At 35.9% G+C, this 121,896-nt stretch overlaps 4 protein-coding genes across 6 annotated transcripts; 2 read left to right on the forward strand and 2 right to left on the reverse strand.

The window, feature by feature from the left end:
• Nucleotides 1-6,574: 6,574 nt before the first annotated feature.
• Nucleotides 6,575-56,651, forward strand: WDR17 (WD repeat domain 17). Its single transcript, XM_067297919.1, has 30 exons — nt 6,575-6,655; nt 16,985-17,113; nt 18,245-18,428; nt 20,163-20,393; nt 24,386-24,637; nt 25,324-25,446; nt 25,792-25,979; nt 27,527-27,695; nt 29,010-29,101; nt 30,230-30,312; nt 31,155-31,241; nt 33,662-33,826; nt 35,722-35,924; nt 36,057-36,206; nt 36,301-36,431; nt 38,144-38,269; nt 41,135-41,290; nt 41,557-41,621; nt 42,024-42,156; nt 43,829-43,920; nt 44,869-44,968; nt 46,118-46,257; nt 49,484-49,504; nt 50,181-50,292; nt 51,025-51,166; nt 51,258-51,360; nt 52,250-52,351; nt 54,326-54,421; nt 54,603-54,786; nt 56,476-56,651. The coding sequence occupies exons 1-30, from the start codon at nt 6,590-6,592 to the stop codon at nt 56,593-56,595; spliced, it is 3,945 nt and encodes a 1,314-aa protein (XP_067154020.1). The 5' UTR covers nt 6,575-6,589; the 3' UTR covers nt 56,596-56,651.
• A 100-nt stretch (nt 56,652-56,751) lies between these two features.
• SPATA4 (spermatogenesis associated 4) lies at nt 56,752-65,178 on the reverse strand. The gene is given in 6 exon segments (XM_067297921.1): nt 56,752-60,071; nt 60,906-61,019; nt 63,406-63,628; nt 64,045-64,161; nt 64,852-64,981; nt 65,066-65,178. Coding segments are annotated over 6 exon segments (768 nt in total). The 5' UTR covers nt 65,155-65,178; the 3' UTR covers nt 56,752-59,976.
• A 2,583-nt stretch (nt 65,179-67,761) lies between these two features.
• ASB5 (ankyrin repeat and SOCS box containing 5) lies at nt 67,762-108,045 on the reverse strand. Of its 3 annotated transcripts, none has more exons than XM_013942158.2 (9): nt 107,892-108,045; nt 97,767-98,034; nt 95,434-95,727; nt 74,352-74,431; nt 73,142-73,249; nt 71,411-71,561; nt 71,142-71,276; nt 70,072-70,263; nt 67,762-68,320 (listed from the first exon to the last, which is right to left on the reverse strand). In XM_013942158.2, exons 3-9 carry the CDS (start codon nt 95,627-95,629, stop codon nt 68,193-68,195), a joined length of 990 nt encoding a protein of 329 aa, XP_013797612.1. In that variant the 5' UTR covers nt 95,630-95,727; nt 97,767-98,034; nt 107,892-108,045; the 3' UTR covers nt 67,762-68,192. The 3 variants fall into 3 exon arrangements, with proteins under 3 accessions (XP_013797612.1, XP_067154021.1, XP_013797611.1); XM_067297920.1 differs by having other exon boundaries at nt 107,715-108,045; XM_013942157.2 differs by lacking the exon at nt 107,892-108,045 and having other exon boundaries at nt 97,767-98,507.
• A 129-nt stretch (nt 108,046-108,174) lies between these two features.
• On the forward strand, nt 108,175-116,537 carry SPCS3 (signal peptidase complex subunit 3). The gene is made up of 5 exons (XM_067297922.1): nt 108,175-108,478; nt 111,103-111,176; nt 113,889-113,965; nt 115,463-115,578; nt 116,092-116,537. The coding sequence occupies exons 1-5, from the start codon at nt 108,336-108,338 to the stop codon at nt 116,222-116,224; spliced, it is 543 nt and encodes a 180-aa protein (XP_067154023.1). The 5' UTR covers nt 108,175-108,335; the 3' UTR covers nt 116,225-116,537.
• Nucleotides 116,538-121,896: the final 5,359 nt, after the last annotated feature.

The raw sequence follows: 121,896 nt of genomic DNA on the forward strand, positions 1-121,896 counted from the left end.
CAGATAAAGGTGATTGGTGGTATTTTGTTTTTTTTTGTTTTGGGGGGGTTTTTTGAGAGTTTTTGCTTTTGCAGTTATTAGAGTTTTTAGAGCACAAGTGGCCCATGAAGTATACAAAAAGAACTGTTAAATCTGCTGCAGACTGCTCTGTAAAAATCTTAGAGCAGAAGATCTGCATGTTTTAAAATATTATGTAGGAGACAAACTTTTCAGAATTGATATGTTTTCCCAATAAAATCATCTTAATCTTGTCTCTAACTAGCTTTAGCTAGTTTTCAAAGTGGATTTTCAATTAGCATTAGCAAATCTGTGGGAGGGTACAGTTTGTACAAGATGATATACAGCTGGATGTCATCCACACTTTGGCTGTTCAACCTCTCTTGACTCACCAGATCTGTTAACAATTAAATGCAAATGATGAATAACACAGGGACTTGACTGAGCTCTGAGGGTTTTTAAATATTTCCTTGAGCTCCCTAGCTAGAAAGAATTATTTCTTTTTCATTACTTTTTTTTCATACTTTCAAGTTATGTTCCCTGTTGACTTGTTTGTTCTTCAGATACTGAAGACTTTCTTGCAAAGCAAAGGTTATGGCATATTGAGATAAAAATACAGAGAAAGTGCTTTTGTTATTTTTTTTTTTAATTTAATTTTACATTTCAAGGGCAGGTATTAAATACCAAGTATGATTATCTTAAAATCCAGTTTATCCAAGTGTAGTTTAAAAAATGATTATTAAAATCTTTGTTGTCATTCAAGACAGGGATTTGCAGCCTTATAAGCTGTTTTTTGGGGGTTTTTTTGTTTTTCGTTTTAACCTGTTAGAATGGAATGAATTGCAGTATAGATAGACATAGATAAATCCTATGGCATGATACATGTCTTTCTTGCCATGTTAACTGCTTGCTAACAGACTAAATAAACTTTTTTGAACCAAAACTGGGATACTTCAGCTTTAAGTGCATATTTGATACGTGCATAGCAGTTATGAAACTGGGACAAATATTTCAGTATAGACATAGCTTTATGAAAAAGGATATAATTTTCCTCCATAAATATGCCATGTACCCATGGTTTTTGTCTTTTTTTCTTTTTCTCCAAGAAGTTTAAAAATCTCAGACATTTTTTTCTCCAAGAAGTTTAAAAATCTCAGACATTTAACTTTCCCTTTTCTTTACTACTGTATGTATGCTTTATGGAATAAAATTGAAGCATCTGTTAAGCAGAAGTAACAGTGATACTATATGTATAAACACGCTCATTTATAGTTTTTTTTCTTCACAGATGTTTTAAAGCTATCTCCTTAAAAAGAAGAAAGAAAAACTAAAAAATTACATTGAATTTCTTTTTCAAGATCCAGTTATGGAACATCCTCAGGAAGATATATGATCAAGTTCAGTCCACTGCTATTGTTAGCAACTAGAGCCTGATCTTCTTCATTAACTGATCAAGCGCAGTCTTAAAAGTAGCTCAGTTTTTGTCCTTGTACTCTTAATGGAAGGTTGTTCTAAAGTCTCATCATGTAATGATCATGATGTTGTGCATGTGTTACTAACAGTTTATTCTGATCATAGTAAGATGGCCTGGCTATCCTGAATGTCCTGATAAATCCATACAGCTTGTTGGGAAAGAGCAAATGAGGAAAAGAATGGACAACCACTAAAGCCCTGCTTATGTATGCACTATCAATAGCTAGAGGGTGGGTGGATGTTAGTTGTAGACTGAACCCATGTGACATAGGGTCACTGAGACATAGGTCCACTATGTCATTATCATATGATTGCTTCTTGCACAGTCTTACTGTAAACATTTAGTTTAGAGTTCTGTGTCTGTTCAACAAAACAGTGTTGTACTATATTGTGTTATTCTAATTAGTAATAAATTCCAAAGTTTTCACACATTGTAATTTATTTTATTATCATTACATGTCTTATACCCTCACTGAAGAGGTTTTCAAAGCACTAATTAAATAAAACATGAGCCATCTTTAACTGTTTTCTTTACTGTAGATATTAATATAATGAATTTACATAATACCATGTTATTTAAAAAAAAATCATACTCTAAAATAACTTAAGGTGTATATACCTGTGTAGACAGCAAGGTAGTAGATTAATAATAATAAAAAAATCGGTATCAAAGTGCCCAGAAGTAAGATCAACTTTTAGATCAAATACGAATAGCAGGAAAACATTTTTTTTCCAAAGTATTGTACTTTGAAACTCTGAACTGTAACCACACAGTCATATTTTTATGCTAAAACATCACAACTCATCAACATTTCCATTTTATCCTTCTGACTGTGTTTGTTTGTATTGCCTAGTCAATCAAAATTTGGGGTTAAGTACTCAACTTCTATCTGCATTGTTGGAGATTATGACCAGCTCAGTAACTGTCATTATACTAAGATTGTTAGCACATCCTTCCATGTTATTATATAAGGCAGAATCATTAAAAGCACTTGGAGAAAAAAAATACTATTTTATTCCTACTGGATCCTATCTTAATTCTACTGGATTTCTTCAATAGGAGGAAATTTCATGGAAACTTTGTAAGTTTCTATCCTGCCTAAGATCTATATCAAGGATAATCTGAGGTTGTCATTATCAATAAAGTAATCTTTCACTTGGAATGAAATCATCTCCTTCTTGAAGCTATAGGCAGTTTCTGATTCTGAAGTCACTTGAACTGTTTAGTATTCAACATTTTTGAGAATAATTAATTTGATTTAGGGATCCAAATAAAGACTTAAGAACCTTGTATAGATGGCTGGATGTCACTTCAAATGCAGTAGTTCTGTGAATATGCAGTTTCTATTATCCTTGGCAGATGATGCTCAGAAGCTTAAGAAGAAATTATATCTGTAATCTAAAATCTCTGAGACTATAAATATTATGAACTAGTAAAAGTTAAAAAAAAAAAAAAAGTATAGCAGAGTGTAGAAAACTTTTCATTTAGTATAAACCTCCCCCCTCCTTACATGAAGGGTTCTCAAACTTTTGTTCAGCTGCTATATTCTACAGTGGTACATAGCTGCTGACACTGGGTCCAGCAGAACTGTGCTGTGCTACCTGCATGTGCATCCCCTAGAGGAGCTGCCTGTGTGGATAGGTGGAAATGTCTTCTATAAATAACATTGCCTCCTCTGTGACCCTTTGAGCTGAGAAACTACCTGCTCCATCCTTCTCCTTTGTCTGCCTAGTTTGAGCTCTTCCTCCTGAAACAGCCAGCCTCCCTGGATCCCTGTAACTCATGGTCTCTCAGCTTTGAGATCCACTGTTTCTACAATCTCTGTGGCCCTCAGTGCTTCAGTTTAGGCTCACTCAGTGTCCAGACATCTTTGCTGATGTAGTCCCTGTCTTCACAGTCTCACTTCAGGAACCGTCTTTGTTCTGTTTTTGTCTTCCTTCCCCACTCTAACTCACTTGGAGTTGTGAAGTTTATCAGACAAAGCAAATCATGGTTTGAAAACAGGAAAAGTAGTCTTCTAGAAGACTACTTTCTGTCCCTGTCATGACAGGATACAGGTTTTCACTGTGTTGTTGGGGTGCAGACTTGGTAAGCAGAGGAAGAAGTTGTCAGAACCCACAGCTAGTTGTAATGTTGAATGTTGTTACATTCTCAAAGGTAATATTGGCAGCAAAAGCTACTTCCCAGTTCTGAGTGTTATACTGCGAGAATGTAGAATTGGCCATATGGGTTCTGTCTGACTTGACGTGGCTTCAACGGTGTTGCTGCTCTGTGTCTTCCACTCCACCAGTGCACAGGCTCTAATTGGCCTGACCAGCCTGTAACTCTCTTTCTGCAGTTTTCCTGTGTAACCTCTTTCCTTCTTGTGCTAGTGGGTTAGCTGTCTGTGTTCAAGGCCAGCTCTGCAGCTGTGTAACCTTTGATCAGACTCTGTCAAAACAGCTAAGCTGGGAGAAAGAGCTATGAGAAGCTTTGTCTGGGGCTTTCACCCGTGCACCCTCTGCCCATCAGCTCTAGAGCTGCATTGAAGCTCAGGCTTCAAGGCCCTACTTCTAGTGGAACCTCTTTCTCTAAGTCCTGACTGAGGGATGAGGAATAAATACTGTATCATTACATGGGGGGGAAAAAAAACGTCCACAATCCTGTGTTTGCCAGATACATCTATGGAATGGTAGAAGTCAACTTGCCTCCAAGCGCACTGACTCATTCACAGCCCTGAGGCGCAACTTAGTAAGCGTGGCAGTGAGGCCCGCTGAAGGAGGTAGCAATCAGTCTAGACAACACACTGGAATACATTCTGGTGTGACCACAGGTGCTGGAGGTGCCAAGCATTGTGAAATCATCCGGAACAGTATTAGATCTAAAATGTATTTTTGGTATGCTTTTAGTTGGCTTGTTTTACGTATCTCACCTGGCTTATGAAATGCATGTCGCGATGTAAAAAAGTTAATGTACAGACAGTGCTCCACAAGATAATAAAAAATACAATCTTGGATTTTGCTAAGATATGTTCCTTTGTTCATGTTCCCTTAGCAGCTTTATATTACAGTATTCATAGCTATTACAATTTACCCCCAAATGATGAGTTGTTAATATTTGTGAGGTGCTAAATAATAACAGACTCTTTTTGATTTGTATCATACACTGGTACTATTACTCTTTATTTCATGTCTTTACATGATATTAATTATTGCATATGCATAATAACTTTAGTTTCTGAAGTGCAGTACTTTGTCAGAATTGCTCCTTCTAGGAGTTGAGTCTTGACCCTGAGAAGTGTAAAATGATTCCATCACTCACAGATAAGAGAGTACCTAGCTCCCAAGGGAAAGCTATAAAATGTCTGCAAACATGGACGTTATCACTGTGTTAATATTAACTCGAGTTAAACAGTTATTTCGCCATTAAATTAATATGATCTGTTTTATTGTTTTACTCCTTTGGGGATATTACCAATATATTTATCAAGCAATCTACTTCAAAGTCTCTTTTAAGATGTCTCTTTTGGTCAAATTTATTAAAATACATTATTAACATTCAATGCTTTATAAAAACCTCAGTTTTTCAATTTGCTATTTCATAACTTTTACATCATAGCACTTTTTGTTGCTCTTAAAAGAGAGAACAAGGAACACGTAATAGATGTACCAAATGGATTTTAGGTTAAATGTATACTAAAATATTTAAGTAATGTTTAATAAGATTAACCTTAATTACAAAAATTTAATGGTTAGAATACTCCAAGACTTTTCATATTTTTGTTGCAATATTTAATGTCTGGAGTTTCATTCATCCTACACTGCACTACTAATATTGATACAGAAATAGTTTTGTCAGCAGTTGGAGATGCATGAATGAATAGGCAATAGCAGTAAGTAATGTTGGCCACTAACTTGAAGTTAGTATCTGGTCTTTCTGGCTGTTCTTTTCTTTTGCTTTGTTTATTTGTTGATTGAGCAATTGACTTCACAGTCCAGCTTTTGCATTTATTGTATTACTAATTTTGGGAAACATCTCCTTAATCCAGTCCCAAAAGGCATAGGCTGTTTGGGTTCTAGATCTCCCAAGAAATGGAGGGGGGAGGAATGCTTAGCTCACCAGCACCTCTCTTGAGGATTTGGAAGTTATCGTGACCACAGAGTCCGGAAGATTTGTATGCTGGTTCTGAAACAGGCACAGCTGATGCAGTGCACTGTTGCAGTACTGAATTGGGGTATGAGCAATACAGCTGTGTTTTTCCCTCTTTTACTTTATTGTCATTAGTAAAATGCACTGTGAAGTCGGTTGACATGAAACTTGAGAGCATACCAAAACCTGCTAATTAGCTACAGAAGGAATAAATACAGTCAGATAGTGAAACTATGCTGAGGGAGAGTAAAGAAGCAGAAGCATTCTGATGAATTAGTGAAATCAGTCTTTCTAAAGCTCTCGCCCAAGGCTGGTGGCTGTAGGTGAGCCTTTCAGGCGCTACTGGCTGCGAACAATGGAGATGCAGATCTCTTAAAATACCAAAACATGATCAGAACATTTGTTGTTTCTGTTGTTAAACATAAGATGTGTGGCAGCTGCAATAATTTTGGTCCCTCCTCCTGTAACATTATTTGTGCCACTTGAAACCACACCCCGCATAACCAAAACATAGCAAACCCCGTGATTCTGAAGGTATTTTACATTTCAATGTTTGCTTTTATGCACCGAACCACATTTCTTACAGGCAGTGCATTAACAAAAAGAAGATCATTTTTAGAAGATAGATAAGAGTGACTCAAACAGCACCTCATTTTCAGAGCTCAGAAGCACCGTAAAATTCAGCTTGAAGCACTAACCTGCTTTAATTTAAAAATACTGGAATATATCTATAACTGTTTTGTGCATAGTTCAGTGTTCATTTCTGTTTTCTAATTCAGAATCCAATATATAGATATCATTTCAATTGTTGAAAGTATTTCAGATTAAATATTTATGACTTTATAGCTTATTAATGTAGAATTATATCACAGAGCTCTGATCTGATCTCTGGGTAGCTTGGTTTAGTTTTGAGTAAATTTTAGCACAGAATTCATTGTCCTTACATGTGTTCAGATTTAGTGTTTTTTAATTTCAACTGTGCCTTCTACCATGGCTTGGATGACTTATATTTCCCACTGGTTTGATGAAGATGATTGGTATGAAGGACAACAAAGAGTAAGAACTGTTTAATATTTTCTGTTTTACCTCCTTTATATTTTTCTTCTTTATACTGCTCTTTATTGTGCTACTAGTACTAAAAATAAATATCCATGGTGTGGTATTAAGAAGGGATATTTAGTAGATTTAATGAAATTTTAAATAATAGAAAAGCACATCTAAAATGAATTTTTTGAAGACTAATGTGGATAATTCAATAAAGGATATTGGAACTTCAGTGGCCACCTAGCTGCATTTTTAGATTGCATAGTTTAATGAGTAGGAATTATTTAATATATAACAAAATAGAAATCAAGCATTTAATTTTATAGTATATAGAGAAATTAATATACTGCCCATGGATTAAATGAAAATAATTGTAGGCAGTAATTTATTAAAACCAAAAAATATATAAGAAATATTAAATTCACCTAGGGTCATTTCCAAGTTGTATACTGGACATTTGTATATTTTTTATGGGACTAGTAACATTTTTTTCCAAAGAAGAAGAGTGGTTACTATAGCAACCTTTGCACAATGTCTTGGATTTTTTTTTTTTTTTTTTTTTTAATAACTGCATGCCTTGGGCAAGCTTGATCTATGGCTGTTTTCATAGATTTGGGGTGGGAAGTGAATATAAGTCACATTTCTTTCACTGTATCAAGCTCCCTTGTGTAACTGTATTTGTGTTTTTTGTTTTTTTTTTTCTATTTGTAGTTTTGATATTATGTTCTCAGATACTAAGTCAGAATGCAGGAGATGCTACTGAAAAATAGGGACCAGCAGCTTTTTTATTGCATTATTGTATGTTACTTGATAATGCCACTTATTTGCTCATATATATTAAAAACTAGCAAATTTTAATACTTTTCCATTTCCATCTGGATGCCTCAGATATGGAATAATTTTTTAATAGCTGCTCATCAGGGACTCAGTTTTGAGATGTGTCAAGAGGTAACTTTATCTGAAATCAAAAATGTTTTCATGGCAATCTGCCTGCAAAGCAATCTTTTGGTGATTGTAGTAGCTATGGATTGGAAGACCAGAACTAAATTCCTAGGAAGGGTCTCAGGTGCTTTATACTGGGATCAGGTATGATTTTACATATTCCTTCGTATTACGTACAGTATCTGAAAACAGGAGTTCTGGTTCTATATGACTAAGCAGTAGTTGACAGATCAGAGTTTTATTACCATTGATATGTGTGATGTCCGGTTGATTATGTATGTAGTTTAACATTCCTGGCGATGTGCAGAAATAGTAGCATTTCTCCTTAATCTGTTTCAGACCTAAGTATTGCTCTTTTGATTATCTTGTTAAAGTTGCTCATTAAAATATATATTAATTAGATTTCACAAGTAGCGTAGTCAGGACAGTCCAGCACTCTCCTTTGTAAGACTTCCCCATTCATAATTTTGTAGTGTTAAATTGTTGGCCTTAATTTTTCCAAGCTAGGTATCTATCTTGGATTAATGTGTTTGTTTTTAATTTCAGATAAAAGTGATTATTTCTTCTCTAAAATTCTTCATTCATGGCCTTGAGAAGCTTCTCTGTGTTGTGGGTGAGGAATATGACATTCTGAAGAAAGTAATTTAAAAAAAAAAAGTAATCATATCCTTAGAGATGATTTCATAGATACTCAAAGTGGCTGAATTAAAATTGCATGCACCAACTTATTTTTAGCACTTTCTAATTTCTGAGTGCTTGGCCTTGAAATTAACATTCTGTGACTGTAGATTATCTAATAGATATGATTATATTCTTCTGGAATGAAATATTAAGAGAAACATTCAATTAAAATTGTGTTTCAACATTTTCTTTATTTACTAGATATCCCGGGACCCATATAAGCAGAGAAGGGCAAAAATATCAGCTTGCAGGAGGATAGTTTTGACTACAATTACAAATTTGACTACAATTACAAAATAAGGAATTAGGGGAGCAGGTGAATGGAAGAATTTCTTGTTTGCTGAGCTGGTGCAATAGGACATTTAATATTTTTCTGTCTCTCGTCTTCTTTCCAACCCACCTGCTTTGCCAGTGTTTTCCAAGAAATGAGTGACCTTTGAGAGGAGGCTCAGTTCGTTGATTTTCAAACAGGTCTTCTAAGTTCTTTGGCTCATCTTGGTGGGAGTACCATAAAATCCAGTGTTATGGGGCAAACTATAGTCTCAGGCTGTGGTTTCAAACGTGAAGTTTTTCCAAACTTCAACCAAAGCTCCACGGTGTTTTTAGGACTTCTTCCCTTACAATGTCAGAGTAGTTGTAGTTAATTCTAGTACTACTTTGCCTCAGGATTTATTGTGAAGGTTTAAAATGGCCATGAAAACTGGTTGAACACTGTTGTTCTTTAAAATGATCTTTTAAATAATAGTGTTCTTTTTCTGGTCAGCTTATAGAGGACTGAATGCACTCATTTTGAACATGTTAGGTAATCAGAAGTTACGAAATTTCATCTGCAAATGCTGACTGTAAGAGTGCTAGCCTAGGCTCCTGATATTTTTGAAGAATCTTGCTGAAATTCATAGCATTGTTCAAAATAATCAGATTCTTAAGAAATTATAATTGATGGATTGGATATTGCCATCTATTTCTTTGTTTCTAACCTTTCTTTTCCTATGGATCTAATAAAATCCATGACATCTGATTTTTGACAATATTCATATTGTCAAATCTTTCATAGCGTAACATTTCTTCTCAGCTTCTGGTATGCTTAATTTTAGCATATCAGAGATTTAGCATGTCTTGAGATTCCCAAAATTCCTAAATTAATAGATTTAAATTCATTTTAATGCAAGGAATATGAGATGTGAAATTGTGAGTACTCACCTGTATAAGTCAGTATTTTTTTATACCAATATTTCCTACTTTACAAGCATAGAATAGAACTTAGAAAACGTATAAGCTTCTTATTAAATAAGAAGTTCAAGAATGATCTTTCCAGAATCACTAAATTTCTTGAAGTTTCATTGCTCTGTTTGGTCTTAGAAGATTTAACTTGTCTATTGCCATTTAAGTTGCGTGTATACCGGAATATTTCTTATTATCCTTTATTTGATGGGTCCAAACAGAATAATAGTCAGGATTTAATTTCTTAACATAGCTATCATGTGCTTGGTGTTTTCCAACCTCTTTGGAAGAGGGCTGATACTAATTATGCTGCCACTTTTACATGAGACGTAGTGCTACTGAGGCTAGCACAGTGTCTGCTGGGTCTTGCAGAGACCCAGGGATTTCTTGGTAGGTTTGAAGATGTCAATGTTTCTAACAAGGTAGATTCTTTGTCCATTCTCTGGTGCTGTGCATTGGTCCACTAGAATGGGGTAATGAGCGTATACGTATGGTTCACAGGTTACATTTTCATCTCCAGTGGATTTTTCCACAAGGATGGGAATGTGCCCAGTGTCTTTATGAAGGCATCACTTTTTATATTGCTAAACTAGGTATTTAATTATTTGATTACCATTGAAAAAAATAATAGTACCTGGGGCAATAGTCTTTATATGTCAAATATATAGGAGTGACAGCAAGCACTCCATGTAAGAAAACATACAAACGTAATTGAAAGATAGTCACAGGAGAATCAATAGAAACAGGGGACACGAACAATTTTACTGCATAGAGCTGTTCAGAAATGAGGGTTTTGTATATACAGGATATTAACATAAGAATACTGCATGTTCACTTTTGTGTGCACACCATATCGCAGATGTATTCGTATGGACAGGACATACATGAAATGGACCACAGTCACTAACTATATGAGCATGCATTACTGGTTATGCTTGCTAGTTACAAATTTGTGTATATTTATATGCTATGCAAACACATTTCCTTATAATTAAAGGGTGCTAAGTGATGGATTTAAAGAGCTATTATTCTGTGAATATTGGTGTAATACAATCAAGAATGCAGCAAACAATGAAATACACTGAGTAGCTGAAGCAGAGAAAAAGGAGTTAGGTTAAAATTAAAATGGTGTCTGTTAAAAGAGCTGCAGTTGCCAGGCTACTGACACTGCTGTTTGGTGTGTGGTGCGACACGATGCTCAGGCTTTTCTCCTGCATCCTTTAGTAACTCTGCATTATTCTGTGAACATCAAGGTTTAGTTCCTTCATCTGTCAAGTAAAGTGATCTCATTCTACAATCAGAACAAGACTCATTTTTGGGAGCAGCAAGGTTTTGGAATGAACATGGACATTCTTAAGTGGTTCACAAAAAATGATACCTATGCAAAGGTAGGGATTATTAGGCATTTATGTTTAAGTTATTGATATATAGCCATATCTATGTATTCAGTCCATTCAGTTGTTATTTTTAAATAATGTTAACTCTGTGGTATGCAGAATTTCAATTTAATTTATTTTTTCTATATTTAGCAGCAAGGAAGGACTTAGAATATTGCTGCTCATACCAATTGAAAAGAGAGAGGTTTTTGTTTTCCTCCCTCTTCCCCTCATCTCCTTGGAAACTGCAGGCATCCTTTGATAGCTTTCCCAATGTGGTATGCATTTTACATTTTGATATGCACAATTTTTTTGGTGTGTATTTAAAAGTCCAATATAATTACTCATACATCTCTTATTTTTGAAATAAAATGCTTTCTTATTTTAAACAAAAGATGACTGAAAATCACCATTGTTAAAAATGCAACATGTGACAAGTCATATATATATATATATATTTATATTGCTTTCCTAATTTCCTGCCATTTTGCTCAGGCTGTTTGGATGAATGCTGCTTTCTCACTTATACTGTGAGCATGTTCAGCTGAAACCTATAATGTCTGAAGAAATCTGCAGGAAATTGCTTTGATGCATGATGCTCACAAGAGAGAAAACAGTCAGTATGCCACACAATTGTAATATCTTCTCCTAGATAGTACACTGAATTTCAAATAAAATACTTTCCTCTTATTAATTGCAATGTATTTTTGATAAAATAGAGTACATAATTCATTGTAAGGAGCAGGAACTATTACCAAGTTTAAATCAGCACAGTGATTAGTAAATGAAGTTTAAAGTGCTTTCTATAATACAGCTCAGAGAAAATGTTACATATGTAACATAAATTTTTTACATATACTTAAAAATAGAAAAAATTATGTTGGGAACTGAAGTTTAAAATAATGCTTCTTAAGCTTCAATTATTAACTCGGTGAAATAAAAAAAAATCACAAAACAGCATTTTTCATCTAAATGTTGGTCTTATTTAGAACACATTTTCATTTGGATATCAGACCTTAAGAAAATTGCTAAATTATCAAAAATGGTTATTTTAAATTAATCTTGTGGATGAGGCTTCTGTTAGTGAATTTCTTCAAATAATATATATTAAAGTTACCTTTTGCCTTTAATATAAATGTAGAATGAAGAGAAGGCACAGCCAAATGTGCTCTTCTATTTGAAATACAGTAGTTAATACAATGTATCCGGTAATGCTTACACACACACATTTTGAACAAGGCTGAAATAATTTTATAGCCAGTTGAATGACAATGATTTTTGGTCATCTTTAATCTGGCCTGAATTCTAGTCAGTGACACATGCATTTGGAAACTATTAAAATATACCGGTGTCCTGTTAACCTGAGAAAAATACATACAAGGCTCTTCATTGTTAATCAGCTGCTTGGAAAACATGGAAATAGTAGCGCTGACAGTGGAACCATCTCCAAGCCCAAAGTGCTGTTTTGTTTTAAGGGATCTTGGTAACTATAAGCCCAACGTAGAGGATCTCTCTCTTTTTGTTCTAGATTGCAGCGTTTAGGTTTGGAATCCTTCTTATCCTTATTTTCCGATAGTCTAGATTTCATGTAGTCAGAAATAACTTCTTTCTCTCACAAGAAGGTGAAAAGGAGGATCTACTGAATTTGCTAACTGGGTTTTTTTACACTGATTTGTACAAACTGAGATAAGTGTACTGTTACTCTGAAATAAATATTTGTGGACTCTTACAGTCTAAAGTGTTGTTAACTTTCGATCGATCTTACATAAAGTAAACCCACAAGCTAAACCTATAATAATCTAATATTCTATATCCAATTATCTTCTATTTAGCCATGGTTTTTTTCGGTGTTCCTTTATCTGTGTGCTGCTTGTGTAGCCATACCTACTGTTTTAACTGTTCAACCATCATTTTCCCTGGAATCAAGAGCACAAACCAAGAGTTTTGGTTTCAGATATTATTCTTTATTTTAGTAAATTGTTATGTAATTAGCTGAATGGCTTTAACTTCAGAAAAAAAGTGGTTACTAATGCTGTCAGTTATGTTTTCATCGAGATTGGAAAAAGTCTCTGTTGTAGTTCCGAATGCCCAAAATTTTAGTATTTCTGGATATATGTGACTGGTACTTTAATTGCATAAAAAATTGTCCTCTGGAATTTGTAGTTTTACTAAACAGTTAAAGAACATTAAGTTGAAAAATCAGGTGCTTTGAGACTATTTTGTGTCATTTTGTTATGATGATGATACTTTAAATAATAAGATGGATTTCTTTTTCCTTGGTGACTTATGTCTATAACATGAGATGGATTGCAAATGAACTGCAGGGTAATGGAGTTTATAGACATGTTCTCTCTAGAATCTCTGTTTGCTGCAGAAGTTAGAAGAATGAATACTGTTGGCAAAGAGAAAGGAAGTCTAATTGCCAAAGTGCTAGTCTGTAAGAGAGCTGTATCTTGTAACGTTTTTCTGTAAATTTGTGTTCTGTTGTCAGGCAGACTCCTTTATTAGAATTTTGAAAGGTTAAATATGGGTGTCTCCTTTTCTGAAGACACTTTGAACTTAATTATTCAGAACCTTTAAGCACTCTAACTACAGTTAGTCATATCTTTGACTTTATCAAGCCTGATCATTCAATCTGATCCTGATCTTATTCTAAATAAGCACCCCAAATAAGTTTTTTTTTAATTTTTTTCTTTCTAAGTTTCCTAACTGAAATTGGAAGAATTATAGTCTCACAAAGATAGCTTCATATATTAACTCATTGATATTTATCTGCCAAGTAGATACCATAAGAAGCTGAGAAAATGGAAGATACAGTTGATCATCCAGCTTCATTTTTATCCTTCATATATATGCATTAGAGAGAAACTTTGTTAATATTGTATGCTTTTGTCAACCAGTAGGTTCCTTTGGGGTCTGTGGGTTGCTGTTATAATACTTGCACAAAATTCTTATAGATACAATTTTTTTCCAATTTTCCATTCTATTGCTAGTGTCTTCAGAAAGGTATTTCCCCTTCCATACAATTGATATTAGTCAAATATCTGGAAACAATATTTTATCTTCCTTAAAACTGTTACACAGCAATGCATCACATAACCAGCTGTTGCTCTTCATCAGTTTTGTTTTGAAGGACAGTTGATCCTGCAAAATACTTGATCGCTTTTGAAGACTCTCTTGCTCTCTCGCTCTCTCTCTGTTTATATCTTTATTTATTCAAAGTTCCCTCTCCTTTGTAGGGCTTGAAAAATTTACTTGACGTTTGGTAAATCAAATGTAACCCTCCTACTCTTTCATGGTCATTTGCTGAGCACTAGCTGCAGCTCCTTGAGCTAAAGATCCCAATCCTCCTTACTCAGTTTAATGTTTTTCTGTGTAATATTCTTCAGTCCATTAATCTACCCACCATATAGATCTGTCCTTAAATGAGACATTCTATAGCATAGTGGGAAGAGTAAATTTCCTTGTCTGGGCCTTACCTTAACACATGCTGAAGCAGACAGTAGTATATTGAAACTTAGCAGAATTGGTCTTCACCCATCTATACAAGAAGGATCTCTTCTGCAGAAACTCTCACTGACGCAAGTACAATTATTTTCATGTATTAGGATTCAGCTGCCATCCCAGCAGAAGTCATATGTTTGAAGAGGTTTCAACTATGGGTAATTTAAACATCCTGTGTATGGGTAGTACTTTCTGTTATGCTCACAGGGTCTGGTTTGGATTAATATAAGTTCTATGCAGAAATGAATTCTTTCTGCAGCCATGTGGAGCCTGCTGTGCCATTTGGGCCACTGCATAGTCGCAGGCTGTGATCCATCTAGACATCCTTGTGAATCTTGGTGGTTGCAGATGGTTGGCCATTGCAGCCTTCTAGTTAAGGTAAAGAAACAATTGTTTCTGCAGGTCAATGGAACTGGCATTGCATCAGTTGACAACTGGGTTGCACCTGGGAGGTTTGTATCATATGCAGACTTGTTTTTAAGTGAAATCAGAGATTCTGTAGAAGTTGACAGCCCTACTTGCCTGCTCTGAATAAATTCAACAAAGCTCATTGAGCGTCTTTTTTAAATCCCTCTTATATTCCCTATATTAATTCACTTTAACAGTTTATGTGCAAAAACAGCATTAAAATTGTGTTAATATGGCATATAAATAGCAATTATATTTTAATGAAATGAGAGTATCTCCTTAGTTATGTATCTTGATTTTTTTGTATTTGAAGTTTTGATTTTATTCTTAGCATGTAGCTATGTTTAATAATACTCAATTTGATTCTTAAACTAATTCCTGTTACTTTCATATGTCCAAAAAAACTTTGAAATTTGTGTGTCATAATGAGCATTTACTCTGAATTCCAAGTTTGATATGATCTGCAAATGCAATTATGGTTAAATTTGTGCCAGAAAATAGTTCTGTAAGAAACAACCTTACAGCATTTCTAAAATCCATAAAAAAATCTTAGGCTGGACTAGTATTAGATTACTAGTACTTCTCGCTTCCTTCACTGCTTAGATAGGCATATGGAGTTGTTCTTTGTGCCATTACTACTGTTAACCAGCCATTACTACTGCTTAGTAGACATCTCTCTTCTTACACATCTGAATCGCTTACCAATTTGCTTTAAAAAGCCCCTGTTGTTTTTTTAAGCAAAGTAATTAATGAAGTCTTAATAAAAAGTGCCTGTTGATAGGGGACTACTTGACTAAATGTATTGTGCACTGAGTTGAAAGTACATGTGTTCATATCAATTTCTCATATTTCATCTTAGTAGTATTTAATATAAGTTACGCATTTGTGTTAGTGAAAAAAATGTTTGGTATGAAGGTAGTGCTGCACTTCATTAATAATCTGTATCTTCCCGTGAGAGTCACATTGAGGTGCCTTGTAACATAAAATTGAGAAGAACAGCACAATGAAGAAAGTAATTTGTGGAGAGGAGTAAACTTTGAAGTGGCCTGCTCTTGTAGTTGTAAGTCTAGCAAAGGAGCTGTGTGAATGTGTGCGATCTTGGTCATGCTGTAGTACGTAAATGGATCATAGAAAAATGCCAGGCTCATGTGCTCTAGCTAGTAGCATTTTAACACTATTGGGGATTAAATATTGGGCTAGCTGGAGAATTGGTCTGACCCAGCAGAACATTTCTTGTGTTCTTATGTTAAAGTAAGTTATTGCCTCATTCTGAGCAGAGCTAGTAGTTTGAGAAACAATAGTACAAAATGGATCTAATTTTTTATTTTTTTCCTGGTATTTCATCTACCCTCTTATTCCTTCAAGGACCTTTTTCTGTTGAAGCTTTTAAATTCCCTACAAATGATCATTTCCCTCACATCCAGTAAAGAATTAACAGTTTAGACTTACAATAATGGTCAAATAGTGTTTCAGCAGTTTGGTGCAGATTTTTAATGCTGTTTAGCAGAGCTGGTCTGGAGGAGACTCTTGTTTCAAACACCAAAGGCATAGTTTACTATAGAGTAATGTAAGAGCTTCGCTTTTTATTTTCCACAGTTCACTTCAACTTTTTTACTAGACAGTGTTAAGTATTACAAAAATTTAGAAAGCTTCTCCAAAAGAGAGAATGCTAAGTCATCCATAGTTGTTCTAAGCTAGTGGTTTGAAGACATTTTGTTGACAAGTTGCTTAATATGCTTCTGTGTAAAGTATGTTAGCACATGGAGTATTTTGTCCAGCTGTCTTTGTGGGGAATGAAGAGAAGAAGGGAGCAGAGAGGGCATTACACTTAAATTTAGAAAGTATTGACCATGACTGCAGAAGAAAATGAGAATAATGAACAATTTCAACTAGTAAATCAAGAAGTATTCAGGATTTTCAGGTGCCCTCTCCCACTTTTTTTTTTTTGGTCATTAATTCATTCTTGTGAATGATATTAAAATCCCTTTCTTGTGTAGCACTGGAGCCTGTGAACATCTGCTTGGCTTTATTGCTGATAGGTTCATTTGTACCTCATAAAACACAAGACTGTTGTTCAAACATAAAGCCTATATTTTATATTTTTAAGGTACATATGTAAAAGGTTTGTGAACAAAATAGATTTTGGGTTTTGTTTTGTTTTTTAATGTTCTGTCTTCATATTGTAGTTTAATGAATTTCTGTTTTACAGGCAAAAATGTCACAGGTTAAACAAGTGGGCCTTTTAGCTGCTGGATGTCAGCCATGGAACAAAGATGTGTGTGCAGCTAGTGGAGACAGATTTGCCTACTGTGCTACCCTTGCTATTTATATTTATCAGGTAACATTATTTTATTTCACAGACGAGTTGCATTTTACATTGTTGTCTATCTCACTTTCAATCCTTTCAGTAAATGTTTCTGCAATAATTCTGAAAGTATGTTTGCTACTGAGAAGCTGTCTATGTAAAATTTGATCTTCCGTTCAAGGCATCTCTTCCAAATTATTTTTCCTGCTTGTTACAATTAGTACACAAAACCAATGTGAACATTATATTTGAAACTGTCTGTTTTCAGAATTGTTCATGAAAGACAGGCTATCAATACAGCAAGCACTCAGGAAGAATGTAGTCATAGAAGAGCAGATTGTGAGAGAGTAATGAAGCAAGTCGATGATTTCAGTTAAAGTTATAGTGTAAAAGTAGTCTTCTGAAATAGTTCTAATCCACTGTGGGGAGCTTGGGACAGGGATTTTCAGAGCTGTGGATTCAGTGGCCCATCATTCTTTGACTGGAACAAGTTACTCCTCTTGTTGCACAGCAGTGTGTCTTTTGAAGTGCCCAGTTACTATACATCAACTTGTAACAAAAAAAAAAAAAAAAGAAAGAAGGAAATGCCATCACATTGAGAATTTTGATGAGGGAGGATGTCAGGAAGTAGTGGGTAGGCTTATCTTAACTGCATCAGTTACAATGCTAGCGAGAGTAAAAGAATCAAAATTTACTGTGTCAGATTGTGAGGTTTTTATTTCTTTATAAACCAGCTTAAGTGATTTAAGAAATGAGAAGGAATTTCAAATTCATTTTCATATTCTATACTATTTAATCCTTTGTAGTTTCATAATGATTGTTACCATAAATCATTATGCCATATGCCCTTACCATAAATGAAGCATTTTAGAATCCTGATATGAAAATTGTGTTTGAGTGCAATTATTAATCGAGTATAATACTTTTTAAGTGAAAAGAGGAGAGAATATGATAATATTGGTTGTGCTGATTGAATATTTGACAACTTTTCTGTGCAGGTCAAATACGTAAGAATGACAAGCGCTGAGAATTGTTAAATGCAGTATAAATTTGTCTGTAAGCCTAAGTACAATACTGTTATTTGAACTGGTCTCCAAACCAACAATGTTTAAAGTGATTTTATGACATACTTATTTCTAAAATCAATTTGTACTTTTTGTTTAGCTGGATCACCGATACAATGAATTCAAACTCCAGGCAATTATGTCTGAGCATAAGAAGACAATCACAGCCATATCTTGGTGTCCCCACAACCCAGACATGTTTGCAAGTGCCAGTGCAGATAGTTTAGTAATTGTTTGGAATGTGGCTGAACACAAAGTCATCGCCAAGCTGGACAATACAAAAGGTATTTCAGACATGGACATCTATTTGTTACAGCTCTTTCATCTGCAGTTACCAAAAACAGTTGATATACAGTAAACTGTAAGCGATTCATAGGCTAGTGGTTTATCAGGTAAATAGCACAATATTCGTGTGGTCAGATTTTAGAAAGTAATGTTAATGTATTTGAGTAGATTGCGCTGAATTATCTAGAAATTGGTGAAGAAAGAGTTTATTCTTTTAAGTACTTAACCAATTCAAGAATTTGCCATTATTTATTTGACATTGATATCTTTTTGAGCAGAAAAACCATCATCATACAAAAGGATAAATAATTAAGATTTAAGCCTTGTATTTTTTCATGCTAACTTTACAGAAGTGAACACAAATACAATATAGGCTTACAAAGTCAAGGATAAATTATCAATGAATTTGAAGAAAGGTTTTTGTATAAGTATTCTAGCATTTGATGCCTACCTGCATCTTATCTCAGGTCTTGAAACTGCTGATTGGGAGATCACAGTAGAGGATTAGGGGGTTAAAATCTGTGCCTGTCGCCTTTCCCTGCCCAGTCTTGATTCATTCCTTTCAGTCAAAACTAGTACCTGTATTTCTGTTCTTACAGGCAATCTCTTTAGCAGGTGTCCGTGATTCCTACATTTGCAAACTTAGAAAACAGGTTAGGTGCAACCTGAGGACAGTTGGTCTTTTGGGTTCTTCTGAGATGTTTTGGCACTCCCTATTTTGTTCTTTCCAGAGTGTGAAACATACCTCTGAAAATCTTGTGCATTTGCATGTCCTGCAAAAGGAATAAATAGGGGAAAACACTTTGATTATTTTACAATCTCAGTTTTGACTCAAATTATACACAAAGACTGATATTTATTTTTCAATGGCTACTTCACGTCTTAAAAAAAAAAAACAACTAGTTGAGCCTATAAATATATGTGAAAGAAATAGATTTTTCATTATTTTTTTTAATTACTTTTAGGATAGTGTGTTTAAATCTCCTATTAACAGTACTTTTTCTCTCTGACACTACCATATTAAAATTTCTAAATAAAAACAGCTGTGAATTTTCAGCTTGAGGAATTTGTCTTATGGTCACTTACTCCTTCAGTCGCACATTATTAAAATATGAGGATAATGAGTGTTGGAGGTGTTAAGGTCAAAATCTTTAAACTTGCATGCCTAAAGTTAGGCCTTAAGCAACTGAATTCAAACTGTCAGATGTCCAGAAGGAAGCTGTCAAGAGTTCTCTTTAATTACAGAGCTTTAGTTTTCTGTCATAAACTATCTTTCTGTTATGTGTATCTCTAAATTAAATTTCATTGTGTTTTGCAAAAATAGGCATTCTAAAGTTAGCGATATTTTACCATCTTGGTAGCAAATACCTTACAGTAAAAAGCATAATGATGAGTAAAATTGTGAATGAATGAGGTATTGTTTACAGGACTAGGCTTATCGTCTGTAATAGGCATGCTTGTCCTTGGCACTAACGAAGTCAAGCATAGGTATCATAAAATACAGCCCATCAAAGTATTATTAAAATGATTTGAGAAATAATTCTGCTCCTGGCATATGCATATGTGTAGTTTACTTTATGCTATAAGATATTCGCACAGTTCTCTAAGTTTCAATTTCATCATTCTTAATATAGAAAAATGATTTCTATAGCTGTGTAAGACAGATGCTGGGCTAAGCAATATTACACTGTATTTCATATCCTGGTTCTTATAAGATTATTTGTATGTTTCAGGAATTCCGGCCTCGCTTAGCTGGTGCTGGAATGTGGGTGACTCGGTTGCATTTGTGTCCCACAGAGGCCCCTTGTACATTTGGACTATCTCAGGACCTGACAGTGGGGTAACTGTACATAAGGAAGCACATAGTTTCTTGTCAGATATCTGTCTGTTTAGATGGCATCCAAAGAAAAAAGGAAAAGTAGTGTTTGGACATACTGATGGAAGTCTGTCTATTTTTCAGCCAGGTAAAAACTGATATGCTAAAATAGTCATTTGTCTCTGTATATGGGTGTAAGTCTACACTTTTTTCATTTAGGTTTTATATATATACACCCATATATAATACTTGTTCATAGTTTTCCTGCTCTTCTATATCACAAAAATGTTTGTTTAGATGGAGAGTGCAGAGCAATTTGTCTTTGTGCTTACTCCCTTTTGTGACCAATAATGCTGCAATGCTTTGGAAAGTATAATAAAGTGATTTTTAGGGAGTGATAACAGCCACAATCTTCTACTGTACTGTATTTCCCAGTAAATTTGTTCTCCTGAATGGGCTGGCTTGGATTTTGATTTTATTTGCATCTCATGTTCTACAGTCTCCTGCCTTTTTGTAAATAGGATCTTATGTCATACTTCATATTATCTTCAGGATTCTCTTATATCAAAGAGTATCTGGGCAAGAATTTCTCTTTCCGTTGTCTGTAATGCACCCAACACATTTATATGTACTTTATAAATAGTCCAGTACTGCAGTAATGAATGTGTCTTGTTGATAAGGAGCTGTTCTTTGGAGCTAAATTTGGAGCTAAAAATTAGACATTGAAAAATATATTTTATTATGTCAGTGCAATCTAAGTACCATTACTGTGATTGCGCCTTCATAAACGACTTTAGTACATGTTTTAACGTTTGGATATAATTGAAAACATAGGCTTATCCAAGTTAATTATTTTATCAGCTAAGGTTTTCTAGTTGACTTTACTATTTCTAGTCTAAATTCATCTGGTGGCTTTTCAGAAATAGCAATACTTAGAAGAAAGTGGTATTCGTAGAATGAATAAGTCCTCTATTTAAAAAAGAAAAAAAAAGAGAAAAGAAAGCAAAGACTTAGCACTATCCAATAAGGGATAGCAAGTTATTTGTTTGTATTCTGATATCAAAGTTCAGCCCTTATATGCCTCTTGTAAGATGTACTATTACTTATTTTTGGATCAGAACTTAGTTTGTCGCCAAGTGACATCAGTTTAAAAAAAAAAAGTTCTTATTACTTAATTCTATAAGATTCAGTCCTTTTGTAGTCCAAACAGTGTCCTACAAAACACCATCTTGAGCAAACCTGAACATCCACAATTCTTGTTAATTGCTTGAAAGTTCAGAAGGAAATTCGTTGAAAGCTCCAGCCTTTCTTTTTAAGTGCGAGTCACTGTGGACTAATTAGTAGACTAGGTACCTTTTCTTTTAGTATTGTTAGTACTTAGGGTTTTCTTTCTTGGCTGTACTTTGTAGTCTGGAGTTAATTAAAAGAAACTTCCATTAGTGTAATACAACATTTAGTGTAAAGAAAAAACAAACAGGGATTTAAGATGAGTGCACTATTTTTAAAGAAATACAGTGCAGTCATTTAGAGCAAAGTGGTCTGTACTAGTTTACCTTTCATTTGTTCTCAAAATAAAGACTGCTCACTTAAATGGCCTGTGAGTCATTCACATGATTCACAGTGCTGCTGTCTTCTTTTAATGGAAAATAAAGCTTAACCATTAGGGTTCCTGTAAGCTTTGCTTATGGACTATATTTTTGAAGCTGCAGTAAAACTGAATAGCTCCCAGATCTCTATACTCCCCCCTGCAGTTGACTGTGCTTTTTAAAGAACACTGCAGTGTTTGAATATGACTGGTATTGTTTACTAGTCTCTCAAGAGGACTTTTGTGTTCATTTTTCGTAAAGCTGACTGAAAATGACAATTCTGCTTTATTGTCAGTTTTGAAGTTCAAAATTTCCTTTCAGCTTTCATTTAAACAAAAATTCTGAACTGAAGCATAAGCGGGGCACATTGTAAAAGAGGGTGAAAATGCTAAAGTTTTTGCCTCATTTAAGGCAGGTACCTTTGTCCTGATGATAGTCTCACTGACACTAAGCTGACCAAACATGAGCCTGCCCCAACTAGGGAGCCACATTGGCATGTTAATATTGCATTTTTCCCAATCTCTTATACTCCTCTGTCTAGGAAGTGACTATGCAATTTATACAAAGTGTAACAGGCACTATGGGAGATACTGGGGTTCCTAGGGAATAAAGTTCGTGGACAGAGCAGTTAGACCCTGTGCTAGAATAATGCTGAGACTATCAGTCTGGCTGGCGTCTCTAAACATGCTGGCTAGAGAGCTTTTGAAGGAAGAGGTAGTCAGGGGCGGTACAGATTTTAAGAACAGGCCGTTTAGTTCTTTTGGGTGATTTCAGGAAGACATTGCCAGTAATTTCAGATCGGCTAAAATTGGTGAATAAACTGCTGGACAAAAATTCTTAGAATTGTAAACTAATTCCTTTTGCAAATCAGGGTCTTTAATTATTGCAGAATCCAAAAGTCTTTCTTTCAGGAATTATACCACACGTACGTAGTGTAGTACATAAGTAAGAAGTATGTAATAAGAGGCTACTACATATAAAAGTAAACTGAAAAAATACAATTAAATTTCAATGATTGAGAGAATGTGGAGAATTTGTGAGGGGAAGAAAAGTGAGAAATCATTCTGATATTTTGCTGAACAAGTTCTCCAAAAAAAAAAAAAGCATGATTTCCCTTTCAGACAAGGTTTGTCTGAATTATACTTAAACTAGTGTTTTCTATTTCTAGTGAGACATCAAAATTAGAAAATATTTCATTAATTTGTTTTATTAAGGCCATTTCATTTTTATTTTCAAAAAAATTTGAAATTCTTCTTTAACAATGAATAACTTCCCTTCCCCAATATTTACCTTTGAATGTTTAAATCAGATTACACCTGTCATCTGCCAAACTCTTAAGTATCCTTAAAGCTTACTCCTCATCCTTGAAAAGGAAAAAGGAAAAAATCACTTGTATTTTATACAAACATATGTGGAATGGAGAAATTAAGACATTTATATCAGTTTATGCAGCTATTAATTGTAGCAGAGTCTTAGTTGTTATTCCCTGTCTTTCTGGTAATTGTTTTATACAGTTTTATACAGTTGCCTCAGATATAATGTGCACCAATAAGCATATTTTTCAAAAAATTATAGTGAGAGTGAGTTATTTTAATATTAAGAAAGAATGTTCTCCAGTGAACAAAAATTTTTCCACAGTATGTTTAGTACTAATAGGAATAGGTTTTGTTCTACATCAATCATTAAGTGAAACAGGTAGGTCTTGGCATTTGTCATAATGTGGCAAATTAATTGTATTCTTCATTGTCAAAATTGAAAGGTAGAAAAAAGATGAATCATGGTAGATGTAAATTCATTATTTCTGCAAATGTCCAAAATTAATTTTTTTAAAGGAAAATCACAACTTCAAAAACAGGTCTCTGCAGTTATTTATTCATTTGGAGTGCACCCTGTCTTATAAAACTAAGTGCCAGCTCTCCATAAAAACACAAAAGTAGAAAATAAACATGATAAAAATTGTGGGCCATGGTAATATGGGTCATGGAGTGAAATATGTCTTCTGTTATGTAGATGTCTGATTAGATATTTAGTGGCCTATTCTGGCTTTAAAACCTATCATAATTACATGCTTAATTTTGAAAAAAAAATCTAAAATCGATTGTTCATAAATGTTTGCAAAACAAATTGTACCTTCTTTGATCATTGTGATTTTTTTTTCTCTTTTCTAGTTCATATTGCTTTTATTTTGTATTTGCTGTGTTATGCAGATTACTTACACTCAAATAACTTGTATCTTGGGCTATGCCTATACTCATGGGCCTGCATATATAATTTAATTTTTCATTAATACAAATTTGCTTTAATAAACCCAAAGCCATTTCTATTTTTTGCTGTATTAAAGTAATCTCTGCTGGAGTCAGAACTGCTTTTTCAGTCAAAGTCACCTCCATTAATTTCTCTGGGACTGCCAGCTGAACAGGCTACTAAGCATTTCGGGGAGAGATGTGAATAGTCTGCCTGCCAGAGACAAAAATGATGCTTGCAAACCTTGTAGCTACTGAAAAAATATATTTTATTTTATTTTAATATAATCTGTTTTCTTTTGTTTTTAAAGGTTCTAAAAGTCAGAAACATGTCTTAAGACCAGAGTCTCTTGAAGGGACAGATGAGGAGGATCCGGTTACAGCGCTGGAGTGGGATCCTCTGTCAACTGACTACCTTCTTGTTGCTAATTTACATAATGGTATTCGCCTAGTTGATTCTGAATCTCTGACCTGTATCACAACTTTTAATTTTCCCACTGCAGCAGCATCAGTTCAGTGTTTAGCCTGGGTTTCCAGTGCACCTGGAATGTTTATAACTGGAGGTAAGCCTTTTATTTCCTGATTTATGGAAAGGGTATGAATATAGCACTAAGTTTTCAAATTTAATCTTTCTGTATCTTAACATTTCCACCAATAAAAGCATGTATGCTTTAATTTATTGTAGGAAATAAACACAAAACTAGGGAAAATAATAGAAAATTACTCTGAGCAGTTTTGACATGTTTTTTGTTTGTTGGCTGCACAAACAAATGACTTTAAACTTTTTTTGTTTTATACTAAACAATATTTTCCTCATGCATACTTTAGCAGCATATATTAGAGTTAGTCTGAGAATAGGGACAAGCATGCATTGTACTAGTGGTTGTTACTTCTTGCTCCCTTACTTTCTGTTTCCTGCCTTTTTTTTATGAACCGTAGAGGAGATTAGAGCCCAGACTGGAGAATTAATGAATGAGGAAAGTGGGACTGTGAAAGTATTTTATAGTGAAAGAGATTCCATAGAGTTTATCTACTGAACTCTGAATAGTTAATAATTATTTGTTGTTAATAGTGATATTACCATGAAGATGTTAATGCCTGCCTGTAAAATTATTTTTAAGGTTATAAATTTAATTCATTATTATATTTTTGCTTAAATCAGTCCTTAAACTACATGCACACATGTATGGAAAAAAAGAGTGTAATAAATCCAAAAAGTTAATTAGGTTTTGTGTTTTTTAAATCTCAGATTCTCAGGTTGGTGTGTTGCGTATTTGGAATGTTTCACGTACAACACCTATAGATAATTTTAAATTGAAGAAAACTGGTTTCCATGGTTTGCATGTGCTAAGTTCTCCTCCCAAAAAAAAGCGTAAGTGTAATTTTGACCATCTTTTATACCAATGGATGCAAATTAAGAAAATATTGTTTGAGAATCTTGATATATCCAAGTCAAAATCTCTGTGATGTTCTGTCAGTTCTGTAGTCAATAATTAAACAAACTGCCCACTGGATATTTAGACAAGTGAATGTGGAGAGGATCAAGCTCATTCTAAGGGCCTTCTGTAGTAGGCCAGGCTTAATATAGGAAGTCTTCACTTCTTTGGTTTTAACCTCACTGGAGTACAAAGCAATTTCCTCATTATATTTTTTTTTTGTTAAATGAAAAAATAAAAATGATCTTAATGTGTTTATATGTTTTGCTTTTTTTATTAAGCATTTTCATCACAATCTCCTACTAAAAATCATCATACATCCTCAACAAGTGAGGCAGTTCCTCCTCCAACTTTAACCCAAAACCAAGCATTTTCTCTTCCTCCTGGTCACGCTGTCTGTTGTTTCATGGATGGTGGAGTGGGGCTTTATGACATGGGAGCCAAAAAATGGGATTTCCTTAGAGATTTGGTATGTCTCATTTCCGTCTCTAAACTCAGTAATGGTACAGTTATGTTTGGTTTATACAGCTTCTTCTAACAACAAAAAACAGAGGATAGTCTTCATAGCACTGTAAAAGGAAAGCAGTTTCTATTATTAAAAAGAGCCTAAGTTTCTAGGAACCCAAATGACAGTTCTTAATGTGTTGGAAGCAATTCCTTATTGCAAAAAAATGAATCCTGTTAGAAATATTCTGACAACTTTTTCATCCAGAAATAAAGCTTTTTTTTCTTTTTAACTGAAATTTTAATTTAATTTTTATCCCCCCCCCAAATTTTTATCTCCTCTCTCCCTCCTTTCCCCCCCCCACCAAAAAAAAATATCTAGAGGGTTTTCTATTGTCTAGAGAGAATCAGAGGGAAGATATCTTAGGTCACACAGCTTAAAATGACAAAAAGCAATAATCAGATCTTCTCTGAAGCACAAGTTCAAAACTTAGTCTATAACATATTAGGTGAGCCTCCTCTCCCCAGGCTGTACGCCCCCACTTCATTGGTTATTCTTGAGGATTTATCTCTTCTCCTCTTTCCCCATCCCTTTTTCCTTGAAAAACTTCAGTAATTTTGGAGTGTTCTAATATGTGTTTGAAGAGAGGCTGCTGGTTGCTGTTCTACTTCTATTTGTATGGATTTTGTTTCTGAAGAGCAACTGATGCTTTAAAAAAAATCCTCACTTAGACAAATACATGAAAAACGGATCTAGTTTAACGCCACAAGAGCGTGCCTTAGAAAGCAAGCAGCTGAGATGTGAAAGTTCTAAAGGATTTATTTTTTAAATTACAGTAGAGCGTAGACTGACTCTATTTAGAACATGGAAAACTAAGTGGAACATCAGAAAATTTGTTATAGAACATGAGTCATAACATTCAACATACAAAGCTTTTTTTTTTTTATAAGTCAGATGCACTTTACCTAAAGGGCAAAATTAATTCTGTTTTAAAGTTTATTTTCTTGTGTTCTTCTAGCTTAATATTTTTAAATTGTATTTTGTAGCAACTCACTGAGTCCCTGATGTTGCATCATCCTGTTGTTTAAGGACAGATTTTTTTCTGGTGTATTACAGAACTGTTGTTAACAATGATCTGAGAGAGGGAGGAGTGTTATGATCCAGGTTATTATATGCCTTTTAATTTTGACTGATTAGCCATAACATAAGGGTTTGTTAGAACTCATAACTGGTCTGATAGGTTATAATACACTATATTTTAGAGTTTGATCTAGAGTTGGACTTACGAATGAAATTAAATATAATAAAAATGTTTCTCTCTCTTTTTTTTTTTCTTAAGATCCTAAAAGTTTAAAAGACTAACCTGAGCTAGTGGAATTTAGCAATGTTAATTTATGATATTGGTCCTCAAATGGCTCAGGAGAAATGTAGATGTTATTTCTATTTGATTTTTAATTTACTAACTATTGCTAAATGGTTTTGAGCACTTTGATAATGGTGTTAGAAGGCTTTTCATACCAACTAAGACATAGGTCATGATACTAATTCCCTTTATATTTTTTTTATTTAAGGGACATGTTGAGACCATCTTTGATTGTAAATTCAAGCCTGATAACCCTGATCTTCTTGCTACAGCATCATTTGATGGCACAATAAAAGTCTGGGACATAAATACTTTAACAGCAGTTTACACATCTCCTGGTAATGAGGGGGTTATTTATTCCCTTTCTTGGGCTCCAGGTAAGAATTTTTTATTTAGGTCTAAATGTTTGAATTATCATTGGTTAACAGCAATTTGTAGTATAAAATTATTAGTTTTAGATCCTAGGATATCCTATAAGGTTTAAACATAACAAGTAATATATGTAAAAGCTGTAGAATTTACTCCTTCAGAAGTAGTTGAGGATTACCCTTGCAAGGGATAATCTATATATTCCGTAGTGAGTCGGAACAGAGAGAAGAAACTCTCTAGAGCCTTTCTACCATTACATTACCCAGATGAGGTTGTCTTTGCATGGGCGACAGCTGATTCAAGGAATTCACATTCCATATTGCACTGAAAAACTGGAACAGATGTGTAGTTCTATCTGTGATTCGAATCCTACACAAAGAAGGAATAGAAGAGCTCTGCTTTTACTTCATTAGAATAGACAGCGCTCTTTCTGCAAAGAGTCATCTTCTCAGCAAAACAGTCTCTGAAGTCAATGGGAAATTTTCTGTAAAACTGTACCTCAGCCCGGAACAGTTGGCTGAGCTTGAGAGTACCTTTCTCATAATGTTACTGTTATCGATAGTAGACTTTCTTGTTAGATTCCTCCTACCTCTGTAGATTCCCTTTTCTGCCTCTAAAGTGCAGTAGAAAATTACAGTGGAAACTTACCTTTCTGTGCTATATGGTTGTTTAGCAAAATTATAGCTGTTTCAAAATTGAGGATCTCTCTAGTGAGGAGGATCTGGTGGATTTGGATTTGGGTTTTGAATTCAATTTCAGGTTCCCCCTAAGGAGTTATACATTCATATTTCCCATCTTTTAGAAGTATTGTAATTACAAACTCAAGTACATTCTTGGTGTGCTCAGGTGCTTCAGTGATGTAAGATTTAAGAAGAAATACTCTCATATATTCTGTAGCATTCTTCCTAGTCTGTCTTAATATGCATGGAGCTTTAAAAGAAAATGCTGCAACTGCTGCTACTTTAAGCTTGAAACATTGATATAGTATACCTTTTGGGTTTCTAAGAGAGTCATATGCAAAATTAACATTTTATTCTTGTTACCTTAACTGCAAGGATTGCAATAGACATTAAGAACACTTTCTGCAACAAGTCAACATTTATATTGCCCTTGGTACTCAAAATAGGAATGTCAAAACAGATCAGGTTTTGATGAAATTGATATTTGTGACTTAGTATCAAATGCTGCAATTTGCTGCTTATGTGCCATTGCTGACTTTTGTTTATATTACATTTCTTGAATTAAAAAGTAGAAATATATTTGTCAAACAATACTGTGATCTTGTATTCATTGTGAGATCTTATAAGTGTCTTTCCCTAAAGGAGATCTGAACTGCATAGCAGGTGCAACATCCAGAAATGGTGGCTTCATCTGGGATGTCCCAAGAGGCAAAGTGATAACCCGGTTCAGTGAGGTAAGATGAGTTTACTCTTTTGGTCTACTAAATGCAAGTTACTGGTTCCCTCTAGTGCCAATAAATAAAGATGGATCAATGTTCATATGTTTTAAATAGGTGCCATAATGTAAAAATGTAGTAAGAATGCTGTGGTTGCAAAAGAAGTATTTTTCACTTCCTTGGATTGGGTTTGTGACATGAGAGTGATGAAGCATGAGATGGTCTCTGTTATCTTAAAATCAGTCCTTTACTAATACACAGCAAAAGTAAAGCTGATTCTTTCCTAAATGTGTAAAGGTACATGGACATATAGGCTTCAAAGCTGGATATCAAAATGTGAAATGGTGAAATGATGTTCTGTATTTTCAAACATAAGACCCAGACAAAATTTTCAGTCCTTGAAGTTCAGACCATAAAGCTGCATTTAGCAGCGCACTAAACAGTATGGCTCATTTAGATCCTTGCCTTGTGTTACCTGGAATCTATGCAAGCATTTAAGTTGTGAAGCAGTAGCATAATTTAGTGTTGGTAGAAGGGTTATGTAACACTATACTGCTGTATTCTGTACTATTCTGTGTATTCTCAGTGTGTAGCCCTAATGGGGGCTCTGTAGTTTAGACAGACATAATTAACTGTGGCAATTTCTGCATCAGAGGAAAAAGGATGCACTTTAAGAAGACAGGGATGGGAAAAAACTTCAAACAAACAAACAGAAACAGAAAAAACATTCAGAACTTTCTGAGTTCTAACACATCAATTAGCAATTTGCACTTGATACTTCTACTACTAAAAATCTGTTTTCCAACATTGGTACTGATACACATCCCACTTAAGTTTTCACTTACCATATAGATTGCTCACTCTTCCTTTTAACCCAATCTTGTCTCTTGGAGCCTGGAGAGTATAGCAGTTTTACTGTCCCTCTCCTTAGTCCCAGTTTTCTGGACTTTTTATCTGATATATACCCACCTATTTGGGGGACTCACTTTAATGTATTTTTATACAGTATACTTTACTGGGAGAAGTAGGGCTAAAGCCCATGGGAAATAGGGCTAAAGCCCATAAGAAAACATGATAAAACAGATAAGTCAGTAGATAAGAGGGGTGAATTATTTCTTATTGATAGGTATTTTGCATTTTTTGAAGCATGGAAAGAATGGGATCTTCTGCATTGCCTGGAGTCATAAAGATTCCAAAAGAATAGCAACCTGCAGCGGTGATGGATTTTGGTGAGTCTCAAAAAAAAAAAAGTCACTTTTGACAACACCATCAGTGATTAAATTCATGATTTTAAGAAAAAGTAAAGGGAAAAGCAGGAATTGTGTTTAAGACTCTTTAATACTGAAATTGAATGTTGATTTTTATTTAGCCAAGCATATTCTTCTAGGTTTCTTATCTGTGGACACAGAGCAATTTGTCAAAAGCTATCCAACTTTACTTGTCTTAATTTAAAGAAAAAAGTAGTTTGTTATTTCAAAGACTAGAAATGACTATTTTAGTAGAACAATATAATATTTGCCACTGTATTACTCTAGGAGTATAATAGTTTTTTGCAAAACCTGCAAATGCCCACCAAGAATAATTTTGTATATATTGTCTTCCAGTACATTTTAAAATCTCTTTGTTCATTCCTTACTTTTGCTACCCATCTTATTTCAACCCAAACCTAACAAAAAGAGTGTGAATTTTATATTCTAGAAAATAATAAATCTTTTTTTTTTTCTTTTTTTAATCCCTAAAGATCTGTTTGTATGTTAAAGACACATCCATGATTTAGATTGCGGCCTGTGAAGGATCCCTTCATGGAGGGAATTACCGCAGTGTACATCTTCACAACACTTCTGAACAAATATTTTGTGTAGTGTGAAGTCCAATTAAATGTTGTATTGAGAAATATAGAGTTGGCAAAAAAGTATACAAATAGAGGAAGAATTTGAGAATTGTTTGCATTCCTACAGCCCCTCAGTTACGGAGCTATCTGGCTTGTTTGTGTAGAATCAAGCTTGACTTTTGGATAGCCTACTCAGAATGCTAATTTTTTCCTCATAATATATACTGTAATTGGTTTCAGTATTATTCGAACCATTGATGGCAAGGTTCTTCACAAGTACAAGCATCCAGGTGCAGTTTTTGGCTGTGATTGGAGTCAAAACAACAAGTGAGTAAAAATTAATTATCCTAAATAATAATATTTAATTGATTTCGCAATAAAGTAAAACAAAGTTATTTTAGAATGTGATGTTTACTGTGATACTAGAGCACTGAAATTGTTTCTGTTTCAGAGCAGGATATGTCTGCAGCAGCTCTGTATTCCCAATAGTGTATTTCATTGCCAAGCGTGGCAATGCAGTGAGTAGGACAAGGGCTTCTTAACTTCCAGAAAGAGGTTATCTTCATACTGTGAAGGGGAAAAAAATAATTCTCTGGTTCTGTTTATATAATGGGAAAAGCTGTATAAAAAAGTTTGATGTAATCTATTTCTAAGACTTGGGAGACATATACCCTGTGCAGTGTCATATAGCTCAGGAATCCCCTAAGCTGTCTCTGAATAGCTTGCCATCCAACAGTGCACTGTATGTTATGAAGAGATACCAGCTTTGGTCCTCAAATCAATATTGTTTTGCCAGTACAGTGCTGTGCCTGAGCCAGTAGGTTTCACTCTCTCAGAAGGTAATTATTTCTAGCAAAACACAGCAATACAATGTAAGTACTGCTTCTACTTCTGGCAACCTCTTTACTATATTGTACAGCATTACATGGTAGAAACATGCTGTTAGGTTCTTCTGAGAACTAAAAGGAAAAAAGCTTAATGTAAAAATTTTAATACATTTCTAATGTATTACATTATATTATACATGTCTAATTCTTGCTTACTTTCCAATTCTGATAAATAAAAATGTTACATTTTCTATGTTACTTTGATAGTGATAAATACGCACAAGTTGGAGTAAGCAAACTTATGTCTAGCTAGTAGCATTGCAATTCTGTAAAATAAAAGGGTTAAGTACATTCCACATTTGATGTCATCAGAAGGAACCCAACATATATCTACTCATGAAGGGACTTGAAGGAACAATTACAAAAAAAAATTAAATGGTTGTAAGTTGCATAATGTTATAAATTGATTATAAGAAGAGTAAAAGAACAATACATTGCAGCATTCTTCTTGAGTAATATGGTTTAAAAACATTATATGAGAAATAGAATCTATCAAAAAAAGATTATGAAAAATTATTTAAATAATTATTGACCCAATTCTAATACTTGTGATTTGTCAAATATTTCTGACAAGAAAATAGTAAGGCTTCCCTCTTCTTGTCTGTCCCCTGAATTTTCAGAATTATTAACTTGGTTCTTGGTGAGGTTCCTTATATTTGTTTCTGGTAGTGTCTAAGAAGGTTCAACAGAGAAGTGAAAGAAACTGGCTATTTTAAATCTTTAAGGGGCTGGCCCTCCTCATTAATGCACTTCTGTTTCACTCTACCTGACTTTACATGCAGAAGTGAATTGTGGAAACCTGTGTGTTAAGTATATACTTCTAGTCTGGGGCGTTAATTTCCTTCTCCATTGTATTTTTTCTATCTGTATTTCAATAAATTATAAAATGCGTGATGCGCAATAAAGAAATTGTGTATAAAAACAAATGCAAATATCATCACAGACTTGCTATTATGTGAAGGATTAAAAAAGTATATGGAACAATTAATTTAGTATATGTTCAAGTGTGACCACAAGAACACACTTTTAAATACTTATACTAAACAGTGTGAAGTGTAATGTATATAGTTAATTGACAATATATTCTGTGGGAAAATGAGTTAAACTGTTACTTTCTTCTAAAAGGTAAAGGAACGGACTGAAATTTCAGCATATATTTTAATAATAGGAATGTATTTTTTCTAATACTCTGCAACAATGATAGCATAATATTAACAGCAGATATAATATCCATCTGACCTTCTGGGTTTAACAGAAGTATAAACTTCAAAAAATGTTTGTGGATTTTTTTAATATCAGTTTTCGCACCAAGATTTTAACCTGAGTTTGTGCCAAGGAGGAAGAATAGCAGGGGAATCTGGTATCCAAAAGCTGACTCTCAGATACTGGACATTAGAGTGATAGGAAAAGGCAGACTTTCACCACCAGGAAGGGGGATTTAGATCAGCTTGCTTTTAATGACTGCTAAACTGAAGATAGCAGGGAACTAAATACATTGTAATAGATGTTAATTTTGCAGATAATTGCTACAACATGAGAACTTTTTGTTGAAAAGAATTATACATTAATCACTCTACTAGTAATTGTGTGCTGAGTGCACTGTATATAGAAATGCTTGATCAGATTGCAGTGCAAATATTATTCCCCATTGCACATAATGGACTTTTATCAGTTTTTTCTGATCTAGGTTATTTACTTGTGTTATCAATCATTACATCATAAAGAGACAAAGGGGAAGCAAAAATAAGCTAATTTTTTAATAAATTGCAAGATATGCATCTCACTTATGTATCTAGAGTTGAAACCTAAGCGTTTTTGATGATCCCAGTGACTAATCATTTTACTATTTTTATTTTGCAGGGATATGATAGCTACCGGTTGTGAGGATAAAAATGTTCGTGTTTATTACTTAGCAACAAGCTCTGATCAGCCGCTGAAAGTTTTTACGGGGCATACTGCAAAGGTGTTTCATGTACGGTGGTCTCCTCTGAGAGAAGGAATCCTCTGCAGTGGCTCTGATGATGGGTGTGTATTCCTGAAGTATTAGAAAAACTTCAGGCCTCAAACTGGACTATTAGAGAAACTTGAAATCTTTAGTTGTACTAGTGCTGGCACTTTCAAAAGCTCTGCTGTTATTATGTCCATGAATAATATAACAGTTGAAATCTTTGCCTTGTACAGAGTCAGGCTGGAGCTTTGCTGTTAGCTTAACACTGTGTTTGGGCAGCAGGATATTTATCTAAATTTGGCACAACTGCTATATCAATGTAACTTTTCAAATGCTTTCCCAAGAGTGGAGTAAGTGACTGCTACCTGTTATTCCTGGGAATGATACAAGGATGATACTACATATTGACTTTACGTCTAAAGATGTGTTGCAAGAGTTGAAGTCTTGTTGAATGTCTTTCAAAAGTGCGACCCAGTAGATTCTGTGGAGATTTTAAATGGTTCCAGGTGCCTCTCTAGTGTCATTTTTGACAGTTTTTGAGGGACAGAGCCTCAGTCTATGGTAAGCAGGAGGAAAGAGATTTTGCTGTGATTACAAGCCACTTCCCTGCACAGTATACAAAACATTTCTGTGAAGGATCACAGGTTTGGAGAATTGGCTCCTATTGCTTTCCCCAATACCATTCATTAGAGGACTATGTTTGCAGATTTCCAGCCAAGTCTTTTCAGTTCATAGTGTGATGATTTATTAAAGAAACCAACTCTACTTTGAGAGCCCAACTTGTTGATATTTTAGTTGTAAATCCTCTGTTTCACATGAACAAGAAGTAATGAGTCCAAAATTCTGTGATACAGTTTGATTATGAGATATTCTGATTTTATATCAGTAATGGCTATGTAATAAGTTCTGATTACAGAATCATTTCCAGAATACGTTCACTTTTACTTGAAGGGAAGGGAAGCATTGAATAACTTAGTCCTGGGTTGCACAGAAAGCAAGCAGTCTTTTGGGTTTAATTTACTTTGTAACACTCCAGTTCATAGTCCAACTCACAGAACTATTTCAAATGACCTGTTCAACACCTAGGCTTATGCAGGACAAAAAAGTAGTATGTGAGGGTCACACATAAAACAATATGCACGTAAGTATACAGACCGGCCTTCTAACTTGTGGATTTTACTTTGATGGACCTTGCATCACAGATGACCTTTTTGCAGGGTTGGTGAAACAGCAATAAGTTGGCCATACGTGTCTTTTGCTGCCATGAGTGAGCTTTGATAATGTATTAGAGTTTAACCTGAATTATAATAATCTTTTCAAGGAGCTGAACTTTTTTTTACCTCCTAATTCTGTAGTCTGCTCAGTTATCTGCACCCAGTAATACCAGCTACTGAAAATAAAATGAAGTGTCAGAAACTTACTTGATTAATAGAGAACAAAAAAAATAGTGAAAAAAGGTGACATGAATTCTTCTTCATTACTTGTATAGTTGTGGTAGGAGTTTCGCAGTTTTAAGAAGATAGTGTGGCATCTACTTGTGCTGTGTGACAAATACTATGCTCAAAGGAGAGCGCTATTAAAGCCGTAGGAAAGACAGATGTCACATTTTCCTTTGTTTTTGTTTTATTTTTCTCCTTAAGAGTCCTAACAGCCAAATTTATTAAGCATCCATGTGTATGGTCAAGCTTGTTTTCCCTCACTGACATGTCAGATAATGGTGCATGTGGGATTCTGCAAGACTTGTTTGGGAATGGATTAGTTTCTTACTCTTATGAACTGACTGTGGTGTACTTTTTTACCCTACCTGAAACATAAATGGCATAGGCTCCAACTTCTTTTATTATAACCTTTATAAACAGATTACAAATAAATATTCTGATAAATTTGAAGTTTAGAATGTTGCTGAAGTAAAGATATAATCATATTTCAGTAGATTATTTGATGGATGTGGGTCTTTTGTGTCCTATTTCAGTACTGTTCGAATATGGGATTATACACAGGATGCCTGCATAAATGTTCTTAGTGGACATACAGCTCCAGTTCGGGGACTGATGTGGAATCCTGAAATTCCTTACCTACTAATATCAGGCAGTTGGGACTATACTATTCGAGTCTGGGACACAAGAGATGGAACATGTTTGGACACAGTTTATGATCATGGTGCAGATGTATATGGTAATAGTATTTTAAATATTAATATTTTATTTCTGTGCTATTAAATTGCATTTTTTAATATTTTAAATGCTTAAAGTAGTCATTAGGTGATTAGCTAAACTTGAATACATTTTTAAATGCTCTCTCTACTAGGATTAACATGTCATCCTAGTCGTCCGTTTACTATGGCATCTTGCTCTCGGGACTCTACTGTGAGACTCTGGTCATTGACACCTCTTATAAACCCTCTACAAATAAATATCTTAGCAGATAGATGTTGGGATGAGATTATTGGTAATACAGGTAAGTTAAATTGCACATACTGTTGTTTCAATTTTCTGTCTGTTACTGTACCATTTTAAAATTATTTTTATATATAAAACTTTTTGTTTATTAGATCGCGCTGTGGAATCTGATGCTCCTCCTTTGCTATGTGGTAAAGTTTCTAGGGATATTAAACAAGAGGTGGAAAAATTGTCAGGAAATCCTCGAGGAAAAAAACTAAGGTGGTTTTCAGAATGTTTTTCAGTAAGTATTCTATGATCTTAAAGGATGTTGCCAGTGTGCCTTTCTTTGTTTTCTTAAGACAGTCTCCAAAACAAAAATTTCTTCCTTGCTTCTTCACTATTACTCTCTCTTTTGCTTTACTATTTCTCTTAAAGGCGGCTCAGAAAATATGCAAAAATCGATTCTCTCCCTTAACAATTTCACATGTGAAAATGTCCATAACTGAATTGTTTGTCAGTTGTGAACACCAAATTTTCACAAGGGGAAATAGGTGGGATATTTTACTTTTCCATAGGAAAAGTTTTGATTTGATAAGAATTTTCTACTGGAGAAAATGAACAGATTTGTTTTATCAAACTACACTGGAATATTTAGTTTTAATCCATCAAAAGGAAACCTTCATTCTGGATTAAGTTTGAACCGCCCGAGCGTCTGTGTCTGCCAGCATTGCTGCATTGCCTTCTGGGAGCTGTCGGTCAGGGTTGCCCGTGCTTCAGTACTCATCTGTTGACACTGCTCCATTGCACTGTAACATTTCTTATAAATCATTCCATTCTCTGCCTGTAACTGAATTAAAATTATAAACTACTGGGTTCCTGTGAGGGCTCAGCTAAATGAGAGCTGAACTGGGGGGAGACCAAGAACAAAGATGACCCAGAGTTACAGTTTGTGTCAGGCACTGTTGTGATTTAAGTGAATACACTGATCAGCAAAGACCTAACTCATTCCAAAATACTCTTTTATTCTTCCTAGCTAAATTAAAGGTTTTGATTTAGAAACCTCTTCTTCAATTACAAATGCTGAAATATCCTGTTTTATTAAAAATACATTTTTATGGAATTCCTTATTTTACAAAAGTTGTACATTTTTAAGTCCCATGTTGATTCTAGATTAAAACTAATGTAAGAATACTAGAATATTGCAAGAATCGAAACTCTTTTGGTGAGCTATGTTCAGCACTTCTTGAGTCAAGTGACTAAAGTGCTATGCTTAAGCTGCTAGGAGTACAGTAGAGTAAAAGCTTTCAGGCACTGAAAAAAGAGGTAATAGCTTTTCCCCAGTAGGATCTTCTTCTTTTTCAGCTCAGAAATAATTAGTCTTCTATACTTGTAATCCTGCTAGTCTTTAAAAAGCTCTATTAGATCAAATGCTTTATAATTTTTCTTACTTTTTAATTAGTCATTCTCTCTAGAATTGGTTGGATGGTAACCTAGGGTTCTGGAGCTAGAGAGGGAAGGATTCAAGAATTAGACCAGTTAAAATGCTTAAAAATTCCAAAAAACTTTGCTACTCTGGCAGTCAAACCTTACAGTTGTTTTCTATCTGGCCCACCTTTTTGCATTGCAGAGGACAAAAAACAACTATTTAGGCAGCTCTTGCAGCCCAGCAGCTGAATGTTGTTTCATGCCTGTAGTAACCACCACAGAGGTTGTATCCACCTAGGAGCAAAAGGTAAAGGTCTAAAGGCGAGCCCTCAGTTATGTCTGTGCATAACCAAATACTTACAGTCATGAATTGTTGCTGTATCTACACAGATTTCAAGAAGACTGAAGGAGTTGTAGCATCTTGAACTAACTCATGTCTTCATAGTAAAGCTTCTAATGTTGAGATGGTCTGAAATTGTATTTCTTAGAATTGACTGACAAATATTTTTCTAGGTCTTCACAGGTTTCATTTCTCTTGAGCATTATTGTAATGCAACTGTTTTTGTTTTTTTTTCCTAACAATTACAGCCTCCAGGAGGCAGCAAAAATTTATGGGATTTAGTTGCCATAATAAAAGGACAGGATGATAGTTTGCTTCCACAAAACTACTGCAAAGGAATTATGCATATGAAACATCTCCTTAGATTTAGAATGGTAAGTGAAGCATACACATTACGTGGGAATGATTAATTATTATTGTTCAGTCTTTAAAAATAACATATAATGTTTTACAAAAGGGTCACAGTTTATTTTATGTCTGAAGATTTAAGGGTGGTACTGGCACTGCTCTTGGCAGTTGTACTGGATCACATGTTGCACTGCTTTGGGACATGATTTGTTTTAGCCTTTAAGGCCTTACAGAATATAGGCTTTCTCACTTCTTTTATCTTGCCACACTCAGGCTTCCAGAAATGAAGCAAACTCTTTCTCCCACAAACAACAGTCCTACTTTCTCATAATTCCTTGGAATTCTTCCTTTGCTTCTGAAATCACATCTATAAATCTACAGCTTTTTTTTCCTGTAAAATCCTTCCCAAGATCCACTTTCAACAGATAACATTTGAATAAATGTCCATAAGTAGTGTTGTTTAGAGAGGTGAAACTGATTGTTTCTTAAATCCTTTTTTTGCATCTTGTTATTACTTGTGGATGTTATTTAGTGTTTTGTTTGTACATGTGTAACCAAGCATATAATTGTCATATGAATGAATAATACATCAGATACCTTGAAAAAATAAACACTATTATTTTTGCCTTGTCCTGTGTTCCATTTTATTCACAGGTTCACAAGCATTAACAGAAATATAAAGTACAAGTCTATGAGGCAGTTCTCCAAATGGAGTGTATCAAGCTAGAATTACTTAAAAAAAAAAAAGTTCTCTGTGTAATACTAGTCTGTTAGAACAATACCTTCTAGCTAAGCATATGTGACTTCATGCATACTCAGTGTTAAAATGTTAGGTTATTGTTGGTAACTACAAAAGCAGTTTTCAAAATAATGAAAACAAGAAAACTAAAAAGAAAGCATAACTACAGTTTGCACTATGAAGCCAGTTTGCCTGCCTTGTAATATGTACTGTACTCTTATATTCAGTAAGGTTAAATTCTTTGATTTTATAAACACAAAGTTTGTAGCTATGTTCTGATAAAGGGACAGAGGAATTCAGGCCTGAAAATGGAGGAGGGGCAGCAGAAGTATGCTTCGCAGCTCTCTGGAAGGAGGAGTGCAAAAGCAGAAACCTTCACTAACAGAGATATGCATCTGAAAAATGACTCAGATGCCAAGGTGAAATTCAAGTACCAGGCTACAAATTTATTTGTAGCTGCGTATATAAATATGTAACCAGATATACAGTTTGTACAGTGTGTATGGCTAGACATTCTTGTCAGACTGGTCAGAGATACTAAATAATCCCATAACCTAACAAATGGATTGGGAATAAAGGAAAGATACCTATTGGTATGGATCAGGAAATGTTTAACCTTTTTTTGCCTGGGCTAAACCCCTGGCACCGTTATTTGTTACTGTAGGCCACCTCTTCTGTGTAAGTCACAAGACCCTATTAAGTGTGACCTACATACCTTATTACTCTTAAGGGTTGGAAATTTTTGTTGGTGATGTTAACTGTATTAATTGCAGCTGCTCTGCTAATACTATGAAGCAAGCAAAACAAAAAACAAAAACAAAACCCATTTGTTTCAGCCAGTTAGCCCTGGAAATTCGTTCTTGACTCCTGCAGTGCAAGCAGTCTGTTATCCATATAACATATTTTATATAACATGATTTCATAACTCAGGCAACCTAGAGTAACTAGGGTGATTGCCGTTCATTCTCTGGATCTGGATTAAGTGTTCACGTTCATTAAAAGACTTTTTGTCCCCTTTTTGCTGACTCAAAATTCTACTTGAGAGCTTTAGGAGAAAGTAGGGGTAGGGTAGTGCGGACTTCCTGTATATGACTTTTAATATTATTCCTTCCATAGGAAACTGGATAATGGCACTGCAACAACCAGACATTTCAGGATCCAGTAGAGACCTAGAGCAAGTGTGTTTTTTCTGGTTTCTAGCAACCAGAGAGAATTCACTGGGAATTTTAACATGGAAATGATACAAAAGATAGATCACCAAATGGACAGTAACATAGTTTGATTAAGAAAACCAGATCCTTTGTCTTTCTCAGCAACTGACATTGGTCTACGTTGCAGTTTATTTTGGTAATGAATGTCCAAAGTTCATTCTCCATCCTCCACGTATGGTATGGTAAAGCTATTAATAGACAAACACTGTCACACATCCATTTAAGATAGAAAGAGTTAAACTAAAAAGTAGGAATTCTTGAAATGCAAAGTGGAGCTCATTTTTGCTTTATTTATATTAAACGTGATCCTGTTGCATCTGATTTCAGTCGATTCTCTTGTCAGACTGAAGAATGGATAAATTTGCTATTATGTCTTCAGTTGTTATAAAAATTGTAATGATTAGGAATATAAGTAGTCATTCATTGGTCATGTGGTTAATGGGGTGTGATAGTTCTCGAGGATGCAAGGACACAGGTTAAGCTTACTGTCTTTATTCTTTCTTTACTTAGACTTCATTATAATGGTAATAATTACTATTTCCAATTCTGTATATTTTGTATTCAGAAATATTTATTGAAATTTCAGAAATACCAAGAGATTTTTATGGTGGACATCTAGGTGAATTAACGTTATATACGAGAAAATGTCTAAGAGTGAAATGAAAATATATAACAAAGATTAAAGGAAGATAATTGTGAAAAGAATGCATATGGGCAACCAAACACTAATACAGTTGTTTTAACATTATAAATAGTTCACTGTAATTGCTTCATTAGTTGTAGTCTTTTATCAAATGAAGTTTCTTTCTTAAATGATGCTTTTTATATTCTGTTGTAACATGTGATTTTTAATTCGAGTCTTAACAAAAATTGTTTTCTTCACAGAAAACTTGTTTTCATCACAGAAAACTAACAGAAGTATTTTTTTTTCTTTTTATTAGTCCAAAGCACAAGAACTGACAACAGTAAAAATGTCCAAGTTTGGAGGTGGTATTGGTGCACCAAGCAAAGAGGAGAGGCTTAAAGAAGCTGCAGAAATACATTTAAGATTAGGACAAATTCAGAGATATTGTGAACTGATGGTAGAGCTCGGAGAGGTAAAATATCAGATCGCTCTTGAAAAACAATAAAATATAAAAGTTTATAAAAATGGCTGTGCTTGGTTAGCAACAAAATTGATTATAAGAAAGAGTGAGTTTTCTCCAGTAATATTATTTTTAACATATGCAGTTTAATGCATAGCTCATCACTCATTTAGCCTCGTGACAAATATATTTTTAATGGCAAAACATGAAAATATGAAAAGCAAAACCGTTTCTCAAAATAAAATAATCAGGCAAAATATATTGTACCTTTCTTCTAGTGGGACAAAGCTCTCTCAGTTGCACCTGGTGTATCGATGAAATATTGGAAGAAGTTAATGCAAAGGTAAGGTGATAAAAACGATGTTGAATTGTAACTTTTTTCCATTAAAAAAAAAGTCAAATAAATGAATACTAATAACATCAGTTGCATTTGTCTTCTATTACAGCATTTTAGCGATGTTACCTTTTTTGTTCAATAAACTTTGTGATGGAACTGCTATGGATTTCAACAAAGATTTTGTGTACAGAAAGCAAGTTAAAGGGTTGAATGTAAATTGCAAGTTTTAAGCTGGATATTCTTTAGTGCAATATTGTAGTAGCTTGTAAGTTTTCTGAGGTCTAGAGAGGCAGATGGGTTTCAGTGAACTTTATATAGCTTCATCTAACACCTGTATCAGAGAGGTAAGTTTAGTGATAAATTATATTTGTAGATCTTTCTTGTTTATTTATTTTTTTGTTTAATTAGGAGAGCTGATCAGTTAATTCAGGAAGAAAATGATGATGTCATCCCATACTGTATAGCTGTTGGAGATGTGAAGAAACTAGTTTCTTTCTTTACTTCGAGAGGCCAGCTTAAAGAGGCTCTACTTGTTGTGCAGGTATTATTACATAGATGAGTATGGGAGATGCATTTAGTTATTCATTTCTAAGTCTAAAGAGGACAAGCATATTTAAAAGGCTAGCTCTGTTCACCTTTGTAAAATGACTGAATAATTAAACCTTCTGTTTACTTGCATGTTCTGTTGGCCAACTTTTACTCAGAAATCATGAAAAGGTATCTCGTGTTTAGATATTTTAAGCCTGATTCTTCTAAACTGGAATCAAATACCTATAATGAAAACTGATATAATAGTGTCTGGTCGACACTTGAGGTAAAAGGTTGACCTTTTTTAGCAGTCAGAACTGCCCTCAACTTTTGAGGCATGCAGGATTTTTCTTATGTTATGTTTTCTTATGTTTCTACCAAGCTCTTAGTTATTCTACTTTCTATAGAGTCTTTGTGGGAAACCATTCAATTGCAGTAGTAATCAGTATAGGAAATCAAGCTTATAAATGAATGCAAAAAAAAGTACAACAGATTAAGAAAATCATACTTTAAATGCTTTTTATTTTCTAAAATACTCTGGTCTTTATAAGCACATTTTGTTAGTGAGCTCACTGTGAATACTAGATCAGTTCTGGAAATACTTAGTATTCAAACATATTTTGGCATACTTGTATGTCTCTTCTGCTCCCTAAATGTAAACACAAGTTAAAGAATACATAAAATATTCAAGATTAATAATTTGTTTCACTTTTTCTCACTCTTACTTTATTCTTTGTGAGTAATTTCTATGTATTTACTACAGTTTGTGTTAAATAAAGCTTTCAAGATGCATTGCTGGTACATTTTCTAATGCCTACCTATCCTAGAATGTTCAGTTGCCTCAGAGGGGGAACTTGAATAATGAATGTGAACTTGTCCATTGGAAATTGTCCATATGTATGTTGTTTTTCTTTTGAAGAGAGGTTGTATAGTGTACAGGATAAAACTTTGAAGTATGCTTAAATTTAACAAATTATTATGTTTTGAACCTCAAAGCACCCTAAAGCTTTAGAAAGATCTTTAGATCTCTTGCAAGAGGGGCATTGCATGGATTGCTTTTATTACAATTCATAGAATAGCCTTTGTCTCAAAGGTTTAATTAGATAATACTAAGCAATAAAACACAAGGACTTTCTTTCCCTTTTAACTGAGCCTTGAGTTTTAATGTCGTTACCTCAGCTGCACCTGGATGCACAAACCCAGCAAAAGCATGTGAAAGAATTTCAGTTTAATTTCTTCTCATTTAATGTTAGAAATAATTTATTGCCAAACATGGAAAAGGTTCAGCTTATGTTACTATATAAACCTTTTCAGATCTGATATGCCTACTAAGGAGTGGTTTTGGAGTTCACCCTTCAATTACAGCGACGTGTTCCTAGGGGAGTAAAAATCCAGGTTTTAGCCTTCATTGTCCATTTTAAACTTATTCAAAAGCTGGGAAAATCCTCTGCAAGGAGGACAGGAAGATAGAGGTCTTTTGCCTCTGTCAAATTTCTTGTATGGCTGAGTAAAACTAGGCTAAAATTTTGCTGTGAATAAGTTTGTTAGTTTAAACATTTCCTTTATTATATACTTGCTTTAGAATGATTGTTTTCCAGAGGTCAGATTTTTTTTTAATGGAAAATCACATTTCATATTTATTTTGATTGGCATATTAATTAATCCATCTTTTTATTCACTTCTAGGCAGCTTGTGAGGGTAATATACAAATATCACCACTCTCTACAACAACTGGGTCTTCAACTTCTGATGGAAACAATACAGATGATTATAATGAGTAAGTTGTTTTACTTTATATTTAAAGACTTATTTTACTGCAGTATATAAAGTCATCAAGGGAAGTAAATCTTATTGGTTTAATTTGGCACCAGTAATGTAGAATTTGAAAAGGGAATATTACATTTTCTCATACTTAGTTGGTAGAGAGCCAGTTATTAACTAACTGATGCTACTTTAAATAATCCCCTGCATAGAGCCTCCTTCTATAAATTCTTCATATGTATGTATTACAGTTATATATATATATATTTCTTTTTACTTTCTTTATATTCTTTTTATTTGTTTGGCCTTTAGGGTATATTTCTATCTACTTAAATATGTTTAAATATGTAGCTTATTAAAGTAGAATTTTTGGTAAGTAGAATAAGATTTAGATTTAGCAAGTATCTTTGAGTTGGTTTTATGCATCTCCTCCTCCAGAAGACTTCATGATTTTTCATCAGTGAAGATTCCAAGAATGTACACTAATGGCCAAATTTTCATTGTATGTGCCCACAAAAGAAACCATGCCTTTCTCCTTGTTAAAGCAATATTCAAAACCCTAAAACACATTATCAACTGGATGTGTAGTAACACAAGTAGCTTGAAGGGCATATAGATACTTCATTTACATGTGCAGTTTTTGAGCAAGTAGAGGAATATTCATGCAGAGTTCACAGGTACAGAATGGGTATTCAAACATTTGATTTTTTTTTTTTCTGTCAGTCTGAAGAGACATCTCCATATTGCTGTGGGTTGTGTAAAACTGACTGGAATATGCACTGACATAAGTAGTAGATGCAGTTCAAAATGATTGCATTGATGTCATTAGTGATGTTGTTATCTGTAAGTCAATTATCTTACAGAAATTTTAGGGTGCAGAAGCACATGTGGTGACTTGTATATAAATTAAGAGCCAAACAAGTCCAACCTTAGGTGATCTTGCAGGATTCATGTTTTGTTACAGACTCCTACATAAGGTCAGTAAAGAACTGGCAGAATGGTATTTCCAGGACGGCCGTGCAGTACTTGCAGCATGTTGCCATTTGGCTGTTGAAAACATAGAGGTAACTTTTTTTTTTTAACTGTGTTTGTATGGAAAGGTCAACAGAGGCTTGCTTTTTATATACCCCAATGTTAACTGTTTTCTAAAGTGTAACTACCTCATTCTAAAATGTATTACTTACCCTTGGTATTTGATTTGTATATGTTTATAGAGAGAGTTTGACACTTACAAAATTGAAATCAGTGGCAAAACTCCCCTGATGTCATTAAAGATTCCACCATTATTCGCAGAAAGAAATATGTTATTATTTAATTGGATCTTAATGAACATAGAATCTTGTTATATCAGAAAATGCCTTACATACAAATAAACAGAAGTATTGTTTTTTCTGTTTGCATTGTTATGGTAGTTCAACAGATCCATTCAGAATTGGAACTTCATTGTGCTAAAATGTTAAAAATATGTAATCTCCACCTTGAGGAGTTTGCAATCTAAATATTTAAGTAAACAGGGGAAAAATCACCACCAAAATAGAGCTGACAATACAGAAACATATTTCATTAAATTAAATTTCCTTTTGTTTGTAACTTTACAGATCTTTATTTTTCCTCATTCTCTCTGGCTTTTGTTGTTGCTGACCCAGTGTGTTCTTCCTCTTCTATCCCTCCCCCACCCCAAATGAATAAGATTCCGTCTTAATGGGCTCTTCCGAGAGAAAGCAGTAATCAGTTGATGCTTCTATTTCAAAACGGAGGTGTTTCAAAATTTTTTATTGTCTCTAACATTTAATATTCTGCAATCCCAATCAGCAATTCCAGTTTCCCAGAGAGGATAAGAACAGGAGATTCACCCCTGTTTTTTGAGTTTTTTTCTCCAAAAGAAATGGGAAATATGTACTCTGAATGCTTGTGTTTTTACTCAGGACTAAAAGGGCTTGGCATCATGCTTGTTATGTATGATGTTTAATCTCTTTGGTTGAATAAAGGAAGATTAAGCTAAAGGAAATCCATTTGGTTATTTAAAAACTGATTCACATATGGTACACAAATATTGACTGATTCAAGAGGCCCAAATTTTATGTAGGAGTTTCTTTAATGCATATTGTGTCCTTCTGTAAAAATCAGTCTCATAAATGAATGTAATATGGTCAACACAGTGAATCCCCAAAATGCTTGTGTCCCTTAATGATATAATTTTTTTATTGAGCAAGCTTGCCATGGCAAACCTGATTCGTGGAAATGAACTGGAGTTGGCAATCAGTGTGGGTACTGTCTTAGGAGAAAGTGCCGCGCAAGCAACACATTATGCACTAGAATTGCTAGCAAGAAAATGTATGACAGTAACAACATGGTAAGAATTTCTTACTCCAAAGAAGACTTTCCCTCCCCCCCCCCCGACAAAAAAATAAAGTTGTTCCTCATTCTGAAAACTCTTATGTAGACCAAATCACTATGGGCAGGTAGATTTCTGCTTGAATAAGATTTGCAGGATTAGACCAATGATGCACAGAGAACACAAATATTATACTTTAATCTCAAAATGCATGACATATGTATTGTAAATGAGTGAAGACTCATTGTCTTACAGAGGCCTGTCATGTGAAGCCTGCTGAAACAACCAGGTAGTATGCTTGGGCAATAACAAGCATAGTAGCTAGTAGTCTGTACTGAGTGAAAATGGACAGACATTTTCAGACAAAGCAAGGCTAGAACTGAATTATAAAGTCAGAAGGAACAGAAGCTTAAGTAGGATCTATGGAGTGATTTTAAGTACTTGAAAATGTAAACACGTAAGAAGCCAAGGAATTCTTTTATATTAGTATTGGGAATACAGGAGAAATGAAAAATTTAAGGATGATACAGGTTTACTGTTTAACTCTGCAGGAGTAGGCCATTTCTCTATTCCATTTAGGGGAAACTTCACATCTCTGCTAAATTTTCTTGTCTTCCTTGTGATGGTTTTACTTTGAAGAATACAATTCTGGTCTATTTTTGTCTAGCATTGAAAAGCAGAAAATCATACTAAGATATGTTCATCAGCTGTCCAGGTGCTTTCAGAATTAACATTCAATAGACAGCAGTGCTTAAACAGATATTGCAATCAAGCCTCAGTTTTGCCACTAAAGTTGGTATTTGCCCAAGCATCTAGAAGTAGCCTGAGAGAAACATAGTAGAACTCCTGTCTACAGAGCCTTTAGCCTAAGTTAGACAATGAAGTATTGCAGGAAAAGGTGTAACAAGAAATGGTTGACTTACTGCTTTTGCTTTACAAGGATATAGCATGTGCAAACTGCAATGATTGTAACAGGGTTGTTCCGGCACCTCCACATTCAGCTGTTAAAGTTCTAGTCTCTGAAGCTCTTTCTCTAGTTTCCCTGCCATCATTGTGAGGAACCTCTGATAGGAAGCAGTGGAGGTATTTTTACCATATCTATAAGTAAAACTTCTTCTGATCTCGGCACTGTAACAAATGCTTATTAATAATACAGCATTTATATGTAAATATGTACATAAAACTTCTGCAAACTTAGGTTATGTTCACGCTGAAGTCTACCTGGGTACACCTGATATAATTTTAAGCTTGTGTGCTGCATATTGCCCAAACATACATCTGGCTTTGTCATCAGGTTTCATAGTCTATACAGACCACCTATTACAGCTACACCCTGCAATCCTGCATTCTGATTTGCAGTCATTACAGCATATTTTTAAATTAAATGGAAAAGATCAGAGATTCCTGAATCTCCTTCTGTTTTTCAATAAAGAGATACTGACAGCATAGTATAGTATACTTTGGTCCTTAGCGTGCATAAAATCATGTATGGGGAAGTCAGAGTTCAAGGACCTCTGATATTTGAAGGGCTCCTTTTTTATGTACTGATTTTTATGCTTAGCAATATCCACCAACTGGAAACATTTGTTGTAGAGACCTCACAGAATACTGAAAGGTCCTTGGTTGGTTGACGATGAAATCAGTTATTGGTGGAATGTTTTGTTAGAAGTGTTCTAAAAAATGAAATACAAACAAAAAAAGTCACAACCAAATACACATGCCCTTCCCCAGCCTTTCAAATCTACCACCATAGGAAAACCTGTGAATCTTTAAGACCACCGTCTTCATTTTATTTGTGCTTAGCACCTAAATACCACTAAAAGGAACTTCCTTCTGCTGTTAACAAGACTAGTGGTAATTTTATTTATTTATTTATTTATTTATTGGTGGTAATTACTTGAAATACTGAATTTGGCACGTCCAGACTCAGTCACCTGATTATTTTGTTTTTTTACTGGCAACATTTTCAGTTTTGATTCTTAAAAAACATTCCAGGGCCTTTATATGAAGGTTTATTTGGATTTTTTTAGTAAACATCTGATTTCAGTTTTCAGCTGAGCAATTTCTAATCACTTAAAAAATTTTAATCACCTCTGTAGGTCAGCACATGTAACCAATCTTGAAAATAGCTTAAGATCTTGTGAAATACACTATATTGTATAGGGCCTTTCAGTACCTTGGAAAAGTGCATATTGCATATTAATGACATAGCAGATTTTCTGAAGACCTTTTGGCATTTGTTTGTTTAGGTTTTCAAATGGCAATGGAATGATTTTGTTGTTGTTGTTACACAAAGCCAGGTAACCCAACTCATAGGTTTCACAGAATCACAGAATCACAGAATCGCTGAGGTTGGAAGGGACCTCTGGAGATCATCTAGTCCAACCCCCCCTGCTCAAGCAAGGTCACCTAGAGCACATTGCACAGGATCGCGTCCAGGCGCGTTTTGAATATCTCCAGAGAAGGAGACTCCACAACCTCTCTGGGCAACCTGTTCCAGTGCTCTGTCACCCTCACAGTGAAAAAGTTTTTCCTCATGTTCAGATGGAATTGTCTGTGTTTCAGTTTGTGCCCGTTGCCTCGCGTCCTGTCAGTGGGCACCACTGAAAAGAGTCTGGTCCCATCCTCTCAACACCCTCCCTTCAGATACTTGTACACGTTGATAAGATCTCCTCTCAGCCTTCTCTTCTCCAAGCTAAACAGGCCCAGCTCTCTCAGCCTTTCCTCATAAGAGAGATGCTCCAGTCCCCTAATCATCTTTGTGGCCCTTCGCTGGACTTGCTCCAGTAGTGCCACATCCCTCTTGTACTGGGGAGCCCAGAACTGGATGCAGTACTCCAGATGTGGCCTCAGCAGGGCTGAGTAGAGGGGGAGAATCACCTCCCTCGACCTGCTGGCAACACTCTTCCTGATGCACCCCAGGATACCATTGGCCTTCTTGGCCACAAGGGCACATTGCTGCCTCATGCTTAACTTGGTGTCCACCAGCACTCCCAGGTCCTTCTCGGCAGAGCTGCTTTCCAGCAGGTCAACCCCCAACCTGTACTGGTGCATGGGGTTATTCCTCCCCAGGTGCAGGACCCTGCACTTGCCTTTGTAGGACCCTGCACTTGCCTTTGTAGGACCCTGCACTTGCTTTGTTTGCTGTTGTAGTTTAGTTATTGTCTGCTGGATTTTTTTTCTTTGTAAAGTAAAATTACAGAACAAAGTTTTGTTCATTGCTGTTTTGATGTCTTCCTTTTAGCTTTCCATCAGTTGGATACAGGTATTTTGCTTATTTCTAAGAGATAAGAGATTTGAAAAGCATGCAACTTAGCTAATAAAACTTAAACTAAGTGTCTTTAATCTTGGTCAGTGCTTGAAAGTGGGATAGCAAGCAGTTGCAAATATTGGGCAATGACTTACTTCAAAAACTGACAGTTTTCAAATCAGAGAGATTCTACTCTCCCTTCCCATCCCTGTTCACATATTCCTGCAACACACATTGAGGTGGTTTGGAAACTTGAAGTATTCAACAGCTGTTTAATTCGACTCATTAGAGCAACAGAAAACTAAAGCCTTCCCAAAAGAGATAATAGTGTTTTGCAGATTTTTTGCAGCTGAATCTTCTTACCCTGTGATCATATGAGCATCAGAGGGAGATATGGCATAAGAGAGAGGATCATGCCTTTGAAAGTGGGAAAAGAGATGTAGGAAGGAAAGTGGAGATAAGGGAGAAGTAGAACATCCCTCATTAGGCCTCAGTGAGCTTTTGATTGAAATCTTAAGCCTCATTTTATGCACCAAAAATATAGTCTCAGAGTCTGTGCTTCTGCTCTTCCCTGAAAATAGTGTTTGTTCAGTAAACTCCTCTTTAGAGAAGGAGTGTAAAAAAGAAAAGTGTTTCCTCCTATTACAAACCATCAAGAGTAATTATAAAATGTCGTCTTCTGTTCACACAGGGATTTAGCAGCTGATCTTATGATGATGATTCCTGATAATAAACTGCAATTAGTAAAACTATGTGCTTTTTATCCTGGATGCACAGCAGAAATAAATGACCTACATGAAAAGGTACAATGAAAAAGAATTTACCTCAATGCTAGCAAGAGATTATATATTGATTTGTTTCTTAGTTTCAGAGTACTTAAGGACAAATACATTTATAGGATGAATTTGTCCCTAATAATCTTATACATTATACGTTTAATATCCTTTTCTGCTCTTTTTTGTTCAGGCTTCATAGACTTTATTTTCAGTATTGCACATTAGGAACATTAATTATTTAATTCTACTGTGTGTGCAGTATTCCCATGGCACAGGCTACTTCCAGAAGTAGCTTATGATTTTCAGAATTCCCTGTCAGTGGGATTTAAAACCGTCGTGTCACTGAGTGCAGCCTAATAATGATCAGCTTTCTGTACCATTGTGAGTTATTGTACATCTTAGGTCTATGATCTGCTTAAATCCCCTCCTCAGCAGTGGAAGAGTCTGATCTGCTAACGTCCTTAATGTTTGACCCCAACTGCACAGGTGTTAAACAGAGTAACAAGTTCACAAAAGCATTAGCAATGGAAATGGACATTAGTTATATTTTAGTTGCTGAAACTCCTCCTCCAGTGTTGTTCTCTGGTCTAGGTGACTTTCTTAATGCAGATTGCATGCACGTATTTCCTTCATACAATGAGTCTTCTTTCAGAGAGAGTTTGATCTTATTATGCTACATGCAAAATTTAGTAGTTCTGTGCATCTTATTATAATGTTCAAACAATTACATGTTTCTTTAGCAAAATCTTTGTTTTCTAGTGTAATCTTCCTGATGTAGAAGAATGTATGCAACTGGCAGAGACAATTCAAGCAGACGGAGATGTATTTGAAACTATAAAGTACTATCTGTTAAGTACAGAACCAGAAAAGGCTCTCCCTATTGGCATACAGTATGTTAAAGGTAGGTACCTGGATGAAGAAACTTATCTAAGCATAAGTCATCTGTATAGCTTTCCTCTTCAGATATTTATTTTGTTTATATTTCTCAACAGAACAACTTCGTGGCTCAGATTGGACTTTAGATTCAGTCTGTCCCTATCTCGATCTTCTAAGTTACATACGCACCGAACGATTAGTGTTGCATAAATGTAGTGAGTGAGTATTTTTTCCGTATATATAAAAGTGGGAGTTTCATCAAAAGAAAGTTCTGGAATCGAAAAATGCAGGTGCTCGTTGTTAATAGCACCTCTTTTGACTAAAAGAGGGCTACAAACAAATTGCAGCAAGCAGGCTAACTCCCAGTCTGGAGAACAGAATGTCTAATTTTCCTACATGTTCAAAATTTAGTAAGAAGAAAAAAAATCTTTATTACTTCTTTCTCTGTGTGGTATTTACAATGGGTGAAGACATTTTCTTCCTATTTGAAGAAGCTCACTTTGATCAGCTCTGGTTTCAGTTGCCTGAAGAAAAAGAGCAGTGGTGCCACACATAATATAGGTTTTTATGTCAAAGTGTTAAGGAAATTAGAGCTGTTGCTCTCAGAATTAACTCTAAAATAGTTGGATTGCTATATCTTACCTGTAGGACAGGCAGTCAGCCTATGCTTGTGGCTGTTCAGATGTGTATGTGAAGAATTTAAAGGAGCAAAAAGCTTAGCTCATATGGCCTTTGGGGAAATTGAAGAAACTGAAGACCATATTAACATGTGGGACAATTACATTTACATTTAAAGTTTTATCACATTAAAAGGTCTGAGTGCCTTTTTTTTGTAATTTTACGTGGTTGTCTATGTGCTCAAAAGCCATGCTTTGTGCCTGCTATTTAAAATAAAACTTAATAATTGAGGTCAACATAAAGCAGGTGAAGTCTGTCTTTACAATTATATCACACAGAAAGTAAGCATAATCAGCCAACGTATATTCCCCACAAAAGATGTGCAGGTAAACTATTATTTAAAATTATATATTAGAATATTAGTTTGTTTAAGGTTTTTATAAATACTTGAAATTCTTATTGTTCATGATTAATGCTTTACCATTTATAGATTTCGGAATGAGTTACTGATTTTGTGTGGTTATGTTGGTGCTTTGCTTGCTATCAGAAGACAGTACAACAGCATTGTGCCTGCACTTTATGAATACACAAGGTAATATAATTATTGTGTTTTTAGTAACACTTAGAAATCTCAGTCCCTATTATGGTGTATGTCATACATAATCTCCACTCCCAAAATTTGTAAATCTGAGGTTCCAGTTCTGTTATAAAGTTGTAAGGGTGTACAAGGGTGTACCCATGTCAGTATGTACAGCTTTCTTTACTTTCTTCGTGCGTCATACAAGTAGAAGACTCTGCTGTAGTGCAGCAAGTTGCAAAACTGGTATTTCAGTCAAACTCTATCTTGTAGAAAAGCAAATTTTTTAAAGTAGATGAGTATTCAGCCTTTCCTCAATGCATGATTGCATGTTCAGAGTTGTAGTTTTCATTTTTTTATCTATGTGTAACCCATTTGCCAAGACTTACTCAGTAGTGACAACGACATGGCTCAATTTAAGGAGTTGTGACTGAGTGCTCGCTTGAATCCCACCAAGAAACTTGGCTTGACCTTCTGGTGCTTAGTGAGCTAATATTCCCTATTTGTAGGCCTGAATCAGTTGGCATTAGTCAGTTTATTAAACAGCATCTTCTTTAAAGGAGAAAGATTAAGACAATAAAATATAAATAGGTTTACAGACAATAGCTTACTATTCCTTCTCAAAGTATAACCACAATTACTTAGTTTTCCTCTCTGATTTGGTAAGGTCGCTGCTGTCCAGCTGACTGATTCCCATCTCTTGCAGTAACCTCTCCCTCACAAGTTGGGATTGTCAAATTTCATGGTTTTGTCACCTATCCCGCAGGGTGACAAAGCCAGGTCCAAGATGTCACTGATTTCATGATGCAAGCTGCTTTGGCATTGCTCCAGCTCTTACAGCTCCACTAGCTGTCCTAACTGAACACTTGCAGCTTTGCTAACAACTTCTGCTAATTTAGCTCTTCAGCAAGAATAAATGCTGCATGTATGTTATACCCAGTCATTTAGCACCTTTTTAGAATTGTAAGCTTTCCTACAGCTCCTGGTATTTAAAGAGAATGGCCTCCCAAGGATAACAAAACAACATAAGTAAACTTAATATGCTTTAGGTCTGTGTTTGCCCCTTTTCTTCAACTTCTCTCCATCAGATGTCAACACAGCACTCCTTTCCTCTTAGCCACCCTCTTCCCTGAAGCTTGGGGAGGGAATAGGGAAGGGGAAAGCGGACTGTTTTTCTTTCTTTTCTGAACCAGTAGGCTTACATATGGAAAATAATGAGATAAAATATATATGCTGTTACAGAAGGACTATTCTGATTTGGAAACTGGTAACAAGAAATCTTTCAGATTCAGTTTGTGATAATTTGGCTGTCAAACTTTAAGTTTTCCTGAGATTTAGACATCTGTAGAACAATACTGCTCTAAATTTTTTCTCAGACTTCCACTATTTTCAGGTTTCATAGGGGTTTTTTTAGATTGCAGCCAGCTTAAACTGGACACTTACATGCTTAACTTGGACACTTTCTTAAAGGCATCCTGACTGAAACAGAAGTTTGTTGAATTAGGTCAAGTTAAATCTGTCCCTTGTATAATACTTTGATCAATAGAAAATATATCTATTGCAACCTTTTTGAAATTCTGTTTTCCACAAGTAATCGGATGAAACAAGACTGTCCCAGAGCATGTACTGAACCATGTCACTCACTGCCTTTTTCTCCATATCAGTTATATATAAAAAGATTGGGTTCTTAATTTTACTAAAATTGTCATTATTAAGAAATAAAAACATATACAGCATTAAAAAATAGATAGGCCTCAAAGAAAAAAAAATAGAGATAAAGACAAGCTTAAATAAAAAGGTGTACTTTTAGATCTCAAAATGTAATATTTCCACAGTTTAATATTAGTATTTACCAAGAAGGATCAGATGTTAAACTTATATTCATATTCAATCAAAAGTAGTTTTATATTACTATTGTCTGTTTTTCTTTTAAGAAAATATTTGTGGTTAGAATTAGTTTGGACTTTAATTATTTTCACTCCTTTTCAGCCAGCTTTTAAAAAGACGGGAAGTATCTGTACCTTTGAAAATTGAACAGCTCTCTGAGGAGTTAGATGCATGGAGAGCTTGTACTCAATTAGCCAAGTAAGTGCAAAATATAAAATTATGAGTGAGATTATTAGCATTTAAATGTTCTAGTTGTCAATACAATATTTATTTCTTTTATAAAATCTGAATATGAATGTAAAAAATTGGGTCTCTGTGCGTCTAATTTCTAATGCAAATTAAAATGTATAGTTCAAAATGAAGTGTCTCTTGTTCACAGGCCTACTGATGAATTGCCAGGCACGCCGCCATCTGAATCACAGAGAACAGCGTATTCAATATTGGCATCACGAATACAAGAAGAGCCTCTGAAAGGAATGGTTGGGCCAGACTGTGTCACTGGATCAAATCTTCCTAGTCATTCAGACAATCATACCTCTTGCTTGACAGGATTGAGGATACAGGTACGGCCCAATGTAAGGTTGCCTTAAATCTAAGATTTGTCCATCAGTATCTAAGGTTTACGAGGAAGCATGGCTTCCCTGTTGTTATAGTAACAGAGGAGGACAAGTGCAGAGATCTGCTATATAAGAAGGGCCATATAAAGAATTGTCCAATCAAATAATTTTCCAATTGCCCAATCCAAAAGTTTAACTTCCATGGGAAGGACGGATTTCTTCTACCAAATGTTCTGTCTGTTTAAAGCGCATACAACTCGTTGCCTATTACCTCACCGCAGCTTAAATGAAAACAGGAAATGTTTTCTTTTCAGTCACATACTGCCATTATTCGGTTGTTAGTATTTACTGCTCTGGAAGTGCATACTATAAAACTTATACTTGATTAATTAAAACCAGATATTAGAAGGCTGAATATTCAGATATATTCAGAAATTCATCACTTGAATATATTGAATGTATGCCAATCCTTATAACACCCCTTTGTTATATGTTATTATATCCATAAAGAAAAAATTAGCAGGGCCTAAAAACACTACTCTAGGACTCCTTTCTCCAGGTAGTGCATCCATGTGGCACTGTCTTTTATGTAGCTGAGTCTGTTTCCTCTGTCCAATGCAAGATGCCAGCCCAAACAGTAAATAACAAGATTGTTCTGGGATTAAGTAGGATAGTTTTGCATCAGAATCTGGAGATGCAAAATGCTAGCAAGATCTTTCAGGAAAACAAGATTCACAGCTGAGCCCCCTAAAGTCCAAAAAGCTTGATGCCAACATCCACATTAAACCAGTGGTCTCTGCGATGGCTTAAAGGAAAATACTCCAACATTGCTAACCGACGCTGGAAGTTGCCACTGTTAGAATCCATTTGACAACAGCAAATACGGTATCGCCAGCTTATTTACAAAATTCTGCTGTCTGGATTGAGTGTTGGGGTCATTGATTGCTTTAGACATGCAGGTCAGCTCACAAAATATTTAGTTAATAATAAAGATGAAGTATCCCAATTACTTGGTTTTACAAGTTTTCAGTGGCACATTCAGAGAGATGCTTCTATAAGAAGGCACTTATGAACTAAATTGCAGCTTTGAGCTAGTCTTTTGCCAAATCAAGGAATTAGCAAATAGCTCTTCTCCGATCAAATAGATTTAGTACTTTGTCTTTCATGCTTTTTATAGTGAGCATCTGAAATTATTCTGTAGAATGCATGTGGACTACATGTTTTCAAACAGTTCATGAAGGCACTATGTCCTTTTTTGTAGACAGAGAAACATGGAGAACTCCACAGATAATGACAGGCACAGTGACATAAGCACAATATTCTGAAGGATAAAACATGTTATTTCAGTCTCTAATACAGTCTAGATTTAACTACAGAATAGCTGACAAACATATATAAAATACAATAATTATAAAAAAAATCAAACTAAAAATGTAAGAATTATGAAGTTTTGGGCCTACACATTTTAGAACATAATCAGTTTGCCTAATAATTACACTTTTTCTAAATTAAGTATCAGAGCTCTAATTTGACTGGGTACTATTTTTGCATGAATGCAGATAATAAACACAAATATGGATTTCATGTCCTTCTCAGATAAAACTGTGATAAAGTTCTTTTTTTGTAGTAGTAGTCTTTACACAATATATGTGTACTTTCTTTTTTCTTTCCTCCCTAAACATTTTCACTGTACAGGGTCCAGTGTTCTTCCTTGAAGATGGAAAATCTGCTATTTCACTGAACGATGCTTTGATGTGGGCCAAAGTGAATCCTTTTTCACCATTAGGAACAGGAATACGACTTAACCCATTCTGATGAGATGTTTTCCTCTCTACTTTGTAATGCTTAAAGTAATACTCTGTGGGTTAATACTGATTTCACCTTGATTGTTAAAGGACATAAAGATGGCAGTTGATTCCTCCTGAAGGACAATTACTTGGACTTTGCAAATTGTAAAAAGAGAACAAGAAAAAGATTTTTATACATATTTATTTGTTGATAATCCAAAGAAAAAGTTATGTGAGAATCCAAAGAAAAAAGAAGTCCTAACTTAATTGACAGCCATGTCTTTTTTTTTTTTTAATACAAATACTGTTGTTAGCCAATGCAGACATATTTCAGTTAATTTTGTGTAAACAAATGCCATGTAAAGCAAGCAGGCAAATATCTGCACATGATTAAAATACTGGTGTAACTGAAACTGTGAAATTCATAAATAAATTTTTAAATACATAAGAATAGGATGACTTAGGGGTAGGCACTGCAACCTATTTTTAGAATCACCAGAATCCTGCAGCTGAGTTTCATACATTGTTTTCCCTTTTTATTTTTAATGAATTGTTAGACAGGATTCTATAATGAAAGTAAAATGTAAGAAGTACTCTAGATGATTTTTTCATCCATTAAATATTATGTTTTCATAGCAGTACAAAGATGTTTACTAATGGTTTGTTTAGATATGTTTGAATATCTAGATTAGAATATTCTGTTTTCTGATAAGTTCATCTTTGGCAACTCTCCCCTTATACTTTCACTGGAAGCTAAAATGTATTTATAAACTTTTTTTTTAAACAAATGGTTTGTAAAGAACAAACAGCAAATGTATTGAAATTATTTAAATACATTATGTACATTTAAAATATGTTTTCCTTTTATATTTTGTATTAGTTATAAATATGCATATAGTATGGACCAGACACAAATATTTGGGCATATATTTTTATTTACTAATGCTGTACTAAAATGGGAAGAAAATTATGGCAATAGTCTATAAGAATATTTAAATTTTAAAAGTGTGTATAATATGATATTGAATCATAGAGCAAATCTTACAGTCAGAATAATTTATCTGTCCAAAATATCCCTTGGCTATATTCTTTGTTAGAGCAATTGATGGCACACGAGCAGAAATGTACATGACCTGTTGTTACATTCTCTGCTGCTGCTCTAAAATAAATGTTAAAATCCTAATAGTTATATAAAAATTGCAATTAAAAAATGACAGAACTATTTCTAAGGAAACTCTTATGAAACTGGAAATAATAAATACACTTTTGGCAGATGTAACATATCCTTAACAGATGGGTAAGCAATGCCCTCATTTAACCAATAGAAATACAGGAACAACCAAGTAGTCTGCCTAAGCCAGAAAGCTTGAAAGAAATTAGAACTCAAGAATCCTTATCTTTTTATCCCCCCTTTATCTTTAGAAAGTTAAAATTTCATTCTGTCAATGTTCTAGAGTATTATTATAGGATTTCTGGTGTAAGACTATGTTGAAAAAAGAATCTTAGCTGTTTTGTAATCTAGACAGAAACATTTTTGTACATACTTCAGTGTTGCAGCAGAATGTTTTCTTTTTTGCAGGTATTGTTTGGAAAATGTTTTCCTTTGTTTAATCATGTGGAAACCAGGGAATGAGAGTTGCATTTCAGAAATAAAAATTCAGTTTGCAAAAGAATTTTCCAGCAGTCAGTATCTGATGGTTTGCTTTTGTCAAATGAAAGATCAGTTCTCTTTTAAGCACATGAATCATATGTCCTTGTATGTAATAGTTGTAAATACAAAATTGGCAAGCAAAGGTAAGAACTGAACATGCAGCCCCAATTTTTGATTATTAGGATCTGAAGGATTGACACAACTGCCACTCTGCTATACTTCAAATCTTTTTTTGCGTCCTAAGGATTTTTACTGATATTTCAGTCTGAACATCTTACAATATGTAGTATAACTGCGTCAGTTTGTGGAGTTGTGCCTTAATATGGAATCTGAGACAAATCTACTCCCTCTTTAGAGTGAGGATTAATTTTTTTTTCCATGTTGAAATATGAAAATTAAGTCAAAGAGCACTTTTTTATATTAGAAATCTGTCAGGTAACAGTTATTGTGAACAAAAAGAGGTTGCATTTCTTTTAAGGTAGATTTACCTTGTAGTGAGTGAGGAGAACATACAAATTATTTTAAGTGTGTCTACTGTTAAAACTGTGGTTGCAACTGTCAAAACATAGATGTATCATTTTCAAATATAATTTCAGATTGTGTGCTAACATGTGACTTCATTGTCTAGCACAGCTAGTCAAATATAGATATTTCCCTTTAACATTAAAGAATCCTTTGTCTTCAAATGATTGTTTGACTCTTCTGTGAAAGTCAGTATTTCTGTTTTAATGAAGAAAGTTATCAAGCAATCTAGCTCATGCTTTCAAATGACTATAAATCTCAGTATACCTGAGATAAGAGTTTAATATTGTTAGCCCTACAAAAATCAAATTCATTGTTCTGTTGAAAGTATCTGATCACCATTAATGACATTTTTAAGCTTCACAGGCTGTAGTCAAATGTGACATCCTCAGAGCAGAACACTTTCCTAGCTAGCTTCTAAGACAACACAAAAAGTACATCATGCTATGAACTCTTTTGGAATACTGCTTTTAAAATTTTATATGGCACTTTAAGCCAGTGTTGTTGAAGAAAAACTTTTGTTGGATAAAATTAAATACAGAATTACAAGTTTAAGATGACAGTAATGCAAGAAACTGCCTTCATTCTTTACACAGAAAACAAAACTACCAAAATTAGATATCTTTTTTAGGAGAGGCATGAATTATTTTTAAAATGTGAAGCTTATACAATTATGTAGGAATGAAATGAAGTCCAGGATCATCTTTGCTGTAGATAAGATTTACTATAAACAGAAAAAAACCCTCCAAATTTTAAAAAGCAATTGTGAAGACTTGGTGTGCATTTGTGCAGTAGGTCAAGATATGAGTACATGAAGTATACTATCAGGTTAATTAAAAATTTCATATGCAATGATTATATCTCACAGCTTCTGACCTTTTTATCAGAAAGTCTGTATCAGAAAATTTCACTAAGATACTTAAAATAGTAAAACAACTCTAGTAAGAAATGAAGCTGAAGCATTGTTATACAAACACAGAAATTACAGTATTGCGGAGATTACAAATATTAAGCAAAAGTATTTTAAAGTGTGATGATTAAAATGTCATTATGTTTTCAATTTATTTTGTTTAGAATGGAATCACTCTGTAATTAACAGACAGTAAACTTAGTTTCTGTTTGTCGCTTAAGCAGTCAACACCACCCTAATCAGAACAGGGTTTGTGTTTGAAAGTTCCACTCTCTGGGATTTCTTTCTGAGGTTCAGCTTATCCTTTCAGTAGTCTGCTGGAGGTGTCAAACATCATCCATCACAAAAGAGGATCTGTCAGCTTGTTTCACCTGAATTTCTTTAAAATGAACATCTTTTTTGCCTCTGATTTCTGAGGAATCTAGATGCAAAGGGAAAAAAATCAGAAATAGGAGAATGGAAAATATTTTTGAAGATTGAAAGCACTGGAACTCCATAACTTTAAAGTGACAGTACTGTTTTAAGATGCATGTTGACAGCTTTTTAGTTTAAGGTTTTTGTACCTATTTTCAGTTAAACGTTGAAAGAAAGCCTCATCTTGCCTCAGGAAGGGCACCATTTTAGCCTTGTACACAAAGCAGTACCATCTTCCAAGGGTATGATTATTTGAATGAATGTACGCTATCCTTGATGCCAAAGGGGAAAAAATGCTTTGAAGCAGCCTTAAAATTGTTTAGTCAGATTGCTTTGTGGATATTGTTATCTGTGTCCAGAACCACTGTATGATTCAGCAGCGAGTAGGACTCTGTGACTTGCTGCAAAGCTGGCTATGCCCATTCATTTCCCACTTTTCCTGGACCCGATCCTACAGTTCCCTACACAGGCAAGCTTTCTATCAGTGCTATGGGAATTACTGCCCATTCAGCCATTCATTAACAAAATGAAAGTCTCCAATGCATAACTGGAGAGAGAAAAAATGATTTTAGTATTGTGAAAGTCCTAATCCAGAATAAACTGAAGTTCTGAGGAAGATGAGAGCAGCAGTTTTGAATATTAGAATAATATCTGCAGATGCCATACCAAGGAAAGCTCAAAGCAACATTATGTTAAAAAAAAAAAACCTCCTATTTTCTAAGAAATTGTAGCTGATGACTTGAAAATTTGTAACACAAAATCTCTCCTACTTGCCTGTATATCAAAAGTAAAACAAACGCACCCAACATTATAATCTGAAAACATTAAAATGAAGTCTTACATGATCCGGCAAACAATTTTTCCTTCAGGATATTAACTATGTTCTCAGAGGCTGTGGTACAAGAAAGATGGTGAACTGCACGTTGTCCCAAACTTGGTTTAATGTTAAAGCGCTCTTTAAAACAAAAATAACTTCATTTCAGCAACATGTTAAGAATCTGATCAATTGCTCCATTTTTTAGTTTATTTAAAAAGTTACTATGCTCCCCCCCCATTTTACTTAAAGACACACAAATCACCATGGTAGCAGCATTAAATGAACACTACAGCAAAAAAATGAAACAAATGAATACTCTGAAGAGAAAGTGAAACACTAAATAGGTTTATATGGTAAAAGTGCACTGTATCTTCTTTTTAAATAAAAGATTTTGCACATGTTGAGGAAAAAGTAAAATGAGATAGCATCAGGATTTTGGGGAGCATAGCATGTTTGAGATCATAAATAAGCACGAAATAAAATGTCAAGAGAAATTACACAGTATATCCTGAAACCACACGTGTTGACTTTGAACAATTTAAAAACATCTGAAAAGTAAAATCATTAAGTATTTTTGTCATTTGAGTGTTCAACGTACTTGACAAAATAGATCCCCTACTGAAAAGAAATCTAAATTCTGACAAACTCTGATCATATACATCCTTCTGCTGATCCAGAATAGATTTTTCATTTGATGTCTGTCAGTCAGGGTACTTGAGTCTCTTCAAAAATTTTAAAGATGCAGCTAAAAGCCTCACCCAAAAATTGATGTCTACATTCTGTTCACATATACTTCATTTACCCTTGCATGTAAACTCCTAGTACATATAACATACAGCACATACAGAAAGTACTGGGAGAAGTGATTTTTTTTTTTAACCTTGGTCTGTAGCATAGAAGAGACTGACATTGAAACATTGGAATGTTAGGTTCAATTTTGATGTCAACATTTTGAGAAAGATACTGAAAACTCACAGCAGTGCAGAAAAGAGTCCCCCCCCCACCCCCGCCAAATGGAAACAAACCAGAGAAAGTGTCTTGTAGTGACTTTTAAATACTTTAAAATTCATTCAGTCAAAAAGATGATTTTTTGAGAGGCAAGCATATGAGTAAACCTGCACCAAGGAAGTATTGGGTTTTTAAGAGTTCTTAAAGCCCTGATCAGAGAAAAAAAAAAAACCCACACACGCACAAACAAAAACATGATTTTGAAAACATGCTGCGCAACACCCTCTCTCTTCTTAAGGCTGAACAAACTCAGTTCTCTCAGCCTCTCCTTGTATGTCATGTGCACCAGCCCTCTAACCATTCTGGTGGCCCTTCCTGAACTTGTCTAGTATTTCAATGTATGTTTTGTACTGGGTAGTCCAAAACTGAGCACAGTACTCCAGATGCAGTCTCACAAGTGCACATATAGAGGAAATGAATCACTTTAAAAGTGCTGTGTATTACACTCTTACTAACACAGCCCAGGATGTCGTTGGCCTCCACCACTGCTGAGGGTACTTTGCTGGCTCACATTCCACTTGTACATCCAGTCTCCCAAGTCTTTTTCTACAAAGCTGCTTTCTAATCAGTCGGCCCCTAGCCTGTACCAGTACATGGGGTTACTCCATCCCCGATGCAGGACTTTGCATTTGTCTTTGCTGAACTTCATGAGGTTCCTGCCAGCCCATTTCTCCAGCCTGTCAAGGTCCCTCTGAACAGCAACGCTGTCCTCCAGCATACTCCTCAGTGCCCTTCATCCCTTTGTCCAAGTCATTAACACAGCCATTAAATGGTATCAGTCCAAGAACTGATCCCTAAGAGAGGCCACTAGTAATTGGCCACCAGCTGGACTTTGTACACAAACCTTTGATTACAACCCTTTCGATCTGACAGTCCAGTCAATTTTCCATCCACCTTATCATTCACTTATCCACTCTACATCCCAGCAATTTGACTACAAGGATATTATGGGTCCTTGCTAAAGGCAACAAATACGATATCCACAGCTCTCCCCTTATACTCGAGGCCATTTCTCTCTTCAAAGAAAATCAGTGGCACGTTATAACACCTCTGCTACGGAGAGGATGCTCCAGCCAAGAACTATCTCAGGAACTCAGCAGCTTGATTTGGTAAAAAGAAGTAGCAGAGGGGAGTATTTATCAATAATGTGTTAATGGTGGAAGTACTATTTATTAGATTTAAATTCACCTCCAAAAACATAACATTAATATACTACCCAAGGAAAGCTGAACTTAGTCACACAGCAGAGCTCAAACATCATGAAACACTAGGAAATTTTTAGGAGATTGTACTCATTATCCAAATCCCATTCATGTTACTCACACATACAGTTCTAATGGTATCCCCCAGTCATGTTTAGGCAACCATAACAAAGACAACCAAAACATGCTGCTTTCTGATTTCAGTTATCCAACTGAAACTAGAAGAGTAACTGAGGGAAAATATGACTGCCCCAAGCTCTGGTCCTGCTCTTTTTCTTTTGAAGAAAACAAAAACCAACAACAAAAATACTCACGTGGATCCTCCTCCCTCTCTTGCATTCACATTCTCAGGTGCATATTAATGATTGCATTAACTTTCTGTCTATTTATGTTCACACTGGGCTCAATCATTATTTCAGTTAGCTTAATGTTATTCTTGATGGCCTTTGAAGCTGTTGATCTGGCAGCCATGGGTAACTGTGCCTGATAATAGTAGTCTGTAAAATCAATCTCCCTGTCTTGAATGCTTTTAAGTCGGGGGGGGGGGGGGAGGGGGGAAGTGTTCAGGAATTAATTACCATAAATAATAATAAATAGCAAAAAAACCACATTGGCTAAATATTACTTAGTTTTTACATTTCTATAATGTACAAATATTGTTTTCATTTGATAAATGGGGAACAGAGAATTATCTTAAATAGCTTGACCAAAGTGATACAGAAAGAGTCACTACAAGCATTCACTATCCTATGAGCTCAATCCAGCAAGTTAAACTGTCTCAAACTTTTCCTCTAAAGTCAAATTTCACTTTAAAACATGTTTGCATGTACAGCTGTGCTATTTCTTGTCAAATCAGGATAAGAGGTAAAAGTTGTGAAAGACACTGAGTAATATTACTATGCTAGTGAGCAGTAAGACTGAAGAAACCATATGTAAGCATCATCAGCTCACCGTCTATTTGTTAGCATTGAGTAAATGTCTTGCACCAGAATTTCTGCTGCTCCTGGTTTACAGTGAATTGTCCCATCTATTACTTCCTCAGCAAGGTTGAGCTTTTGTTTTGCAAAAAACTTTATGCAATAGGAAAAATGTTTCAGGCATGAGCAAACATGAAGTGCATGTCTTTCTTTACTGTGTGAATCGAGATTTCTTCTTCCCATAAAAATCCCTTTAATTCATCCCATCCAGGTAGCCTTTTGGTACTAAAATCTAATTTGTACAAATACAAAAATAAGCCCAGCATTCCCCAAATCAACTGGTTATCAGGTATGTATCTATTTTATACATTTCATTCTTGTGGAGTGGGAAATCAAAATGATGAAATTTAGACCTCATTATAAAGTCATAAATTACACATTAAAAATTAAGGCGGCCATAACCAGTTGCTGCATTAAAACTTTCTGCCTCTGCAAACAATTGGCAGCATTACGGAAACACTAACAAATGGGACGAAGCAGAAGCGCCAAGATTCACCCAAACGTTTCAAGCCGCATTTCCTAAGTTTAATGAACAGAGGACTGGAGGGCAGGCCCGCCCGCGACGCCTCGCTCAGAGGAGCCAGGGGCAGCGATGCCGGCCGAGGCGGCGCGAGCTGCCCCTGCGCCGCCGCGCGGCTGCCCCTGCGCCGCCTCTTCCCTAACGGCCGCCAACAGTCGCCGCGCGAAGCCCAACGGCTGGGGGCGGCCAGGCCCCTCACCCGCGCCTGGGCCGCGGCCGCTGCGCGCGGGGCGAGGAGGCTGCCCGCGCCGGGAGCCGCTTACCCTCCGCAGGCGGGACCAGTTGCTGAGCTTGGCCGCCAGCGAGCTCCCGTTGTCGTAGGCGCGGCGCTGGATGTCCGCGGGGTAGTAGCACGAGAGGATCTCCGCCACCAGGTACCCGTTGGAGAAGTCCCTGCCGAGACAAGACAAAGCGGTGCTGGCGCTGGCACCGGCTCCCGCTCCCCGCCGCCCCCCGGCGCGGCGCGGCGCAGCGCACCTCCGGCAGTGCCTGGGGCAGACGGAGAGGTCGAGGCTCTGCAGCCAGCGGAGCACGGCGCGGGGCAGCCTCCGCTGCGGGGCGGCCATGGCGGCGCCGCCGCATCCCGGCAACGGCCGTTACGAGGCAACGGGCGGCGCGGGCGGGTCTGGCGATGGCTCCGCCCCGGCGGGCACCGCGGGCGGCACCGGCCTCCCGTGACGGGGCCGGGGCCGGGGCCGGGGCCGGGGCCGGGGCCGCCGTGGCGGGGTGCCCCGCGGTGGGCGAGGCGGGGCGGCCGGGGATCTTGTATTTTAGATGTTTCCTGATCTGTCTGTGTGATCTTTTGTGTGCATCTGTTGAGCACTTTATCTGCAAGCCGACATGATTGCACGGAGGGATTTCATTGCAGAATTGAGATATCGCATTATAATTTTTTTCAGAAAATGTCTTCTAATACCTTTTTGCTGCTATATTAATTAATAACACAAATATTACAGCCAGAAAAGGTTTCTTCTAAAACTGTGTGTTGCAGTATTCTTTAACAGTGCTCTGACACAGTTCAATGTTTGTTTTAGGTAACAATTCATATTATTTTAATACATTACTTAACATTTATTACTTAACATTTATTTCATACTAGGAATTGAACCCATCAGAACCCCATTGTATAAACATATAATGAAAACAGTAACAAGCTTGTTTTATTTCATTTCAGGCTAAACAGGGATCATTCTTTGAAAAGTATTTTACCAAACAGTGGCCAAAATGTCAGTTATTTCATTAGCATGTGTTTTTGGTATGTGACATTAAAGTGGCCTAATCTGCCAGAGACCTTTTCCAGTATGTAGCCCCACCAGGGCAACAACCTACATTCCCTATTTTGTTTGTTCCTGTTACATAGTAACAGGAGTGATACCTATCCAACTTGGCTCAGTTTGCTAAAGTGACTCTATTTTCATAGAATTATCTCGTAGCGAAAGATAAAAGCTTATCCTGACAACTGCATATTACCTGACGTTCAAGTCATAAAAATACTACTGGAAGCTAGCTGTGGACCAGTCTTCTGATAGAAGAATGCTGTAGAATTAAAGAAAAAATAGTACTGAATAGGTATAAGCTCTTAAGATGATCTTGCTTGGTCTTTAAACGACCTCAGGGATCGGTGAGAACACTTACAGATGTTCCTAATGCCACCAGAGCAAGAAGGTGCCCATGAGGCAGCAGGGACTCTGATGCAACTCTCAAAAAACCTCCTCATATCATTTCTTTGTTTTGTTTCAAACAGATCTCTTGTAAAATAGCGATATTTGATGAAAATTAATCTTACTATGTGGAACATGAAAGATCATTCTTGATTTTTCATGACCATCTTCCTGAGTCAACTCAAAAAGCACTGTGCATACCCAAAGGTGAGAGTCTTCAAGTGACCTTATTCTAGATACAAATATTTGACAATGCTGAGGTAATATACAGTGATGGTATTGTACATAAAAATACAAATCATTAGTTTCTGGATGAAAAACAGCAACACCAAACTTGTTCACTGTGTACTCTCAGTTTTATAATGAGTATGCACAATACAGACTCCTGAGCAGTTCCTAGGACTTGTATTTATCCTTCCTTTACAGGGACTCCAAAAGAGGCCCTCACTGGAGTTTTTGTAGGAAACGAGGAAATTAAGTTTCCTTTAAACAAGGATAAGTCTCAGACAGCTGTGTTTTTTTGGGTAGGTATAAAGTAGCAACTGAGTACAAGCATTCTTCCTTTGTGAAAACTTCCTCTATAGTTCCTCACTGAGCATATTTACAGTAGTAACTTAACTACAAAAGCAGTCATTGAAAAGGGATGGAAGAAGGTGAATCACAAAGGCCAAGTGGTAAATCTTCAGGTCTCTCATGCTTTGGTTTGCAGGAACTGAGTACCAGTCACTGAGGAGGTAATCTGTTCTCAAAGGAAGATTGAATGAAAAGACTGAGAGAAGCAGTGCTATATTTTGACGAACTAGTCAGATCACCCTTTTTGACATCACTGGCAATCATCGCAATGCAAAGGCAGGAGTGAGGCAGAAATCCTTTGGGCCTTCTAATGTCTTTTCGAGGTGCCAGCACTCCTCCTCTGGCTAGAGAGTTGAAAAATAAAATTTCAACGTGATTACAGAAATGCCTGCTAGAGCATTCTGGGTGTCTGAAAGGGATTTTTGGACTTGTGAGTCTGTTTGTGAACTAGACAGTAAGGGAAATAATATCTTTTTCAGAGTGAAACCTTTCCTGTTATAAGGAATTTATATATTTTCCAGACAAAGCCTTGCATCCATCTTCTGAACTTGGGGTTGAAGCTGAGGTATCTACATCTCCACAACGTGCCTTCAAGAACCTTTAAATTCTCTTCCTGAACGACTTGCAGATACTATACAACTAAATGCATCTTTCCCTAAGGCAAATTATTATTTAATATGCCCATGAGTTATGATACAGCAGTGTTATGAAATCTGCCATCCAGCAATCCCCTGCAATCCATAAACTGTGCATGGCTGAAAAAAAGAAAACTGATTATGTTCACAGAAGTATAATTCCAGTTCACAACACAGGCAGTGAGGAAGGATAAAGGAAGTTTCTCACTGTCATTAATGAACTGCCTATATAAAGAAAATAAAGAAGAAAAGTGGACATTTATTTATTTTATTTTATCAATGTATATAATGCACCTATCACCAAGTATTTTTAGGTACACAAATAATAGAAATTTAAAAACACATAAAATAATGATTCTAAATGGACAACTTAACAAATAATAATGAAGAAACTTTGTGGTTCAGTTGTGTCAAACAGATTATGAAGTATAAATACAATTAAAAATAACAGCACTAAAGCTAATTAGTAAGTGTTAAGCTAAAGCTATACAATGATTTCCCAGAGCATTAGCATGCTTCATTCAATTCAGCCTTATTAGCACCTTGGTACCAGTTGCTGAATGGCTCCCAATTATTATTACATCCCAACACTGGGTGTCAAAGACTTTTTAAAGTAATATGCAAAAGGCTTTTTCCACCCAGCAGTTGTTTTTTTTTTTTTTTTTAGATAAAACATAAAATACACAGAAAGAAGAAAAATTACTTGTTATTCAAGTTTCTAAAGGTTAATTACTGTTATCTATACTGTAAGAAATTCTTCAATATTGTTGGCAACTGGAGTTGCGGGACAAGATGTAGCCTAGCTCTTCCTATGTAATTTCGGATACGTAGTCTGCAGAGCTGGCAAAGAGAAGATGGTGTAGCTGCAAAAAGAAAGAAGTTTAATTATACAACTATAAAAGCTAGTATTTTGTTTTACAACAGTTTTGTACAACAATGAAATCTCTAAAAAAGTTAATGTTTTGTAAATTCTTTATCCTTTTTCCTGTTCTTAGAGTGTTTTTCCTCAAAGATATAGAAAGGGGCTGCTGAAACCTGATTAATAATTGGACAGATATCTAAAAAGCAAAGTCAGTGAAATCCAGCAAAGAATTCATGTTTTTAATTTAAAAACCTGCACCCAGAAAATACCCGATGACAACAACTTTAAAGACTGAAGTTGCTTTTTTTTAATTTGTAGAACAGATAAAAATACATGCTACAGCAATACAAGTTGTCCATTACTCCAACAGGAGTAAGCAGGCAAAATTTCCATACCCCAAAATCCCGGATCATGGTTACTGGTACTACTAGCTTGTGGTAATGCCTTTGTCCCCCTGGGCCCCTCCACTCCCTCAAAATTAACATATTGCTGTGCTTCTAAGGGCAATGAAGCCACACACTTTCTATGCCTATTCAGTTTTTTGACATCTTTGGTTTCTAAAAATCACACTAGCCTTGGTAATTTAGTGTAAGGGACTCTAGCACTAAATTGAGACAACCAACTGTTTTTAGAGGTTGCTGAACCAGCAAGCAGCTAAACAGCATTCACAGTACACAGATCGTATCTGGGGGCAAACATTGAATCAAAGCCACTTGTCAGTTCACCTCTAAAGAGATGCCCCAGTACATATATCTGTCTGAACAAATCCAGTTCCCTTAGGGATATTATCTCTAAGGCACAGACTTTAAGAGCAGGACTCCTGCTGCCTTATGTGCTGGCACTGATGCCAGCTTCACACCAGCTATTCAAGGTAAAAATAAAAAGTATTCTTAGGCTCTCTTTTCTCTTGTTTACTATATATAAAGGCAAAGCAAAATTATAACATATACACAGATGGCATTCAGTGTTATTTTGCTACCACAAATAAGAACTTTATTTTTTATGTATATCTGTAATATTGAATTCATACTTTCTGTGTCAATTGTACTTGTAGCATTTTTCATGCTCTTTGAGAGTCTTGAGAGACAACTCTTATTTCTCAGATACTTATAATTCAACAAAGAAAATTTAATCCAAAAAAGAAACTTCTTATTGTAGACTTTGTCTCATATGGAATACTTTATAATCATATATGATAGCTTATTAATATTCTATTTTTTTAAAAATCTTTGTCTTTGCATTGGTATACATAACTGGCAATGGACTGAAACAGTTTATATTATGCCTTGTGCAAGCTGACAAGATTTTAACCAAAAAACTCATACTTTCAATACATACTTACTTTTTACCTACAATCAAAATGAAGTGCTTTATAGGTACTTTAAAAATATATTTTAAAAAAGTATTGGGATAGCTGGCCAAAACTTAATATATATTTAATCTGAAATTAAAATACCTTGTTTCTTTTTAACAAGTTTTGAGATAGCCAATAAAAATTGTAGTTTCAATGACTAACTGTGGAAACACCTAATAAACATAAGAATATACTTTTTCAGCTTGTATAAATTCTGATGCTGCTTGGTCAACATATTCTGAGACTATAAATATTACTGGGTAATTTTACAGCTAGAAATGCATTTAGCTGAATGTAAACATATTCATTTGATACAGCACAGTATTAGCTTCTATAACATTTCCATATTTTTCCAAGAATACACCTTATAATTGTAAAAACATACTTATAACGCTTACCTTCATGGAGGAGCAACAGTCTCTCCACTAAACTGCTTGGGGGAGCTAAATCTACAGGCCGCTCAAAATCTGTATTTTTGGCATTTATGTCTGCCCCAAATTCAAGGAGTAAGTTTACGATCTCTGTACTAGATTGCTGGGCAGCAGCATGTAGTGGGGTTTCCAAATGCTTTCCTTTTTGCACATTGGCACCTGGTGGTATACAAACATAAAGAGAGAGAAGAACATATTAATTAAAATGATCATTAAGTAAAGAGAGTGCTTAATATCTTAGATCAATAAAGAAAAAAAAAAAGGCACACACCCCCACCCACACCCCTTTCCCCATCCTGGAATGCCACACTGAATTTAGCCACGTTATGAATTTTACTGCATACCACTATTGTGTCAATTAACTAGAAAAACTCCTGGTGTAATGCTAGCAAGGCTGTGATGGTCCACTCTGGCTGAAATTATTCAAATATATGTTTAATTCACAAAGGTGTTTATCAACATAGCAAATGATCCTGTAACAATGCAGATTGTGTCCCTGGATTTGGATTGAAACAGAGCAAACCACCAACATTTCTTGTTTGTTTGACATTAAATATATAATATGAAATTTAGGAATCAAATGCCTTTTACCTTACCTCTTCTCTCTGCAGCTCGGCCTCTATAGTTTGTAAAAAGATGAATCAGAATATGCGAAATTACAGAAAAGAGTGGGACTACATTGCTGAAGAAGGTCTATTGAAAGCACAATGGTTTCTGTTTAAAATTCCTTTCTAATTTACCTTACTTTTTCCTACCAAAAATAAACATCTACAAAGCTGTAGTTGATGCTGAAATTTTTGAACACCCTTATTACCGGTCTTGCTCCCTTTTCCCCTCATATGCTTGCTACACCTTAAAGGTGAAAGATTTACAATAAACTATTGCGAAAAACATGCATCATGTTGTGTGTAAACTTGCAAGTAAAGCTTTGAAAGCAATAGTTCTAGTTTTGATGACTGAGCACAGCTCACTTCAAAAGTGGGTACTGTAAACTTACTTTAAATACTAGCAATATCTTTAGTTAAATACTCACGTACCTGCGTAGAGAAGCTTTCGAATGCAATGGATCTGCTGTGAAACACATGCTACATACAGAGGTGTTCCTAAGTGAGGAAGATCTTGGTCCACATCTATACCCCAGGATATCAGTACCTCCAGACATTCACTGTGACCTATCAGTACAAAGAATGACAGAGTTTGCTTGACCTCGGTAATCTGTTTCATAGACAAAACTGGACACATTTCTTAATGCTATTGCTGAGACATTTGTCAACTATTCCATTTTGTTCAGCAGCTAATTTCTTACCTCTACTGGCTGCTTCATGAGTTGGTGAAGGAAGACAGGACTCCCACTGAGCTTTGGCACCATACTCTAACAAGAGCTCAGCACATGATGCACTGCCTCTTGAACATGCATTAAATAAAGGTGTCACTCCATCAATTGTTGTAGCATTTACCTAGAATACATAAGATCTATTTAAGAATAGAATTGAAATAAGGGTAAATTTTTAAACAAGATATAGGTAGTAACTGCATTAAAATACCAACAAATTTACCGCTTAGAATAACATAGCTTAACTGCTGAGTCCCTGTGCTACCATCCTCTCATCACACTCCTCAGCTGAAACTAGTTTACTATTATTCTTGTTAAACTATGTTGAATAAAACTAAATACATCTGGTATACTGAAGACCACACATTTATATTCAGGCAATAAATGACTTAATTTTCAAAAGTAATTGTACTTAGCTCTTTTCATTGGTACAGAAAATCAAAATCTACATATTGTGTTGCAATAATGGGGACCTTTTGTCCGTACCTCTGTCAGACTGCATGCTCCATATTAAATGTGGGAACTATTTGCCATTTTCTTCTGTATTTTTTTACCTCTGTGTTGGATATTTCATGGGATGGAGACAGGCTTAATAATAGAGGTTCGCTGTTTTTATACCAACCTAGCCATCTACCAGAACAACTGAATATTCGCAGTCTGATAGAATGACAGAGAGAGAGCAGGCAAATTTCTGAGGGCTAACGATACTGAAAGAAGGGACATAAATATCTGGAGAGAAATCCCTCCAGGATTCTGGCATATTCTCTTCCATGCCCTCTCACTTCCCCCACATCCAATGATCAAAAGTACTAGAAAACTAGAGAGGGGAAAATAAAATTTGTTCTTATAAGTTTGTCTATATTATCTATAGTTTTGTGTCTTTAGAATCCCTTGTGCTAGCTGAAGTAGAAAGGAATTGTTTTTGGAACACACTTATACATTTTCTTTCTTCTGTAGACATTATTCTACATGTTTCTGAAAACTGACATGCAAGGCCAATATTTCCATAAAGAACACCAGTTTGGAAAAGTATGCATTTAAACTGCTGGACAGTCCCGTGTCAGCCTGGACCGTAGTGGAAAGCAATCTATGAATCTCATTTTTGTTTTGGGATAACAGATAGAGAGCCTGTTTCAGGAACAAAGAAAAGAGCCAGTGCTCTTCTGTACTATGTCCAAAGAATCTTAAAGAGTGTGCAGGTGCAGTGTGGCAAAAGATCCTCTGGAGATTAAAAGAATGGTCTCTTACAAGCCACTCAGAGGAAGAGAAAGCCAATACAGGAGAGAGACACATTCTACATTTTAGAAGAGAAATAATCTAATGTAATTTAGAAGGGAAATAATGTACAGCTGGTGACACACTACTAACAGATTTTCTCCAATTCATTAAACTATCTTATTGTCTTCTCAACTCCCCTTTATTTTTCCTGTTATTGCTCTTCTCTTTGATAGCTACTCTTACATACATACTTACATGATCCTTTTCTCTCTCATTTTGTTTTTTAACCTATCATCTTTCTGATGATGTTTCTCTGACCCACCACTTTCCTTTGCTATCTTTCAGATGGCAACTTACTGTAATTAAATGAAATCAATGCAATCAGTAGGGACAGTAAAATGAAATAACAGTTAAAAAAAAAATCACAGAATATATCCTTCTTAGCTAAACAAAGGTACTGCACTTCATATAGAAAAAGAAACTCACGTTTGCTCCTGCTTCAAGAAGGATTCTTGCACAGCCAACATGATCTCCCAGGCATGCTTCATGAAGTGGAGTGACTTGGTCAATTGTTAGTGTGTCTACATTGTAGCCCTAAGCAAGATATGAATGACATACAAAGATTATAGAAAAGCTGTTAAGAGACATTTCCTTACACTGCTATTCAAATTCACAGTTTATATTACTCTAAATATGCTTAAAACTCTACATGCAATAAATAAATCTTGAGTGAGCACAAAAATGAATCTTTCATCAATCTATGTAGATAAGAGAATGAAAATATGCTTTCAGCTCTTCTTTTTATAAATCAGAAATATTAGAGACTGAAATAGGGTATAAAGGTATAAAGAGGGTGTAAAGAAGATGGAAGCAGACTCTTGAGGTGTACAGCGATAGGACAAGAGGCAACAAACACAAGTTGGAACATAGAGAAATTCAATTAGTTACAAAGGAAAATTCTTCCATCATGGGGGTGGTCAAACCCTGGAAGAGAGGTCCAGAGAGTGTGGGGAATCTCCACCTGTGGAGTTCTTTAAAACTTTGCAAATCCCTGAGTCTAAACTGTTCTGTGTTTACACGATTCTCTGTCTCAAGGTCAAACAGGTTTCAGCAAGGAGAACTGTTCTCAGACTGATAAAATGATGGAGCCCTTGAAATTTTCTGCAGTAGGTGTTTTCTGATTCTTTAAAATTAATAATCATCTTTATTGGCTTACATCAAATATATTCTCCAGTATAATTGATCAGTATTGTAACAGATAATATTAAACAATACTGCAATATTAAAATTCAGTGATTTACATTCTCTCCCTTTGCTATTTAAAAAAATTTTTTTTTTCTTGTTTCAGTCACAATCAAGCAAAAAACAGAATCAATGATTCTTCGCCATCAACAAGAATCTTTCTGACCAGCTCTATTTACCTGAGGACTCAAATTAGTGGAACTAGAGTGACAGAAGAGAGGGTGAGTGATATACATTCAGATACAAAGATTAATTTTTAGAAAGTTTTAAAACAGGGAGTATATTTTAAGTATTAAATTATATCTTATGCTATCAAAATTCCAAATGTGAATTGCTCTGAAACATTCAGATGAAAAAAAAGCAAAGCAAAACATACTAAATCCACAGTAACAATCTATGCTGAGAAATTAAGTAACATTATAAAGGAAAGCAATTTTAAGAACACAGCCTTCACCTGTGACAATAAAGTCTTTAGAGAAAGAAGACGTCCTTGACTGGCTGCCTCATGCAGAGGTGAGCGATCTGCCCAAGAACCTATATAATAACAACATTTATTGAGTAAACCATATAAATCAGAAGGATTTTGGAATGAATACAGCAAAGCAGAAAAGATAATGCACAGAATGAAGTCAACTGTCCTTTGAAATTAATTGTTCCCCTTTATAGTCTGTATTTCAAATTATCAGTTTCCAGACAATAAAAACTAAGTTATATTAACCGTAAGCATTTATATTAAATGATTCTGTGGTACAGCGGAGAACAAAGTATTAATATGGTGATTATATTTCTGTGATTTAATAAATTCATCAAATTTTACAAAATAATATAACTTATTTTTGTAGTTGTCATACAGAAACTTATAAACTTCAACACTTTGACATTTTTAGGTCTAAAACAGACATAGACCTGCCTGAAAAAGCTAAAAAAGCTGCTAAGGTGTGTGAAATGCAACAGGGAAATCCCTATTCATGATGAGATTCATCTGCTGCTACTACACAAGTGCAAGGAGAGAAATACAGAGTGAGAATCCATCTTCCATCCCAAAATTTTTGCCATTTTCTGGAATGTACTGTGCAGTACTCTAAAAGAATTCAGCAAATCAGTAGGGTTTTACAGACTAGTGATGAGAATGGGCACAGAATCACATACAGAATGACCGAAAAGATTAAGACTGTTCAACCTGAATAGAAACAAGGGGATAGTTAAAAACATAAAATAACAGACAATATGGAAAATATAAGAGCTTCTAGCTTCCTTTTCCCATAACTAAAGGGGCCATTCTATGAAACTAAAACTTAATCATGTGTAAGACTATCTTCTCACAGAACTTACAACTACACTGTGGAACTCAGTGCCACTGGATGCTATTGAGACAGGAAAAAAAAATTAGAAAAATTAAAGCGCAACTGAACATTTAAGTTTTCATAAGACTAGATAAAACTGATTATAGAACTAAAATACTGGAGATTTGGAAGTTTTAATCTGGGCCTTAAAAATGCAAGATTTCTATTATGTTGTAGCATCCAGTACCTGTGAAGTTTCCTGTACTCTTTTTTTATCTGTGTGAATAGCTGGACCATAGGTAAGATCCAGATTCCAATATTCTTTCAGAACCATTTGCTCTAAGCTCTGATCATGTGTGTGTGTGTCTGAGTGTGTGTGAACACATGCTGTTCCCTATACTTTTTATTTTGCATTTATTAAATATCTTGCAATTCTTATTTTTAGTGAGAATAGCTGAGGTAAAAAATACAGACATAAAAATTGTTCGGGATTTTAAGGGGCTTGATACTACAGTAACAGAGCTGAGAAATTTTAAACTGACCTGATTTTTAGAAAGTGTCAACATTTCCTCTCTTCCACTCCAATAAGCTCAAGTATAGTTATCCTGTTACAAGCTGGATGTGTACAATCACTATGAAAATTTTGACCAGTGCTCTCCTCCTTCCTTAGTATTATTAGAACCAGCACTCAAGAAAGTTTTCAAAAACACTGGATACATTAATTTCCAATAATTGCTCAAAAGTAATTAAAAGCTGTATTTAGAAACTGTTTTTGAAATTTTGTCCCTCTGTCTTCACTGAAGAGAATTTCTCTTGCTCAACAGTTTATTTTATTCCTAAATTAAGAGGAAAAAAAAAAAGAAAGACACTTAACTATTATATAAAAAAACAACTAAGAAAATTATAAATGTCATTAAGTCTTTATGCACATTAAATATATTCATACTTAGGACATTTTTGTGACCAGGTATAATCCTAACAGAACAGAGACACAGGCAGGATCTGAAAGAAATGCTTTTTGCATTCTCCTTTCCTACATCTCTTTCCCTTCTAGATTGCTCAGAAGAATGACATCTGTTGATGTCTTTATTTCAGTGACATTAGAGAACCAAATGATGCTGGATCCCATTCCAAGCTCAATTTTGCACCTAGACCTACTTTATCTCCCTGCTTTCAAGTAGGGACATTGAACAGCTAACTGTTTCTGCTAAATCTATTAAATACAAAACGCTTAGTTTTGTTGGCAGCTCTATAAAAAAAAAATCTGTAAGTATAATGACTGCAGAAAGATTCTGTTCAATCCAAATTTGGAAAAAATTTTCACATTCCAATTGATTTATCATGAAGCATAATAACTCATCATTAAGTATCAAGTGGACAGGAACATGTTCAAAATAAATGCCTATCTTATAAATAAATCGGTGTCTTCAAAAGAATTAAATTTTTTGTTTAGCTTCCTGCCTCCTGCTAATCTAAAAGTTTGCCATGTCTGTTACTTAGAAAGCATTAACAAGAACATAAATGGTAAATTTTCAATTCATTGTTGTCTGTAACAGCGGTATTAGCAAACATATTCTATTCAAAAACTGTTAATGTATTAAGTCCCTACTGATGTAGTCTCTGACAGATGCTGAAGGCAAAGTATCCCTAACTAAATTTAGAAACCACATTAGTTCCAAGCTCAGTGGTATATAGCTTACCAGGAAGGGCAGCCTACCCTGCTCTGTAAACACTAAAGAGAAACAATAAAGATATTCATTGTATTAACAGGCAAGGTTAAAAAAAAATTATTACAAAATATACAATACCTAAATCTCCATCTCCCCATGGCACTTCCAGCCAGCTGCAATTATAAATCCTACTCATGTCTTTCAATCCAAAATAAAAATCTGTTCTTGCTAGTTGGGCCTGTTCTTAATACACTCCAGCTATGTTTGGAAGGAGATCTGCAGCTCACTGTAATATGAACTTTCACCTGTAAAACCTCTGCAGTAAACACAGCTCTAAGATATGAACTCAAACAGTTGCCAGTTTCTTTTCTTACGCTAAAGGGCAGTGGTTCTTTTTTTATTTTTCCCGTTTCTTTAAAAAAAAAAAAAAAAAGCGCTTTGAATAGTGCCAGCATCTGTGCATTTGCTTTCCAAGAGAGCCTAACTGGAAGTTCAACACGAGCGAAATTCATAGTGAAATCAATAGAAGCTTGAACTGCATACAGACTGCAGGACAAACGCTTCCTTTTTTAACCTCATGTAATTAGACACATGAATCAATAGTTTAGTATACTCGAAAATCAGTATTAGTAAATAGCTTTGTAAGGGATGCCCTGCCAAATGTTCATATGGTATTTTACTACTTTCTCACAATATATTAGAAAAGAAATAAGCATAGAAGATTTAAAGCATACCAAATGCTACTCATTCTGGGTTTTTCTTTTAGCAGTTCACTACTGTGTCAATTAAGTTCTTAACAATTTGGGGTCATTAAAATGAGTTTTTGGTAACTGTCAGCAGTGAAAGTCTCACCTCTAAGTTATACATTATGATATATATCTAGAAATTATAAACATAACATATATAATTACTCTGTGTGTGTGTGTGTGTGTGTATACACATACACACAAGAAAGTGAAACACTGATGAACACTGGAGAGAATATTGCTTTTGAATCAATCATCACACAGACTTTCAAAATTTGGGGATTTCATTCCAAATTCGAATGCCAGCAACTTCCAATGTTTGAAAACCACACAAAATTTTTTCCACACAGTTCAACTTCTGATACAGCCATGTTACATGCTAACACATTATTTTTGCCAGACTAACTGTATCATATTCAATGAATAAGTTAGCATTCAAATTATTTTATATCTTCATATCTAAAAGGATCTCTTGCTCTTTAGCACATGCTATCCAAACCACAATCTAAACATAAAATTATCAATTTGTATTGTCTTTTCCATGGTATACTCCCAATAACAAAAGAATACTTCAAAACCCTTACTAAATCTATCTTCGCAACATTGTCCAGTCATACTATTTTATAACTAAGGAACCAAAAGACAGAGTTTTAAGGCTCAAATTGATCAAGTTTTTCCAGAGTATTTAGGCATTATAGCTTACATTTAAAGCACTGTTCAATTATGGTTATGAGAGCTTGGAACTTATGAAATTTCAGCCTCAGATAGTATCAGGAATAACTATTACCACTCAAAAAACTTTTAGGTTAGATGACTCATCTTGAGCCATCTAGATGCCACAGCAGATACACGAACAGAATGCAGGTTTAGAAATGGAACTCAAAAAAATTATCCCTTTTTTCTTGTGAATTCCTACCTCATTCACTACATGCCTTCTAATCTTTCCAATAAATAGGAATACACAGGGCATATTTTTTCGTATATAAACCTAATCCATTCTCAGAACATAGTCCATCTTATGCATTGAAGGGAGCAGAAGTTCTGTGGAAAAGTACAGCATGTGGCCATGTTGTCAAATTTTGTGTTATAATACATCAGAGGTCAAATCAGCATGGCATAGGCAATATATCTTTTAACACTTCCTAAATTTGGAGTGCTTGGAATTGCAACTCAACATACTTTTAATACATTTTAGTGGCTCATGTTTCTCTGTTAAAAGTCCTTTAAAAAAGCAACAGCAGTATCCAAACATGGCTTGCTTGGCTTCCACCAGTATAGAAGCAACATTATGCTACACAAAGGCAGTGGTAATGGCAATGGCAGCAGCGGCAGCAGTTATTCCTGGCTCCGTACTGGGCTTTGCATATGCAGGAAGAAGCGTGTCAGGCCCCTTCTCCTGTCATGTGAAAGCACAGCAACAACTGCTCCTTCCTCTGTCCATTAGTCACACAGTTTGTTTTTCCACCTCCCTAAAGGATCAACAACTGGCTAGATTTTTGTCCAGCCTAAAGTAGCTTGCAAACTATGCCACAGCAAGAGCACCAAGAGGTAAAATCCTATTAACCGCTAAACTTCTGTAATCAATAGAGACTGTTAGACCCACATCCTATTCTTTGGTTTGAGTGTGTGGAGCAGCTGGTAGTATTCTTAGACTGTTAAAATTTCCTTGCACTAATAACCAAAGCAAAAGAAGAGTTTTTCCAGTGGACTTTCCAAGTAGCAGCTGACAGAAAAGGAATACTGATGTTCTGAGCTGACTTCAGATTTTGGAGGACTTCTGTCTGGAGGAATTTTTGACCTGGGCTCAACAAATAGTCTCTAGCCCTAAACCAGACTGCAAGTAATTTTGCCCAAGCTGGGCTCATAATTCTCAGTATTTTTCCAGTCTTCTGTCAGAGAGTAACTGCTACAGACAGTACCCAGTTGGCCAGCAAAGCTGCACCCAGTGTGCTGATTTTTGCCAAATCCAAGAGATTTTGCTAAAATAGCCTGGTTGCGGCCCTCATGCCATTGGGCTGAAGATCTTTTCCTAGTCTGGCTCTACTCTTTTTTCCCTTCTATCCAAATCTACTATGACATATGTCTCCTGTCCCCTTGGCCACTTTTAGCCCATTTTACAATCTGCAGACATTATGCATTCCAGTATGACGTCCTCTGGCCTTGCTATGCTAGGGTGGCTGGGGAAGACAGTCAAGTTTGGATGCCTGTATGGATCCTTCAGACCTGCTATTACATATGCCTACTGTTCAAGCAACATGCAACTAATGGAAGCATCAACTACAACAGAAGCCTCTCAGAAGCTTCAGGATGTCTATCAGAGAGCATATATGTGCAGTTTGGCCATCACAAAGAAGCCGTAAGTAGCCTGACCTTGTTAAGATGGAATCTTCAGAAAAATTTACTTTCCATATTTTGCTGTGATTTTTTGAAATTTTCAAATCTTGGCTAACTGTGGATAATTCTTTATAAAAATGGCAAAAAAGCCTGTTCTGATCCATATCAAGGAGCAGCTAGTGCTAACATTTTTAAACAAAATATCTGTAAAACTTCTCTTCTGATGAAGACTGCCCTTGTTCTTAGAAACTGCTGATCTAATAAGCTGAAATGTTCATAAATAAAAGTTACTATAGATCAAGGAATTTTAGCCCAAATGGCGAACAATAAGAGGGTAAAAGGTACACTGCAGGTTAATACTAATGAATAAATATAACCTTACAATACTGTTGCAGTTGAATCGTCACTTGGTAAACTACAGTAACTACTGCTTAAATTCTTGAATATTGCTTAATTCTAAAATTGACAGTACTGGAAATTAGCAAAGTTATTTTAAGAATGCTTCTTATCCTCCCGTTCACATGCCATATAGGTATGTTTTACAGGGGAATTTCATAATTCTTTTCATGCAAAATATATTCAAACCTCTCCCTCTTGTCACCTGCCCTCTCTGCTTTCCTTGACTATTTTATTATCTTCCACTTTTTAAGCACTTACTAATTTCACATTGTCAACATTATCAAGTTTTCACTTCCTGCTTTTGTTTGGCTCGCTCCGAGTCTTGGAATACGGTCATTAATTAGGGTTAATGATCACTATTTTAAAAAAATCCCACCTTTCAGCTGCCAATTACTCAATTGTACAATTACTCAAAGCTCTCTTTTACACACTTGTTATACTAAGACAAAATTAGAAAAAAATGGAACATACAATATAGCAGTCCTAAACATTTCTATTATCATTCAGTTTATTCCTCATTGCTCAAAATGTCTGTGTCCAGTAACTTAAATACCTCATAAGTACTTCTCTATGCAAACCCTTACAATTACAAATTTGCCTTTAATATCTTAGCATAGGATGCAGTAATTCTGTCACCTGTATTTCCTCCGTTGCCTTCTGTTTCAGTTACCCCTAAACTTGGCATATAAAGTTACTCCCCCACCTCCTTTCATTCTCTGTTCTCTCTTGTAAACAATTAGCCCTCAGTATCCAGTTACCTTGTGGCAGGACAGCAAAAGTCAGGGTAAGCCTTAAATGCTTGCATAAAACAAACAGGGCAGATAAACAAGGAAGAGTAGTTTAGATCAGCTGATTTCAGTGCAGAAAGAACAACAAAAAATAGCTTCAATGCCCTTGTGTTAACCCGTGGAAGGTAAAGTGCCACTAACAAACAAGCATTTACATTACAGCTGGAAAGAAATAACAGTTTAAAGCTAGAACATCATAAACTGGGTCAGCTTCGCATATTTCAGTACACCATCGGTTTGTGAAATGGCTGCTATACTAACCTTGGCTGGTCAGAATACCCCAGCTAGCTTTTCGTTTCGCAGGACACTCCCCTACGCTTTCTAGGCTTCTTTTGGGGAGATTCTGGTGAGTGCAGCTCCTCTCAACAGCAGTATTTGTTGTCATTATTTACTTGTTTCTCGAGGAAAGCTTGTCTATCATTAGTGCAGGTACTCTGGTCTGACGAACATCCACAAATGAATTTCTACTACCTTTTTTTCCTCCTTTCAGTTTTTCACAAAGGATCTTGTTGTACTTACTGTAGAATGGCTACAACACTGAAATCCATTCAGTAACATTTACTAGCTTGGACTAGTGAGTACACAGTGGGGGAAGGGAAGGATTGCTCTAGCATTTTCTATTTTTAAAACAGAGAAAGAATCAGCTTAGCTACAGCATGAGTCTTAACTATTTACATGATTTAAATGGAAAGAAGGTGTTAATTTTTTCATCGTTAAACCAAAAAGGAAACAGATTCTTAAAGCATAAGTATTCACTGCTTTGTTGCTTGCACAACAAGCAATCTAAACCAGAAAAAATAGAACTGTGTTTATCAGGATGGCAATTCTTTTATTAAGGATATCTTGAAACAAAAATTATTACTGAATCAGGTTTTACTCATGTGTACTTTGCAGTTGAGAGAAATTTTGGAGTTGGGAAGAATCCAATCATGAAACACTTTTGTTTTTTGTTTGTTTTGTTTTTTAAATAGGAGACACGGTATCCTACAGATGTCAACTGGAAACTACATCTTGAATAAATAAAAGCTTGGTTTGACCAACAAAACTAGACTTCATTGGTTATTTTGAAAGTCTGATCCCATTATGAAAGTAAGGCTGCAATTTTATCAAAAGAGGCACAAGTCACTATATTTTAAATATAAGGAAAATAAGGGCAAAAAAATAGAGCAAAATTTTTTCTTTGTTTGTTTGTTACCATGCACCATGCTGATACCGCACAACAGAAATCTGCAGGAAGAAGCAAAAAGAAATAACTGATCCATGATAAAATTCCAGCATGGAGTGACTTCCTTGTACCAGTAATGTGTTAACATACTGCCCTTCCCTTCCCCCTCCTTCCTTCTAGTATTTCCTCACTGTCATCTTCTACTAATATAAAAACTAGCCATTTGTAAACTTTTTAAACAAAACTAAACATAACTGTTTTTTTCCTAGTATTATTTCTTTCAGGTACTTGACAAAAATTTATCCCTTAAATGTTGAAATAATACACATTTTTTCTATGTCCTTCTTTTGTCTTTAAGAAAAACATAAGTGGCAAGATCATAGTTAGGTGGGACAAGGGGAGGTAGGAGGAGCAGCCGCAATCTTTCACCTTGAATTTGCAGTGTATGAGAACTGGTGTGCCTGACTGGAATGTCTTTACAGGAGAACAGAAGTAGGTGGGCTACTTCTATTCTAGCAAGAGAGAAGAAAACTGCATTCTCACAGAGCTGCTGCAGCTTTCAGAAAGATGTTTTCCTCAGATTCTAGCTAGCTGAATCAGCCAGAATATCTCACAGACTGAAATAAACACCTCTACCCATCCAGCAATCAGACTCTGCAAGTAAAAGCTGAAACAGAGCAAAAGGGCATGCACATTATAAATATGTCACTTTAATATTAGAATTACTTGTTAAATTGTAGTATCTTTTTTCAAGTAAATAAATACAGGAAAATATGATGAATTAACAAGAAACCTTATTGTGTGTATACACAAGTCCATGTCAGGAAGATATCAGCATTATTCTACAGGTGACAAATAGCTGATGACAATTTCTACATTTTCCATGGCTCTGGGGTTCATCTCAGTTTTACATTCCCTTTCCATTTAGGATGGAATCCCAAGACTTTCAGGAGAAGGTGGTGAGGATTAAGATCAAGCAAAGCATCCATCACTGCAGGGCAGGGATTGACAGTGGGTTGGGAAGACAAGACCTGCATGTTTTTGTAGGAGCTTTGTGGGTGAGGTTGTCAGCTGAGAAGGAAGCTGGGTCTGTTCTGTGAGGTGGTACAAACAGCATGGGAGTAGTTCATACTGCTTGATTTCCACAGATACTCCAGCCCCACACAGTATTATCGTCACCATCTGCAGAAGTGTGACTTGCAGCAGCAAGGAAACAGCAGGTGCACAGACAGCTGCCACAGCTTCAAAGGGACAGACCCTCAAGGGAGTCAGCAGCACCTGCTCACTCTCCTCCAAAGAGCTGTATACGAAGCAATGAGCTGGCAATGGCGGTAGACTACCTCAAAAATTTGCCACCTTCAAGGCAAGGATATTGAGAAAAGTATCTCTATCCCATAGACACTTACCAATGACTATTGTCCACCTACTTTGAATACTTTGGAGGACATCAGAATGTAACATATAAAATAAGTACTATCTTTCTTCATGCATTAAAAAAGGCAAAACTCTACCCATTCAGGATTCTAGAAGCAGCTTTGCACTAAATTCTGCTAGACAGAACTATTCATCTTCTGGGCAAAAGCCATACAAAAGTCACATTAAAATAGTACATAAAGAAAAGGTTCTTTTAAAAGAAAGCTAGGCTAACATCAGAAATCAAATTGAAATGCTTTAAAAATATAACTGAGATGTTGATATAAAGAGGAGATGGACATGAGTTAAAACTGGAGCAAGACTGAAGAACTTTATTTCATTTCCACCTCTAACATGGAATTGCTATGTAATGTTGTTCAAGTCAGCCATCCATGCACTAGTTTACATTAACTTTAAAACAGAAGTAAGTATTTATTTACCTTATTCGGTAGTAAAACTATTAATGCTTGAAACTACTCAGGCTTTGTACTCAGATTGTGTCCTTTAGATTTTTATAAAAAAGACACTTAAAGAGTTCCAAAATCCACTAACAAAATTTACAACAAAAATCTAAATATACATCCAAGTATATAGTATAGGTTCTTTTATCTAAGAAACTACAGTAGACCATATTTTTACCTGCCTTGGTACACAAGCAGTCAGGGAAAGCTTTCAGATTATATTTACCCATGGTAGCAACGCAGCTCCCTGCACAAAAGGAGCAAGACGAAGGGGCAGACACTACAGTCTTAGAATAAGGAAACTGAAGGCTTTTACTGATGAGCTTGGCCTTTTGACTTAGTTTAACTGGCAAACATTAAATAATCCACTATGTTGCACTTCACTAATATTTAGTTCCATTTAATTTATAATGGGAGAACTGTTTCAAGAAATTTTCTTCACAACGTTTTTTATCCAGATTGTTATAAAAATAAACATTACTACACTTTCAACATTTGTGTGCCAGCAAATAGCTGAGTTTACTCTGTGGGGACAACTGTGTTCTTAACAGGTGGGAATGGATATGGAAAGAAATTTTTGTTCCTCTATTTCAATGGGGAGCCCATTCTATTCTGAAGGCTGCTTGTAATGCCATAGAGATGCCATTTAGTTAATACATAAGAAGATGCATTAATTAAAACAACAACACCAAAAATCAACACATGATGCAGCCTGATACAAACAGTCCACACTCCAAAAATAGCAATCTGCCCTGGGAAGAACTGGGTAAATTTGCCCTACTTTCAAATGCCACAGATTAGTCCTTTTTTGTGTGCAACCCTCCTCAGTTTAGCCAAGTGATGTGCCACCAGGCTTCCCAAACTATTTTGTGCTTTCAGGTTCAGCCACTCTATCTAGATTTTCAACCAGTATAGTTATGGGGTTACAGCGACTATTCGGAGCCTGCCACACTGAACTCTGGAATAGGACATGAAACTGCCTTTTCCTCCTTGTATGATACATAGACTGTAAATAGAAGGTGACATGATGGACAGGCTTCCTGGATCTCAGTGCCAGTACCCTAGGAGTTGCCTGTGATTTAGCATTGTCACAAATGAACCAGAAGATATCTTGAATATTCTTTCCTATACAAGAGGCCAATATTAAGCAAGTTGGGGAAATAATCACAGAAACACCATTACCTATAAAAACACTGCATCCCAAAAGGCCGTGGGGGTCACTGTTACATCCTGCAGTGCTGACTCAACACCAAGGAAATTAAATGTACCATAGCAGTACAGTGATAAAGCTCTAGTAGCATGACAGGGAAAAAAAAATTTTTTTTTTTTAAATCAAATACTTCCATCAAGCCATGCTCTGTGGCCGATAGGATGATATCAATCATTAGCAAACAACCAGAAGCCTAGGCATTACCCAGGTGTCACCAGCCCCAGCCCTCTGTCCTCCACATCTTGCCAACTGCCAGCAGATAAGCAGGTAATACTTAAATGGTCATACCTTCAAGATTATTTATTTATGCACACCAGTGTACTATCTGCCACTATTATTTTTAAGTAGTACTTGAGAATCATAAGAAGATCTGACCACATTTACAATGTCTCTCATATTCTCTTTACGAGAAACACTGTAGTGGCTTGCTTGCAAAAATTTCCTGTCCATTTCCAGTGCAGGCCAACCAGCTCAGAAATTTCCCCATATGAGGCTTGCAGTCAAGCACCATTTGACACTCATCTGGAACCAACCTGGTGCATATCAAAATCAAAATCAGATAGTTATAGAGAAGGTAGTTGTTCATTATAAACATATGCCTCTAGCATTATTAGTGCAATCAAACAAGCAGGAAATGTCATTTCCCTATACCACCATAAGCACCAAAAAAAGCCTATTGCAGACTCCTGCCTCCTTGTATGGTATTGTCACTGCTTCTTATTTGGAAGTCCAAATTATTATTAAGATAGTGATAGCATGGATAACTACTAGTTGTCCTACCTCTTCTCCCTAAGATTTTAACACTTTGCAGGCCTTGCACTCTTGGATGCTTGGAACCAGATTGGAAGGTTTAGAAAGGGCTTAAATTTCTGATGTTATCAATAAAGGCTCTGCCTCAGCCATCACAGAAGTCAAATATGGAACAATGATACATTTACTACATTTCTTCCCTTATGGGTTTGCAATGTGCACCCTCCAGATCTCTTCATGCAGACAGACAGTGATAACAGCATATTTTCTAATCTGTGCACTTAAGAAAAACAACTCAAAGCAGTGATGCTGGTCAACATGTCCAATGCAACTGCCAAACAAGTCCAGGCTTCAGATATTGGAGGAGAGATGGAAGAGACAAAGCATGATACCAGTAGCTGGCATGGTAATTGTACAGAGCACCACAGATGAATCTTCAGCTAATTAGTATGAGGACACAGCTATAAAGACAGAGATCTTATCTAATGCCAGGAAGACATAGCAAAGAATAACATCCACTACTGCAACAGATAGAGCATGCCATAATGAATTTATGACCAACCAGCCAGTCTTGCTGCAATCAGGAAAACAGCTCAGTACTTAGGCACATCATGCATTCCCCCAAAGCCATCATCATCTAACCCTGGCAGAAGTTCACTCTCTGCTTGCTTGCATTGCAAATGTTTGAGAACATCTCCTACAAGAGAAGACTGTGAATAGCAGAACCCTAGCCACAACAAATCTATGGTTGTGGGAAGGAATATCACCTTCAGGGAACTATGCTATTTTGGTTTTCCCATGCTGCCTTATGCTCACTGCTGCAAAATGGACCAGTGCAGATGGTACATCTGAGCTTGTCCCAATCTAATACTGGACATTTCCTAATGGCTTTCCTTTAACAACAGTTGTCTTTGCCATTGCAGGTAGATCGCTCTATCCTTTGCTCCAGGATCATTTTTTAGTCTTATTGCTAAGTACCTTTAAAAAACAGAGTTCTAAGTTACATCAAAGTTCACACTGTTTCATTCTGTACTTGCTTGTAGTTCAAAAGCTTATTACTCATTTCATCCAGAAAAATAAATCAATTGATGAAGAGGATTTCCACATGAGCTAATTTAGAACATGCAAATCAAGCATGCCAAAAGTATCTATGTTGGTGACAAGTAAAAGGTCCACCTTCAGAAAAGACACAAATTTCAAGGAGGCAAACATGAATGATACTGATGAAAATGTGTAAAGGTTTTCAGGAAACAGAGCTTGTGGTAATGTTCTTCCCAGGGAAGTGAACAAAGAAAACCTCCATGAAGGAATACATGTAATGGGATACCTCAGCTCTTTTCAGGGAAGCAAGGATGCAAACAGGTTCCAGCAGGCACATTCACAAGAGGTTTCTGTAGCGTCAGATTTTCTTTAAGGTGAGGGAAGAGTCAGTGCCTGCCAACAGATGTGCTTGTGTTTTGCTGGCACAGATATGCCAGAGCTCTGGCTGCTTGACTTGCCATGCCAGTCTATTTCCATCCCATAACCCTCACCAAAATCCCTTGAAGGTAGATTATATATTCTTCACAGGAGGATCTGGTATCTTGTTGATATGTGGTGTTATTTGCGTCATCTTAAGCGAGTGTCTAGAATCACGAGAATTATTTTTGAGTATGGCTCTTCTCTGGCAGAGTTATTTAGCATACAAAGAGGGGGTGATACACTCATCAGAAAAATCTCCCTTCTGAAGCTTTTAAAAAGGGCACTCACATTATCTTAAGCATTTTTACACCATTAACTTACATGCAGTGTATGAAAAACAAATGCTAAATGTGGTGCCTTACACTGAATGGTATGGTGAATAGGTATGCCATACAATATTCCTATCATTACTAAATGAATCTTTATTGTATCCAGGAAGCTAGTAGAGGTCTTATATGGCTTTTATTAATAGAACTGTGATCTCTGTGGAATGCAAGTTGAGAAAATGCCTTGTGCCTATCTCCCCTACCTAACAACTGTTGCTGAGTGACATTTTCAATTGCAACTTGTTAGAATAGAATAGTACGAAAACATTGCTCTAATCATTCACTACAGTTCCAAATTTAATTTAAAAAAATGTAAGCTTTCCAAACAGTGCAGCTCTAACAGCAAAACACAGCCTTTTTTCAAATTTATGAGTTGTATTTAATGGCCCTGGTTTCTTAGGTCTGCCCAAGCAATGCTCAGTGTACAAGAAGCAGCAGGAAACATGAGGTTTAATACTATTCACATAGTCTCATAATCCTGAAAATGATGGGGACTCCCATCTTAAACTGAGACAATCCCATGGATGGCCTAATTTGGGATAACTAGGAATAACTAATGTACTGGGCATTCCTACCATCCATTGTCAAGGCATATACATCAAAGAAGGATAGATAAGAATTTTCATTCAACAGTAGACTTTTTAACTTAAAAGAATTCAGGGCATATTCAACTCTCCATTTCTGCAAAAAATATACAATAGATTTTGAGAATCTATACTCAAACTCTACAGATAGAAATTCTGCTTTAAAATAATTTTCAAATATAATTTTAAAGTAGTATAATTACTTAAAGTGATATTCTCTGAAGACCTGTACAGGCAGTTGACAGTAATATTTAAAAAATAGGATAAAAAGCATAATTCAATTTCATGTTGTCAAAGTACTTAGTTTGTGCATCAGACCCCAGGTATCTGTATAAGCACATGACTAATGGTTTGTTGTTGTTTGTTTGTTAACTTCTGCCAAATGATTCTTTCATAGGAAAGTTCATCTGCAACACCGTCTGCTTGCAGCTAAAAGCATTTTGACAGTTACTGAATATCAGTTTTAATTTAGATAGAAATAGAATCTTTTTCCCTTACACAAGTTTATGAATGGAAAATAATAAAATTATCTGTATTATCAACGTATGGACTTTTCCTTATAAACTAAGCTCTGAGCAATATTTGCCAGTATAGTTTATATCCTACGGACCCAATAACATCCAATAACAAGTCTTAAGATTTGATACATGCACTTATAGTTTGTGATCACTTACTACTGCAGCCCTACTGCCTCATCCTAAAGCAAAGGAACTATAAAAATCAGCTGAAGCTCCAATGCAGCACTTGTAAATATAGAGCACTTTCGTGATATGACCAGTAGCTGGTATGGTAGGAAGAGTCTAAAGGTTGCTTTTGATCCTCCAGTTTGTATCAAGCAACAGCTGTACAAGAGATTGAGTTATTAACTCTTCATAGGTCTGGATTCGGATATTTCAGTGCAATCTTCTTACCATAATTTAAGAGGGAAAAAGGAGAAGCAATATGACTGTTACTAAGAGCATGTAGTCAGGGTTCTCTCCCCTATAATATTGACAAACTGGCCATTCAGCCAAATTTGTTCAGCAAAACTGCTTTCAAGATTGACAACTTTCATTTTTATTATGGCTGAATTTTTCACACTTATAAGGATGAAAAAACATAAATTAGGATCCTAGTTTAAAATAATTCAGTGCTAACTACCTGATTACACATGCACATTGATATAAAAGCTATGAAAAATATGAATTAACTCCATTCATTTCAATGGATTATCCATGTTTGGATAATGAAAATTATTTTTTCATTCTCAAGGCAGATTAACACAATTTGGGCACAAAGTAAGAAAGAAATATCCAAAACAAGCATGAAACTGAGATGCAGTCATGAAAAACAAACAAACAAACAACCCCCCCCCCAAAAAAAAAACAAAACAGGAACACTGTAGCAAGAAACTGTTGATAAAGATAAAAATGAACCTCGGGCTCAAATGGAAAGAAAGAGTCGAGCTTTTCATCTTATACACTCTACTTCCAAAGAAAGCAAAAAAAGTTTCTGTGCCAAAGTGCAACCACTTCATAGAGAGTCAAATTTGTAAAATTATTCAATGAACATGCCTACTACCAGTTGCTTTGCAGGTGCCAAAAGCCAAATCCTTCTCAGTCTACAAGCTTACTCTTTCTCAGCATAGTAAGGCATTTTCAAATCATAATTCTGAAGTGCATTTCCACTAAGAACTATTATAAAATATAGGTACATTGGAAAAACTGTCATATTTGAGTTAAGAAAATAGTAACCTCTGAACGTGCCCCAGAACTTTCAATTGTAGATTCAAGGGATTTACTTATCTGAGAATTCTGGTAATTGCTTTCATAGATTTTTTTCTTGTTTTCCCTCTTTTCTTTTTAAAATAGAAAGAGCCCATATTAAAATATTTCTTTCAAAATTACATCAAACCGCAATTTAACTAGGTGTCCTTTAAATTCCACATACTTGATATGATAGCGAGATTATATTTCATTTTAAAGTTCCTTTTTATATCTATATTCACACACACACACACATTCTGAATTTTAGTATTATAAATAAGAATGACAGAATAATAATCCTGATTTATAAAATTTATAAAATTCTTTATTCATAAATGGACCTGGTAGTATACAGGCATGAAAAGAGTCACACTTCAGTTCAGTTTTTTTCAATCTTGATATGAATAGACTGCAGACAGAGGAATGAAGATAAGGGTAATGTTTAGGTGGATTTAACTGGTTTTATTTTATTAAGTGTTGATAGGGTAGTGATACCAGTCAGTGATTGCCAATCTGTTATGTATTAGTTATACATTTTAGGAATTTGTCAAGGGAAGGAAATTTTTTAAAAAAATCATTTTTCCTTTCCTTTCTAATGTTGGTTTCCAGCAAGATGGGACAACAGCTGAATTATTGTCTTGATGTTTTAGGAAGGACAAAGGATTATGGAGAAAGGATTCCTGGGTTCCGTTTTCTGCTTCTGAGACTACTTGTGCTTTATGCTATGGAAATACATTGACAGAAGTAATCTTACTCTGCAAATCACTGTCACTGTGGATAGCCCTTTAAGGATATAATTAATCCCAAAATTGATTTGCAAGTAAGTTCATCTTTGTAGATCACTTTGTAGGGCACAGGATATTAAAACTGAATACACCTATGTGCACTATGACTGTTTCCGTAAAAGAAAGAAATGAATAAAAGGTTGACTTTTGTGAATTTTCTAGAATAATGATACATATTCACTTCAGCATGAAAAGGTAGGCATCATAATTTATTTAAAACACAACTATAGGCCCTGATTGCAAATTACTTGGCTCTAAATAACTAATCAGTCCCTCTCAATTCAATGAGGCAAGTACGTGTATACTAGTATTTACAAGATCAGTGCCAAAGTTAAAAATAATCCAGTAAATGGGTACTTTATAATAGAATAGATCCCTTTTTCATTTACTTATTTTATAGTAGTAATATCATTGACTTCACTAAAAAAAAAAAAAAAAAAGATTTAAATTTTGATAGTTTATTAAGACAAGAATTGATCCACTATAAACAAATGTAAAAGTCTACAGAATTCTATCATGCATTTGGTGCTATTAGTGTTTTGGTATTTAACATGACAGACTATTATATTTATCTTTATAAAACTTGTAAATGATGCTAAGTTGGAGGTACTGCAACTGCTCTGAGGGAAACAGACTTCAAATTGATTTGAGTAAAATGGAGAAATTGTCTTTAATCAAGAGCACGATGTTAGCTAAAGACAAATATAACATATTTAGACAGGAAAAAGCAAGTGCATAGTATAGTGCTACTGTTTAAAATAACATGGGGTTTGTAGTGGGCTACAGACTGAGTCAATAATAATTTACTGTTAAAAAAAAAAAAAAAGGCATCATTCCAGGAGGTATTACATAGGGTATCATATACATGGTACATGACATAACTGTTCCACTTTTATACAACTAATAGTTCCACTTGTTGCAATAATAAAGTCTTAGCAGGAGCACTCTGTTTAACCTGGAACATTAGACTTCATGAAAGATGTATATGAACTGGCAGAAGTCCAAAGGAGAGCAACTACAGTAATTCCTGACAAGACAGGAAGAGATCCATGATAACAGTCTTTAAACTGATTACTTTTCACACATGGAGTACAACTGATAAATAGCTTAATTATACTTTATAATAAATATTATTAAACTAAAAATTTATACATTTAGTTTGCAGAAATAAAGATTTAGTTAGATCTTGGGGGGAGTCAGAAGCATTCCAATTATGATGATAGTAAAAATAGTAATAGGATACAGAGAGACGCTGCAGAATTCCCTGTTACTAAGTATTTTAAAAACAAGTTGGACAAACATTTGCCACAGAAAACCTATGCACGTTTGATCATAAATGGGTCCAAATAACCTCACAAGGTGCCTTTCAGCTGTACACTTCTGCAGTTCTAAAAAGGAAAGTTTGATTCAGACTTGATCTCTGTAAACAAATTAATGTGATTTACAACTGGTAGAGTTTATAGATGCACTTTTCTGGTCTTATCTGGTGCTGAACACTGATCTAGTTCTTATATTTCAATGCCACACACATAAGATAATCATTTCTAATTAGTTATGGACTCTGTTCCAATCCAGCTGTTCATACGAGATCCAAAGGACAGATTTAACACAGTAGGCTGGTAACTATCCAAACTGGAGAGAAAATGTTCCTGAAATATTAAGGAACAAAATATGACCTTTTTCCCTACATAAATCTAGCAACAAGACTGCACTGGGCAGATGACATAGGCGAACCTGTCTCCTTGTATTTAACAAAGAAAGAGTCGCAAAACAAAGGAAGTCAGCCAAGAAATGTTTGATCCCTTGGGCCCAAATCCTGCACTGACCTATATACCTGCAGTTTGATAAAAGGAATTCCATCAACTACTGCTCCTCTGTACTCTAAAATGTCATTTATACAGGTTTCATAAAAGAAAGGATTATTATAGTTCAGAAGCTCAGTCCAGTAAACACGAGATAATGCCTGCTGCTAGTAGTGCATTACTTCTGAAGGCCCTTTTCCTCTACAGAATTACAGCATTTGATCCTGGCCCACTCATTATAACAGCAAAAAGTAACTTTACAGTATTACAAGCAAATTGAAAACACCAGCACTAACAGGATTTTAAGAATATGTAATCAGGTTAAAATTAGAAAATAAAAACTAACATTTCCTTTAACTGGAACTACTTCTTAATTATAACCTTCAATTAGGCTATTTTACTATTTTTTGTTTTATTCTGCTGAGACTTCTCTGTTTAATAAAAACACAGAAGATCACTAATTAGGCAGACATTCAGTATTTAATTTGATCATTTAGTGGCTTAGAACAAGAAACTTTGTTACATTGTATTCCAAAAACTCTACTAAGGTATCTGTGTACTGTGCTTTACAAACATAAATAAACCAATTCCCACAACAAGGTGCGAATAGAGACAGTAACATGTTATCCTGCTATGAACACAGAGCAAAGGTACCAAAAGGACTAAGATGAAATAGTAATTTTGAGGAGCATTATGTGTGCAGAAGAGCTAGGATTATTATGTAACATTAGCTGAACGCATGCTTAGGTCGATTGCAAATCTAGGCCTAAACACTGAGTGCAGCAAAAAATTTAGACACACCCAGAGCCAGCTGTGAAAAGTATAGCTTAAGCACAAAACAATTGCTTTTAAAAAAAAAAAAAAAAACAAGCAGAAAAACAGAAACTCTACCATGTGTTGGAGCCTTTAAGATCAATATAAACCTCTGCTACCTCAGCAAAACGGTAACATGCAACAGTGATAAATTTTCATCTTTCACATGGGCCAACTACTATAAGGCTGAATACATTTTTATTTAGCTATAGTAGTTCAAACATCTGATGAATGATCAGACTAAAGTCTCCTGGCTTCAGCAACAGATAACAGAGGACAGGCTGTTTCATCCTCTAACCTAATGCATTTTATTCCTTTCCCTCTAGTTTTTCCCCAGTTTTTTTCCTTCCTTACTCATACTGTGTGTCAGTCTATCCAGAATGATCCCCCTTAGAGCTAGCTGGAAGTGTTTGATGACAAATTCTTCTTGATTTGGAGCAGGAACTACCATATCCTGCGTGAGTAATTTTGCCAAAAGGCTAGAAAGTCAGTCCTGCCCCCTCTACTCTAGCAAATACATGAACACACATACACCCACACAGACATATACTCACACACATGTAATAGATCCAGTGGTGTGATGCTACATGCTCAAATGTGAAAATCCTGGGTTTCAGTACTTTCTAAATCATATGGAGTACACATGATATAAATCCATCTCAAGTAAATCTCCTAATCAGCAAGCTATTCCCCACTTTGGGACATAGGCCCCTCTCTCTGGTTTGCAAATTTAAACACACATGCAAAATTATATTATATCTGACATTTATTCCAATGTTGAAGAGTGAAAAGATCTTTAGGTTTGAAACTGTTTCTGGCCCATTTCTACAGTTTACCCTTTGCATTTAATTCAGGCTATTTCTTCTTGTTCATGGTATCCAGGGATGAGCAGTGAAGGCAATGAGAGACAAGGCAAGTGTCTGTCTGTTCTGTTGTATAGTTCACACAGTATGATCTCAGAATACAAGGAACCACAATCAAGAAAAAGCAAGGCAGCAGGGATCCCAAGCTGAGTAAAAGCATGGCTCCATCATGCACTAGGAGATGTATTTGAGAAAAGAGTTTTCTGTGTTCTGTGACACAGAAAAGAATTGAACGAAAATGGTACAGGCTCACTGCAGATGAGCTTGGGAGAATAGCAGTACCCAGCTCTAATAAAGTTCTGCTTCAGCAAACAGAAAAAGGAATTTTCAAGAGCTTTCAAGCCAGTGATATTGGGGTATTTTTTCACAACAATGCCCAAAAGCTCACTCTGATAAACAGAGCTTCCTGATGCATGCCGAGTCTCTAATTCAAAGCAAAGGAGGACTGTATCTTCTTGAATAAATTATTACAGGAACATTTTAACCTAATGAAGAAATATTTCTCTTAATTTGTTCACAAAAATATCTGGACTACTTTCACTAAAGTGTTAAGAAAAACCTAACTTTAGCCACATGCCAGATGTGGAAAATTTCACCCACACGTGGGTAAAGTAGGGCAACCTTAGAGGTAATTGGGAAAATTGTTTTAGAATGGGAAGTAACAGCTTCTCTTCCAACTGGAAATTGCCCATAATACATCCATTTTATTCTGAACTTAATATTAACCAACAAAAAAATATATTTACTTGCAACTTAAGGAATCTAACAATACTCCTTCAGATACTTTTTGTTAAAAATTAAACAGAGAAAACTACATAAAAAAACTCACACATATCACTTTACAAATTGAAAATAAATCGAGCTTGCAGAAAAATAATTACCTGCAAAAAAACAAATTAAACAATAGTGATAAACTAAGATAATAAGTACAAATATACCTTGTCCTTGAGGAACTCCATAAAATTCAGCAGCTATCCTTGCTGCTTCCTTACGATTCCCTTTCACAATGTAGAAATGACTAAGTATAGCAAGGCTGATCTTCACAAAAAGTTTAAAACAAAAAAGGGAAAGTATAGTAAAGTAGACATTAGATAGCTGCTGAGCAAAAGGACGATTTTCTTCTATGACAGTCATTGCTGCAGCAAGACCTCTCTCAGTGTTTGGGGTAGGGTTCTCAAATGTGTTGATAAGATCATATGGCTGCAGCCACGCACTCTTAGGAACAACTGGTCCTGAGGAAAGAAAATATCAGCTGGTCATGATGCTTGCTGCTCAAAATATGAGGATTATTTATACTGTACATAGTACTGAGTTCACTACCACTCCTGCTAGCCTGGTGATATTCAAGTGGGACAGAACATAACAGACACAGGTTCCAAGTTTCTGGATTGTACTTGTTCCACTTAAAAGGTCTGTCTCATTCCAGACTCTGCATTTGTATTTCATTTATCATATTTATACTTATTTAAAAAGGCACCGTCAAAAATATTAAGAACTTTAATTTCATGTAATGAGGCTAACAGCCTAAAAGTTAAATCAGTTTCTGCTAAGTTCTCCTGCTTCTAACATATAATTGTTCATTTTGTTCATTGCTCCCTTCTTTTATGATAGACTTTTTTTCTGTTTATAATGGAGAGAGAAACACATCAGCAATTACCTGAAATACAGATTAATAAAGAAACATAGATTTAAAATATACCGGCTTTGACAGTCTCTTGTTATTTCATTCAGGTTGAATGAAAGTACCTAGTATACATAGCTTATACTATTATACAAAAAAACAGTACTCAGAATGGATGATGAAAATCGAACTCCAAGATACTTTTATAAATCTCAGAACATTAAAATTAGCAAATAAACGCACTGGTAAATATAAAACATGGAAAATCTCTAATGCTTATGATACACATTTCATTGTGCTGTATCATATTATTTTAAACCAATGATGTGACAGGCTTTTTTTCTTGGCCAGTTTTGGAGAATGGAATCTAAATTCCTCAGATTTTTTTTTTTTGAACACAAATTAATTTGCTTATATGCCATCAGCTTATTATTCATAGTCATCAGCAGTTACTCACAAGTAGTTCCAGTAGTGTGAGTAATTGCTAGTGAGTGAATACCAGGGTTACAACATGACACCAACTGAAGAGCGACAGGACAGAACTGGATGCCTAAATAAGCTGTAACTCTAAAATAAAGAGCTGCAGCAGTACAGCTAAGGATTCTGTTTTAATTCCTTTATATCACCTTTTAAATAAAAAAGAACTAGTATCTTTAATTGTAGTTTTAAATAGTCTACCCCTAGTAATCTTAAACTGAAACACTCTTTCTATTCTACCCGGGGTTCTTTTGTCTGATGATCAGAAAAAAACATTTTAGAATGCTGGCAACAGTCCATCAGGAACAGAGGGTATGATCCAAATGTCACAGCATCCAAAGATCCCCCTGACTTCAATGAACAGAATATCAGACATACAAATTCATATTTTTAAAAGAGAAGTGGCAAAACAAAGATCCTCTTATGATCTGGCTCCAGAAAAGATTTATTAGAGTAAAAAAGCTATATTGTTTTCTGTAAACTATGTCCAAATAAACCTATGTAAATGAAGAAAGGGCAATGGTGTAAGGGAAAGGAAATGTGCTTGAGAATAAATATCACGATTTTTAACAGATAGGAACTAAATTATGCTTATCTTGAGAGAAGTGGACATTTAGTCTTTTTCCTTGAAAAAAGTCTTAAACCCACACAAAAGTCAAAACAGCAACTGGAAAAGGCAGTAAGAAAACAGTTTACACTGTAATCTATATCAGTCTGAGAACAAAATATATCTGTTTTCTCCTAAATTTATATTTAGGAGAAATTTAAATTTATAGACATTTTCTCATCCAGCTAGAATAGGAACTGCTCTTCTCATACCATAGTTAGAAGTAGGACAGAGTACTTAAAATGCCAAATGAAAATCCCTTTTTATATTTGGCACATTGTTATCTGACACTGAATTGAGGTGTCATGTTTTCCATAAGGATAAATAGGTATTATGTTCTGAGTCAGCACTGCCAATTTCCGTTTCAATCATTAATAGAAATGATATTTTCCTTAGTAACACATCCAGTACTTGGAATTTAATACTACTTCCATATTTCTACTAGCATTATTAAACCTAACTTAGTCAGTCCCCAGAATTCCCCAGCCATCTGAAGTACCTCTGTTTTGCAAATTTACCATGCTGAATAAGGAAGAATCGTAATTAGCTGATAGAAAAGCTTTTACCTCTTTATAGTGTTTTTTTACTTTACTCCATATGGCATCATCCAATAAGTGCTCTTCATCACCTGGACTTCTCCCACATTTTGTTAATTAACAGAACAGTCTCTTTTTGTAGAGGCAAAATTCAATAACAATTGCTATAAATAATAGATGGAGTTAATAGCAGCAGTCAAAGTTAATATTTTCATTACAATTCTGTTTCCTTCTTCTTATAACTGCAGTTGGGCAGAAATTTCTCAGTTGGTAAGTGTCTTCTTCAGGTTGAATTTTTCTGTAAAGTAACAGCAAAATAAAAACCCTTTTCTAAAATAAGGCTGTGGATGCACATAACATTTTGTTAAATGATCATTCTACTGTTAGAAACAACATGAAAACTGAGCAGGAGGGTTATCCCCGTACTGAATCTTGTCTTCTGTTCCCTCATAAGTTTCCCTCCATAGCTATAAACTACACAAAAATGAAAGAAATTATGAGTTTTGAGAATTTCAGCTCACATATGTTCATAAGAGGCTGGCAAAACTACTCTCCTAATAATATTTCTGTTTTCTAGCTCCATCTCTCTCTTCTGTGCCAACTTAACTGGAAATGCTCCAACTGCACAGAATAATTGAATTTATCCTAATCGAAGGCTACTGAGGCTCAGCAGAAGTGGCCATTATAGCATGTTGGCAAACCCATGCTACTAGGCACCCAGTCATGAAAACAGAATGACTGTCTAGATGCTAACACTCACATGGCATTTTGGAAGAATCAACAACGTGAATGCTGAGACTTGAGCACAAAGTAGTTGAGGGCAGGGCCCATGCAGATGAAGAGGACAGGAACAGAAAGCTACAGATGTTGCAACAGAAATCAGAAAGTAGAAGCATAAGTAAATAAATACAGGAGCTGACAATCAATGCAATGCTACACAAGAGTGTAAACACTGACATAAAAGTGTACCAAATTTCTATTTGCCCAGCAATGTGAAGCAACTGGAATGCTAATCTACAGCAGTGCTGAACACTGACAGCTTCCAAATAGAGATGTTTCACCAGTATGTAACAATCTAAAAAAAAAGTTAAAGCAATTGAAAACACCAGAGATCCAATCTGAACATCTGCATTTCTGGAATAGTTTTGACATCTGGGAAAGGAATTTCTCTGTACTTCATTTCCTCACTTGGGAAAAATCTCAGCAGGAGTGCTCTGAAGATGACTTCATCACTGTTTAAAAAAACAATAAACAAAAAACAGAAAACAAAAAAAAAAACAAAACTGGAACTAATTAGGTATTTAATAAATTTTATTTTAATAGAAAATTTGGATAACAGACTTATATGAAATGAAATATGGAATAATCATTCATTTAATGGCTGCAAAAGGGATAGTGTGTAAAAATATTATAACATTTAAGGGTTTATCCTAATGCATAGGAAAAACAGGACCAAGCTACACTACAGACAAACAATGCTAGGGTTTTTGTTTTGCTTTGTTTGTTTTAGGAACATAAGAATAAAACTGTGCCAGACAAGGTACCTTCTAGCTTGGCATACTAGCCTACTCCCAGCAAATTAAAACAAGAATCAAGTAGTCATTCCTCTCGCATGCTTTCTCCATATCTGGCAATTAACTATTTTAATTTCAAAACTGCTCAAAGACTTCAAATGCTAGGTTTTACAGTCTTAACTTATCTCTTAATAGAGCTTGTTGTGATATCATTTATAAAAGTATGTTCAAAATAACTAATTGTCATTTTAAATGACAATTAAAGTAATTCATTTCAAACTATGGTCCTCAGATTAATAGAATATCAAAGTAGCTTGCCCTTAAATGCATTAATATGTAGCTGCTAATAAGTGGCCAACAGGAGAAAGGAAGTATTCCAGCAGTGGTACCTGTTTATGCTAATTTGAAGTGTTTGTGAATTTTAGTGTAATTTACCCACAATCTAAGCAAGTAACTTTTAGGGGGAAAAAAAAAAGCTATATCTTATAATGATTAATCACATAAGCACTTTAATGACCTCTTATTTTATTTTGGGGATTTCCTCAGCACTTCAGAAGATTGGTGTGTTTAATTTTCAGTATGGGAAAATTAAAAGAAAAATAACACAACTGATATAATATTTGGTCTTTGAAGGTATCTTTGAATACTAAAGACTGTAAAACCCTTAAAAATATGATTTCTCAATATCAAACACTTTCTTCAGTTCTGGAAAAATGTACTTACTTATAATTAAATCTTTCACAGTAGAATCCTTAAATTAGGTTAACGTAGGCTGTAGAAGAATAGTTGCACTCACAGCACAAAGTTTGTAACAAAAATTCTTAATCATTTACTTCAGTATTTTTGAGCTATATCTAAACATGTGAAAGTCAAAACACCTTTTTAAAGACAAAAGGTAAGCAAAAAAGTGTAAGGAATTACTTGTATGATACTTTGCCTGCATGTCTCACTTCAGATAGGAGATGTAGCTAAAAATACATAAGAAGTTAAGGCAGTCATTCTGGTCTTAATTTCTGAAACTTTTTGCTAATAAAGATAATAAAAGATAATTTCATGAAGCAGGATGCCAGGCAGAGGAATAGAAACATCTCAGGTGCTCTGAGGGAATGCAATTGTTTACACATTATAGAGAATCCACCTGGAGAAACTTCTAAAACAATGACCTCAAAACAAAAAAGTTTAAAATAAAATTACTGAGAAGATACTACTTCTAGTATTGCTTTTCTGATGTAAGCATAAAATGCTTCATGAAGGACTCAAAGTGCTGAGAGGTCTGAGCTATGAAAAAGACAATACCTAATTCAGTATGAAAAATTACCTGCTTAGTGACTTGCTGACTTGTACTTTAATAGTTGTATTTAATAGTTGTATAGTTGTATTAATTCTCAATACTGAACATTTTATCTGACTCATCTGAAGCTACAGAATGATGTTTATGTCATTTCCTCATTGTCATATCTTCTTCAGGCTTTTTTGTATTATCATTTCCTGTTCAAAGCATTTGACCTGAATAAATCTAGATATACAGCAATTATTTTAAAATGCATTTGCTCGTGTATACTGTTATGCAAAATTACTTCCACTGCGTTACCTTAAGTTCACATTGAAGGTAAAGCGAAAGAGACAGACATACAATAAAGCAACCTTTTAAAAAACATTAAATGTTCTTTTCAATAATATCCTTAATATTATGAAAAGGTAAGTACTCCGCATCCATGCTTAGGCATAGGAAAACAAACAAACCACATTCATCTGAAAGCTACAAAAGGTTCAGAATTGGGAGTGATTGGGGGAAAGAAGAAACAGCTGTTGCTTCTTTTCCAAGTCAAGCCCTGTTACCACTCTTTCTTTAAAAAATATGAAGAGAGGATGTGGCAGAAGTACCAATTTTGTACTAGTATTTTGGGGGAATAGAAAGAGGAAAAGTGGGAGAAACAGAACACAAACTTTTGTCCAGAGAAGTCCAAGCTTCTCTGATATTTTCTCAGATTAAGAGCAAAACAGTTTAAGGACACCTCTGACAAGAAGAAAGAAAGAAACCAGCAAATGCAAGTAGATGGCTAACCACATGTGTACACATACATGAGTTAGTAGAGAGACATAAGCCAGAGAATTAGTGGAAGTGGGGATAGATTAGGGAACAGAAACAGATTTAAAAATATCTAATATTTTAATATGCAAAAAACTTACAGTATGCCTTTTTCCGAATAGTGTCCTGTATTTTTTCCCCTCTCATCCACTTTAGTCACTGACTGGTTTTAGCTTTTTGTCATACACAGCACATTATATACTATCAGTACTACAGTCCCATACCCAAAAGAATAAATTGTATCTAAAGATATTAAGAATGTAAGTAGATAATCATCCTCTAATAACTTACCTAGCAGCCCTTACTGAGGAAAGCAGCATTTAGTTTCAAAAGATTGTCATGTGGCATTTCCTTTATTGTTTTGCATGTGGCAAAGGGTTGGTTTGTTTGTTTGTTCTGGAGTTTTTGTTTTGTTTTTACTGCGTAACTTCGTTCGGATCTGAATTGCTTTTTCACTGCATCCTGTTGCTATCCTTAAAAATTCTACAGGCTTACTCTACCATATGACCAAGTTATATTCTCATCACAAAAACCTGAAACTTGTGTTGCATTGCCAACAGAAGCAAACACCACACTGTAAAATAAAGACATGGAATGCCTAAATCTCCTTTTTACAGCTTGTTTTCTTCCTCAAGAGCCTTAATGCCATGTCTGTCCAGAGCCTATAAAAACAAAGCAGCCTGAAGTTACAACTGATATCCAAAGTCATGTTTCTTTCAGACTTCTGCACTGCTATCATAACTCATGCTAGTCTCCTGCTTGCCCAACTAATGACTTTAATATTAAAGTGTCTTTCAAAATGCAAGGCAATGACTTATCCTTAAGTGTCATATAACAGGGGAAGATCAGGATAAGCTTCATAAAATGTTACCATCTTCATGCTCTGACTTCTGACACTCATCCTATTGGAGGACTGTGTATTCAAACACCATTTCTATTCTCTCATAAGACTATGAAACACACCAGTTCATTTAAAAAACTTCAACACAAAAATTCCCATATACAAGTTTTATTACATACATAGCTTCTCTCTGGATTTTGCTGTAGATCATCATTTCCACCAGATCTCCAAACTGTTATAGAAAGTCTGAGTTTCATGCCTTTGGGTGGATACAATCACACAGGGAATGCCTTTTTTTTTTTCCACCATAGTATTAAAATCAGTGGTCTGCTACAGATTAGGCATTGTGTAAATCAAGTTCTTCTGGCATTGAAGCACATGAATGACAACTTTTTATTTGTAACATAATGAAAAGTTTACTTTTTCTACTGCTAACTTGTAATGAATTTAAATTGGTTTTATTCAGCTGTCTTGTCTTTCTGTAATTCCCTGCCTGTTGAAAATACTACTGCTATCTTTGGAAAATAGTTCTGACATACAGTCTTGCATATCTGGCTTCCCAGAGAATGGAGTTACTGTTCAGGGATTTACATACCAATCAGTATCTGTAGACATTACAGATGTTCTCTATATCACATGCACTTAAACACATAAAACCTAACTCAGATGTTTAAGTGATAATGCTAATTCCAGTTTTATAACTTTCTCAGTTCTTTAAAAGAATACACAGCAATTTTAAAGCTGTATCACTTTGCTCTATGCCCACTGGATAGCTGCTTGTCACAATGGTGAGAGATTCCACCTCAACAACAAGTCTAATATCAAACAATCCCTGCTATCAGCAGGGATGATAATGATGATTATCAGATCAGCATGTTTGATCTGCTTAACAACTCTATCTAATTGCTGACAGTAAAGTCCTGTGTCTATAGTAGAGAAGTAAGGTAGCTATAACTGACTTGCTTACAAATAAATCCAGTCTGAGTCATGCCTTTACAAGTTTGTCCTAGAATATTTCTTTCAGTCCTGTCTGGAGAGTTATCACAACACAAATATCAAGAGTAATATAAGAGAAGATTCCCAAAAAAGTCATGTGTGTACTTGGAGACATTACTAAAATCAGAACCATGTCAGACAGCAAGCACACACAGTCTGTTGACAGACAAACTCTAGCAAATCTTGCCGTGCAGGAGTTAAAAAAGTTACCACCTCCAGCCGCCCATTCCATTCCTCTGCTAAAGGTTCTTGCCCCTCTTCCTCCCTTCCTGGAAATCAACACGAAGGAATGTGTGCCTGTATTCAGCCATTTCACTTCAAAGATCTGGCAGTTTAAACTGCCGGTAATTTTAAGCTAACCTACTGGAGTCTAACTGAAAAAAAGCTCTCACACACCTTACCACCTATTCTGCTGCAGAGACAGTAACCTTCAGCTAAGAAGTAATGCAAACCATGAGAGGAAAGTAATATCAAAACACACATACAAGCTGCATATTAATAGAGATGTTTAGTTGTAATTTATATGGAGTGAAGGGTCTCCTCATTTTGCATCTCTTTTCCCTTTGTATAATTCCTTTCTTGGGTCCAGATACCTCTATCACCAATGATATATCTATAGAACTATAGACATGTATAGATCAAAATTTTCTGTTTCAAGTGACAGCTTTCAAAAGACCAAATTTGCACCTGTAACTACAGACACTTTGCCACTTTGAAACCTAGACAGACTTCTTCAGCTGCTTGAATTAATACAAAATAGTTTAATAAGACCAGAAAGTACCTATAATAATCCTTTATTTCTTTATGTGCAAGACCTTTAAAATATATTGTCAAGATGAGATCATTGACACAGTTATTCTGAAGTGAAAAGTTTACTTGAAGTAACAGCTGAGTTGTAAATGGTTTTTGTCACCAATTTGAAGTTTCTTTCATAATTTTTAGGTTTTATTCTGCATTATGGTCTTTTAATTTTAACTGATTTTTCTTTATTACCATTTGTTTCTATAAAAAAGTGAAATCACCTCTTTCCCTTAACTTTCTATCTACCTTTTCAATTTTCTGTCAGGTTTTCTTCTAGACAGTAAAAGTGGCTTCATTTGTCTTTTCTTCTGTGAAACGTTTATTTTTGATGCTTACGAACGGTACTAATAAAAGCAAATTACTAAGTCAATTACATGATTTGGTAGGGATGACAGTTAAAAGATTATACTGCAAGCATATGTCAAGAGGTCACTATACACTGACTCCTGTGGCTAGTATTAATATTCAAAATGTTTTTTCCATCCATTAAAATTGATATCAGTTAAGTGATATCATCATGACAGAGCTAGCAAAACATTCTTTTCCTCAAGCTGAGGCATGACAGTCTCTACTTGGTGCTTTTACAAGAGACATAAAAATACTTCGTGATGAAGAACTTAGAACTGACTTAGGGAATGAGGTAAAACTAGAGTGAGGTGGATCAGTGGCACATGGGCTTTTTGCCACAGAATGCAAAGCACAACGAAGCGTGAAAGCTTCAGCTAAACCAGTGATGTATGAGAGGACTTTACCTTACATGGTTTTGTATGCCATGTAATAGGCAATAGCAAATCTGCTTGGAGCCAAAAATGAACTGCTTTGGGCTCCAAAACATAATTAGAGTCAGTTTTGGAGCCAAGAATATTTGGTCTCATCTCCAATCCAGTGTTCTAATACAAGTGAATAAGACACTGTTATAAAACAAAGTTAATTCTGAAATCAGAAATTAAAAATTCCCTGACACCTTCTTGCTGGAGAACTTTGAATACAGATACAAGTGAAAATTTCTGTACACCATAAATCTAGTAAAACTCTAGTATCAATAGCCCCTCACACAATCTCCTAGGCACCCTCTTTTCATCAGGATGGGGAAAGGACTATTGCTGCAAATTCCCTTTCAGCCGTTAGATTATCCTGTTATTCTCTGTACTTTTTAGATCCACAGTGAAAAAATGAAAGTGAGAAGGAGGTGAGAAACAAAAACCCTTCAGTGCAGTCCATAAAGACTACTTCTCTTGGCCCACAGCCTTCCCACACCAGTTGTAAAACCAACCCTCCCAGAAGAGGTGCTAAGTGAACGGAGGCTGATGCAGCAGAGACAAAAAATTCCCTAAACTGTTCATCACCACCTTTATTCTGATATCTGATGACATTTATTTTAATTCTCATCTGCATAGTCAGAGCTGCCAAAGAGGTTCCAGGTTCCTATTGCCTCTTGAGGAGTTAACGTTTCAAGAAATAATAAAAGGCAAATTCAATAAAGGATGTAGACACTTATGGTAAAATTTAGGAAGCATATATAGGTCCCTAGATCAAAATAAATTATCTATAAAGTCTTCATCTAACTACTTAAGTGCAAAAGAAGCCACAGGCACCTAAATTTTCACCATCTGGGCTGAACTGAGTATCTCCCTTTCACCTGGAATTCACAAACCCAAATATCAGCCACTTCAAAGGTCTTATCTTAGAGTGTCCAGAGAACTAGACACATTTGTACTAGAAACAACCTTGACTTCACCAGAAAAGCAAAGAACTCACAGCAATCTTTGTTGATGGTCAATGTCAACACTTGCCATTTTATTTATGCATGATTAAAGGAATTACTCACAAACTGGAACATCAGAGTAGAACATCTCAACTAAACAAGGCTCAAAACCTCTCCCTCGGAAGATTAATCATGAGCTGCAGATTGCTGAAGACTCCACACCATTTGTATTTCCCTGTATACCGTGCTTTCAAGTGTCACCTTATCTACAGGTTCTTTTAAAATAAATCCAAAAGAACATAACCAACAGCTGTATTTATTCATCCGTCTTAAGAATACAGAGCTAACCTGAATTCAGTTAAGGAGCTGACCTTTTTGATTTCAGCCTTGTTAGGTACTCAACTGCTGCCTTGGAAATTTCACTACTTTACTCCTACAATTTCTGCTTCAGTTTCTTAAGTTTTCCCCAACAGCAGAGTTGTTTAATACCTAACTAAAAACTGTAATTAGCAACTATAAGAATTAAAAGCAAGAGCAAAGGCAATCAAGCTTTTTGTTTGCAGATACAAGAGAAAAGCAACTACAGATACAGTTACATATACTCAGGCTGGGTAGAAATGCAGACCATTAATAATTTTTTTTCCCTCCTCTTCTGTTCCCCCTGCCCCGCCCTTATCTACAAAGGTTTTATTTCTTCCCTCAGTCTCAGAGCTGAAATCTCAGTTACAGGGGAGGTAAAGAAACACCACCATTATTATATATTTTTCAGAACATCCTGACAATTAGCACTTTCTTCCCCCTATCCCTTTTGTCTCCATGAGGCCTTCCACCTTTTTAGATGCCTGTGTCTTCTCAGCTCCCATTTCTACCCCCTGAATTTAGAGCATTGGAGCCTAAGCCTTGCGAAGGGGAAGTTATGTTTAACTGAACTACTGCTGACACCTGTTGTCAGACCTAAGTAATTTTTCTTGTTAACCAGGCCTAGTAACCTACTGAATACAGGCAAATGTACAAAAAAAAAACAAAAAAAAACCACTGTGCAGGTTCTTGGGGGGGGGGGGAAGGGGCGGGGGAAGGAGTGTTTCTCACCCAGGCTTAGTTTACAGACTTTTAGAAGGAAGGAGAGAGAAAAATCATGTCACATGCTCTTCCTCTCCTCCATCCTCAGACTCATCATATCATGTGTTCCCAGGTTTGTAACTCAGAAGTCCAGGGTGCAGGAATGGGAATCAATTCAGGGGCCTGGGAAGACGAGATGGAAACCACCTTGCTAGATGAGCTAAGTTTTGCTAGCAGCTCTCTGAAGTGAAATCTTCACCCAATAGGGTGAAGGACTGCCCCATCCTGAAAATGGTGTGAGATCACTGAGCCATTTGGTAAAGAAGAAAATTCTAAGAAGAAGCCTATCTACTAAATGAGGTCTCTAGACATGACCAAAAATGCTATATGATTTATTTATATATCTATTCATTTCCACTTTATTACATACATATTTAATAACTGAAACACCAGGAAATAATGTAATGAATGACAAGGTGTAATAGCAGCTAAAGCAAGATACAGACATCAAGGGAAAAAAAACAAAAAACCTTTCCCTCAAATGTTATTTCCATTTTATTATATAGCCATAAATACAAAAATCCACTAGAGATAGAAAAACCAATTTCCCTCCAAAAACAAATCCCTTAGGAATGCAACAGGTGGCAAACAGAGTCACCTCACAACACATGCTCAGGTTTGTAACAACTCCTTTTTCCAAAGTTATGCACGAAATAGGACAGGAATATATACCGCAAGTAGTAGCAACGAGGGCGCCAAAGAGCAGCCACAAGAAGTTGCTCGCACACTGGGCACTACTCTGAGGGGACACGACTGCATCCCCATCACACACTACTCTGTGCTGACCCGGCTGCAACTGAGCACTGAGGCCCTTCCCAGAGCCACACACGACGCAGACTGGCAAGCTGCTCCGATGCCTGACTGCTCACAACAACAAATAAATAAATAAATAAATAATAAATTCAGTACGCACTACAGAATGACGCAGGCACTTTTCTTCAGGTCCTTTTTTTCTGCTATAAGCCAGACCTAGCAGTCGACAAAGAAACACACAGAATTACTTTACAGGCTCCTTTATAAAAATCGATCACGTGACACCAAATCTGGTAAGAAACAAAAAAAGCACAGTGCAAACGAGGAGCACCTTTACCGTGCCCCAGAGGAGAAAATCAGAGGGCACAAAACTGCCCCCCAAACGCTGAAGGATGAGAGGCGCCCCGGAGGCTGCGGGGCTCACAGCGGCACGGCGGCTCCGAAGCTAGAGGTCAGCGGGGAGGCGAGCGGCCGCCGGGCTACGGGGAGCCCGCAGCCACGCCGCTGCCAACCGTCGCGGCGGGCCAACGGCCGAGGGAGGCCCCGCCCCCCAGGTGGGCGGGCTCGCGGCGGGGCCGCGCCTCCCCCCGCCGGCCGCGCGCGCGCCGCAGCACCTCTTCCTCTGCGGGCCTGAGGAAACGCGCCGCCGCCCGCTTCCTACCGTGCCCCAGCGCCGCTGGGCCCCGTGGTGCCGCCCTCCATCTCCCGCCTCGGAGCTGCGGCTGGGTCGGGCCGGGAGCCTCGGAGCCTGCGTGGCGCGGCGGCCGGGCCGAGCGGGGAGATGAACACGGTGCTGTCCCGGGCCAACTCGCTCTTCGCCTTCTCGCTGAGCGTGATGGCGGCGCTCACCTTCGGCTGCTTCATCACCACCGCCTTCAAGGAGCGCAGCGTGCCCGTCAGCATCGCAGTCTCCCGGGTCGTGCTGTGAGTGCGGGGCGGGCGGCGCGGCCGCCGCTCGACTCCCCCCGCGGCGGGCGGGAGAGGAGGGGGGGAGGCGGCACCCCGCGCGGGAGGCGGAGAGGAGCTGCGCTGGGGGCTCCGCGTCCTCCCGGGGACGTTACCGCCGCGGCGAGCGGCCGTTGGGGGCGGCGCGCTGGGGGACGTTACGGCCGCGGCGAGCGGCCGTTGGGGCGCGCTGCCTCAAGGCAACTCGGCTCGCCCCCCCCGCCGGGGCCAAGCACTTCCTGCTGCCGGTCGCTGCTCTCTTCCCCCCGGCAGTTCCCTGGGTCCGCTGGTGTTTCGGTGAGGGCCGGGGAGCTCTCCGCTTCCTGCCCTGCTGCCCCCGCGGGGCCAATGAGGGAGCCCCACGACGGCGCTCCGCCGCCCCCGGGCGGGCGGGCCTGCGCCTGCAGCCGTCTGCTGGTTTCCGCTGGACTTCGCGTTAAACTACTAACTTCTTCAGTATGTTAACGGGAGCCGTTTGGGTAAACACATACGGTTGCTCGCTGGAAAACGCCAGCCGGGTTTTCTGTATCAGGGTAGTGACTTACAGGGGAATCAAGCGTATGCAACAAAGGATCTCCCTTTTCGACAGGTTTTGGGGGGGGGGGGGAGCAAGCTCCTAAATGAACATATAGTTTATCTCCCTAGTGCAATTTTTTTAGTTAGTAGTTCCCTCAGATTTTTCCAGTGGTAACGTATTTCCCTTGTTTGTGGGTTCAGTGGCAGTAGACTCACTCAGGTGGTCATATCTTCCTGTGAACTGCACCAGGTATAGAATATGTAACACCATATTGAAAGCATTTTGCCTCCATGACAAAAAGTGCTGATGCAGACTTGTGCCAGCAGAACTTCTTTTGCAATTTTTTTTTCCAAGAGGAAACTCTGTCACAGAAAACTTCCAGCTAGATAAGTATGTATGAGATGAAGGGCTGTAGTTTCACAAGTAGCTGAGCAGGTGCAATAGCTTGCTCCCACCACCAAAAAAATGAAGGTCTTGCTGCTACTTCTAGCTGCACGGTCCTTTACCAGAGCTGCACATGGAAATGGGGCTCACTGGATACTTTTTGGAGCTGTTTTAACTCACTAACCCATCAAAATGTGTCCATTTTTTTGCTGGGTTTGTTTTCTACCAGGTTAGTGAGTTAAAGCAGCTCATGGAGCAGTCTGGTGAGCTTTGGAGCTACCCCAGGGTAAGTGATAGGAGTGGATGGCTGAGAGCTGGGTTGGAAAGGGGAGATGAATACAAATGAAGAGTGGGAACTGCAATCATCTTTTGGATGGATTGAGGACTATTCCTTTAAATAGCATAAAGCTGCCATAAAAGCACATTTTGAGTGTTCTGGCAAACTGAAAAGATGAGAGATGTCATACTAATGCTTAACCTGGATGAAATTTGTACTGCCAGTGACTTCAGTGGTGCACAGATCTGGTATTAATGAAAGTGGCATACCTTAGCTGCTTTTCTTGAACTCCTTAGAAGTGATCTGCAGACCCCAGGTTGAGTCCTGTTATGCCACCAGATTGACAGTGATTCTGAAATGAAGCCACATTCCTGAAAAGAATTACTACTTACAAAGATGTTGATTTTTGCGAAGGGATGGAAATTACTAGCTAATCTTAAACAGGGAGGGTTTGGGAGTGTTTTTTCTTAAATGCTGTCTTTAAAAGTGGTTTTTTTTGTTTTCACCACTTGGTTTATAGTGTTTTTTTTTTCTTTGAGATCACTGAACTTAGTCTTCATGAAATGATATTTTCAAACTGGAATAAATGTAACTGACAAGTTCATAATTGCTAAAATCTTTCTGTTACATTAGGAGTTAAGGTTCAGAGTTCATTGCCAACCTGCTTATGGTATTCCTAATTGTAGATAGTAGGTTTGGTAAATTACTTTCAGATGTATTCAAAGTTTAGCGTTTTGCTGTCTTTCAGTGTTGGTTTCCAGTTTCTTTTTCCAATGCAGTTTAATATGATTATGTCAGATATTTTTCCAAATGTGAATTTGTATTTAAATAATAGTTTTGATACCCAGGATTTTATTAAAGTAGAGAGGAAAATAAGCATTTTCTTTTTGTTACTACTTAATACCTGTATGTGCCAGAGGGAGATTTTGTAAGTTGTGTGAACTACAAACATAAAACCCAATTTATCAATGCTTGGAGTGCCCTTTATGAGAATAAGCACTAGAGCCCTTTTTTATAGAAAGTCCAGAAATAACTTTGAAAATGGTTGCCAGCAGACAACTATGCTACTGATGTTCTGGTCAGCTTTGTATATTTGAGGATGGCTAACACATACTTTACTATACTGAAAAGTAGTGCAATTTAGATACAGATGGATATGGATTTTTGTAAACAGGAAAAAGTCCACACGCTATTTCTATAACTCTTGTAGACTACTGTGGTGTCAAGGTATCTCATTCAAAACTGCATCTCCAAACCTTCCAGGAGGCAGATATTGTTTTACTATGTGATTACACTGTAGCCAAAAACCTTTAAAAGAAGGTACAGAAAATGGATGAAGGGATTATGTGGCAAAAATTATCATTTATGTAAAATATACAAGAAAAATAATGAGAAAAGATAATTTTGTGTTTTGTTTTATCTTAGAAAAAATGTAGAAGATTTCACTGGACCTAGAGAAAGAAGTGATCTGGGATTCGTCACATTTGACATTACTGCAGATATCCTTAATGGAAAAAATGGTTTGCAAATGTTTGAAATAAGAATATCTTGACATCTATTTTTGTTACCTTATAATCTTCAGATATTCAGGACTTGAGGGAAAAACAGCAATTTGTCTTGAAATCTAAATTTAAAGCAGTGAAAGATAGTATTTTATATAGTTATGGCAGTAAACTAGGACTTAGAATATCTGTTCTGTGGCTGGTAAATGATATGGGGCGAGTCATTTCCTCTTTTCATTATGTCTGCTTTTAAAATAGGGCTCTGTAATGAAATGTGGTGTTACTGTTAAGTGAGGTTTGTATTGGTGGTTTGAGGTGTGAATTAATTCTAGGGATTACATAACATGCTATTTTGACTGCCATACTGAGTCTAAAGAACTCTGATGCAACTTTCAAACTCATTTTGTTGTGAGGGCATGGCTCTCAAAATTCTGTCTTCCTCATAGTCATATACAAATACCTGTCTTGCTTTCAAAATAAAAAGTAGTCATAGTCTTTTACTTGCTTAGATATTAAATTATCAGAGTAGCGTGAAATTCATCAAGAAGCATATGAAGTTCTACAAAATTAGTCACATTCTTTCTCGTTGCTGCTATCTTTGTGCAACTTTTCTTCTTCTTGGCTTCCCTGATAGCCTGCTTTTTATTTGGTGGGGTTGGGGTTGTTTGAGGATTTGTTTGTTTTGTTTTTATTTTGGATGGATTATTTGACAGTAGAAGGGAATCATTCTTAAGATCTGGAGTCTTGAAATAAAAATTCTGTATTTTCTGCAGAAACCACTACCAAAGATGAGGTGGCATGTTTTACCTCACTTAGGTCATTACACTAAGCCTTGTTTTTCAACTGATTTGAGATTGCTGGGATTTTCTCTGTCTCCCATTTTTTGCCACTGCCTTAGGCATGACATTGATTTCCTCTGTGCATCAGTTCTCCTGTTGTGGAGAATAATACATTGTGTAAAGCAAACCAAACAAAATATAAATCTTGAATGGATGTGAAAGCTGGATAAACAGGTTAATTGGATTTTGCAGGTTTTTGATGCGCAGGATTGAGGGGCTTTATCATCTGGAAGCACAGGGGAGGTGAACTCTTAAGTCTGAGTTTTACCTCTGAAATGCTTATAGGTATCAAAACCAGAGACTTAAAATTCTTTTGAAGCAGGCAAACTGAATTGTATACTGTTGGAGGGGTCGGGGAGGAGGAGGGAAAGGGAGAAAGGGGACCTCTGGAAGAAGCATTCTTTAAAAAGAATTAGTCTGCAATATGTGAACATCAAAGATTCCGTGTTTTAATAGGTGGGGTTTTTTAGTAGCAGTAGTATTAAATTTGCTTATAAAACCCTTACTTAATCTTGTGTGCCTGATATAAATAAGTCTTGCTGCTCCACAGTGTTTGGAGTTGTAAAATACAACTTAAAAAAAAAAAAAAAGTTGTAAAAGGTTATTGGTACATTTGTTCTTCTAGTTATGAGGAAACGCATGGTTAGTCCCAGTGGGAATTAAATAAAATGACTGTTACAAAAAGCAACTAGGGAAGGAGAAGAGACAGTTCTCAAACTCTTGTTAACATATTTAATTCATGGTGAACTTGAGGAATTACTTCAGATATCTTTTTTTGTGTTTTTTTTTTTTTTTTAAACATCATTTGTCATTTTCAGTCAGATGACTAAAAATATTCAAGTAAAATAGTTCCAGTTGTTCTTGTGGAAACAGCAATCAATTAGTTAACTCTTTCCTTGCTTCTTCTTTGAGTTAAAGGCTAAAAACAAGATTCTGAATTGGGATAAGCAGAGCAAGATAGAAGAGAGATTTTGAGGCTGCCCCGGGGAATTGGTTTCATTTATTTGTCAAGGTAGTGGAGAATGGAATAAAAAAGAAAGCATATCTTGGTGTGTCAGGAGTGAAAAAAGGGTTTAACAGCTAATCTTCATTGTCAGTTAAATGGTATTTTCCTTAACAGCTGCACATGATGCATTTTATTGTTAAATAAACAACAGACAAGTATTTAAAGTATCAGATAGCATTATTATTACACTGACAATCTCAAATAGTAGTTGTCAGTTCTTTACTGTTGATCAGAAATTTGAGCAGAGTTTTCTAACAGTTTGCTAGGCTGATTTTTTTTTTTTTTTTCCTTATAGTACACAGGTAAATGAATTTGATAATGCATAATGTTGCTTTCAATATGGTATTCCTCTCATCTGGTAATTTTTTTTTTTCTATGTGGGTATTACAGGCTCTTTGAGGCTGTTATACTGCTCTCTACCCATTTCATAAGTATTTATATATTTTTTAATGCTATTGGCTCTGGGTCCATAGTTAGACATCAGTGTTCTTTCAGTATAAATAATAGCCTGAAGACATTTAGTAAGTAATTTTGTCTTGCCTTTTATGTTTAATGTTTTATAGTAGACTAACTAGCAGTAGATTCTGTTTACTAGCTTGTAATGCCAAATACAGATCTCTTAAAACATTTGAGGAAATCATATCTCTGTAATGAAATCTAATTCTGTGGTTTTTTTTCTGGGGAGTGGGGGGTAATTTAAGTGATTAAAGTATCTGTTAGGACTCTTGGAGATGCACTGATTTATAAATAAGATGAGGGATGTTGAAATGTAAACTCACTGCTATTTATCGTAGTCTAGTTAGATCTAGTGAAAAAAAATCAGGTTATGTAAGTACAATGTGTTATTTTTCTTAACTTGCATACATCTGCAGAGTATATTTGACTGGAATGTTAAACAATTGTTTCTGTATTTGTCTGCAGAATATTCAACAAAAAACAATGTAAGTATCAAAAAGAAAGTCAAAGCCATTACCCGTTTTGTACTGCAGCTATCTTTAACATTCTGTAGTGCTGTTGGAAAGAATTGAGGCACCAGTATTTCCTACCAGCTTGGACTGGTTTCACTGGCCTTCATGATTTATTTCGTCAACAGTTTAACTGGAGGTGTAGGAGGTTCAAAAACTGATGAGACTTGACTTAATATGTGCTTATCAGAGGGGGAGAAGAGTAACTCCAGCCTTGTTGTTCACTTACAATAGTGGATTGTAAATTACTTATTTCCACTTATTTGTCCTTTTTGTTGTACTTTTCCCTAACTTTCTGTAATTGACTGCTGTTAAGAGACAGGATGTAGTGGCCTTTGGTCCTGTCAGGTGTAGTGGATCTTTTGTTCTTAGATCACAGAACACAGAAATGTTTGCCCATGCCCCATGACACTTTTGTATTATCTTGACTGATTTCTCGAAATTGTGACCTTTGTTGCATCAGTTGTTATGGATTTTCACTTTGGATATCTGTGGGCTTTTTTCATTTACCTGACAGGAGCTGTGTGGAACAGTTTATTGAAATTAATTATTTTAATAAAACACCATATTGCCATGGCAACACTGAATTCTAGTTTAAGCTAGTGTGGTCATGTTGCAAGGATGGATTGAAGGTTTGGATTTTTTTTACTTGCTGCACAAACTATCTCATTAACTCTTCCTTTAAAAAAAAAAAAAGTGTGTGTGTGTGTATATATGTATATGTATGTATATATATATAAAAATAAATTCTGGTAGCTATTTCTGTTTGTGTAGGATTCTTTATTGGTGACCAGGACTTCATTATCTTGTTTCCTATTTAATTTATTTTTACACTAGTTCTCACAAATAAGCACATTGAGAAATACTTTATCTAAATGGTACCAGAAGTTACTAAACAGGACTGTAAACAATATGTCATCCTTACTGTGTAATTAACTCAAAAGAACAGTATACAGTTTCAAGTATTTAAGAATTTGGGATATGTATTTTTGAGGTATTCATACAACTCCTGTAACTATCCTTGCATTTCAAACAATTTTTTTTCCATTAAAAACAGCAAAAATGTTAAATACCTTGGCAGTGTCATGATAGTATAATTCAAGTCTTTCATTTGAAATGAAGTCTAAATACTGCTTTTTAAAAAGAGAAGAAAAAAAAAAAAAGCTTAACTTTACAATTCAGAAGGAATGTCCACCATACTTTGTAGTCTTTGAAATCTTCTGATCCTTAAAATAGTTTCATCATGTTTTATTGAACTGTTTTGTTGTTGTTTCTGTTCATTATCTGTGCCACACTTCATTGTTTAACGGTACATCCACCCCCTCCCTATGCATTATTTGTTAAATTATTTTTATGGATTTCGAGCATGTACTTCAAATTCAGGTCTTCTAGATGGATAATGCTTTGAAATTTCAGCTATTGAATATGCTCTGTTAAGTTAGCTTGCTGATTTAATTAAAATTGTATTCTTAGGCTCTGAACCAGGTGGTCCTTTGGGACAAGATCATTTTGAGGGGAGATAATCCAAGGCTGTTCTTAAAAGATATGAAGTCAAAATACTTTTTCTTTGATGATGGAAATGGTCTCAAGTAAGTAAATCATTATTTTTCTTCATAGTAACTTGATTTACTTACTTTGCATTTTACATACCTCTTGGTGTTGCTGTGGTAAGGAAACTGTATTCTTTTGATACATTGTTTCAGTCTGTTGCATCTTTGTAGTCTGATTGGTGGGATATCTTATATCCCAAGGTCACATTCTGTTTCTGTAGACTAGAGAACAGCTAATAAGAGCAGTAGGCTGCGGGGCTTCTACTTCTGACACTTTTTCTATCTGCAGATTTGGTTCTGTGCTGCCAGCCATGGCATGCACTTAACTCCTTTGGAGTTGGATAATAGTAGAAAAATTCTTATCTTGAGAATAGGCAATATTTCATGAAGTAACTTTGTGAAAATAGAAAGTTATTTCACCCTTACGTGAAATTCAAAAGCCCATTGTTTCTGGATCAGGAAAATTATTCATATCCTAAATTAGTTAATCTGAGTATTTGTTAACTAAATTAGTTAGAGTATTTGTGCTGATATTCTTTGTTGATTTTGCAGGGGAAACAGGAACATCACTTTGACTCTCTCCTGGAACGTTGTACCAAATGCTGGCATTCTACCTCTTGTGACAGGGTCAGGACATGTGTCTGTTCCTTTCCCAGATACCTATGAAACAACAAAAAGTTATTAAATTATAATATTGAATCCTAAGCAACATATTTTTATACTTGTATATTGTGAATAAATTTTATTGTGGTTTCTTCTCCCATCCCATGCAACCCTCCAATAAAAGGTACTTAATTTCCTCAGGTCTAACAGCATAGGAAAGGGAAATGAAAGTTCAGTTCTTTTTTAAATAAAACATTGAAACTGAAACTTAAAGGAAAAGTTAATTGCTGAGTTAGTTTGGGATTTTTCTTTTGTTTTGGAAAACTGAGCACTGTTTGCTGGCCACCTGGGTATAGATCTACCTTTCTTTTAAATAAACATCTTAAAACCAGAAACTAGCCTCATTGTTTTTTAAGGTACTGTAATAGTTATTCGAGTTCTACACAAATTAAATACACTCTCCAGAGTCAAATTTCTACATGTACCTGAAGGAACTGACTATTCTGTTTTACAGCTTTTGCTAAATGTATGTGTAGCATGTTACAGTAGGGTAGACTTGCTCCTTTGTAGAACTGCCAACAGCTACTTTGGAAACTGATGGTTTGTTATCTGTCTGTCAGCTTGGAGATCTCATCTGAGTGCATTAATGTAACAAGTCTCCAGTTCTATGTTATAAAGCACTTTAACTGCATATAACATAGATGATAATGCAGCTGACTGCTAGAATAAAAAGAAATATTTTTCAGTGTATTAATCATAAATCAGCTTTAAAAAATGCTTTTAACAAGCTGTCTACACAGCACCCACTTAATTTTTTTACTGGGATCTACTCAGCAAGAAAAACGAACGCACTTGTTCCAGGGTTTGCTGGGATAACTAGATATTGGAAGGGCCCTCCATAGCTAGGAATGGGACAGACATTCTGCAAAAGAGTCCAGGAAAACATTTTAGGAACACAGGATTTCTGACAGCGGTATAAGAGAGGAGCCTAGATAGATTTACCAATTTGGATTTGGACATGAGTTTACCTGCAAGTCCCTGATTTGCACCAACCAGGAAAGATAGGGTAGCAGTTTTCATAAGGAATTTCAGTCAGTGCCTCTACTGAAAAAGATGTGGCCTATCTGTGGCAGCACATCTTACTCTCTGCATCCTTCCTCCCCCAGCTACAGGCACAAATGCTTGCCATAGTTGGATGGAGAGAAAAAATGCAGGATATAAGGATTGGGTCTTGGCAATAATGATGGTTTATACTAATCAATTAGTGTTTCTTACTGGGAATAAATAGTGATTTTTATCTAGAAGGAGGGGCACATTGCCAGTATTAGCCTCCTGACATAGAATTTGAGCAAACTTTGGTAGACCTGAGTTCCATTTCCAATAATAAATACTATATATTTATTAGGAGTTGATTTATTGCCAAACACATGGAATGTTCTGAATGGGGTGGGGATTTTCAATAAGAGCAAATATAGTCTGAAATTAAAGCTAAAAAGGAGTTTTTTAATATTACAAATCATGAACAATAATACAGAACCGAAGATAATTGCGGTGTGGCAAACCTTCAGAAGAAGAGATACAGAAGATTGGAAGGTTAAGATTGGAAGACAAATAGTGAAAAAGATGAAGACAGAATACTGAATTATGTCTAGATAGAAAGCTGGTCATTGATTTTAATTTGTTCTACATTTTAAACAAGAATACAATTACTGAAATTGGAAATTTAAATTCAAGACAAAACTAGCTTTCTGTACAATATTTAGAAAAGCTATGTAGAACTAAAACTCTGTGCATGTAAATGTTCTCTTTTACTAATAAACTGTGGTCTGCAATGGGACAGCTACAAGTAATAAGAAACTTCCCTTAGGGAGACTGTTCTTCATAACCTGCTGTTCTGTAGCTTTACTTTTCCTCTGAAGGATGTACTGTCCGTCATTGTGGAAAGGGTAATGGAATACTTTGGCTACAGATGTTATTTTCTATGATGTATCTTTATCCTTAAAAGTGTACTAATTATCTCTCTCCCTTCTTCTCTCTGCGTGCTCCCTTGCCCCCAAAGTGGAAAAAAAACCCACTAAAGGTGCCTTGTCCTTTTTTTATTTACTAAGCTGGAGATACTAAATTAATTTTTTTTCAGAGTATACTCAGCACTTTCATATGTTTGTAAGGTGTGTCCTACATGGTAATTTTAACACTGTTAAGACTTGACTTTCAAGTTTACGCTTGAAAATTGTGATCATGCTTTGTAAAGTAGCTGACTGCACTGATGCATAGAGATGTATATTCTAGCAACTGTGATTTACTTAATGCAAAAAAGCCTGAAACCCTTTTGAACCAAAAACACTTCTGATGCATTTCAGATAGCAATTTATTGAGGAATTGGAGACAGGCATTCTTGTTTTAGGACCAAAAAATGCAAGCTGTTAAAGAAGCTTGGGTTTCCATTTACTGTTAAAAGCATGCCATATGAAACAGAAAGCAAGATGTGGATGAAAGGAAAATAACTGTTTAAAATCTCTGTTTAAACCTCTAATACCCTGCATACCCAATTGTAGTCATGGATTGACACTACAGATAATGAAAATAGAAAAACAGAATGTAATTACTTTATTCTGTTTGTTTATTCTATTAGTAAGCTTTTTCTGAACAATGAAACTACAGCTGATTATTATATTGCTTATATGCAGATTCAGATGGGGTTCCTTTAATATCTTTGGATTACAAACAATGAAAATATCCTTCTGAAGAGGATTTAAAGAGAAGTTTTGCAGAAACAGTTCTATAAAATGAAAACAATTTAGATAGAAAATGCAGGTGATGGAAGAGCAATATTTTCTCCAAATTTGTATCAGAAAGTACACAGAAAACAAGTATTTGAAGAACTTTTAGATTTAAGGATTCTTCTAATTTATTTGGCTTCTTTATTTTGGAAGAAAATTGAGATTTTCCTTCATTAAAACAGTTTAACTGTGCATGCAAACAACATGTAAACAGGCATATACTTTTTAGCATGAAGTATCCCATTCTAAGCACATATGTAAATATTTGTATTACACTAACCAGACCAGACGTAGTTTTATTAAACAAAAAAAAAAAAAAAAAAACACAAAAAGCAGCTTGAACAAGCCAAACTGCTCCTGGGTCTTTTTCTGGAGCTCTCCACCCTGGGAACGCTCGCAGCTGTGTTCACTGCACTTTTTTTTTGGAATCTGCAAATTCTTAAAGAGACAGGTAAATATAACCTAGGCTGTTAAGTTAATCCACTGTTAAGTTTTCTATCTCCCCTAATATAGTGTTACACTAATATTCTTGTTATGCAAGTTAATATTTAGTTTGTCCACTAATAGCAGTTCTTAATTCACTTTTGTTTGCCCTGGGAAGAATCTTCTCTCTTTTCTCTTTACTCCAAACTCCTACAGAGTATTCTGAACATTAAGCATTTAATTATAAAACTCTAAATTCTCTTTGTATAAGCTACTAAGGAATAAACCTCTGAATCCATATGTTAACATTATCTAGAATTACAAGTCACTTGATTCAAAATAAAAATAACTGACCAAAATGCAGTACGTAAGAATGACGCGTACTGCCCCCAATTTGCTCTTTATTGATTACAAATGGGGCTTTGGTGGGAGATCACCATTAAGATGATGTTTAGCTTCATTATCACATGAATCCTCTCAGTCTGTCTTTATCCTACTGGTAAGATTCTCTACATAGCAATATTTGGATTTTTTTAGTCTATTTTAATTTGTCTATAGTTTTTAAGTCCTTTTTTGTCTTTAACTATTGAGGAAGTTGTTTTGTTTCTAGAATAGGGGTAATCAATTTTTCATTGAGACGTGGCTTGTAATTTAGTATGTATTTGTGAAGCTGTTTCAAACACCTTTAATTTTTCAGTATACCGTGTTGTGTGGAGTTTGCACATTCCTTTTTTGCTGTAGAACTGAAGTGAAAAATCTAATCTTTTAAATCTAGCAGCGATGCTTGAGGTTTCTTTAGCTCCTCTGTGGTGTCTGTACCTGTAAGAGAACTTAGTGTAAGCTAGGCATGGAGGATCAGGTTATGTACAGATTTTTCTGCTCTTGTACATTGATTAGCTGGAACACAGATGCTGAACAAGGCAGGATTCTGCCATGCTTTAATTTGAGAAGATTATTGAACAATAGCTTTCTTAAAATTAGTACTTTCTTACATTGGATTAAAGCCAATACTCTGCTGCAGTTTTAAAACATCAAGTACTGAAAAGGCTGAGGAAGGTTTCTTTTAAATGTTCTGTTTTTGACTGTGATGAGCACTGTCTTTCTTCCATATAGGCAGACCCCAGTGCTTTTTGGCCTTGCGAGATGGTTTGGTGTTCCTTGTTAGTTTTTCCAAAAGGAGTAACCTTGCTGGAGGAGTCTCTTAGAGAAGCCACTTAGCCGCAACGCAGGTTATCCTCATGAGACAGCAGTTTAGACCGTACCTGAGTTTTGAACTATTCTCTTACGGATACGGTATTTGCTATCTGACCTCCTGTCCTCTTTCCTCCCCCAAGCGCAGTGCTGACGAAGCACACCAGTCTCACCTATAACCATAACTGGCTTTTCAGCTGTACTGCCTTGCCCTCATTTGCAGTGCTCGCAGCCATTTGTTATAAATAAAAACCTGGCACTCCTTTAAAACTGTTTGTGGCAGAAGCGGATTGTAGAGAATATATTTATTTTCAGTGCTAGAGAGCTGTGCTAGTGCTTTATTTCCAGTGCTAGTGAGCAAGCATTTTTGTAATTTGTAGCCCTGTTTACCTTACACCTTTATATTTGTTCATAGTAACTGCTATTCATTTTACATTTGTAATCCAATGACCTCCAAAAGCTTTGTGAGGAAAAATTTATTTCTCTTATTTCCAGAGACAGGCTGGTGTTCTTAGGCTGTTTTGGAACTGCTTTTGCAAGCTACTGTGTCAAACACAGGGTGCAGCACTGGCTGGGCTTAACCGTGGCGGTGGGAGCCTGGCCAGGGCAGGCTGTGTGCCGCCTGCGGTCGCAGGTGCCTGCCGGCCAAACGGTGGTAACCGAAGCTCCTCCACAGCCAGGCTTTGGATGTCACTCGTGGGGCTTTGTTTCCCTGGGGCGACAGAGGGGGTAGGTGCAGTGTTGTTAACTCAAACTGGCTTCTTGCTCGGGCTTTCTTCTTGCCACATGGGTGTTTTTCAAGTTTGGTGACAGGTAGGGTCCTGAGTGCTTGTGGGGGGGTGAATAAGCTAGATCTGACTCACGGGAGAGGTTTCAGGGAGGTCTGCTGTGAGCAATGGTGAGCAAGAGAAGGGGCCTGGATGGGGCTATGGAAGATAATCGTGTCTATGGTGTGTGGGAACTGGGAAGGGAGACCAGGGCTTAAGCGTAAAAAGATTTTTCTTTAAGACAGATCGGTATTAGAAGTAGCTGTGAGTGGTTGATGGGGTAGGCAGGGAGGAAAGCTCTTTTTCTGTGTAAGGTAGTAACTGAAGATTAAGATGAAGTTAGTTTAACTGTGATTAGGAAGTAAAAGTGAAAAGTTTGCAGCTGTTTAAATCCTTTTTTTTTTTCTAATTTTATTTCTAGGAGTTAACTTCCTTCCCCCTTTTATTTCTTCCTCTCTTATAATTCTGAAAGAAGGAGAGGGCCAAAGTTTCTTTTGCACAGCCTTCCATTTCCCACTAAATAGTATTTGTTCATTTATTTTTTTGCTTTGAGAACCTGAGCTCAGTGGAAAACATAGGGGGAACATTGGCAC

This window comes from Apteryx mantelli, chromosome 5, assembly GCF_036417845.1.
Source record: "Apteryx mantelli isolate bAptMan1 chromosome 5, bAptMan1.hap1, whole genome shotgun sequence".
Lineage (NCBI taxonomy): Eukaryota > Metazoa > Chordata > Aves > Apterygiformes > Apterygidae > Apteryx > Apteryx mantelli.

Excerpts from the sequence above, each read along its gene's own strand:
- SPCS3 (XM_067297922.1), top strand. The coding sequence starts at position 108,336 with ATGAACACGGTGCTGTCCCGGGCCAACTCGCTCTTCGCCTTCTCGCTG. Across the intron at positions 108,479-111,102 it reads GCAGTCTCCCGGGTCGTGCT|AAAAAATGTAGAAGATTTCA; the intron begins GTGAGTGCGGGG and ends GTTTTATCTTAG. Across the intron at positions 113,966-115,462 it reads AATATTCAACAAAAAACAAT|GCTCTGAACCAGGTGGTCCT; the intron begins GTAAGTATCAAA and ends TTGTATTCTTAG.
- WDR17 (XM_067297919.1), top strand. The coding sequence starts at position 6,590 with ATGGCTTGGATGACTTATATTTCCCACTGGTTTGATGAAGATGATTGG. Across the intron at positions 35,925-36,056 it reads TCATGGTGCAGATGTATATG|GATTAACATGTCATCCTAGT; the intron begins GTAATAGTATTT and ends TCTCTCTACTAG. Across the intron at positions 46,258-49,483 it reads TGTATGACAGTAACAACATG|CTTTCCATCAGTTGGATACA; the intron begins GTAAGAATTTCT and ends TCTTCCTTTTAG.
- ASB5 (XM_013942158.2), bottom strand. The coding sequence starts at position 95,629 with ATGACTGTCATAGAAGAAAATCGTCCTTTTGCTCAGCAGCTATCTAAT. Across the intron at positions 74,432-95,433 it reads TGGAGTTCCTCAAGGACAAG|GTTCTTGGGCAGATCGCTCA; the intron begins GTATATTTGTAC and ends GTTATTATATAG. Across the intron at positions 71,562-73,141 it reads TTCTTGAAGCAGGAGCAAAC|GTAAATGCTACAACAATTGA; the intron begins GTGAGTTTCTTT and ends TATGTATTCTAG.